We start from the raw sequence: 144,179 nt of genomic DNA on the forward strand, positions 1-144,179 counted from the left end.
TGTCGAGCTGTTACTGTGCCTGTAGTGAAGACTGGAGCCACTGTACATTATGTCATCCCTCACAATAATCCCTTGTGACACTAGTGTGAAGGCCTCCTCATGGCGTTATTCACTCAAAGGAGCTGAGATGTAACTCAAAGTGCCTATTTTACGTTTTCGATCACTATGACTAAATCTGGAATATTTTACATTTTTTGTCAAGAATGAGAAGTGTAATATTTTCGAGATAGTAATTTATTAAATAGACATAATGTTAAAATTCTTCTCCAAAAATGTTTCAATTCACCTGCTCTTTAAAGGGATTTTCAGGTTAACAAAATCATCTTGAAACGTGTCTAAAATAGCAAGCTATACAACTTGCTCATATACTTCATCTATCCACAGTGCCTTGATCTACACATGGTCCCGCGTAGGTCCACTTCCAGTTTGTCATGGCTCACTTGCATATCTAAGCCAACCCTTTCACACTTTTGACAAAAAAGGGGGCTTGCTTAGCTAATTAGCTGAGCTATTGAGAGAGGCCCCCGACAGAACATTTCGGTATATTTTTTTTTAACCGGACAATGAATTGAAAGGCATAATTCAGTATGATGTACTGATGCTTAAATGTTTATATTTTACTGAATATCTTCATGCTGACGCTTCTCATTTTCTTCACAGTCTATTAATAATGTACATCTTCTATTTTAAACCCTGTCATTAGTTCCCGAATCAGATATTTAGAATTTACCTTCGAGGAGTTTTACAATGTAAGCATTTATGGAAGCACACAGGTAGTTGCCTGAAAACTTAAATTAGGGACAAACAGTTAAAAGGGTAATCCAATCTCCAATATCTTATCCCAATATGTAGTAGATTTATTACTATTATTATTATTATTAATGATAGCAAATTCCTCCAGCTAGAAATATAGTATAGTTTTTCTGATTTGCTACCCCATGTACAGGGCATTACAGTAGTTTAGGTGGTTATGACCACTCTTTTAGTGACACTAGCTAGTTGCTAGTAATCATAACCATGGATATCTAAGCTACTGCAATGCCCTGTCCTTATTATTATTATTATCAATACTACTATTCCTCCTACATATTGGGATATGATCTGACTTGGAGATGGGAATACGCTTTTAACCACATTGCCATTAACACTTGTAAATAACAATTAATCGCAAAAATAAGATCACAAGGGGGTTGGAGTCATTATATATTTTCAATTGAGACCGACTGCTATTATCATGTACATTTGAACTAGTAATTTGCAATTGCTGACACTGCAAGATCACACTGGTTTTTCAGATAATTACATGGCGATTGATTGTCAGTCGATGATGGATGTCATTGCTTGTCATAGCTGGATTCTAAAATGAAACTCACTTTTCACTTCTTGCATATTACGACGATACATTTTTGACAGAATTCTTCCAACTGTGCTGAAATTCTTAAAAGGGAAAGACTTAAATTGCTGTGTGAGCACCCAGGATACTGAAGAATGCAATACTGCGGGCTACAGTATAGAGTGCTGCAAAGAGCACTGATTTCACTGTTAACTCGTCTCAACAGATTCCAGGTACTTGAAGATGAAGCCAGTGCTATTCTTGGTCTGCCTCTTGCCGGTTCTAACTTGGCTCCTTTCCTGAATTCTATCTATGGACCAGTCCATTTGAATTTGCCTGCCGTGACGTGTTCTACACCTGGATGCTGGACTTGGTCTAATTCTGTCTTCTCCCCTAGCTTGCCCTTTTGATACCATACTTGGAACTTATGGGGCCCAATTTATGAAGTTGTTTTCATCAGTTTCAGCATTTTCAGAATTTTTTGTCCAGTCCTGGCCAACTTTTCCAAAATAGGTGGAGCATGGGTGAAAAAGGGTGTAACTAAATCCGCTCATCTAATTCATGAAAATTTATGCCATGATGGTGTAAATTTTGCCACAGATTTACTCCAGTACTTGACTGAAGTAACATTTCTAGAGGTGTCACATGTCAGTTGTAAGATGTACCTATTTCATTAAGTGGCGTTTACCTATTAATACATTTTGTGTTCCTCAGTCCAGCTGTCCCATTAATTAAAATTGACATGCACAAAGCTACTTTTATTGAATCAAACCTATAGTTCCTCTGTATTGTTTCCATACTCTGGCTTTATCTGATCAGAAATTTGTTCTGTATTCTTTTGTCTCTGCATGGTCTATCTGCCAACTGGTGGCTACTATTGGCACAGCACCTCAGATTGGCCACCACCAAACCAGTTGCAGTCGTGAAGATTCAAATCCAAAGCACACAAGCCTATCTATCAGTCATTCTGATCTGCAGCATCACACTAAAAATAAGGTCAATCTAAGCTCCTGTGGAGCTTAGGTGTTGGCTGACATCTTCCAAGGCAGTACTTTGTATGTTGAAAACAATTGCATCAAACAACTATTATCATCAGTTACCAGTTATTCAATCACTATGGCAGCAGTACATCTAGGCTAAGCTTCATGGACGTAGGCCCTCAACTGCCATTGTTAACTTTCAGTACCCTTCAAACATGTTACTTGGGTATGGATGCCTGTGTGGTCTTGCACACAAAACGCAATAATTTAAATGCCACTATTAGAGATTCCCAGATATCTCTAAAAGGTTAATCAACAGTGATGAGAGCTAGCTCTGATTGCTGCTGATAGAGGCAGCTGCAGTCTGTATAACACAGCCAGCACCCACCTGTATGGAGTGGGATCAGCTCCATACATCCGCACCTGATATGCAGAATTTGACAAAAAAATATTCTGTACACCTTCACATGAATTATAGGTCTATGAAGGTACACCTGTACAGATACACTTGTTTAAGGACCATTTTATTACACCATATTAATCAGAAGGATGAAACATTAACACAATCATGTGTTCAAGACCTAAGTCAGTGTTTACGCATGTAACTTTTTACACATTATTTTTTTGCTACACTGGGTAAGATTCAAAACACCGGAAATGCAAAATTACCTCTCCAGAGTGGAAAAGGACTTGAACTCTAGGGCCTTCTATTTTTATGTAGCAATCCTAAAAATCAATATCGACCCTTCAATGACCCTTGCCACATGACTTATGATAAGAAGCCAAACAAGAAGCTCCATTTTCAGACAGTGTTTTTTTTGTGGTGTTTGCCCCTCCTAAGTGCAATACAGGATATTTGATTTGGTTGTATGAGAGGCCTCTGACTGGGGATCTAAGGGGGAGAAATATTTCTGGTTAACCCCTTAACCACCTCTCTTTGTTCCCGGCTCCCCTTCTTCCAAGAGCCAAAGCTTTTTTATTTTTCCATCATTATAGCCATATAAAGGCTTGTTTTTTGTGTGGGACAAGTTGTACTCTTGAATGCCAACATTGATTTAACCGCATAATGTACTAGAACATGGGGAATAAATTACAAGTGCAATGAAATTGCAAACAAAGTGCAATTCTACAATTGTTTTTTGGGTTTTTTATTTACCATGTTCACTAAATGATAAAATTGACCAACCACTATGATTCTCCAAGTCAGTACAAGTATGCAGATACCAAATATGTATAGGATCTTTTTTATTAAGTGGTGAAACAAATTATTAAATTTGTAAGGAAAAGAGAAAAAAAACAAAATTCATAATTTTCCGAGACCCATAGCATCTCTATTTTTTGGAATCTGGGGCTGGTTGAAGGCTTATTTTTGCACTCTGAGCTGAAGTTTTTATTGATACCATTTTGTTGTAGATATGATGTTTTGATCACCTGTTATTGCAATGTTATGATGGCCTTAAAATCGTAATTCTGACTTTTCGATTTTTTTCTCTGTGTGTTAAACAAAACAATCTTATAGATATGATACCTTTTAGTGACTAACAAAAATAAAATAATTACTTTATATTTTGATAGATCAGACATTTCTGAAAGCAGCAATGCCGAACGTGTATTTTTAAAATTGTTTTTGGGGGGCAAAAGGGGGTGATTTAAATTTTTAAAATATTTTTTAAAACTTTTTAAACATTTTTTTTTATTGGCTTCAATAGTCCCCTTAGGAGACTTGAAGCTGCGATTGCCTGAATGCCTGTTCTATACATAGCAGGGCCTGTGTGCAGCATAAATCATGATCTCCTATGAATGCTGGCCAGGTGTTGGTGTTCATAGGAGATTCACAATGACAGGCACTGGGTTCTTCTACAGACCCCCAACTGTCATGACAACCATGACAGGGACGCTGGTGGGCATGTCTTTTGACGTGCGCCAGAGTGTCGCACCCGCTCTCAGAGATTGAAAATGGTATTTCTCTTGCCAACAGCTGTTAGAGACACGTGACAGCTGATCAGATCAACTGTCATGTGCAGGGAAAGATGCGGGCTCAGCACCGGAGCTCGACCGTGGACATACCTATATGTTCAAGGTCGTTAAGGGGTTAAACAAAGGAAATGTATTAAGGAGAGACTGACCTGCTTTCTCTCTGTTATTTTCACTCCTGTGTTTGCTCTAAAGATTAATTAAAAACTGCTAGTGCGGTTCCAGCCTCAAGCCACTTTCACACAGAAGTTTGTCAGTATGTATTTTGCTTCAGTATTTGCAAACAAAACCAAAATCAGAAGTAGAACATACAGAGAAAATCATATTGGAAGGTTTCTACCTCTTTTATGTTTAGCACCAATTTCTGTTTTTTAACTTAAAAATATAATAAAGAATACTGAAGTCTGAAAGTGTCCTTACCCAGAAGAAAATAACAAAGCCTGCTGCCTGTTATGGGAATACATCACAGCTAATAGCAATTACAGTAAGTATTACACCTTTCTAACAGCATTGGTCAGCCAACATCCTGGTCAGCCAACATATAAACCACAGATGCTCCATATTTACAGGATAAACTGGTAATAATAATAAATCATTTAAGAGACTTCAGAATAAATCACTGTGTATACATAAAGAATAGTGTGATTTCTAATCATTATATGTTGTACCTAGCAACAAAGAAATATACAAAAGCTGATGGGATACAGCTATGAAGCAGCTTCTTTACACGTCTGTATGCTTCTGTTTCGCTCCAGATTTTCCCCCTCCTCTCCCCTTTCCTCCATTGACTTCTATAGGCAGCAGACTTAATTCCATACAATACTAAAGACAGATCTGAAGACAGCAGAACTTTTGTGACTTTTAGGCTGTGTGCCCACGATGACTTTTTGGTGAGGTTTTGACGCTGCGTATTTTCACTGCATCCAAAACGTTTCTGGTTTTCTTTTTACTCGGCGTAAACTTTTCTGCCATGCATGTTTCAAATTCGGAGTATGTCATTTTCTCTTGCGGGTACGCTGAGTTTTATGTGAAGATTTTTCCCATAGACTTATGTTAGATGTGGAAAATCTGGAGGTAAAGAACGTACATGCGTTTTTAGTGCATTTCCTCAGTGGAAACGTATAAAAAACACATGTAATCCCCTAATGACTGTATCAATAAAGTTTTGTCAAAGCCAAATACCAAGAAGTATCAAAAACAAAGCGACTTTATTTAAAACATAGCATATCAACAAGAGACAAAAACAGCAGCATCAAAAATGCAATGAAAGAAAGGAAATCACCTAATTTACTTAAAAGGTGCAGAAAATCTGCAAAATAAAACACTCACCAAAAGCTTATTAGGGGAACGTGGCCTTATGCATTATTTTCTTCCTCAGCATTTAGTGACCCTTCTCGGTAATTTTACATTGTCTGCTACTTACTGTTTGAGTTACTGTGGTTCCGAAATGTTTAAAGTTTTAAACAATACCACTTATAGTTTAGGAATAATTTGGAAGACAGAAATTTCACAAACTGAATTATTCAGGGTCGGGCTGGGGTGTCTGGGGCTCAAAGCAGAAATTGGCTCTAGGGGCTCACCCTACATCTATATGCAAATACCTGTTAGCCGTTATCCCCGATATAGTGGAGCATCAACTGTAAAACACAGGCGGCTCCTGCACATCTACTGTGTACCACCATGACTGGGATGTACAATTATAGTAGTTTGCACTAAAGGGCTTCTTTGGTTAAAGCAAGTTATCACTGATCCTCGTGCTCCACAGCATATGTGATAACTTAGTGATCTGTGGGGTCTGACCATTGAAAACCGCACCGATTGAAAGAATTGGAACGTTTTATCCCTATTTTAAAATGGAGCAGCAGGTGGGATGTCTGACCGCAGCTTCATTCATTTCTATGGGGGCTTCCAGAAAAACCAAAAGCGGCGCTCACAGCCACAAAGGGAATTAATGGATCAGTGGTCGAATTGCACATGCGATTCCAAACTAATGGGGATAAAAGTTCCACATTCTGCCTATAGGTGCAGGTCCTAGGTGTCAGACCCCCACCAATCAATAACATTAATTACCCTGTGGAGAAATGATTACTTGTTTTCTCGGAAAACCCCTGTAAGTGCATCTCTGCTGCGGTGTTCCAAGTATTTAATCTCTAATGGAATTAAAGAATCTTCTCTTAATTAATATTAGAAAGAACAAATGATCACCATACACAACACAATCCACTATATCAAGACCAATAATACTACATACAAGGGAGAAATACTGCTCACCATTACTAGACCACATATCACCAGCATATAGTGACCAAATAGAACCACACACAAGAGAGAAATACCACCACATCATGACCAGACTACATATTACCAACACATAGTGATCGAATAATACCACATACAAGGGAAAAATACTGTCACACCATGACCAGACCACATAGTGACCGAATAATACTACATACAAGAGAGAAATACTGCCACACCAGTTACTAGACCACATATTACAACTACGTAGTGAACAAAAATACCACATACAAAGAGCAAATACCACCACACCATGACCAGACCACATATTACCACCAGTAGTATTGACCAAATAATACCACATACAAGGAACAAAAATTGCCAAACCATGACCAGACCAGATACCACCACAAAGTGACCAAATAATATCACATACAAGGGAGAAATATTGCCACACCATGACTGGACTTCATATTACACCACATAGTGACCAAATAATGCCACATACTGTTCAAGGGAGAAAGACCTCCACACCGTGACCCGACCACATATTACCACAACATAGTGACCAAATAATGCCACATACTGTACAATGGATAAATACCACCACACCATGACAAGACCAGTTATTACCATCACATAGTGACCGAATACTACAATACTGATCAGGAATAAAGAGTGCAATACTAACATACACTTTTATTACCACCAGTGACATTATACACAAGAGCTCTGTATATAGTAGACAGTGTATAGCGTAAGTGTGCAGTAATTCAGTAGTCACCATTGGCATTATACATAGGAGCTCTGTATATAGTGTCAGCGTACAGGTAACCAATGATCATCTTTGGTATTATTCACATGAGCTCTGTATATAGTTTCAGTGTACAGGTAATACAGTGATCACAGCTGATATCATGTACAGGAGCTCTGTATATAGTGTCATTAAACTGGTAATGCAGGATCACCAGCAAAATTATATAAAGGAGCTCTGTAGATAGTATATAGTGTCAGTATACAGGTAATACAGTGATCACCAGTGACATTATACACAGGAGCACTGTATACTGTCAGTGTACAGGCTATACACTGACTCACCAGAGACATTATAAACAGGAGCTCTGCATATAGTGTATAATGTACATGTAATACAGGGATCACCATTGACATTATACACAGGATCACTGTATATAGTGTCTAGTGTACATGTAATACAGTGATCACCAGTGACGTTATACACAGGAGCTCTTTATATAGTGTCAGTGTACAGGTTATACAGTGATAACCAGTGCCATTATACACAGTAGGTCTGTTTATTGTGTCAGTGTACAGTTAATTCTTCAGGGATCACTAGTGACATTATAAAAAGAGCCCTGTATATAGTGTCACTGTATAGTTAATACAGGGATCATCAGTGGCATTATTCACAGGAGCTCTATGTATACTATATATTGTGCATGTGCATGTGATACAGTGACTTACCAGTAAAGTCCCTAGGTGAAGTCCTTCATCTTCGCTTTTCTTCATCATGGCACAGACCGCTATCATGTCTTCCTGCCGGGACTTGTCTCTGCAGAATATAACAGTCATTTAGCAGATAACATGGCTCCCAAAACCATCATTGATTGTGGATACTTCACACTAGACCTTGGAAATCAAGGTCCCAGAGTCTTGGGGAGCCATGTCATCTGCTGGTATAAGTGCACTGTGTTTCATCAAGACCAAAGTCAGCACAGCCGTCTATTAGGGGTCGAGTTTCCGCCTCTGCACAGGGGGAATCTCGAGCCATCTCCTCTGCAGTCTCCCATTCTTCTCCTGCCATAGTGGAGCCTGCTCAGCGGAGGAATCGGTCCCAGCGTCTCGCTCAGTCTGACACTGTGCAAAGGGTTACTGCTGCCTCTCCAGCTTCTGCCATTGTAGCCAGTACTGGTCAGCGGTGAGCAGACGTCTTTAGGACAAAGTCCTACTTTTCCCCTTCTGATCATGCCCAGGTTAAGATCTCTCATTGGAGATCAAGGGTCACATGCTCAGGTACTACAGCAACTCCCATTGGTCCTCTAGGAAGGTCCTGAATTTGCTCAAGTTCTGTGGCAGCCTCCCATTGGTCCTTCTGGGAAGGTCCTGTAGTTGCTGCAGCTATAAAAGGTTCGCATGACCGTAAGGCCATGCGCTAGTTTCAATCTATGTTATGTGCTTTGCGCCAGTGTGGTCTTGTTGTGTATGTATTTAGGGCCCCGGCTGAAATAAGCCCCTAGAATACCGGCACCTCTGGTGAGGAGTTTTGTGTGTATGTATTCAGGGTCGCAGCTGAAATAAGCCCTAGAATACTGGCACCTCCGGTGAGGAGTTCGTGTGTGTGCAAGACCACTGACTGCTATCAGCTCAGCAGTTAGCTGTGTACTCCTGTGAGTCTAACAGGACACAGTGCTTTCTTTTGTTGGCAACTCTGTGAAGTAATAGAGTTCGCTTATACCATCATATAGTGCCATTTGCTAGCAGCAGGTTCCTCCTGCACGGTGGACCCCAGGCTGCGAACGCACCAATAACTTCATCCTTCATAACTTCATAACTTCAACCCTGCTCCTCCAAAACCAGCTTCTCCACCATGACAGAAGATCAGCTCTCCACCCTCCTGTCAAGATCACACCTCACCACCTGCACGCTTGACCCGCTCCCATCCCACCTCATCCCTAACCTTTCCACGGTCTTCATCCCAACCCTAACGCACCTCTTCAACCTCTCACTCACAACAGGTGTCTTTCCCTCATCCTTCAAGCATGCCAAGATCACACCCATCCTCAAAAAGCCCTCCCTCGACCCATCCTCTGTGTCTAGCTATCGCCCGATATCTCTTCTCCCTTATGCCTCCAAATTGCTGGAGCAACACGTCCATCTTGAACTGTCCTCCCACTTCTCCTCCTGCTCCCTCTTTGATCGGTTACAATCAGGCTTCCGTTCCCATCACTCAACTGAAACTGCCCTAACTAAAGTCACCAATGACCTACTAACTGCCAGGAGCAAGCGACACTACTCTGTCCTCCTTCTCCTGGACTTGTCTTCTGCCTTTGACACTGTAGACCACTCCCTTTTGCTACAAATCCTCTCATCCCTTGGCATCACAGACTTGGCCCTTTCCTGGATCTCGTCATATCTGACAGACCGAACATTCAGTGTCTCCCTCCCCCACACCACCTCCTCACTTCGCCCCTTGTCAGTCGGTGTTCCTCAAGGCTCTGTTCTAGGACCCCTACTCTTCTCCATCTACACTTTCGGCCTGGGACAGCTCATAGAATCCCACGGTATGCAGTACCATCTCTACGCTGACGGCACGCAGATCTACCTCTCCGGACCTGACCTCTCCTCCTTGCTTACCAAAATCCCGCACTGTCTGTCTGCCATTTCAGCCTTCTTTTCTGCTCGCTTTCTACAACTGAACATGGACAAAACAGAATTCATCATCTTTCCCCCATCTCACTCTACCCCTCCACCAGACCTATCCATCAATGTCAATGGCTGCTCACTATCCCCAGTCCCACACGCCCGGTGCCTCGGGGTGATCCTCGACTCTGCCCTCTCTTTCAAGCCACATATCCAAGCCCTTGCCTCCTCCTGTCGTCTCAAACTCAAAAATATTTCCCGGATCCGTACTTTCCTTGACCGCAACACTGCAAAAACGCTAGTGCATGCCCTTATCATCTCCCGCCTCGACTACTGCAACCTCCTACTCTCTGGACTCCCCTCTAGCACTCTGGCACCACTCCAATCCATCCTACACTCTGCTGCCCGACTAATCCACCTGTCCCCCCGCTATTCCCCAGCCTCTCCCCTGTGTCAAGCCCTTCACTGGCTTCCTATCGCCCAGAGACTCCAGTTCAAAACCCTCACACTGACATACAAAGCCATCCACAACCTGTCTCCTCCATACATCTGTGACATGGTCTCCCGGTACCTACCTACACGCGACCTCCGGTCCTCCCAAGACCTCCTTCTCTACTCCCCTCTCATCTCTTCTTCCCATAACCGCATCCAAGACTTCTCCCGTGCTTCCCCCATACTCTGGAACTCTCTACCCCAACACATCAGACTTGCGCCTACCATAGAAACCTTCAAAAAGAACCTGAAGACTCATCTCTTCCGACAAGCCTACAGCCTGCAGTGATCCTCAACCTACTGAACAGCCGCACAGCCAGCTCTTCCCTCTCCTAGTGTATCCTCACCCACCCCCTGCAGACTGTGAGCCCTCGCGGGCAGGGTCCTCCCTCCTTATGTACTCGTGTGCCTTGTTATCTGCTCATGTTTAATGTATTTGTCTATATTTGCCCCGTATTCACATGTAAAGCGCCATGGAATAAATGGCGCTATAAAAATGTATAATAATAAAAAATAATCTATTTACTCGGTGCTTGATTGGCCAGCAAACTCGTCTGACCTCATAGAGAATATGGGGTATTGTCAAGAGGAACATGAGACACCAGATCCAACCAGCTGCTGTCAAAGTAACCTGAGCTTCCATAACACCTCAGCAGTGCCACAGGCTGATTGCCTACATGCCACGCCACATTGATGCAGTAATTGATGCAAAAGGAGCTCCGACTAAGTCTTGAGTGCATTTACTGAACATACACTTCAGTAGGCCAACATTTCGGATGTTGAAATCATTTTTTCAAGCTGGTGTTATAAAGTATTCTAATTTTTCTGAGGTAATGACTTTTGGGTTTTCATTGGCTGAAAGCCATAATCATCAACAGTAACAGAAATAAACACTTGAAATACATCACTCTATTTGTAATGACTCTATCTAATATATGAGTTTCACTTTTTGTATTGAAGAATTGAAATAACTTAACTTTTTGATGATATTCTAATTTTGTGAGATGCACCTGTATTTCCCATGATATGATAAGGCTGGAACACATTTATTCAAATCTCTGTATTGTGCCATATCTTCTGTTACTCTACATGGAAATGTATAAATATGAATGTATGTAATTGTTGTGCAAAAGTTTTAGGCAGGTGTGGAAAAGATGCTGCAAAATAGAAAGGAATTGAACGCTACACAAATTATGAACTCGGTAAAATTCAAATTTTTTTGTAATTCAGTTCCAAGCGAAGTCCTCAAAATGTCGGCCAGTGGCCATCATTTTTCTGAACTCTAAAAGGCCATGAAAAGGTAAAAAAAAAGCAAAAAGTACTTTTTCCCTGTTTGTGCTCTGAGATTTCTTTAGACCTTAGCATAATAAACATATTATGTAAAAATAAATCCTTACACTCATGTCCATCTTACCGCTAATCTCTCTTGCCCGTTCACTACTCACCACCACCTATTCTATCCTCACTGCATCTTCCGATCCCACACCGCTCTGGTTTGAATCTCCAGGAGGTTTATGCATGCGCAAAGATCAGAAGATCACAGAGCACGTTGTGGTGTCTTTATGCCGTGACCTTTTGCACAGAACCTACATCAACATTGGAAGTTCTGGATGAGGGCAAGAGGCCCGGGGATTCCAGCATGAGCAGCAGAGAGGAAAATAAGGGAAATTAAATTTGTGGAGAACTTTCTAGCTAAAATCCCATCGAATAGACAAATTCAAATTTTGCCTGATATGCTCATTTCTAATGACCATCCTTTCCTTTGAAAGCAGCATAAATTTGAGTATACACATGTACACAGCCTTGGAAAGATCTTAGCAGGTTGATTGTTCTAAACATCTTGAAGAACTAACCACAGACGTTTTGTGAATGTAGGCTTGCACATATCCTTCTGTCTTTTCATGTAATCCCAAATAGACTCAAGGAGGAGATCAGGGCTCTGTGGACTTATATATTAACTGCCAGGATTCAATATTCTCTTTTATGCTGAATGTAGTAGTTAATGATATTAGCTGTATATTTGGCGCTGTTGTCTGACCGCAGAATACATTTAGAGCCAATCAGATGCCTTTCTGATGGTATTACATGATGGATAAGTGTCAAGTTGTATTTTGCAGAATTGAGAACACCATTAATTCTGACCAAATCATCAACTTAATTTGCTAAAATACAGCCCAAAACTTGCAACCTTAATCATGGTTTGCTGCTTTCTACAGACACTCATCATTGTACCGCTCTCCAGCCCTTCAGCAAGCAAACTGCCTTCTGTTACTGCCACATTCTTCTGTCCATACTGGTCTGAAAAGCAGATGAATGTCGCTGGGTCCCACTGGCTGCTGCCAGTTCACAGCTGATGGCACTGTTGGTCATCTTCCGATTTCAAAGGGATGTAAACATGTGTCTTTCACCTTCTGCATGAAGTTTTCTTAGCTGGTCACTGCATCTACTGTCCTAAACGTTGCACATTTATTGGTGCTTCTTCAAAAGAGCTTGATCAGCATATCTTGAAAATCCCAGTGTGCTTTGAACTCCTTGCCTGGGAGAAACCTTGTTAATGCAGTATCTTGTTTTTCATTGCTATACTCAGTCTTGCCATGTGACATGAAAATGGCCAACACATTTTTTGATAAGATTTGTTACTTGTTCACCACAATGGAAACATATTGGGGAAAATTTATGAAAAGTTTGCACTGTGTAAAACTTATACTCACAATAAATATTGCCCATGAGAAGAATAGGTGTACTTTTGTTTCTGTGATTTTTTTTCTCTATTTGATGTCCGTTTCAGTGAATTTATTTACATGTTATGTGTACTTTGTAATTGTGCACTCTGGGGAAATGGGTACCCCCAGTCCACTAGCTGAAACCACATGGACCAGGGATTGTCCCACCTAACGCCCGCTCTCCCGTTAAACGTGGGCATAATGCTTTATTGAACCACAAATCAGGGAGATAACATGTAGAACAGTCCCATCACAGTACCCAAGATGGTGCACATTACAGAGTTTTACCCTTCCGCTGACTCACCGGGATAATGGTAGATGTTATGTCAGAGCTCTCAGGGTCACTACCCACCTGAGTTACACACACACAGAGAGGAGTTAACGACAAGCGTAGGGGGATGACAGTCCATAGAGTCCATACAAGGTCCAAAGCCAGTTGACGCAAGAGTCACCACCTGGCTTATCCGAACATCTTCATGTAACCAGGCGACCAGCGGGTCCCAAAGCTGGCTTTCTCCAAACGTGTCCATGGTTCAGCGATGGTCAATGGATCAGATCTGTATCCTTCCAACCAGAGCCATAAACACCTAGGTTGTTTCCTATAGAATCATAGATCCATGTCCCTCGTGATGGTGCCATTATGAATTGGCTGCAGTCCTGTCTCTTGTCCATTGGGTGTTTTGCAGAATGTGTGGCTGTGTCACTCTGTGTCCTCGTCTCGCTGTCTCTGAGTCTCTTTATACCTGAGACTTGTACCCTAACAAGTGTCCTTTCAGTCCTGCATCACAGATAAGGGAAAACAATGGGGATGAGATCAAGTAGCATTGCTTGACCATTCAATCTATTTGCACAGTCCCTCTCTGCTTTCAAAGTCAACATACTGGTTCTATAATACAAAGCACAATTAGAATATCAGCAAACATCAATAGTCAAAGATAAGCTCACAGTATGTTATATGGTATATCAGCTTACAAGTCACTATTACAGACTTAAGGTACCGTCACACATAGCGACGCTGCAGCGATACCGACAACGATCCGGATCGCTGCAGCGTCGCTGTTTGGTCGCTGGAGAGCTGTCACACAGACAGCTCTCCAGCGACCAACGATCCCGAGGTCCCCGGTAACCAGGGTAAACATCGGGTAACTAAGCGCAGGGCCGCGCTTAGTAACCCGATGTTTACCCTGGTTACCATCCTAAAAAGTAAAAAAACAAACGCTACATACTTACCTACAGCCGTCTGTCCTCGGCGCTCTGCTTCTCTGGTCTGGCTGTGAGCGCCGGGCAGCCAGAAAGCAGAGCGGTGACGTCACCGCTCTGCTTTCCGGCTGACCGACGCTCACAGCCAGAGCAGGAGGAGAGCAGAGCACAGCGCTGGAGGACAGACGGCTGTAGGTAAGTATGTAGTGTTTGTTTTTTTACTTTTAGGATGGTAACCAGGGTAAACATCGGGTTACTAAGCGTGGCCCTGCGCTTAGTTACCCGATGTTTACCCTGGTTACCAGCGAAGACATCGCTGAATCGGTGTCACACACGCCGATTCCGCGATGTCTACGGGGAGTCCAGCGACGAAATAAAGTTCTGGACTTTCTTCCCCGACCAGCGACAGCACAGCAGGGGCCTGATCGCTGCTGCCTGTCACACTGGACGATATCGCTAGCGAGGACGCTGCAACGTCACGGATCGCTAGCGATATCGTCTAGTGTGACAGTACCTTTACACAAATGAAAGTCTGTTTTCTTGACCCACCAGAAATCAAAACTTAAATCCAAAAGCCAACCTATAGATAAAAAGTCAATTCTTCTTGGTTTGCAAAATGTAGTCGTCTGGATAATTAAGATATAATCTGGTTTCTTCACATGCAGCAAAATTAATAATTTAAAGGCACCAAAAATAATGGGCGAAAAAAGTGAGCAAGGCTTTAAAAATAAATATATGATGACTAACCATATTCTTTTCCTGTACTACACTGTCACTGTAATGCATGTGTGTGTACATAATCAATATTTTCCATGAAAACTAGAAAATTGAGGCCAATAAGAGGATTCAAATCCACAACCTGTGATATAAAAGGCAAAATGTTTACCACTGAGCTACAAGCTGCGGTATTACAGATTTGTGTTATTTTAATATCTTCATTATCACAAAGAGAAAAAAAAACAATTTTTTATGCATAATTTAGATTTTTGTTCCTGTATAACTTAAATAACTCTTACTTGGATGCTTGTCTAGTGCAAGCGGTAAATTATGAAAACCCTGTCAAACCTTGTTAGTTTGGAATTGTTACAACTTGTGCCAGTTTTATTTTTTTGCCATCATTTGTCAAAAACGAGTCATAAATATGTCTCAAACTTAGATATTTCTAAGCCACAACCGCTTTCAGGACAAATGTGTTGAGCATGTCAAAAAATACTTTTTTTTTCCTGGAGAAAATAGTTTAAAAATATATCTAATTGTAAATAGGCCAGCTTTTTGGCCCATCTTGTACACTTTCAATCATAAGGATACTCATTATACTGTTAAAATTGGGAGAGAAAGCCAAAAAAAGTGGCCAAATTCTATAGACTGTTTGTATTTAAGCACAGGTTGGAAGGTATAGTATTTGAAGAATATAGCATAATATAGAGATTCACATGCTTGATCACATAAATTATGGTGTTTTTTTTCCAGTCTTCATGCAGACAAAGTCCACTACTATTAATCAAAGAAGAAAAAAATAACTCTGTGATTGCATCACAAAGTTTGCATGTCACAAAGTAGTGATATTCTGCACATCTGTTACATTTGACATATATACAGACCACACCAATAAAGCGTCCTGTATCCACTGTTGTTTTTCCGATATGCACCTTTCATTTCGCGGTTGGTCTTTTTTGGGAAATAGGAAATTCTATTAAAAAAATAATGGCAGTAAAAAAAGACATTTAATTGTGGATCAGAGAGAAGAATAATGATTAGTAGAGTGAATGGTATCAGGGAGCTGAGCTCCAGTGCTTGTGCTGACTCAGGCACAACGCTGTCTGTAAAGGTACCGTTACACTATACGATTTACCAACGATCACGACCAGCGATACGACCTGGCCGTGATCGTTGGTAAGTCGTTGTGTGGTCGCTGGAGAGCTGTCACACAGACAGCTCTCCAGTGACCAACGATGCCGAGGTCCCCGGGTAACCAGGGTAAACATCGGGTTACTAAGCGCAGGGCCGCGCTTAGTAACCCGATGTTTACCCTTGTTACCAGCGTAAAAAAAACCAAACACTACATACTTACATTCCGGTGTCTGTCCCTTGCCGTCTGCTTCCCGCACTGACTGACTGCCGGCCGTAAAGTGAAAGCACAGCACAGCGCGCTGTGCTCTGCTTTCACTTTACGGCCGGCAGTCAGTCAGTGCGGGAAGCAGACGGCAAGGGACCTGACGGACACCGGAATGTAAGTATGTACTGTTTTTTTTTTTTACATTTACGATGGTAACCAGGATAAACATCGGGTTATTAAGCGCGGCCCTGCGCTTAGTAACCCGATATTTACCCTGGTTACAAGCGAACGCATCGCTGGATCGGTGTCACACACACCGATCCAGCGATGACAGCGGGAGATCCAGCGACGAAAGAATGTTTCAAACGATCTGCTATGACGTACGATTCTCAGCAGGGTCCCTGATCGCTGCTGCGTGTCAGACACAGCGATATCGTATGGATATCGCTGGAACGTCACGCATCGTACTGTCGTAGCGACAAAAGTGCCACTGTGAGACGGTACCCTAACAGTTCACTAGCTGTCCCAAGGGCAAAATAATGTGGATGTTGCAAAGCACATGGAGAGATCCCTCCATTTTAAAAAGGATATTCAGAAGTTAGATTCAGTGCAAAGGTGGCAACTAGATTATTACAAGGGATGGAAGGCCTCTCATATGTTGAGAGGTTTGAAAAGTTGGGTTTGTTTAGCTTAGAAGAAAGACACCCCAGAGGAAATCTCATTTATATGTATAAATATATGTGTGGTCAGTACAGAGGACTGGCGCAAGGCTTATTCCTTCCAAAGACCATACTAAGGACCAGCGGGCACTCATTATGGGTGGCAGAAAGGTGATTCCGGCAGCTAAATAGGAAAGGGTTCTTTATAGTTAGAGCAGTCAGACTAGAAGGCCCGACCACAAGAGGTAGTAATGGCAGACGCTATAACAGCTTTTAGAAAGGGACTGGATGATTTCCTCAGTACACATAATATGGTTAATTTAGTTTCAAAATATATGACTGGTGGAGAAAGGTTGAATTTGATGGACCTAGGTCTTTTTCAACCAATGTAACTATGTAACTACATGTGAATGTATGTATCACAAAGTGTGCGCGTCACAAACCTCATTTTTTGCACAAATTTGACATGCATACACACTAAACCAATACTATTACCTGTTGCTGTTGTTTTTGGGGGTGCCCTGTACCTAGCATTTAATTATTTGAATGGGAGTGAATTATTGTACAATGGAGTGAGTTGGAAAGGTTAATTGTACTGTACAAACAAATATATGGTAAAACGAAAAAAGGCAATGGCAATACACAAGATAATGTACAAGAAAATGTATTCCATTCAATAGCATTTGGCAATAAGAATGTGGGAGCTGCAAGTAGCAACAGTAGCGCCATCACTGACACCTGCTGTAAGGGCAGGAGTGATACCAAATGCAGATCACTATTGTCCTCCTTTGCCTCCAGTAAGTGTATTAGTTGGGAGGAAGTTATGGACGAAATGGCACATTACTCATCTCAAAGAGAGATGTTACTTCTGACAGTGACACCATTAATTAGAGTCAATGTTCTACACATTCCTTCTCATCTGTTGCCATAGTGATAGCTTTGTATTTTCTGACCTTTTGATATCCTGAGCCACAGCAATTCAGGTACTAAAATTAAATTTCACAACAACTTCTTCCAGTTCATGTACTGCAAGAGATGTATGTCATGCTGGGGGTGTGGACCCACTGCGCCACGGACCGTGGAGAGCCTGGGGGGAACTAGAGACCCATGTACATTATAAACAGAAGCTTGAAAAACCTGTAAAAATGAAACAATGCTCATACTGAAGTTAAGACTTTCGCGGAACAGAAAAAGGATCGGCCACTTGGTTCTTCGCTAGAGCTCCTGATGTTGCGGATAGACGAACGCCAAAGATAAATTCGGCACGAATATGACACATTTGGATTTGTGATTGGAAACACCAGCATTTTTTCTTAAAATAGTAAAAAGTCTGTAAAATTCTGTAAAAGTGTGAGAAAATAATTGCATTGCCACTATAGTATTTTAAAATAGATAATAGATAGATGATAGATAGAAAGATTTAAAAAAACGGCAATTTAGCAGCCGCGTACAGTATAGTCACAACAGGACCCAACAGGATAGAATAGATGGATTACATACAGTACATATACATAGAATAGATAGATATATAGATGTAAGTGACACATATATATATATATATATATATATATATATATATATATTACATAGATAGATAGAAGAAAAGCTGGCAATTCAGCAGCAAAGTACTGTAAAATCACAGCAGAAGCCGACAGGATAGAATAGATGGATTACATATACTATATACACATAGAATAGATAGATATACAGATGTCATTCACATATACAATTAGTACAGTGTGTGTGCAGCTTACTGTACATGTATTTAATTATTAAAAGATTATTTTTCTTATAAAAAGTTGTGGGCTCCCGCATAATTTTCTTAACCAGCAGAGGGAAAGATGACAGCTAAGAGGCAGATGTTTATAGTCTGAGAAATACTCATGGAACGTCCCAGGCTATTAAGATCAGCTCACAGCTGAACACTTAGCCTCCACTAGCTATTAAAATGGGGGACTCCCAAAAAATGATATAGGGTCCCCCTACAATTAATAACCAGCAAAGGCTAGGCAGACAGCTGTGGGCTGATATTAATAGCCTAAAAGGGGTCATGGATACTGTCCCCCACAGGCAAAAAGCATCAGCTCCCAGACACCCCAGAAAAGGTGCTTCTATAAGATGCACCAATTCTGGCCTCTTTCTGTCCACTTGTCCTGTCTCGGTGGCAAGTGGGGTGACAGTTGGTGGGAGGTTGAGGTCACCTTCATATTGTCAGGTGACATCAAGCCCAGAAGTTAGTAATAGAGACTAGAGAGGCATCATACTAACCCCATAGTCATATTATATAAGAGCACACACACACCCAGAATAAAGTCATTTAATTGGAAGAATGACACAGACTCCTTTAATAAATCTTAATTTAATCATACTTACTGCATCACCCATTCCAGTAACACCATTGTCTCCTGCAAGAGAATTAAAATAACAAACAATGTTTCTCACCTTTCCGCAAAAAAGAAAATAATTCATTTATCCTGCCATGGGTATAGCTTTTCTACATCTAGATGGCAGGTTGCATGGTTGCATGATGCGACCATACAGCCTTTCATCCGGCAGAGACACTGAGCAGCATCTCCTACCGCTGCCCAGTGTCTCGCGGTGAACTCCTATAACCTATCTGATGTTACCGTGAGCGTGAGAAAGTTCTCACACTTGTGGTGCCTTCAGAAAGGTCCTGGAAGTTAAAAGCCAATGAATTCACTTTACCTATCTGTTGCCAGTGTGAGTGCAGTGGGAAAATTTCTAACGGCACTCACACTGAAGTCAGTTAGGTGAAGTGAGTTAATTGGCTGTGAACTCCCAGGACCTTTCTGATGGCACCATGATAAGTTTCTCACCCTCGCAGTGACGTCAGTCAGGTCATAGAAGTTTACCAAAAGAGAAACACCGGCGGTGGAAAACACCGGCATTTGTGTTGTGTATTCATTTGTTTTTTGCCTCCTATTGACTCCAATGGCATTTGGCTATTATTGGAAAATATTCGTTAATTAAATCGGCTATTTGCAAATTCGGTGATCGTAATCCGAACCGAATATTGAAATATTCACTCATCTCTAGTCACCAAGTACTTTTCAAAACAGACCCTGGAACTGCAGCAGATTATCCCAAGGGGACAGGGATGAAGGTATGACCTCGGGGTAGCAGGTAGGGCAGGAACAGGATCACGGACAGAATAGATATTAGAGCTGGTTCAGACAGAGCGATTTCAGGACCGTAGGACAGGCTCAGAGTTCAGGCAGGATAGATTCAGACAAAATGGTAGCAGGTGCAAGTACTGGTTCAAATTAGAGTCAGAACTGGTTCAGGTTCTGGGTAACAGGACAGGTACGTGAACATTGACCTGACAATGGACTTAGAAGCCTGTAGTTTAACTAAGTACTAATGCTGTTCAGGCACCTTCCAACAGGTGAAGATGCCTTAACTACTCCAGTAAGTGCCTCAAAGCCATTGGCTGGAGACACATCTTTAAGAGACAAGGAGCGCTGGGGCTGTTGGGGTCCCTCAGGGTCAATGTCACATGCAGCACTACATAGGCGTAAGAGTAGCAGCAGGTGGGTCTGGAGGGGGACATTAAGTTATACCAGACACAGGCAGGGAACAATTTTGACTGTCAGGGTGAAATTGATAACGACAATGATGCTGGCTATGATGACCAACAGTTGTGGTTAGAGGGGGAAGTAATGGTGAGACATCAGTCATGTTAGCAAGGATGTCAGGTTACATGCTCAACTCCTTGTGGGCTGACAAGCATATCATTATCATCAAGAACAGGAATGAGTTTTGGATTGCCATGCATTTAGACCTTTGCTATGCTTTTAGATATTTTCTATTGGAATTTCATCCAATTTTCAAACGGAAGTCAAAATTGGTGTATTACCAGAATAAGTTGAATCCCCTGCATGACAAGGCTTTCCCCAAACTCCCCACAGAGTAAATGCTACCCTGCCTGTGTAGCAGAAGCAGCAATTACATTATATATTACATATGACATTTGATAAACTTTATCCACCACTGTGTCAACTTGATGCACTAACTGAACAACTAGGTTCAGTTATAACTGGATTATATCCTTTCTCCAGCATATGCTCTAAGCCTTGACCCCATAGTTTTCTGACTCAGTAGATTGGTTCAATAATACAAAATCTCAGATACAGGCACCATAATATAAGCACTCAGTCCTCAATCTATCTACTGGGACTGAAAAGGGTTGTAAACCTTTGGAGCTCTCAAATATGTATTAAACACAGACACATGGAGCATATAGAGCACCAAAAAATATATTGAAAATGTAAATTTTAATATTGATTCAATAAAATATACAGAACAGTCATGTATCACAACAGATTAATCAATAACAGAGCTATTCAAATTGGGTACAAGGTGAATCAAATAGGTGATGTCACCCCACAGGCATAAACACAGATGAAGGGGCCTTCGCATGAAATATATATGGAAACATAAAGTGCCAGTGCATGTAATCATGATGAAAGCCAGACCGGCAATGGTGGACTCAAAACACCACATAAGGAGCATACAGTGTAATACAAAGATACTAAGTCAGTGACCAACAATATGTTTACCAAAACAGTGGTGAGCCAAGTCACACCATCACTAGTTATCACCTGTATTCTTGGCTGTGAGCATGATATGTGCCCCAATGCACGTTTCACATCAGCTTCCTCAGGGGAGTCTGTTTCTGACAGCTTGAACAAACACATAGATGTTAGTGGCCTGCTGGAGGTCATTTTGCAGGGCTCTGGCATTGCTTCTTCTGTTCTTTCTGTCCTACAAATGAAGAGGTAGCGGTCCTGCTGCTCGGTTGTTGCTCTCCTAAGACCCCTCCACATCTCCTGGTATCTGCTCCATGCTCTGCACACTGTGCTGACAGAAACAGCTACCCTTCTTGCCACAGCTCGCAGTTAATGTGCCATCCTGATTGAGCTGCACTACCTGACCAACTTTTGTGGGTTCTAGACACTGCCTCATGCTACTGTACAGTACCTCTTAGGGGTGAGAGCAATGACAAAATACAAAGGTGACCAAAAGAACAGACAAAAAGGATGAGAACAGACAAATGGTCTGTAGTCACCACCAGCAGAACTACTCCTTTATAGGGGTTGTCATTTCTACTTGTCTGTTCCATTTGCACAACAGCAGGAGAAATTTATTCACAATTGGTGTTGCTTCATAACTGGACAGGTTGATTTCACAGAAGAGTGATTGACTTGGAGTTACATTGTGTTATTTAAGTGTTCCCTTTATTTTTTGAGCAGTGTATATATGTACCCCGATACGGTCACTGCAAACTCCACAATAACAAAAGGAACTACTAGCTACCAATATCTTTATGGCTTTTAATTTTTCTTTATGACAGGCATATTGTCATATTAAGCCTTTAGTGAACTATCGGAGAGGGTATTCATGCAGCAGGTGGCTTTGTCATGCCGATGCAGACCAGATTGTCCATCATAAGTGTGCATAATCTTATATTTGTCCAAAATGTATCAAGCATGAATCAGTGAGGATTTTCATTCACTTATTAAAATTTTGGGAAGAACGCCAGTGCAATTTTTGATGCATTTTTCTGAGCCAAAGGCAGAAATAAGAGGCGATATTGAGAAGATTACATCCTTCCATTATTTTTCATTCATTTTAAGTCCACTCCTGACACCAGTACAGGTGCTGGCACCAGGAAGGTTAGTATTTTTTTATAACCCACTTCCCAGTCCTAAAGAGCAACAGGAAGCTTTCTTTCTTAGAGCAATTGATCAACAAATAATTTGGGTTCTGTAAAATCCAATTTTTTTGTGAAATATGAAGTGAGCTTACCATATTTTTTGGATTATAAAACGCACTTTTTTTCCCAAAAAGTTTTGAGGGCATAATTCCAGCATACCTTACAGGCTGTGTTGGAGTGGGATCTCAGGGTCGCTGCTGACAGAGGCAAGAGTGGGGCGATGCTGCGGGCCTCAGGCTGGGAGGAAGGGGTGTTCGGAGGTGCCACGCTAAGGGTGTTAGTTGGTGCGGGAGCTCCTCCAACATTTTGTGAAAGCCCAGAGCCCCTGCACCTCCATGGTTTACATTGTGGTGGACTTTGGGAAAATGGCCATCAAAGGGCAGTGCATGTGCAGATGGAGATGGAGCCCCAGCATCACCGCACACCTGCAGCATCGCACCTCCGAACACCCCTTTCCTCCAGCTTGGGGTCCACAGCCATCGCCCCACTCTTGCCTCCACCAGCAGTGACCCTCGGAGTGGTCTCCAATGCAGCCGCCACCTTCAGTAAGCAACAAGATGCCTGGATTATAAGAAGCACCATTATTTTATAAAAAAAAATCCTCAAAATTTGGGTTGCATTTTGTAATCCACAAAATATGGCAATTTGCTTCAAATCGATTCAATTTAGATTATGAGCCCCAATGGGGACCATGCCGATAATGTCTGTAAAGTGCTGTTTTATTAATTTATTTTACTCACTTATTTAGCGCCATGAATTCATCATCTCTGCTGTTAGTTTTTTCAAGGAATGTTTTCTTTCTTTTTTGGTGCACATCTGAAAATTATAGGGGTTTTCTGCGCACTACACTGAATTTCCAGCAGCATAGATTGTGAACATTTTTGTTAATTAGGTTTACTCACCTGCTCTAACCCCTGTGGCTACATCGCCCACTCTAAAATTGAATGACAAGAGAATGCCAAGAGTGTGCAAAGCAGTCATCAAAGCAAAAGGTGGCTATTTTAAAGAACCTAGAATATAAGACAAAATTTCAGTTGTTTCACACTTTTTTGTTAAGTATATAATTCCACACGTGTTAATTCATAGTTTTGATGCCTTCAGTGTGAATGTACAATGTTCATAGTCATGAAAATACAGAAAAATCTTTAAATGAGAAGGTGTGTCCAAACTTTTGGTCTGTACTGTATATATATATATACGTATGTGTATCACATCTCATAACAGTCTACACAACAGTGTACTGCAGGATAGATAGGCAGATACTATTCACATTTTTTTCATCTTTTCTTCTTAGATTTGAAGTTTTATATATATACCATATGTATACTTTGAAATGCAAAAAAAAAATGAATAGTATGTTTGTTTCCATCCTGCAATACACTATGGTGAAGTCTGTTATGGAATTTATTAGCTACACTTCCTGCCATATAAATATGATACCTTACACTACAAGTATGAGAGTTTTCATATTTTTTCCTGATACCTCCTTCAACCGAAACTCCTTGCTTGGTTTCAGGTGTTCACACAGGTAGGCAGATGAGAGTTTTGGGTAATGAGTCTTTTTCTCCGTCAGAGGGCCTGGAAGTACACAAAGAAAAACTCCAAGTCCCATCAGGCCCTGCGCTCTGGTATGTCAGCCAGCAGGGACAGGGTAAGGTGTGTCTGAGTTTGCCTAGTCTTGCTCAACAAGGTAATCATTACTCCGAAGTTAACTGCTTGACTAGGTAAACAAACAGGAGTAGTAGAGCATGAGAGGAACATCATGAAATCTCCTCATCTCAGCTGAACTTCTACACAAGGTAAGATGGTTTCCTCATATTGCTAGATTCTCAGAAGCCTGCACAACTAATGAAAAATTCTATAGAGTTGATATATATATATATTGATTGAGCACATATATATTAGTTTGGTTTGGTCAGGAGGACTATGAATGAGAAGACGTGGAAGCTGCAGGTGTATGTAGACCAGAACTGTCTCTCACTACAGGAAAAGCTCCGGTTGATTAAAATCTCTAATACAATGTGTCCATGGTGACTTTAGACTCTTTTAATATCAAAATATATTTTATTACTATTTATTTGACTATTGAGCTGTACTATAAACTCAGAAACGGTTATCTTATTCCAGTATTTTACATCAGTATCTGTAAGGCAAAACCAGGAATGGGTGATAAATGAAATGCAGAAGTGTAGACATGTTTCTATTGTACTTTTTAGCTCAGTGATTTTCAACCTTTTTTGTGCCGCGGCACACTTTTTATACTTAAAAAATCCCGAGGCACACCACCAACCAAAATGGCACAAAATGGTGCGTCCAGGTTTGAGATGAAAGTCTGCAGTCATTCTATGTGACTGCAGGCTTCTGAATTCTCACAGCGCAAGCACTGCACACTTTCAGGATTCTCCCTTGCCGGTGGCCAGAGTGGACGGTCATGACAGCACAAGTATGTGATTTGGATACTTCTGGCCACATTCTAACTAGACGTGTCCGGCCTCAGTCAATTCATTTTCATTGAATGAGGCCACACATGTCTAGTCAGCACGTGACCGCATGTATGTAAATCACCAACATCAGAGAATTATGATAGCAGTGCGCACTGTGAGAATTCAGAAGTCTGCAGTCACATAGTATGACTGCAGACTCATCACAACCTTGGACATCCCCTTTAATGTTCCTAACAAATAAAAATGAGAATTAGTATCACAAAAAAAACACATTTACATTCAGGTACCTGATAGATGACGTTGTTTGTGGAGTCGCCTCTTTCTTTTCATCTTCACCTTGCCCAGATGCCATGATGACTCTTCTCATCCACCGGCAGAGCTCGTTTCTGCAGACTTCCATCTTCTCCTGTCTTCTGCAGCACATCCCGACACAACACCCTTAAAGATAGCAGTGTTATTATAATGCTCCGGAATAACAATATCTGCCCTAGGCTGAGCCCCTGAGTAAATAATTGCCCTCACTTTATTCCCAGCACATAATATGACTCTCACTGTCCCTCTTATGGTACATGCCATCCACACTACCCTCTCTCTCTTTTCCATACTTCACACTGCCTTCTCATACGGTGTCCCTCATAGAGAGCCCAGTCTCTCTACTGTGCCCCTTCATTACACTCCTCCTACTTGTTATACTGTCTCCTCCTGGCTGTTACCCTCACACTACTCAGTATCTATTCTGTGTCCACTCACACTTTCATCCCCCCATACTGTCTGCACACATTTCTAATAGCCTCCTCCTGTACATCCCCCCCCTGCTAACATACCCCTTTGCTCTCTCCATATTTCCTCCTCACACATTCCCCCCTCACACATTCCCCCGACTCCCCATACTGTCCTCACACATCCCATCACCGTTGCTCCCAGTACTGTCAGCACACATTTTTCCCCTCGCTACTGTGTCCACCCCCATCTCCCCACTCACCCCCACAGAATATATCCACTGCCCTTCCGATAGAATAAATCCATCCCCTTCCACAGAATAAATGCACCCTGCCCCACACATGCTAAATAAATTCCAGCCCCCCCCACGTACACACTGAATAAATCCCCCCCACACGCTGAATAAATCCCCCCCACACACTGAATAAATCCCCCCACACACTGAATAAATCCCCACACACACTGAATAAATCCCCCCACACACTGAATAAATCCCCCCACACACTGAATAAATCCCCCCACACACTGAATAAATCCCCCCACTTACTGAATAAATCCCCCCCACACACTGAATAAATCCCCCCACACACTGAATAAATCCCCCCCACACACTGAATAAATCCCCCCACACACTGAATAAATCCCCCCCACACACTGAATAAATCCCCCCACACTGAATAAATCCCCCCCCACACTGAATAAATCCCCCCACACACTTAATAAATCCCCCCCACACACTGAATAAATCCCCCCACACTTAATAAATCCCCCCACACACTTAATAAATCCCCCCACACACTTAATAAATCCCCCCACACACTTAATAAATCCCCCCACATACTCCCCATAAACTCACCCCACGCTGAATCTTCGGTGTCTTCAGCTCCACAGCACAGGAGCACTTACCACCAAGTGTCTTCTGTCTCCTGCGCGCCGGATAGTGACGTCAGCAGCGTGATCACATGACTTGATCACGCTGCTGGCGTCGCTCTGACCCAGCGGTCAGAGCCTCAATTGTACTCGCAGCTGGTAGATGTCTGCGAGTACAATTGATCTCCGGGAGCCGGCGCGCTGCAGCTTCTCTGTGCCGGCTGTCAGCTTGACAGTCGGCACAGAGAACAGCCCGTTCCCCGCGGCACACCCGACCATGTGTCGCGGCACACTAGTGTGCCGCGGCACACTGGTTGAAAAACACTGTTTTAGCTGATTGTTCCTCTCTTGATTTTGGCTTACAGATACTGATGTAAAATACTGACCAAATACTGAATGTTTGGCGTATTGATTTGTGTAATTAAGCCTGTTTTTTTTCGTATAATTGCATTAATAAGAATGACAATAATCTATAAGTCAAAAACTTTGCAAAAGTATATTTGCTACTTATCTACTTGGCATTATCATGTTGAGACTACACTAAAATAGTCGTACACCTCAGCAGTTGACAAGGGTAAGCCCCAGTACATATGTTTGTATACGTAAAGCAATTCTGTGTTATTAATAAAATCATGTATTAGACCAGTACAATTTTCTATCATCGCCAATTGCCTCCATTGTTCTTGCTCTGTATGTTGTATCCGTGTTTAAAGAAAACGAATAGGAAGCTACTGAGGTTTTAATTATGAGACATAGACTTATTTTTTAAACAAGTTCTCCATGATAAATGTCCCATTATTGGTGCCATTTTCTAGTGTGTTTGAACACTCTACGGTTTGTAGAGGCTGGCAGAAGTCACACATTGACGCTGGCTGATAATGACAGGAAGAAAGTCATATTATCCTCACATCTTTGATGATTCATAATAGCGTCACAAATACACCTTGTTGAAAAGGGAAAAAAAGTGTCTTTGTGAGAGAGGCCATTGGGTGACCTGGTATCAGCTTGTTCTAGGATGAAATGATCAATGATTGATATTTATGTAGATGAACAATGTAATATTATGAGTATTGGTACAATCACCAAAGATCATTATAGGGTTTAGCTGGTCTAGCTGAAGACCATATGAAGAAGATGAAAAAAGGGATAAGTGTATATGGCGTCTTTTAGAGACCGGCATTCCTGCATAATTCTTGATATACGAAGATGCTTCAGGAAAATTCTTTTACCTGAAGTGTCTTTTTAGACGTCTTTTGCGGTTGCCGCCTGAGTTTTTTTTACATTCTATATGTAAAATAGTGCCGGCTTCCAAGCGGAAGCTGTCAGAGGAATAGACCAATTTCATTCTTTTCCAGGCAGAATCTACGTGAAAAATTGTGCTCATATACACTTATGTTCTCCGTGAAGCTACTCTCTTCCAGTCATTGAGTCAGTGTTGGGGACAGAATGTCGGTCATAGGACAGCCAGAGTGATTTTAGCGCACTCATTGTATACTAAAGATTGATGGTTCACTCACAGCCCTGGCACTGCCTCAATGACTGAAAGCAGGTGGCTGCAGAGAAAATATAATGTATATTTTCTCCCTGCAGCTGAACTTCCAGTTCACATATATTTAAATGGTATTTGCCTACATATTAGCACTTTAGCTACAGGTAAATACCATATTTTTTTGTTGCTGAAAGGTTCCCTTTAACTATGTTTTGACTGTCCATAGAATATAAATGTCTAGACAACCCACATGTTGCAGAGTCAGCAGCTGTATGTAGATCTTGCAGCCTCAGGAAAAGAGAGCTGGATGGCAGACACAGCAGGACTCCTATAGAGAAGGCTTAGATAGTTTATTACTATCTCTGGCTTCTCAGTCGGTGCATACACAGCTCTGAAGGAGTGCTGTGTACACAGATTTGGAAGAGCACTTCCATTTCTGTAGTTAGAGATCATGTGATCTCCAGATACCAGGACGTAGCAGGAGCTCCTGGGCCCTACTAGATCCAGATCAGCTCTGCAGTGCAGCTAGGGAACTGAATTTCCCCTGTAACTGCAGGTAATATGCCACCCCAGTTACAAGGGTAAATGGATTTATAAATAATATAAAATTATTTACATTTTGAAATGCCCTCAATGGTCGTTCAGTTGCTGCCAGTTTAACCATCTGTGTCTAAACTAGCCACCTCAAAAAAAACCTGTTCAATATATAAAAATAATTCTAATGAAAATAGAAACACAATTTAAAATATATTTTGTGATTTTTTTTTTTGTTTAAATCCTTTGACGATAATGGCATATAAAAGAAGATTAGCAAAAAACCTAAAATTAAGCCCCACGTATTATGAAAAAAGAGATAAGTCTGTTTGAATATCCAAACGAAAATATTTTAGCGGAATCTTAAACCCACATGTACGAAAAAAACTATAAAATGTGCCTGGTCTAAACTAAGGAAAATATCTTGAACTGGTTAAACATGGGGATGCCACTGCATAAGGTGGATACAAAATTTTTTGCTTTCATATTTGGATTACTGTACACAGGACTTATAATTATTTACCTGGTCGAAGTGCCACAGTCCTCCTAAGAGTATGTGCACACGTTGCGGATTCTCTGCGGATCCGCAGCGTTTTTTGCAGTGCAGAAGCGCTGCAGATCCGCAATTGATTTACAGTACAATGTAAATCAATGAGAAAAAAAAAATGCTGTGCACACTTTGCGGAAAATCCACTGCGGAAACGCTGCTGTTTAAAAGAAGTAGCATGTCACTTCTTTTTTGTGAATCTGCAGCGCTTTTGCACCGATTCTATTATAGAAAACTGCAGGGGTAAAAAACGCAGCAAATCCACAAGAAAACTGCAGCAAAAGTGCACAAAAACCGCTGCGGAACCGCACAAAAACGCGACAAATCCGCAGGTGCGTTTTCTGCCAGGAGAGGCAGAATCTGCACCAGAAATACCTAAGCCTAATCCGCAATGTGTGCACATAGCCTCAATCTGGTGTTTTTGTTTTTTGTTTTCTTCCTTTTTTTATATATAAAAAAAGGCTACCTTTTCCTAGAATGAAAATCTAGACTTGTTAACTAAGTGGGCATGAACTTCAAGAAGATGCCCACACAGAAGAGTTGAGGATGATCACATCCGCTTGGCTAGTGAGCCTAAATTGGCATGCAGCGCCTAAATTATAAGTGGGGTCATATCTCAAGATCGATTAATCGCAGCAACAAACATAGAAGAAAAAATACACGTGGTGCAGAGGAAAAGAGACATTGAGACCAAGTTAAAAAAATACACATTTAAGGCAAGTGACAGATCATCCTTATGAGTCAAATCTCTGAGCCAAATGTGGCAGACAGCCTAAGCATAAGGCCGGCGTCACACTTGCGAGTTTTACGGACGTAAGAGCGCAGAAACTACGTCCGTAAAACTCGCAAAACATACGGCACAGTTATTCTCTATGCCCCTGCTCCTATCTGCTGTATTAAACTGATCAGTATTATACGGCTTTCTACGGCCGTGGAAAATCGCAGCATGCGATTGACGCCTCTCCATTATTAATTTGGCTTAATGTCACCTTACAATAGCAAGGTGGCATTAACCCTTCATTACCCTATATCCCACCACTACACGGGAATGGGAAGAGAGTGGCCAAGTGCCAGAATAGGCGCATCTTCCAGATGTGCCTTTTCTGGGGTGGCTGGGGGCAGATATTTTTAGCCAGGGGGGGGGCCAATAACCGTGGACCCTCTCCAAGCTATTAATATCTGCCCTCAGTCACTGGCTTTACTACTCTGGTGGAAAAAATTGCATGGGAGCCCACGCCAATTTTTTCCGCCATTTAACCCTTTAATTTAGTAGATAGAACGGCCAAATTTTGCATATACACGCTACTAACATTAGTAGTGTGGAATATGCAAAAAAATGGGGATATGAGATGGTTTACTGTATGTAAACCAGGTCTCATATCATGTCGGGTTTAGGAAGGAGAAAGCAAAAGCCGGTAATTGAATTACCGGCTTTCTGCTAAATCGCGCTGGATGAAATATTAATATATATACATATATGTGTCTACTGATATATATATATATATATATATATATATACAGTATATATGTTTGTTTTTTTTAACACATGGATCCCTTGTATAGCCGTATGTCGGTTTTGCAAGCCTGCGATAAAAACACGCAGTACGGATGACATACGGATTACATACGGAGGATACCATGCGCAAAAAACGGTGACACACCCTGCCTACGGAGGAGCTACGGACCACTATTTTCGGGACTTTTCAGCGTATTACGGCCGTAATATACGGACCGTATTTTCATACGCTGTGTGTGACGTCGGCCTAATACGAGAAGACCCTCCCCTGATCGGTCTGGACTCTGAAACTCTAATGGACCAGAAAAGGTCCATTAGAAGACAAATATATTTGGAGGTAACTTTAGGGCCAGTCGCTTGGGGCTAGGCTCTATTTCTAACCCTTTGATGCACAAAATGCCTAGTAGATGTTATTGATAAGTCTTGTGTGTGCAATAATAACTATAATGTTTATGGTGCAATAAACAGTGGACATGTCCAGTGTAAATAGAAGGTGAGACCTCACAATCACTGAGACCTGAGCTCACAGTATCCTTGTCTGACACTGGATCCACTCTTTAATTGTAATCTGTGTTAATCGGTATTGTGGTCCAAGCAAATTATTACTTTTCCATTGAATAGGTCAAAGCAGTTCGTTGTGGGTCTTTTCATTGGAACCGAAGATAAATGCTAGCTGAATTGTAGTAAAAGCTATGTACTATAGAGCTTGTAAGTGTGGCTCTGCAGTTGGCCATATCTCACCTTTAGAAACTTCTCACTGTGAACTGCGGTAAACTTACTGAGCTCAGCGCTGCACCGTGAAACTTTTTCTCATGGTGCTAGTGGTGATCTTTCAGAGGTCACCGCAGTTCATCAGCCCATCTCACAGCGAAGTGAGCTGGGAATGCATCCTCAGTGACCTGCAGTATCCTTTATGATGTCACCGCTAGTCAATGATGCTTTGCTAGCAGCATCTCATTATTCCATGGTCTTCCACCTGTATGGTCGCATCTTAGCACCATTCAGTTTGAAAACCACTTATTGCAGACATAGATTACAGTATTGGACAGTATGTCAGACAGGTGAGGGATATGTTTCTTTTTTATTTTTGTTTTTATACAGGAGACCAAGGCCTCAATGAAATGGGCATTACAGGAGTATTATTGTTGTTTATTATTTTCTGTTTTTTTACAGAGGACTAGGGCTTCAATGGACTGAGCGTTAGGTGAATATACCTTTGTTTTTTATTTTTAAATAAAAAAGTAAAACAGTGTGTATTTTTATTTCAAATAAAGTATTTTTTCTGGTTTTCTGTTTATTTACAATGTGACTCTGGGATCAGTAATGCAGAGACATCTTATAGATGCTAATTCATAAGCTTGATGTCACCTGACCATACGAAGGTGACATCAACCCCACAAACATGTACCCCACTTGACACCGCCACAAGGCAAGTGGGAAGCGCCATGTAAAGCACCAGAATTGGCACATCTAATAGATGCGCCTTTCCTGGGGCAGCTGGAGCTATTTTTAGGCCAATATCCAAGGCTCCTTACCAACCAGAGAATACCAGCCCCTCTGCTTTAGCTTGGCTGGTTGTCAAAATTTGAGGGACCCCACACCATTTTTTTAAATGATTTATTTAAATAATTTTAAAAATGTCATGGGAACTCCTCTACTCTTGATAGTCAGCCATGGTAAAGCTGACACCTGAAGGTTGCAGCCCGCAGCAGTCAGTTTTGCCATGCTGGTTATCAAAAATAGAGGGGAACCCACATCAGCTGGTGCCTACTCTCGCTGTCATCAGCAACAGCAGACGTAGGCTGATGGGAGTAGTAGTCTTGGAGTCCTTCATTGGTTTTTTTAACAAGCTCTATGTGGGCTTTCATATGTCTTGCACTGAAGAGAGGCTTCCGTCAGGCACTCTGCCAAAAAGGCCCAACTGGTGGAGGGCTGCAGTGATAGTTGACTTTTTGGAACTTTCTCCCATCTCCCTACTGTATCTCTGGATCTCAGCTACAGTGATCTTGGGGGTTTTCTTTACCTCTCTCACCAAAGCTCTTCTACCATGATTGCTCAGTTTAGCTGGATGGCCAGGTCTAAGAAGACTTCTGGTGGTCCCAATCTTCTTCCATTTAAGGATTATGGAGGCCACTGTGCTCTTAGAAAGCTTGAGTACTGCAGAAATTCTGTTGTAACCTTGGCCAGATCTGTGCCTTGCCACAATTCTGTCTCTGAGCTCCTTGGCCAGTTCCTTTGACTTCATGATTCTCATTTGGTCTGACATGCACTGTGAGCTGTGAGGTCTTATATAGACAGGTGTGTGCCTTTCCAAATCAAGTCCTATCAGTTTAATTAAACATAGATGGACTACAATGAAGGAGTAGAACCAAGGTCACAAGGAAATGGACAGCATGTGTCTTAAATATAAGTGTCTGAGCAAAGGGTCTAAATACTTATGACCATGTGATATTTCAATTTTTATTTTTTTTTAAATATGCAAAAATTTCTACATTTCTGTTTTATTTCAGTCAATATGGGGTGCAGAGTGTACATTAATGTGAAAAAATAACTTTTTTGAATACTTTCCGTATCCACTGTGTATATACAGTACAGACCAAAAGTTTGGACACACCTTCTCATTTAAAGATTTTTCTGTCTTTTCATGACTATGAAATTTGTAAATTCACACTGAAGGCATCAAAACTATGAATTAACACATGTGGAATTATATACTTAACAAAAAAGTGTGAAACAATTGAAATTATGTCTTATATTCTAGGTTCTTCAAAATCATAATTTTTGATGTGGTAACAGATCCTCTTTATTGCTATAGCTCAATGATTAGCAACTTAGAATATTAATACATATTAAGATGCTATGTGCTGTATTACTTTTTTCCAGGTTTATTTTTTGGAAGAGTTAAGAGAAATCTGCTGTTGCCTGGAAACTGTGACCAAGCAGCATACCTGCTGTTAACTGATCTCATTGTACCTTTCCTTTTTAATTCTAATAGCACAAAACTCCTTGAAGCATATTACTACATGAGTAATTTATGGGTTAAAATGGCCATATATATTTAATAGAAGTAGGTTAATTGTTGAACATGTGTTTTTCGGGTGAAAGATTATCCTGTTAATACAGCCTAGCTAAATGGATCTTTTTTGTTATTGAGCTAAAAACTTACCTGCAGGTAATTGGTAACTACCCACCTGTTCTGCCCTGCTGCGATTCTCAGGCTTCATTTGACTTCATGTCAACAGAGCAGCTCTTTCTCTTCCAATTTGCTCAGTCGATGTGGTGTATCTAGTAACATAGTAGCATAGTTAGTAAGGCCGAAAAAAGACATTTGTCCATCCAGTTCAGCCTATATTCCATCATAATAAATCCCCAGATCTACGTCCTTCTACAGAACCTAATAATTGTATGATACAATATTGTTCTGCTCCAGGAAGACATCCAGGCCTCTCTTGAACCCCTCAACTGAGTTCGCCATCACTACCTCCTCAGGCAAGCAATTCCAGATTCTCACTGCCCTAACAGTAAAGAATCTTCTTCTATGTTGGTGGAAAAACCTTCTCTCCTCCAGACGCAAAGAATGCCCCCTTGTGCCCGTCACCTTCCTTGGTATAAACAGATCCTCAGTGAGATATTTGTATTGTCCCCTTATATACTTATACATGGTTATTAGATCGCCCCTCAGTCGTCTTTTTTCTAGACTAAATAATCCTAATTTCGCTAATCTATCTGGGTATTGTAGTTCTCCCATCCCCTTTATTAATTTTGTTGCCCTCCTTTGTACTCTCTCTAGTTCCATTATATCCTTCCTGAGCACCGGTGCCCAAAACTGGACACAGTACTCCATGTGCGGTCTAACTAGGGATTTGTACAGAGGCAGTATAATGCTCTCATCATGTGTATCCAGACCTCTTTTAATGCACCCCATGATCCTGTTTGCCTTGGCAGCTGCTGCCTGGCACTGGCTGCTCCAGGTAAGTTTATCATTAACTAGGATCCCCAAGTCCTTCTCCCTGTCAGATTTACCCAGTGGTTTCCCATTCAGTGTGTAATGGTGATATTGATTCCTTCTTCCCATGTGTATAACCTTACATTTATCATTGTTAAACCTCATCTGCCACCTTTCAGCCCAAGTTTCCAACTTATCCAGATCCATCTGTAGCAGAATACTATCTTCTCTTGTATTAACTGCTTTACATAGTTTTGTATCATCTGCAAATATCGATATTTTACTGTGTAAACCTTCTACCAGATCATTAATGAATATGTTGAAGAGAACAGGTCCCAATACCGACCCCTGCGGTACCCCACTGGTCACAGCCACCCAGTTAGAGACTATACCATTTATAACCACCCTCTAATGCAGATTCACAGCTGGCTCCCCCATTTAGAAGCCCTATCGACAGAGCAGAGAGAAAGAGAAGCAGGTGCTCTGTCAATGTGATATCATCAGAAGCAGAAGAATTGCTAGCAGAAGCCAGAACAGATTGTCCAAAGGCAGAACAGGCAGACAGACAACTACTTGCCAGTAAGTTCTTAGCACAGTAGCCAAAAAAGCCCCAAAGTCCTGGATAATTTCTTTAAACTACATTCACAAATCCATTGTAATGTCAGGTTTTTTTTCTTGGTCTCATTGATCTAAACACACATCCACTCCAATTCTGAGCCTGTGTGTCCAGTCTGTGAGACTCAAAGCATGACCTCGACTCTTCTGTTTTGATGATCAAACTGGGCCATTAATGTCTATGGGGATCCGTTAAAAACAGATGAAACACGAAAGACATGCTTTGTACTTCAAAGTTTCTTTCTGTTTTTTTATTCATGTTTTAATCTTACCCATTGCTAAGATTCAATAGATAAAAATAGTTCAGACAGTTATAAAAACGAGTGACAAAAAAACAGATGCAACATAGATGTGTATATTCTGTGTATATTGGTCTCTTCTTTGAAAACACCATTAACCACTGCAATTTTTCACTTTTGATAATCATCACAGATTTTTTTATCCACAAAAAATGGATCAGCTCAGTGTGCAACATGCGTTTTTCATCTGTTTTTGCTAAGAGTGTCAGTTTTTACTAAATTATGGTGGCTTTCCAATCTTCTCCTAGAAAACAGCCAGCAAAAACAGAAAACACATAGAAGTAGCTCAACATCATTGTGCTTTTAATTTTTAACATTAACATATTCCCTTGAATGGGCGAGTTTGAGCCACAATTTTGATAACTATAGGATGTCTCTATTCCTTTGATTCGGACCATTAATCACCCAAAACAGCAAACAATGTGAATAGCTCCTTATACTATAATGTGACATTGTGCTATCAGTAGAAAAAAATTGACATCACACATGTGACAGTGAGCCCTAAAGAGGTTCTGTCACCGGGTCAAAAGTGGCCAATTTCTCCTTTTGTTTTTTATCCCTGCTGAGAATTATGTTATTTTTATAAATCCACCATAGTGTTCCAGAGATATGGGTCTCTTTGTTTAGTGCATTTTTTTTTTTTTGGGTGGGGGGACTCTACCAATGGTACTTGGCTCTCAGGATTCTCGGTGGCATTTCTAAAGGCTGCTCTGCATTATTACCCTACTAACCACATATCCTTGAAAAAAATATAAAAAATAGCACTAAATAAAAAGGCCCATATCTCTAGAACACTATGGTGAATTTAAAACAAAACGAAAAAAACAAAGCAAAACAAAGTTCTCAAGGGAGCAGCTGGACTAAAACAAAAACTGGTCCCTTTTGACCTGGTGACAGGTCCTCTCTAAATCTTTGTTTTGTCTGAGATTGAATGACCAGTGAGTAGTACTGGACATCTGACAGATCTATCAAGGTGTGTATGCTCATGCATGGAAGATATCAATCACTTAATAAAAGGTTCCACTAGACTTATAATAAATGAGAGAATGGATTTAAATCAATAGTTATCCAGAACATTTTTGATCAAACAGATTATTGCCAGCTGGGCATCATTAAATACTGTACAAAGCTTCTCCTACAAGTTGATAATGGTAGCAGAGACCTGCTGTATTAGTAACCAGAAGCAGTTTTTGGCACAGTTTCATCAATATTGTGGTTTTCTAAAACCATGGACGCAATCATGAAATTGTTGTGGGAAAAAAATATGTATTTACATGACAGCTCTGTGTGAATGTACCCTAACTAATTTTAGACATGTGCTCCATTGTTTCTTAGGACAAGGGTTACAGTTCACATTTTATTTAGCTATTTGAGGTTGAATGTGAGCACGTTGACATTCTCCTGTGTCGCTCCCTGTGTGATGTCATTGTGTTTGTTTTTTTACTGGTATCTGACACAAAGACCACACCTGTGTGGACATGTGTGTATATGACTAGCAAAATATGTTCCCCAGCAGGAAACTACTGGATGTTTTCAAGAGCCTAAGAAAATGTTCTGTATTCGTGTAGTTCATACTCCAACTTGTGAGATCCGTTTTATTCTATGAACAGTTTTAGCTGCTCCAAACAAATTTGACATTGTATTTTGATTGTTTGCAAATAAGAACTTTGCTGTCCATTTACGTTAGAGTGGGACACAATACTGACGGTGAAGCTTATGCTCAATTGTCATCTCATTGTCATTTATAGTATTTCTATGATATTTGTGCTAAATTGTTCAAATACAAAAAGGTAATTTTCGAAGAAAAGGAAAAGAACAATCCAATCCCAGTTGATTGTTTTTTCCAACTTTATACAAATCCATAGGTACCTTTTAAGAAACATGTATTCTGTTAGTGGAAGGACGGGAAGACTGTCTTGTAGAGTTGAGCAAAAAAGATTCCTGCTGTTCTTGATCGACATCCATTCTTTTCCTCTGCAGTATTCAGACCAAGGCAATCTTCACTTCTGCAGCCCACATTCAGTGCGCCACATGCCCTTACTTGCCCCCACTGTGTATTGACGTTGTGATAGATGTTGTGATGTCGCGTGAGGCCTCGTAGCTAAGCTTTATGCAACATCTAGAAGCCTAGCGAGCACAAGAGGTGCCCAGGATGCCAGTCAGGGGATGTCATCTGCCGAAATGAAGAATGGCCTGGTCTGACTACCACAAAGGCAGTATTGGATGCCATACCAGGGGGAAGCAAATTGTTTTACAGTCCTGGTGTGTTGGAGGCACTAGAAGTGAGGGTTCACCTTTGATGAGTATATGCTTTAATCCAGGTATGGGTAACCTTTTTTTCTGCCATGGGCCATTTAGATATATAAAACATCCTTTGGTGGCGGTACAAAATTATCAACTTGAAAATTATTCTGCTATATTTGGTCAAATATTTAATTAAGTTACCTCTAATGTGATGGCTGGAACTACTTCTCTTTGGCAAGACTTTAAAGTTAGGTGGTAATGATGATTATACAGCTACTGCACAATCACTTTTAGCAATTTGTGTACATTAGTTATTGGTGGCTTAGCATTCATCAGTGCAGTGTATAGAAGCTAAGACTTTAGAACATGGGCTTGTGGAAAGCCATGTGTAAGGTCCTAAACATTACAACTTGGCAACCAAAAAGTCATGCAAATACAGCAATACCCAAAGAACCAAAAGAAAACTGGTGGCTGTAAATATCTCAGCTCTCCAAGCTATCTCAGCTCTCTCTGCTGATTGTAAGACAACATCATAGATTATTTTTTATATTAAAAACCTGAATGTATATATCTATGTAATGTATAAGTGACTGTAGATACATAGGGCCCAATTCATTATTGTATTTGCATGTTAGTTTTGGTGTTTTTATCTTTGTTTGCACCAAATTCATCTTACCATTTGTGCCTAGTTTGTTAGTCTATTTTATATGTTCACCTGTTTTTTTTTTGTTTTTGTTTGCCACTGTATGTGAGGTTTAGGATTATTTGATATTTTTACCCCATTTATCATTTGCAACTTTGCAAAAAGTCACAAACATATTCGAATCAATTACCCCCTATGAAGTGGTTTGAAATGTACCAGAAATTTATGAGTAAGTTTTGTGCCCCTTTAGCTTTAGCAAAATGAGTTAAAAGCAGAAAAAAATACCATTTGGCACAAAAAATGTCAGCGAATACCACAAGTTTAAAAAAAAGAAAAGTAACCTAAATGATTAATTGAGCCCTCAACGTGGAGGGAGGGTGACGAGAAAAACACGGGACTTGTTTAAAAATGTCCGGTTTTTAGACTTTTAGACTTGGCCCTCCTCAACTCCCTTGGCCTTGGTACCATTGAACAGGCTTCACTAGATATACGTCTATTATTTTCCACATTTAGCACAGCTTCAGGTTAACTATTCCTTACCCATATATCCATATTTATTGTACTCTCACGTTATGAATCATATTAGAACTTATAACAGCCATGATATGGAGAATAAATGCAATAATTGTCAAAGGTGAAAGCTCTTGATGTTGACTGTGCCCATTGTGAAGCTGCAGGTGTTAGTTCCAGCTACATGCATAAAGGCTCACACTATTGCTCTGAGTAAATCCTGCACCTGCTTTTTACAGGAATATATTTAAAAGCAAGCTACGTAAAAAGTAAAGTCAACTGCTCCGCCATAGACACATGCCTTTATCTTATGTTTTATTGGAATAGAAAACAGTGACAGATAGATTCCATGTGGCGACGTTCTGCAGACACGGGAGGTGCATGTTTTTTTCATTACACAATTAAAAAAATAAAACTTGTAGAGGAACTACTAGCTTTCTATTCAACAGAAATAATTATGCAGTTTAACACCATAGTGACCAAGCCAATTTTGACTTTAATAACCAGGTAATATCAATTTATGTGGTAATAACTCTGGAACGGATCCTACTGATTCTGAGATTGCTTTTCATGACATATTGTACTTTGGGTTAGTGGTAAATTTTGGTCAATATCATCTATGTGTATTTATGAAAATATCAAAAATTTTACACCAAATTTGAAAATCTTGCAATTTTCAAACTTTAAATTTTTATGCCCTTAAATCAGATAGTTATACCACACAAAATAATTAACAAATAACATTTCCCATATATCAACTGTATCATTTTTAAAGCATAATTTTTTTTGTTAGGATGTTAGAAGGGTTCAAACTTTAGTAGCAATTTCTATTTTTTTCAACAAATTCCTAAAACCTTTTTCTTTAGGGACCTATTCAAATTTAAATGTACTTTGAGGGGTCTCTATAGTGGAAACTGACAAAAAGTAATACCATTTTAAAAACGGCACCCTTCAAATACTTTAAAATTTGTTAACCCTTCAGGTGCTGCACAGGAATTAATGCATAGTAGAATGAAAAAAAAAATTATACTTCTAAAATCTTGCTTTAGCCCCAAATTTCTGACTTTTTCAAGAGGTAACACCAAAAAGGGTACACTACAGTTTGTTACCAACTTTCTTACAAGCGCGGCGATACCCCATATGTAGTCAAAAAGATCTGTTTGGATCAAGGGCAAAGCTTGGAGTGGAAGGAGCAATATTTGAATATTGGAACTCAAATTTGACTGAAAGAGATGGCAGGCACCATGCCGTATTTGTTAGGCCCCTAAGATGCCTAAACAGCAGAAACCCCATTTTCTAAAATACACCCCTCAAGGATTTTATCTAGGGGTATAGTAAGCATTTTGAACCCACAGATATTACACAAATTTAATGACATTAGGTCATCATATTGAAAAAGTTTATTTTTTTCACAAAAATCTTACTTTAGCCCTAGATTTTTCATTTTTGTAAGAGATAGCACCAAAAGTGGCTCACGAAGTTTGTTACCCACATTCTTACGAGTGTGGCGATACTCCACATGTAGTCAAAAATTTCTGTTTGGACAAATGGCAGGGCTCAGAACAAAAGGGGGCACAATTTGGATTTTGGAGCATAAATTTGGCTCTATTTGGAATAGATTGTTATATTTGCAGAGCCCTTGTGGTTCAAAAATAAGAGAAAACCCCCATAAATGTATTTTTTTGTAAATTTATACCCTCTAATGTATTTATCTAGGGAGGTAGAGAATAGCACCATTTTTTATGCAGTTGATGCAATACTAGTTTGAAAAATTACAATTTGCATTTTTTTACTGTCACTTTCGTAAATCTTTTTTGTACGTTCTGAAGAACACACCTTAAATTTTATTGCACTAGTTTTTGTAGTAATTGTCGTTGTACATGTGGTAACCATGGTGAAGAAACGGCATCATTAGTTCGCAGACAATTTTACCTTGGATGCCAATTGTCTGGGGGCAGTTCGATGGGCTTATTTGGCGGTCCCTAACTTCATAAGTTAGAAAGGTGCACATGTGACGTGTTGTGTTATTGCACATTTTGTATAAATTGACACTGTATTTGGTGCCCTTGGAGGAAATAAATTGGCAGAATGACAGACGGCCCTTGAAACTCATAACTCATAAGAGACTCGTTGACTGCAACATGCTGTGGGGAATAGGAATTTAGTAAAGAATCTTTTAGGAGGGAAATTAGGGGTCTCAGTTTGTTAAGGTGATCATAGTTTGGATAATTTCTTGGGGGGACTTGGGAATGATCACTAAAATGAAGGAACCTCTTAAGGGCTCATAACAAGATCGGGCATGACTTCTGCAAAAGCAGGGGTGCTGTGGACAGATTCTGTTGTCCAGTAGGAACAGGGAGTGGATTTTGTTTACTATACTCATGTTAAGGGTAAGACCCAGAAAACATTCTATTTCAGGGACATTTGTGAGGATCCACGAAAAGGAATGAAAGGATGTGGGTTTTTGAGAAATTTATTGTCAGGCATATAGTGTGGTTTGGTGGGCAATTAATTGTAGAAGAAAATGAAAAAATTAAATGGGGTTAAAATAGGTGATAGGTAGTGTTGAGCATTCCGATACCGCAAGTATCGGGTATCGGCCGATATTTGCGGTATCGGAATTCCGATACCGAGTTCCGATATTTTTGTGATATCGGGAATCGGTATCGGGATTTAGATTAATGTGTAAAATAAAGAATAAAAATAAAAAGTATTGGTATCGGATATCGGTATTGGCGATATCCGATATTTTTCGGATATCGGCCGATACCATCCGATACCGATACTTTCAAATATCGGACGGTATCGCTCAACACTAGTGATAGGTAATTTTTGTTTTGGGATCTGTCACAATGATCAAAAGTCAGGACCAATAGAAAAAATCCCTGCTGTTGCCGGGAGCCAGCCAGCTGATTCTTGGGGGGCACACTGCCCATGTGCCTGCCATTCTGCTCCATGATAAGGAGGAAGAGGGCCAGAGGATGGTGTAGCCAGTATTGAGGTACTGAGGGGGGCCTGGAGACGTCATTTCTCTCTCCTCTGACATGCTAGATCATGTCAGAGGAGAGAGAAATTATTTTTAAATTGGGCTTCTTTTTTTTTTTACTTGATCGCCATTATTCACTGAATTAACATGACAGAGGAACAGAAAAATCGGCCCTGATCATGTTCTCCAGGGTCTCAGCTACCCCTAGTAGCTGAAACCCTGGAGATTTTCCAATGCTAGGGAGCGCTATTGACTTATTTCTCAGTGCTGTTAAAAAACAACACTGAAGAATAAGGCCTCTTAACAGCAGCCGTTAAAAAGCGTATCGGCAGTTGTTAAAGAACTTTTTATTAAAAAAGATTTAAAAATCTAAAACCAAAACTTGAACTGTTGTATAAAATGGGTGTTTGCCATGTGTAGGAGGAAACATTCTTTTATGTGACCACAACTGCGGGTCTGAGAGCTGGCTGCTGTGAGAGAGGGCAGAGTACGGAGAACAGGACAAACTGCTGGACTGTGAGTGAGGTGCAGATGTTATGGTGGATTGAGAAAGATGTGTTGCGCTAAGTGACACAAAAGCAGCAGTCATCTCTACTTCCTTAACAGCTTACCAGCTCTCTTTCACCCCAAATGTGGTAGGTAAACAATTGTAGTTTCTGTGACCGGAGACCTGTGTGAGAAGACTTGGTATGGCGATGGAGGAGGAAACAGCAGCAGATGGGATTTATGCGACGGACGGTGGTTGGCGAAACCTGCTAGTCCACATTTTAGTGTAGTGAGATTCCCACACTAAGGCATGTTGAACGTGCATGTGCCGGTTCATGCATATTGTTGTCAAAGTATTGCAATTCTTGCCTCTACTGAGTTTTCTTTCCAAATTTGGCAGATAACGTGTGTTAGGTCATTCTTTGTGGTCTCAAAAAAACCCACCCAGGCTAGGCAATTCTTGCCACCCCTGTGAGCTCCATACTCGCAACCGTTGCTGGCCATAGCCAGAGTTGGGGTTGAGGATGCAGTGCTTGTTGAGGTTGCATTACTTTGTGTCTCTGTCTCCTCTGCTGAGCTGCTCAGCTGCCTTCCTCTGGGTTCACATCAAGTGGGATCTACAATCTCGTTGTCATCATCTCTGTTCTCACACTCCTCACCCTGAGTGTTACCTTCCTCCTCTTCCTGCCCTGATACCACAGTACAGTCTGCGTGCACCTCTGGTATCTGAGTCTCATCAGGATCACCTCCACTCTTGGTGGTTAACGTCTGGTGATGAAGATCTGGATTCTTCTCTCACCCTATTTCGTCCATCCCCGGGTCCAACATAAAAAAAATTTGGGGCATCGGTGCAGGTGCTTTCCTCCTCTGGATTCTGTGATTCTTTGGAGCAGACCTCTGATGCCCATTCACAATTTGTGAATAGCTCTTCAGAATGGCCCATCTGAGGTTCCCCACTGTCTGTTGGGCTTTGGAAATTTTTGACATGGGGGAATTTGGATGATTGGGGTGCCACCTCTGAGGATTGTACTGTGTGTGATGTTAAGGTGGAGGAAGAGGAATAGAGGCCACTGAATGCAGCGTTTGCCATCCACTGGAGCACATACTCTTTCTAAGCTTCATCTACAAGGCATATCGCTTGAAATTTGGCCTTCTGATTTGCCACTGAAACACAGTTTCAGCACAAACCATTTGGAGTAGCTAATTGGGCCTCCTGGTTACACCCCAGTATTAGGCCTATTGATTTTTATGTGGAAATCTGGCCTTCTGATTTGACACTAAAATACAGTTTTAGCACAAATGATTTGGAGTAGCAAATGGGGCTTCTGGAGACTGTGCAAAAACTGCATGACAATCTATTTCGATACTGGAACATCGATTTTGCACAGGACAGGATCCTATCTATTTCACTGACAAGTTCACTTTCAGCACTAGCGCAGGAGTGACCTCTCTGCACTGTGACACTGAGCAAATGGCGTCAGCAAAACAAGATGTGTGCTTTTTTTATGGCCAGGGACATGTGACTTCGGCAAGCAATCACAGAAGACCTTGTATCATGATTTTGTGAATGGTTGCTTGAATCAACACACATAAAATGAAGTGAAGAAAAAGGTGCGCTAATCTCCTGTAATCTCTTCAGATGCTCCTTTAACCTCTCCACATCCTCTCCCCTCATCAAATACACCCCCCTTTCCCGTCGCTCATCATACAGCACCACTATCAAGCCAAAGTCATACAAAAGCATTAGTGGAAACGTGATGATTTACCAAAGTGTGACCAACTTTTGTCAACTTTATGTAAAAATTATTGTGAAAGCGAACATGAATCCGAATGTGCTACGTTCGTGCCCAATTTGAGATTGGCAATTGTTTTCCGAATACGTTCGCTCATCTCTAGTGACAATGTTATGCCTAAAGTGCTGCAGCTAATTACTGGACTCAGAGGCTGGTGTTGCCTGCATCTGCAGAAGCAGTAAGCCCAGTGATTGACTAAAGCAGTTGCAAGCACTGCAGACACTAAGTCACCATTGCAACAAACAGCAAAACAGCAATGAGGAAACAGTCCAGGACTCAGGCAAGGCGAGTAAATGCTCAGTTCATTGTTTTACATATGACTCAGTCTATGGATTAATAAAAGTTAAAACATCAATCCTTCTAAATCCTTATCTGACACCTGGATTCACTACGTTGTATTGCAGGATTCAGATCTCCTAATTCACCTTGTTGGTAATGTGGTAAGCTATACAAAGACATAATGCATTGTTAATAGTAGAGTTTATTTAAAAATAAAAATGATGATATACTATTACATAGTTAGTTAGTAACATAGTTAGTAAGGCCGAAAAAAGACATTTGTCCATCCAGTTCAGCCTATATTCCATCATAATAAATCCCCAGATCTATGTCCTTCTACAGAACCTAATAATTGTATGATACAATATTGTTCTGCTCCAGGAAGACATAAAAGACAAAAGACAAAAAAGACAAAAGAAGACAAAAAAGTATAACCAGTCTGAATGTGAAAGCTGTGAAATATACACTAAATGAGAGAATGAGAGTCTTTCTTAACCCCTTCCCGACCCATGATGCCACGTAGGTGTCATGAAAGTCGGTGCCATTCCGACCCATGACGCCTATGCGGCGTCATGGAAAGATCGCGTCCCTGCAGATCGGGTGAAAGGGTTAACTCCCATTTCACCCGATCTGCAGGGACAGGGGGAGTGGTAGTTTAGCCCAGGGGGGGTGGCTTCACCCCCTCGTGGCTACGATCGCTCTGATTGGCTGTTGAAAGTGAAACTGCCAATCAGAGCGATTTGTAATATTTCACCTATTATAACGGGTGAAATATTACAATCCAGCCATGGCCGATGCTGAAATATCATCGGCCATGGCTGGAAATACTAGTGTGCCCCCACCCCACCCCACCGATCGCCCCCCCAGCCCTCCGATCTGGCCGGTACACTGCTCCGGCTCCCCTCCGTCCAGTGCTCCGCTCCCCCCCGTGCTCTTGTCCGCTCCCCCCGTGCTCCAATCACCCCCCCGTGCTCCAATCACCCCCCCTGCATTCCGATCCACCCCCCCTGGTGCTCCGTTCCACCCCCCCGTGCTCCATTCCAGCCCCCCCGTGCTCCGTTCCACGCCCCCCATGCTCCGTTCCACCCCTCCCGCACTCCGATTCCCCCCCCGTGCTCCGATCCCCCCCCTCGTGGTCCCCCCCACCCCATCATACTTACCGATCCAGCCGGGGTCCCGTCCGTCTTCTCCCTGGGCGCCGCCATCTTCCAAAATGGCGGGCGCATGCGCAGTGCGCCCGCCGAATCTGCCGGCCGGCAGATTCATTCCAAAGTGCATTTTGTTCACTGAGATAGATTATATCTCAGTGATCAAAATAAAAAAAATAATAAATGACCCCCCCCCCTTTGTCACCCCCATAGGTAGGGACAATAAAAAAATAAAGAATTTTTTTTTTCCACTAATGTTAGAATAGGGTTAGGGTTAGGGGTAGGGTTAGGGGTAGGGTTAGGGTTAGGGGTAGGGTTAGGGTTAGGGCTAGGGGTAGGGGTAGGGGTAGGGGTAGGGTTAGGGTTAGGGTTAGGGTTAGGGCTAGGGGTAGGGTTAGGGTTAGGGTTAGGGCTAGGGTTAGGGTTTCGGTATGTGCACACGTATTCTGGTCCTCTGCGGATTTTTCCGCTGCGGATTTGATAAATCCGCAGTGCTAAACCGCTGCGGATTTATGGCGGATTTACCGCGGTTTTTCTGCGCATTTCACTGCGGTTTTACAACTGCGATTTTCTATTTGAGCAGTTGTAAAACCGCTGCGGAATCCGCACAAAGAAGTGACATGCTGCGGAATGTAAACCGCTGCGTTTCCGTGCAGTTTTTCCGCAGCATGGGCACAGCGATTTTTGTTTCCCGTAGGTTTACATTGAACTGTAAACTCATGGGAAACTGCTGCGGATCCGCAGCGTTTTCCGCAGCGTGTGCACATACCTTTAGAATTAGGCTATGTGCACACGGTGCGGATTTGGCTGCGGATCCGCAGCAGTGTTCAATCAGGTTTACAGTACCATGTAAACATATGAAAAACCAAATCCGCTGTGCCCATGGTGCGGAAAATACCGCGCGGAAACGCTGCGTTGTATTTTCCGCAGCATGTCAATTCTTTGTGCGGATTCCGCAGCGTTTTACACCTGTTCCTCAATAGGAATCCGCAGGTGAAATCCGCACAAAAAACACTGGAAATCCGCGGAAAATCCGCAGGTAAAACGCAGTGCCTTTTACCCGCGGATTTTTCAAAAATGGTGCGAAAATATCTCACACGAATCCGCAACGTGGGCACATAGCCTTAGGGTTAGGGTTGGAATTAGGGTTGTGGTTATGGTTAGGGGTGTGTTGGGGTTAGGGTTGTGGTTAGGGGTGTGTTGCGGTTAGGGTTGTGTTTAGGGTTATGGCTACAGTTGGGATTAGGGTTAGGGGTGTGTTGGGGTTAGTGTTGGAGGTAGAATTGAGGGGTTACCACTGTTTAGGCACATCAGGGGTCTCCAAACGCAACATGGCGCCACCATTGATTCCAGCCAATCTCGTATTCAAAAAGTCAAATGGTGCTCCCTCACTTCCGAGCCCTGACGTGTGCCCAAACAGTGGTTTACCCCCACATATGGGGTACCAGCATACTCAGGACAAACTGCGCAACAATTACTGGGGTCCAATTTCTCCTGTTACCCTTGTGAATCAAAAAAAATGCTTGCTAAAACATAATTTTTGAGGAAAGAAAAATGATTTTTTATTTTCACGGCTCTGCGTTGTAAACGTCTGTGAAGCACTTGGGGGTTCAAAGTGCTCACCACATATCTAGATAAGTTCCTTGGGGGGTCTAATTTCTAAAATGGGGTAACTTGTGGGGGTTTCTACTGTTTAGGCACACCAGGGGCTCTGCAAACGCAACGTGACACCCGCAGACCATTCCATCAAAGTCTGCATTTCAAAAGTCACTACTTCCCTTCTGAGCCCCGACGTGTGCCCAAACAGTGGTTTACCCCCACTCATGGGGTATCAGCGTACTCAGGAGAAACTGGACAACAACTTTTGGGGTCCAATTTCTCCTGTAACCCTTGGGAAAATAAAAAATTCTGGGCTAAATAATTATTTTTGAGGAAAGAAAACGTATTTATTATTTTCACGGCTCTGCATTATAAACTTCTATGAAGCACTTGGGGGTTCAAAGTGCTCACCACACATCTAGATAAGTTCCTTTGGGGGTCTAGTTTCCAAAATGGGGTCACTTGTGGGGGGTTTCTACTGTTAAGCCACATCAGGGGCTCTGCAAACGCAACGTGACGCCCACAGAGCATTCCATCAAAGTCTGCATTTCAAAAGTCACTACTTCACTTCCGAGCCTCGGCATGTGCCCAAACAGTGGTTTACCCCCACATATGGGGTATCATCGTACTCAGGAGAAACTGGACAACAACTTTTGGGGTCAAATTTCTCCTGTTACCCTTGGGAAAATAAAAAATTGCAGGCTAAAATATCATTTTTGAGAAAATAATTTTTTTTTTTTTTCATGGCTCTGCGTTATAAACTTCTGTGAAGCACTTGGGGGTTCAAAGTCCTCACCACACATCTAGATTAGTTCCTTTGGGGGTCTAGTTTCCAAAATGGTGTCATTTCTGGGGGATCTCCAATGTTTAGGCACACAGGGGCTCTCCAAACGTGACATGGTGTCCGCTAATGATTGGAGCTAATTTTCCATTTAAAAAGCCAAATGGCGTGCCATCCCTTCCGAGCCCTGCCGTGCGCCCAAACAGTGGTTTACCCCCACATATTGGGTATCTGCGTACTCAGGACAAACAGGACAACAATATTTGGGGTCCAATTTCTCCTATTATCCTTGGCAAAATAGGAAATTCCAGGCTAAAAAATCATTTTTGAGGAAAGAAAAATTATTTTTTATTTTCATGGCTCTGCGTTATAAACTTCTGTGAAGCACCTGGGGGTTTAAAGTGCTCAATATGCATCTAGATAAGTTCCTTGGGGGGTCTAGTTTCCAAAATGGGGTCACTTGTGGGGGAGATCCAATGTTTAGGCACACAGGGGCTCTCCAAACGCGACATGGTGTCCGCTAACAATTGGAGCTAATTTTCCATTCAAAAAGTCAAATGGCGCGCCTTCCCTTCCGAGCCCTGCCGAGTGCCCAAACAGTGGTTTACCCCCACATATGAGGTATCGACGTACTCGGGAGAAATTGCCCAACAAATTTTATGATCCATTTTACCCTACTGCCCATGTGAAAATGAAAAAATTGAGGCGAAAAGAATTTTTTTGTGAAAAAAAAGTACTTTTTCATTTTTACGGATTAATTTGTGAAGCACCTGGGGGTTCAAAGTGCTCACTATTCATCTAGATAAGTTCCTTGGGGCGTCTAGTTTCCAAAATGGGGTCACTTGTGGGGGAGCGCCAATGTTTAGGCACACAGGAGCTCTCCAAACGCGACATGGTGTCCGCTAACGATGGAAATAATTTTTCATTCAAAAAGTCAAATGGCGCTCCTTCCCTTCCGAGCCTTACCATGTGCCCAAACAGTGGTTTACCCCCACATGTGAGGTATTGGTGTACTCAGGAGAAATTGCCCAACACATTTTAGGATCCATTTTATCCTGTTGCCCATGTGAAAATGAAAAAATTGAGGCTAAAAGAATTTTTTTGTGAAAAAAAAGTACTTTTTCATTTTTACGGATTAATTTGTGAAGCACCTGGGGGTTCAAAGTGCTCACTATGCATCTAGATAAGTTCCTTGGGGCGTCTAGTTTCCAAAATGGGGTCACTTGTGGGGGAGCTCCAATTTTTAGGCACACGGGGGCTCTCCAAACGTGACATGGTGTCCGCTAAAGAGTGGAGCCAATTTTTGATTCAAAAAGTCAAATGGCGCTCCTTCCCTTCCAAGCCCTGCCGTGCGCCCAAACAGTGGTTTACCCCCACATATGAGGTATCAGCGTACTCAGGACAAATTGGACAACAAATTTCGTGGTTCAGTTTCTCCTTTTACCATTGGGAAAATAAAAAAATTGTTGCTAAAAGATAATTTTTGTGACTAAAAAGTTAAATGTTCATTTTTTCCTTCCATGTTGCTTCTGCTGCTGTGAAGCACCTGAAGGGGTAATAAACTTCTTGAATGTGGTTTTGAGTACCTTGAGGGGTGCAGTTTTTAGAATGGTGTCACTTTTGGGTATTTTCAGCCATATAGACCCCTCAAACTGACTTCAAATGTGAGGTGGTCCCTAAAAAAAATGGTTTTGTAAATTTCGTTGTAAAAATGACAAATCGCTGGTCAAATTTTAACCCTTATAACTTCCTAACAAAAAAAAATTTTGTTTCCAAAATTGTGCTGATGTAAAGTAAACATGTGGGAAATGTTATTTATTAACTATTTTGTGTCACATATCTCTCTGGTTTAACAGAATAAAAATTCAAAATGTGAAAATTGCGAAATTTTCAAAATTTTCGCCAAATTTCCATTTTTATCACAAATAAACGCAGAATTTATTGACCTAAATTTACCACTAACATGAAGCCCAATATGTCACGAAAAAACAATCTCAGAACCGCTAGGATCCGTTGAAGCGTTCCTGAGTTATTACCTCATAAAGGGACACTGGTCAGAATTGCAAAAAACGGCAAGGTCTTTAAGGTCAAAATAGGCTGGGTCATGAAGGGGTTAAAGCATACTTCCCAACTTTTGAAGAATAGAAAGACGGACATATCATGTGGCATGCTTAGCACGCCGTGCCAAATTTTGTCCATGGACCTGGCTATACCATTATCCATGCCCATTTACAATTTCTTTCTTCGCTGGCAGGAGGATATGTCATGGGGTAGTAGAAATGAGAGAATGTCAGACGCCTGAGACTACAGGGCGTAGACCCCAATCCGCTGTATCCAGGAAGGTTGGGAGATTAGCGGATTGATTCATGGGACTCTGGTGTAGTGTCCAGGAAAGTGGTACCTTCTGGCATCCCCAACGCGGGTCTTGATGAGCAGGGACGGTGGGACATGATCTATGCATCTGGATCATCTTTAGTTGGGACCTGTGGATCCATTTTTTATTCATTCATTCACTGTCGGAGCCGCTAGAAATGTCTAATCTTTATGCAGCCTCATTATATGACATCTGGCTTTTTGGTGTCTGCAAGGCCGTGTTCACACGTTGCATAAATACGGTGTTTTTTTTTGTTTTCTGCAGGTGTCAACACCAAACTATACAATCTTCTCTGATTATTGCTTCATTTTTATACCTTTTTTCAATATTTTATGCAGATGTGAAGCCGTGTTTTTTATAGTACAAAAAAGTTTTGATTCTGCACTTTATAAAGTAGCTGCAGTTTTTTACATGCTTTTTTTTAGGTTCCACATAGAAGACAACAGAGAAAAAAAAGCACCAAAGCTGCACAGTTCAGCAGCGTCTTTAGACCACAGTGGGTGCAGTTTTCCTGAAATCACATTCACTTTGCTTGGACGGTTAAACACAGCAGAATTTCTGTGCAAAAAAAGCAGCAGAAAAAATGCAGCATTTTACTATGTGTGAACATGGTCTAAATGTCCAAGCAAAGTGGATGTGATTCTGTGAAATCGCCGCCTTCAGTTTGGATAAGGACCCTGCTGTAATCTGCCGTTTTGGTGCATTTTTTTTCTGTGTTATTCTATAAGGAGCCTGAAAAAAAACAGAAGGAAAAAAATGCTTTCCTATCTGATTATGTGATGGCATTGTTACCTAAGGCTACTTTCACACTTCCGTCTTCTGGGCTCCGTCGCAATCCATCGTTATGGGCAAAAAACGCATCCTGCAAATGTGCTTGCAGGATGCGTTTTTTGCCCATAGACTTGTATTAGCGACGGATGGGCACACGTCACATCCGTCGTGCGACGGATCCGTCGTGTTTTGGTGGACGCGACGCACAAAAAACGTTCAATGTACCTTTTTTTGTGCCATGTGTCCGCCATTTCCGACCGTGCATGCGCGGCCGGAACTCCGCTCCCTCCTCCCCGCTCATCACAATGGGCAGCGGATGCATTGTAAAACTTCATCCACTGCCCACGTTGTATTAAATTTAGCATAACGTCCGTCGGTACGTCGGGCCGACGGTTTGCGACGGCCTCGTACTGACGGAAGTGTGAAAGTAGCCTTACATTGCAGGGGTCCTGGCTTAAAATCCAGTAAATAACAGCATCTGTTTAGAGTTACTATGTTCTCCGTATATTTGTGTGCATAGCTACAGGTACAGTTAGGTCTCTTAATGGAGGCTAAGATGCAAGTTCTGAATGTTGGCCAAATTATATGTCCGCCCCAGAATCAATTTGGTCTGTCTAGCAGTGATTGTGTCTGTCAAGGTTTGAGTTTTGTCTTCCTGTTCCGTTAACAGAATAGAAAAATGGTTCACTGAATGCCAGTGTAAACCTGGCCTAAGTCAGTTTCCCCCCACAAACAGGTAAATTACCTATAGGCTCTTTTCAAAGTGTTTAAACATGCTATGGGAAGAATGCATTTAGAGAAGGGAAGGGAAATTAATTTTACTAACGGTCAACATAAGAAACTGGGCCTATTGTGGAGGGCCAAATTAATAGGCTAAACATAAAGGGACTGCCCTGGTTTAGGATGGATGAATTAATATTGAGCAAAATTAAAGGGTTTTCCAGGTTTTGGATGAAAGTCTGCAATCAGTCCATGTGACTGCAGATTTGGAGTCCACATAGCTCACCGTATGTAGTCAGGATTTTCCCGGTGAGAGCGGTTAGTTACATATATGCAAATTGCATACTTGTTGTCATAGAATCTATGACATATATGCAAACTGCGTACTTGTCATAGAATCTATGATTCTATGACAACAAGTACGCAATTTGCATATATGCGGTTGCATGCCAACTAGACGTGCTTGACCTTGCTCAGTTCATTTCTATGTCTAGTTAGAATGTAGCCAGAAGTATGCAAATCGAATACATACAATCATGTGACCACACACTCATACCCCAGGCACCAGAGAATCATGAATGCATGCGGTGAACACGATGTGAGTATTCAGAAGTTCATCCTCAACCTGGACAAAGACTTTAATTTAAGTCAATATTAACTCCTGCAGAGGAATTTTTTTTTTACCCAACTGGTAGAGAGCCTGTGCATGCACAGACATGAAGCTTTGATGGCTGTGTGGATGAAGTAGAAGACAAGGCAGCATTACAAGGCAGAGAGGTGTAGCCTAGCTAGGTCCTGAGATGACCATTAGCCCACTTGGTTCTCATTAGAGAGCTTCACTAGACCAATTCAAAGCTTTTTGCATAAGGACTACGGTGCTGCCTAGGGATATAGTAGGCTTGTTAGGAATGCATTGAAGGGCTAAAACATGTGCTAGCAACGTCTTTTATAGAGAACACCAGATAAGTGCTCTTTAAAGAGGACCGTTCACCAAATCTTTAATTTTGAACTAATCACACACTGGAATATTGGCTGCAGAGTAGAATAAAATGTGTTCTCTGTTTTGTTTTCATTTTGCCTCCCCATTGGGGAAATATTAGCAACCAAAGTATTTGGTAGCTAATGAGTTAATTTCTGATTTGAAGTCCAATTGCACGTTATCATATAGTTTTCACTAGGGTGGTGAAAAATGATGTTGACTAATCATGATCGACCAGCAACACAGAATGTAAAGAAAAACATGCCCTCACCACGGCTTAGAAGAGGTTACTCCTGTGTGAAGCATATAATGAAATGTTGCATTAAAAACACATTTCAAATGTTATCCTCTCATAGCACTGTCATCTCTTCACTTAGCTGAAATCACAATTATGTCTGCTGTGCTCAGAACAACTTGTAATCACTCTGCAGTGAGATCAGACAAGTTGAGCACAACAGACATAATGTCTTATCTCTGGACAGGAGAAGTGCTGGGAGGAACAGTATAGCAGGGGTGACAGTGCTATAGGAGGAGGAGAGTTCATAGAAGAGTTTTAAAACTACTCCTCCCTCATGGACTGCCAGTAGATGAAAACTGAATAGTGTCAGACCTATGGCTGTTTTGCTTAGGGCAGCTTGCAGTCGCTGTGCAGTGAAATCAGGCTGTCCGTGATTACATCTCACACAGGAGTAGCCTGCTCTAAGCTACAGTATAATGGAAGCTTGTTCTTTCTTTCTCTTGATCTCTGCAGTCTGCTTATGATTTGTCAATATCATACAGGAGGAAGATATGCCCCAATGAAAACTCTCCGAGAACGCCCACTTAAACTTAAATTAATTACCGTGTTTAGCTGTAAAACACTTGATTGCTAATATTTCCGAAATGGAGAGGCAAAATGTAAAAAAATAACAGTTTTAAACTGCTCTGCAGCCATTGTTACATCATGTGTTCAGTTCAACATGTGAAACATTTAATAAGAGGTCCTCTTTAAGAAAGGAATAGTACGAAAAAGATGAAACATGAAAGGAACTGTGAGAACTGTGAAGAAGAAAGAATATCTTCCATTTTTTATCCATAGTAAACATATCACCATGGACCTAAATGGCCTAGTCTGATCTGTAGTATGGATAGGTATAGAACATATCTGAGCCTCATGGATCAGACTCACAGATCCATCTTTAAATCTGCTGTAATAATAATAATAATCTTTATTTATATAGCGCCAACATATTCCGCAGCACTTTGCTATGTGTATAGATCAATGAAGCTCTATGGGTCTGTGTGCTGTCCCAGAAAATAGCAGATGTTTACAATGGATATGTGGATGCAGCCCAATGATCAGGTCCACTCATCTGCATACTGTATCCAAGCAGACTGCAATGCTGTCAGCACCACTCCACTGCTTTGTTACATTTAATTTTCAGATCTTTGACTGTCACTATCCGCAGACCATGAGGAACAGCTGAAGACCCTAATGTGGCTTGCAAACTGTGATTTGGCAAAGTCTAATCTTTGGGATTTCCCAATACAGTATAAACCTCCAGAAATAGGATCCAAGCTACACCATTGCACTGTATATGTCACCAACTCTGTTACATTACCAACCATCCAAAAATTCCTGGACAGTCTGTAAAAATAGGGCACTTTTTTGCCCTGTCCGTAAAAAAAAGGGATCCGTGTTTTAAAAAAAACCCCAAAAAACTGAAGACACCTATACAAATTATATTGACTGTAATTGTCATCATTTTTAGTTCACATTGAATGCAAATGATGTCTTCATATGAGAATTATGGGCTGTAGACATGTATAACTTATAATCATAATGATTTATGGTGATTATCCAATGTGTCCGTAAAAAAAATAGAGATAATTGTGCCCATCTTATATGAAGGGCACAAAGTACATTGGGTAAGAAAAAATAAGCAAGTACGGTATATTTACGCATCATACACAGGAGCTGACCTGGGCTTCATGTACAGTTTAATCCCTATGTGCTTATTTATATCAGGGAAGATCTTATTAGAACAGAGTTGTTAGAAATTTGAAGTGTTGCAGATCATGTACATTTTTTCATGGCATATTTACAAGGAGTCCTAAACTGCTTGTATCTCGGAGGACTCGGTAAACTTCTAAGTAATGCTCATGAATTATGCAGTTGAGATGGAAAGAGTCATTCTACTTTACTAAATTCTTTGATGAACGTCACTTGCCTCAGGCCCAACTGACATTCAAACATAATGTTTGTCTTTAAGAAATCCATGCTGCATAATGCATACCAGCCTTACAGACACTGCACAAATGGAGATCTTATATCCCACATCCTGTCACCGTATTGGGTGCGTGTTTATCCATCTTTTAACATCTACTGTAGTATAGCAACTAACATTCTCAAAAAACAACAAACATTGGGCCCAAACATCATAGCTAGCACAGTAACACGAGGACAAGGATGGCTGTGACAGTATACAGAGACTGCAGAGACCAACAAAGATTTCTGTAGATTTGCTCAGGGTTAAGGACACGTAATTTCATGGTAGCTGCTGTCGGTACAGTTTCTTTGTTCATCTAGGTTTAGACATTGCCAATATCGTCACTGGGTATGGGTAAACTGCTGTTCTTGAACAGGAATTTTGTAGGATCTAGTCACTGCTTCTGTACCCCTACTTTGTCCAACATCACCATTTCTCTATTGCTCACAGTGTAATACAGTTTGAATGGTTCTCCTAATGAGCATATAATAGATAAAGACATCTGCTCTTGTTTCATTGCGGTTTCTGAAACTATACCAGTTCCAGTAATTGAACTACTTGATGGTACCAAAGATTTGGGAGATCAACACTTGATTTTTTATGGTCCATTAAACATCAGTCTTTTAAGTTTGAGGAGTGCAGTACTTGACGACCAATACTTTCTAAGGTATCTGATCCATGTCTATCTCTGTAAATACCAAAATATAATTAGGTAGATGGTTTGGTTTTGTCTAATTAAACCATTTAGCCATCAATCTATTCTCTCATTGGAATGATAAAGTTGGCATGACACGGTGGTCACTGCCCACCCCGTGTCAATTACACAAACTACATGTTGGCCATTTAAAATTACTTGGATTGTTAACTCCATGGCCCCCTGTTTACAGACTAATCTACAGGGTGGGCCATTTATATGGATACACCTAAATAAAATGGTATATGGGAGGGGGAAAACTTATCAAGATGGGTGGTGACCATGGCAGCCATTTTGAAGTTGGCCATTTTGGATCCAACTTTATTTTTTCCAATAGGAAGAGGGTCATGTGACACATCAAAAATATTGAGAATTTCCCAAGAAAACCAATAGTGTGCTTGGTTTTAACGCAACTTTATTCTTTCATGAGTTATTTACAAGTTTATGACCACTTATAAAATGTGTTCAAAGTGCTGCTCATTGTGTTGTGCACCACCACGTAATGGGTGTCAGGTCCGAACATTCCTACATGAACAGTTTCCAGAAAAGTGGATTGGTCATCGTGGGCCAGTTGAATGGCCACCAAAGTCTCCTGATCTGACCCCCTTAGACTTTTATCTTTGGGGTCATCTGAAGGCAATTGTCTATGCTGTGAAGATACGAAATGTGCAGCATCTGAACCAACGGATACTGGAAGCCTGTGCTAGCATTTCTTCTGCGGTGTTGCTATCAGTATGTCAAGAGTGGGAGAAGAGGGTTGCATTGACAATCCAACATAATGGGCAGCACTTTGAACACATTTTGTATGTGGTCATAAACTTGTAAATAACTCATGAGATAACAAAGTTACTTTAAAACCAAGTACACCATTGTTTTTCTTGTGAAATTCTCAATAAGTTTGATGCGTCACATGACCCTCTTCCCATTGGAAAAAATAAAGTTGGATCCAAAACGGCCAACTTCAAAATGGCCGCCATGGTCACCAACCATCTTGAAAAGTTTCCCCCTCCCATATACTAATGTGCCACAAACAGGAAGTTGATATCACCAACCATTCCCATTGTATTTATGTGTATCCATATAAATGGCCCACCCTGTATAAATAAAATGGAGAATTGCATGACATCTAATATGGATTTAGGTGCCCAGCCACTTTATGCTTGTTTTTTTTGCTCTGTGTAATTGCATAGTTACTTTACTGAAGATATCATACCTGAGCTGCACTTGCAGTAATAAAGAAACCTTGATTATGTATTTTTAAAGTTTTTTTCCACACCAACGTATTTAGATCCGGACTGGCACCATTTTCAAAGTAAAGAAAAAATTGGAAAATTTAGTGGCAGAATGCATTAGTGTCATTAGTGTGAATAAATGCATTAATTGTATACTAGTGAGGCTTCTTGTTTGCCAGAAAGTGCAAGCCGAGTAACGTAACATCTATTCTCTACTAAAATTACTTGCTATCTGGTAGAATTTATCCTCCAGCCACAGGCTGCAGCCGCATATTCTCAGTCTCATATATGGTGTGATCTTACACAATCCCCAGGGAGCACTACCATCACTCTCAACCTCATATTTCTCTTGCAGTATTGTCCTACTGTGCTCTTCTGTCCCAAATAGATATAGTAATAGAGATGAGCGAACCTGAACTGTAAGGTCACCTAGTGCCCGGTGCTGAACTCCGAACACGGACCTCCCCTGGAAGTCCATCTTAGGAGAGAGTTAGAGAAAGAGAGAGTGAGAGAGTCTTTGTCTGTGGGGGTACTCTGCTTTCTTTTGTAGTCCCCTAGCCCTTACTATGACCATTTTACAGCACAAAGTTTGGGCTCCATTGACTTCTATGGGGTTTGGGTACAGTTCTGGTTCCCGAACCAACCTTTGGGCTAATGTTTGGTCAATTCACATGAACGTGAACATCCACGAATCTGCTCATGTCTACTGTAATTTCATATTTAGGCACACATTTATATTATGAAGCATAAAGCCATGGTGTAGAGAGAAGCAAGCTCATTTAAATTTGAGGGCAAATTTAGAAAACATTCAACTATTTTAATGACTGATGTTTTGTTGATCTAGACCATTGACATATACAGCTCTGGCAAAAATTAAGAGACCACTGCAAAATGTTCAGTTTGTCTGATTTTTCTCTTTATAGGTATATTTTTGAGTAAAATGTAAATTGCTCTTTTAGTCTATAAACTACTGACAACATGTCTCCAAAGTTCCAAGAAATTTTTTTAAATTTATTTTCTGAAAATGAGAAATTGTCAAAATAATAAAAAAATGCATTGCTTGGAGACCTCAAATAATGCATAAAACAAGTTCATAAACATTTAGAAACAACAATATTAATGTTTTAACTCAGGAAGAGTTCAGAAATCAAAATTTTGTGGAATAACCATGATTTTTAATCACAGCTTTCATGCGTCTTGGCATTTTTTCCACCAGTCTCTCACATTGCTTGTGGGTGACCTTATGCCACTCCTGGTACAAAAATGTAAGCAGTTCTTTTTTGTTTGATGGCTTGTGACTATAAATCTTCCTCTTGATTACATCCCAGAGGTTTTCAATGGGGTTCAGGTCTGGAGATTGGGCTGGCCATGACAGGGATTTGATGTGGTTGTCTTTGATCCACACCTTGATTGACCTAGCTGTGCAGCATGGCACATTATCCTGCTGGAAAAACCAGTCCTCAGCGTTGGGGAACATTGCCTGAGCAGAAGATCAACTGTTTTTCCAGGATAATTTTATACGCGGCTTGACTGATACGTCCTTTGCAAAGATTAACCTGCCCAATTCCAGCCTTGCTGAAGCATCTCCAGATCATCAGCAATCCTCCACCAAATTTCACAGTGCGTGCAAGACACTGTGGCTTGTATGCCTCTCCAGGTCTCCGTCTAACCATTAGATGACCAGGTGTTGGGCAAAGATGAAAATTAGGCTCATCAGAGAAGATTACTTTACACCAGTTCTCTATGGCCCAATCCTTATGGTCTTTGGCAAACTTCAGCCTGGCTCTCCTTTGCTTCTCATTGATGAAATGCTTTTTTCTACATTTACATGACTTGAGTCCTGCCTCTAGGAGCCTGTTACGAACTGTTCTTGCCATGCACCTCACCCCAGCTGCCATTTGCCATTCCTTTGGTAGGTCACTTGATGTCATCCTGCGGTTGCTAAGTGACATTCGAATAAGATGATCCCGGTCAGTGGAGAGTTGTTTTCCCCCTCTGCCGGTATGTAGCTTTGTTGTCCCCAATGTCTGCTGCTTGGCCTTATTGTAATGGAAATTTTAAGGATGAAGCAACATGATGCTCACTGTATCCCTCTGCTAGTAAAGCCATAATTTAGCCCTTCTTTTCCCCACTCAATACTTTTCTTTTCAACTCCTTTGGCATGGTGAAAAGTTATTTTTTCATTCCTATTACTTTTGGGATATTACTAGCACTTGTTTTACCATCCAGCTTGTCCTATTGCAAGAGGATTGTGAACACCACAGCAGGGTTTTTTAATACGTTCCTTTATTAAATAAGATTTGGTTCAGGTGATCACCTAATCAGGAGCACATTAAGTAGAATGAGATGTATTCTGGTTGGAATTCAACTGACACTGGAATGGAATGGCTGTCAAACATGTAGAGAAGCTGATTTTTATAAAACTGTGCAGTGGCCTGTTAATTTTTGCCAGAACTGTATAATCCAAATATTTGCAACACTTATAATGGAGACACAGAAGGGAGATAATATTAGAAAGACATCAAGATTGTTTTCCACAACTGGAATTTCATGACTTTCTACATCTTGCCGTGTGACATGACAGCTGCAGGGTGTGTACTTTTGAGCCTACAAGTCAGCACCTAACAGTGACTCCACGTGACCTGTTTGGTGTCCGTGTCTTACAAACTAATAATTATCAACCTAGAAGTTGTTGGTTGAATTGTATAGTTATCATCTTGCTCAAGCCTTAGTAGTTCTGCCAGACTTGAGTCTACTGTGCCTATATGAGATCATGCAGAGTCCCGGCAGCTTTGTGCTATAGAGCTGCGGGCAAATTGTTTGTTTATATAGTGCCTTCATAAGCCACTGAATATAGATGATGATACTCAGCTTACCATGTTGGCACCTTTTGCTCCCGTAGGTGCGTGGTGGCCTATAAGCCTGTTGTGGGTTACTTAAACTTACAATATTAGTGCGTTACGATGATCAATGCCATCTGTGAAGGGGTAAATTTATTCAATAGCTAAGCCAGTCCCCCTTTATATTACAGGAGATGCACAGACAGAGTAGGCTGACTTAGTCACTAAAATGAGCAAATCATTCCCCTTCACAGTTCCAACACAGAAATGTGCCAACACCGAAAGCTTTCTCCTGTGTCTAACATAAGATGGAAGTGAAGTTGAACGCACAAATATTTTAAGATGAAGGCACCATTCTAACTTCAAGTATAGTGGTACATTATGTTTCTTTACAGTTTCCATTGAGAACCTATGGTAAATCCTCAAAAGTGGGTGTACAAACAAAAACACAGAAATTATGATAAACTTCAAGCACTGATAAGACAAGAATGGGCGCTCATCGGTCACGTTTAGGGCAGGTTCAGACCAGTGTATTTTCGGTCATGAATGTGAGCCGACAAAACATCGGATCGCACTCGGACCAATGTTAGTCTATGAGGCTGTGCACATGTCCAATATTTCCTTCAAACAGAGTATGTCATAGGAAAAATTAGCTTCATGCCCAAGTTTGATCCGATACACACCCGTTGAGTGGTCCTCTTATATTCATCCCACTAGACTACGGCCATGTTCACACAGCAATATTTGGATCCATATTTCACATCAGTATTTGTAACCCAAAAACAGGAGTTGGTGAGTAATCCAGAAATGGTGACGTGTTTCTATTATACTTTTCCTCTTTTTGTTCCACTCCTGGTTTTGGCTTACAAATACTGAAGGAAAATATTAACCAAATACTAATGTGTGAATATGGCCTAAGAATGACATAATGCAGTTATGTGATTTTTTAACCATAAAATTGTTGTCTGCTCATTTTTTTTAAGCTAGAGAAGCTGGTATAGATTATGATTGTCATTATTAGTATTTTACGCACAAACTATAGTTGTTACAAATGTCTTCGGATCAGTATTTTAAGCTGTAGACATTCTCTTTGTCACTCATAATCTTAACGATTACCGTAATTATAGCGTTACAACATGTCCGTTAAAAAGGTTGGCCTTCTGTGATTTTTGGATAGGTTGTCGAGAGAAATGAAATAATTCTAAAATTGTTAGTGATATTAGTTATGGCTCTCTACAAAGTTTGATAAAGTGCAAAGCTGTAAAACAGTTATGACTGATCCTTCAGCTGTAAACTGCTAGCCTGGAAACTTGTACTGGGAACTATAGAAATGTGACAAAAATAAGGGTCTAATTTCCAAAAGTCGTTTGACAAAATAATTGTCTAAAATCAACCATTCAGACGTCATGTTTCATCTTTAAAAATGCTCTGAAGAAAAAATCTGAGCTCTGATTGGTTGCTGGTTTTCTGTTTGATGGTTTGGTAAAATAGGTGCAATGATTGTTAAAGAATGTGAAATAGTCCTATAATGTCCAAAAGTAATCAAACAAGAATCCAACACAAATGTCAAAATGTGGTTCTTGACCTTAGATCTAGTAGACGTGACTGCAAGCCTACACTGTGATGCGGTGGTCTCATCCTGGACATTCCTTTTGAAAATACTGATGCTGAGTTAAGAGGTTGATCAATTCCACTTGGGTCAGCTCTAGTAATTTGCTCATGTAGCTAAAGCAAGCCGCGCCATATTACATGGTGGCCATAAATTAGATGAATGGTTACCCATGTGCTACAAGGACACCTGGAGTCTGCCGTAACAGGAGGAGGGTTCTAAGCTAATAGGTCATGTGCCCAGAGGTTGTCTTCGTGATACAACTATTTAAAATTGTAGACAACATAATCATGCAACCCCAGTCCTGAGCAGTCTGATGACTAGATGCTTAGAGCATATTTAGTGCTTAATTAAAGGGATATTCTCATGTTGCTTCTTGAGCAGCATACAGCTCTTCAGTCTCTTTCACTTCCTTGTTTCTTGGGAGTAGGCAATCCTATTTGAGTGATAGTTCTGGTTCAGTAACCTACTTCTACTGCTGAGTTAATGCTACTATGATGCATTAATAGTCTGGCAATGCTTGCTCTGATGTCTGCACTTATATTATTATATTTTCATATGGAGTTAACAAGGTCTTTTAACAAGTAATCAGGAGAACTGCTATGGAAAATGCAGATACTGAAGGCTGGTAGTTTTGCAGGACTGATAACAGCATCTGGTCAGTAGCTGAGGGCGTGATGGGCAGCTGACTGTTCCATAGAACTCAATGGACTGGAGAGAGATGACTAGTTTCTCAGGGGTTAACCTCTCACCCTGAAATGTAAAAACTGTACATACTAAAGCTAAGATAAAAACAATGTAGAAGCACCCTGCAGTAAGAAAGTAAATAGCAGTAGTACATGTAAATAACGTAAGGTACTTAGTTGTGTCAGCTAAGTATTCTGTTATTTACATGTACTACTACTGTTTACTTACTACAGGGTATTGGTTAATTGTTTTTTATCCCAGCTTATGTCTGCTATTGGCCACAGTGTGAATATGCACCTACATATTGCACTTACAGCAATGGGGGTGCCGGCCCATTTCTTCAGTTTTACTTTGCCAGGTTCTGGTGGTCATTCCTATGGGCTGTGCACTGTGTAAGATAAAAGCTCTCATAGCAGTATAATAAAAGCAGATAGAAAAAAATCAAGTAAAAATAGCAAGTTAATTACACACTTGCTTATTTTATGCGTTCTAACCATACCAATTTAATCCAATGAGAATATCCCTTTAAAATCCATTATCAAATGCTGAATTGGGCCATATAGACTTACTAGAGAGGGGGCTTCACTCTTATGAGCAAGAGCAGAGGACTTAAAAGGCCTATCTGCGATGATTTTTATTTAACACAACTATGGAAAAACAAAATCGTCAATAAGTATAAAGTAAGTGGCATAGCCACAGCAAATGACCCAAAAATATTAAAAAATTGCAGATTTTTCATATTTTCTAATATTTCCTATTTTATTCCATTTCTGATCATTAATGAACACTAGTGTTGAGCATTCCGATACCGCAAGTATCGGGTATCGGCCGATACTTGCGGTATCGGAATTCCGATACCGAGATCCGATATTTTTGTGATATCGGGTATCGGTATCGGATCAATAGAAATGTGTAAAATAAAGAATTAAAATAAAAAATATTGATATGCTCACCTCTCCGGCGGCCCCTGGACATCACGCTGCTAACCGGGAGGCTTCTTTGTTTAAAATGCGCGCCTTTAGGACCTGCGAATGACGTCCCGGCTTCTGATTGGTCGCGTGCCGCCCATGTGACCGCCACGCGACCAATCAGAAGCCGTGACGTCATTCGCAGGTCCTCAATTCCTAGAATTAGGAGTTTAGTGAATGAGAATGACGTCGCGGCTTCTGATTGGTCGCGTGCCGGTCACATGGGCGGCACGCGACCAATCAGAAGCCGCGACGTCATTCTCATTCACAAAAACTCCTAATTCTAGGAATTGAGGACCTGCGAATGACGTTGCGGCTTCTGATTGGTCGCATGCCGGTCACATGGGCGGCACGCGACCAATCAGAAGCCGGGACGTCATTCGCAGGTCCTAAAGGCGCGCATTTTAAACAAAGAAGCCTCCCGGTTAGCAGCGTGATGTCCAGGGGCCGCCGGAGAGGTGAGCATATCAATATTTTTTATTTTAATTCTTTATTTTACACATCCCTATGGATCCCAGGGCCTGAAGGAGAGTTTCCTCTCCTTCAGACCCTGGGAACCATGAGAATACCTTCCGATACTTGATGTCCCATTGACTTGTATTGGTATCGGATATCGGTATCGGCGATATCCGATATTTTTCGGGTATCGGCCGATACTATCCGATATCGATACTTTCAAGTATCGGACGGTATCGCTCAACACTAATGAACACCCTTTTTTGATTCTGAGAGATGCAGTAAGACATTTACGTAGGGATTGTTGTAAGGTTATAACATGGGTAGGTTTCGGTATGGAGTGACTTTTTCAGGGGCTTGCTCTTTTTTCCTATCAGGGTTCATAGGACGAATTTTAATGATAGAGTGTATTCTCTTGCTTACATATGTTATATCAGCCAAATCATTCATTGAACTTGTTCTGCTTCTCATATAACCTATACTTTGGATTTTAATTGATTTTTAGTAGAGGTTAAGTTATAAGCATTTCGGTCTATCGGCCTAGCCAACCGCTGCGCTCTGCAAATGACTTTCGGCTAACCTCTGCACTAATCCATACCTCCCTCTCCCGACTCCAAGACTTCTCCCGTGCTGCACCAATCCTCTGGAATGCTCTACCCCAAGATATTAGGACCATCCACAACTTGCATAGTTTTAGGCGCTCGCTCAAAACACATTTGTTCAGAGCGGCCTATCATGTTAACTAATCAAAGTCATTTCATGTTTTTGTGTGTAGCCCATTCTCCACCTATCCCCCACTCCCTGAAGATGGCTGGACCATCATTGTAAATACATCATTGTAAATACACACCTGTACTTTGTATCTCCCCACCTCATTGTAGATTGTAAGCTCTCACGAGCAGGGTCATCTTAGAATGACTGAGTGAAGATGGGTCATGTTGTAGGTGACTGCTAAATGAGTCCCAGGAGAAATATGGCTGACAATGGTAGTTTATATCCAAGGAGATGTCGGGAAAATAAGCTGCTCAGCTTATATGAGAAATATTGCACACATTTACCGCACGATAGGAGTCAGAAGTGCAGTCAAGTTTCTATGACATGGTTTAGAGCAAACTTTAATTAATTTACTATGTTTCTCATTTGGCAGGAAAATGTCAAGGCGACAACAATCTTTTCGCTCTGCCGGCATTTCAAGAAGCAAATCAGAAGGAACACTGATCGATCTTGATGGGCCAAGTGCCCCTACAAACAATCCAGGTAAGCACAAGTATCTGGATTTTATTTTTTTCTGCATGTTGCACCTTTCCAATTATGTTAAATGATTTGGTCACTGTGTTTTCATATATTCTGATCTTATTTGATAGAAATTCCTGCCTTTTTTATTAATTAAAAAAGTTACACAAAACATTTTTTCAACTATGAGTATTTAAAAAATGCATCTAAGGGCCTGTGCAGACGACCTTGTATTCCCTCATTTGAGAGAATCAGGTTGATTATGCAAATTGCACTCTGATCAAACGCTGATCAAAGTGTGATCATAGTTTACTCTGTTTCTGTCAGGAAATCAGACCGCACGCAGATGTCATCCGAGTGCAGTCTGATGTTTCCACGGACTCATTGTCTTATATGGCCAAGTGAGTTCCGAATATTGAATCAAACTCTAGTATGCAGTGATTTGCCATGTGCAAAGCCTCATAGAATAACATTGGTCCAGTTGCAATTCAATGTTTTGTCAGATCGCACTCAGACCGAAAATACGGCCATGTGCATGAGTCCTAAAGGACCCAACTTTTCAGAAGGAGTCTGGTCCGAAATTCTGAATTGTTTGTCATACCCCAGCATACTTAGTGGAATCATCCCACAACCTCCATGGCAGCATATAGTGTGAGAACATAAGATCTCATGAGTTATCACAAGATCTTGTGGTTTGAAATGAACGAGCGCTGCCTGCATCATTCCAGCCGCCATTACCAATCAATATCTACTGTAATAATGTTACTGACCGGTAACTGCTGTATTAATGATGCAGGCAGCATCCATTCATTCATTCATTCATTCATTCAAAAACTCCTTTAAGCATGCTGGGATTCCACAATCAAGCAGATCAGATCCAACCCCTGCTGAAGAGTCAGGTCTTTTAGATACATTGTACAGTATTAACCCCTCGGCCTTACAGCCAGTTTTGGCCTTTATGCCAGATTTTTTTTCTAGTTTTCTATTGTTGCGTTCTAGGATCCATAACATTTTTTTTTTTAAATTTGGCGACAGTCATACAAGGGATTTGCTTTTATCAGAATGAGTTGTATTTCAGAGCAGCATCCTTTTGAAGTATATATATATATATATATATATATATACATTAACAAACTTTTATTAACTCTTCATGGGAAGGAATGTAAACCAAGCAGCCGTTCAGGCACTGTTTTTTTTTCTGTGTTACATTTTATGCTATTCATTAAGCTGCACAAATAATGTATTGTCTTTATTCTGTGGGTCTGTATGAGTATGGTGATTCCAAATGTCTATAATTTAATTTGTTTTATCACTTCTCTGCAATAACTACACACTGCATACACCTAGCCAGAAGGCATACTGCCATTGTATCTGGCAGGCCAGGACCAGATGTTACAGCAATGAGTGCGTGAGAAAAGAGTCCAAAAATTAACTTCTTTTTAACAAACAGTAACTTGTTAAGAACTATGTACATCAGATAATAGGTACAAGGCTTCACGAATATTCCAATTCCATGAAGCAGGCAGCGGCACTTCACAATCCTGCATCTCATGACAGTACATCAAACTCTTATGGAAAACTCCATCTTCCCCTGAGAGGGCCGCACGGGTCAAGGTGTAACACTATGGACCCCCACAGCTACTCTCAGTTTCCAACTCACTAATGAGGACCCCGCTGCTAGAGATATGTCAGTAGGACTCCTCAATAGTACTGTGATAGTCCACTGCTCTCCGTAGGAGAATTCATGCCCCAATATGGTGACCTTAGCTTCCTTTTAATGTAGACAATTGTTCATTAGTGTCCTTCGGATACAGTTTCCACGTCTTTCAGTCCCCTTAAGTTTGCCATCTGCTTTTCATGGGCAAAGTTCCGCACTGTTTGGATAGACTCCCCGGCCTTAGTTCCAATCTATCACATGTCTCTTCACGTTTCCTTGGTCCTTAGGACATATTATCCGTCTGATGTCCGCCATTTTCGTGCACTACACCCGTTAGCATGAAGGTCTGCAAGTTAGTAGACCACAGGTCTTTCACTACTGAATGCTAGGCCCTATCTGAGTCATAACAGGAAATCTGCCTCAGCTACTGCCCATATATCTCCTCCCATCCCATCTATTAACCCTGTCTGTAATCAACTAGCTGTTGCTTGGCAGAAAGTAAATCCTCCTCTCTCCATATACGTCTATAACTAGCACCTGCAGTCTGATTTCTCAGTAAAGACAGAAGTGAAGACAGATTTGAGCAGTTTTTGTGAGTGAGGTAAGAAGTGATTGATAAGTGGAAAAAGAGGCAATTGTTTTTTTACTAATATTTTTGTAATCAGATTGACCTGGAAAATCATGTTGACAAGTCATTCTGACCATATAATGAAAGTAATAAAGTCAAAACCTAAAGAAATATTTGAAATAGTGTCTTCTTTTTTTTTGCAATTTCACCGCACTTGGAATCGAATGGTAAAAAGAATGGTGCCAATAAGAACTGTAACACACAAACAATCCATAAAGCATCTATTTTGTTGGAAAAATTAAAAAATTATGACTCTTGAAAAAAGAAAAGGAAAAAAATGGAACTACAAAAAATGTAAAATCACCCTGTAGGGAAAGGGTTGAAGACCCGCGATTCCGATTTGATCATCCTTCATGGTAACTGTTAGCCCATAGAGTAGCACAAAGATTACATTGATCTTGAAACACTCTTGTAGAAAAATAATTAACTTGAGTAACTTTCTACATTCTTTGCTCTTCAACATAAGAAAAATGTACGATGAATGATATACTTAGGGTAAGAGGCCATTGTCAGCTGTTTGCCAGCCAGCCTCCATAAAGAGTGAATGTAATATTGGTATATAGATACATTTAATGGAAAACTCTCTGCGCCTATACATCACTTTATTAGTAGCTAAGAGATTATGTTATCTCATTTGGCACTGCTTTGGGTATTTAGGCAAGACTGTCTCATAATTATACAGAAATAGTAAAAATTGCTGCACTTAAGATATAAAGTGCTAATAATGTCAAACTCTTCCAGTTTTTTGATGAAATCAGTGATAGGTTTATAAAATGTGCAAACAGTACTTTTTGTAATATGTATGAGATTTATTTTTCTGCAATTTCTATATTAATATTTTGAATTTTTGTAAATGTAAAAGAAAAAAAGTGTGTTTTTCTATTGTTTTATAGCATAAAGTGCCAATAAAAGACTGTATTACGGTACATTGGGTCCCCTTTCTATTAGAGAAGGTGCAGTGGCCTTATTATCAGTCCAAGTGTGATCCAACAAAACATTGGATCGCACCCAGACCAGTGCTAGTCTATGGAGCTGTGAACATGTCCGCTTTTTTTCCACGGACAGAGCCGGCCCAAGGAAAAAAACGTATGTCCAAGTTTGATCCAATTATAGGATTGTACTCGGCCATTCAAGTGAATGAGTGCGTGGAAATCAACAGATGTCATCTGAACACAGTCTGATTTCTGCGCACTGACACAACAGAGAAGATGGAGAAATTTCGATCTCCATCGTCTCACAGTGTATTATGGTTCTCTCATCCAAGAAAAACGGATCACACAAAGCTGATTCTCGGATCTGAGTTTGATCAGAGTGCCATTTGCCTAATCATCATGATTCTCTCGGATGAGAGAACATACAGCTGTCTGACTCTGCCACTATGGCCACTTTAACATAGGGAATATTTAGACATTATTTGTAAGGGGCAGGGCTAGTATCTGTGGCTTCCTTTATTATACGTGATTTATCTTTGATTTTATCTGTATTTATTTTTTTACACATTTAAAATCACGTCACACAAGGCCATATATAAAAAAATTTTGTGACAATTTAGCATCACATTTTTGTACTTTTTTCAAAGTAACTGGGGTTGGTCACACCTCTCTTCCTGCGATCCCAGTCCTCCGTTCCTGCTTCGTGTGGATGACGCATCTTACGTCGTACATTCAGTGTCCACCATCGCACTCATGTGCAGTCGTACCTCTCTCTGCCCTGTTGAGGGAAAAGTACTGCAGTATGCATGTGCTGGCGCTCTATGGCCTTTTCCTGCATATGCGCACTGCAGTACTTTGCTCTTTCCTCGGCAGGGCAGAGACAGGTACGCATGTGCAGGAGCACAATGGAGGAATTTGTGTGGATGAGATAGGACGTGTCATTCACACAAAGCAGGAAAAAAGGGTGGCAATCACAAGAAGAGACGAGGCACCGGACCAAGACCAGCAACACCCATTGGACCAGGGGCGGACACTGACAGCTTGGGGCCCCTGTGTAAGAAATGTGTCTGGTCCCCCCTCCTTTTATGGTGACAAAGCTATATATATATATACATATACACATATCTTCACACACACATACATGTATATATATTACATACATATATTACATATTATGTATATTGCCGTCCCTTATTATACAGTGCCCTCTCTTGTTATGTACAGTGCCATCCGTTACATATTGGATTATACAGAGCCCTGTTTTTTTTATTACAAATCGTCCTGTCTTGTTAGATGCATAATGCAATGATGGCTGATGGAGCACGGGAAAGCTTCTTTTCTAATGGAGGAGCTGATGGACTGATCGCTGGTCACCGGCTCCTCTATCAGCAGTCATTTTATATCTAAAAAGAGAGGAGACTATTCAATAAAAGAGGGCGTTGTAAATAACAAAATTAACAAGAATACACTATGTAAAAGACAGCACTGTACACAACAGCAATATAATAATGGACAGCACCATATATAACTAGAGAAGATGGTACGTAATAAGGGACAGTGTTATACATAATACAAGAGGAAACTATGTAACTAAGGATGGTGTTATACAGAATTAGTGAGTACACGATATACTAAGGAACTGTTTTATACATAATAAGTACGTACACTATATACTAAGGGACTGTGTTAGACATAATAAGCAATAATAATGTCTTCCTCCACCTCCCCCTGTTCCTAAGTCCATTATAAGTCCATCTTCCTCCCATCCCAATGCCCCACACCATTCATTGTCCTCCTCCACCCGCATCCCATTATTGTCCTCTCCTCCACCCAATCATTGCCCAATCCACCTCCTCCATCATTTCCTCTTCCCCCATTATTGCCCTTTCCAACACCACCATCATTGCCTTCTTCTCAAGCACTTCCATCATTGTCTTTTCCACTACCACCATCTTTGCCTTCTCCCCCACTCCCATCATTGCTCTTTACACCACCTCCATCATTTCCTCCTCCCCCACCATCCTCATCATTGCCCTTTCCACCACCACCATCCTTGCCCATTCAACCACCTCCATCATTTCCTCCCTCTCCATCCCTATTATTGCCTTTTCCACCAAGTCCATAATTTCTTCCTCCCCCACCATCCCCATCCTTGCCCATTCCACCACTTCCATCATTTCATTATCCCCATCATTGCCCTCTGCTCCACTTAGACAGTACCATTCACCTCTCTGCACATTCCCCCTCAGCACTATGCATGCACGCAAACACACATACATACAACAAAACACAAACACAGCACCTCTCACCTGTCCGCACTCTTTCCCGCAGCTGAAGCATCATCGTCGGCAGCTTACTCTCTGGCACAGCTGGCCGCTGAATGATTATGTCATCCAGAAGCGCTGCTGTGTGCATGAGAGGAAGCGCATGCAGGACGCAGGACATATCCCTGCAGCTCCGCTCCGCTGCTATTTTCTCTTGAAGGCAGCGGAGCTGCAGGGATCTCTCCCTGCTCTCCGCACATGAGGGAAATCTGGCCAGGAGCCTCAGGGCTGGGTAAACAGGCCAGATTGCCCTCATTATTAACCACCCTGCAGGGGCCCCCTGGAGCTTCTCAGCCCCGATGCAGCCGCACAGGCTGCACATGCGGTATGTCCACCCATGCATTGGACTTGACTGTCTCGGCACTGTGACTGACAACTGGCTCAGCAGTGCATCAGTGCAGAACCAACTGTCAGTCAAAGTACCAGGGCGTGGTTACAGCCATTGCTAAAAGATAGTGAGTGATGTCCAAAGCACACCTGTATGACTGAAAGCCAGTGACGCCCAAGAGGAATACAGTTCATTTTGTCCCAGGTGCCACACTTGCAGATTAACTCTATAGCTACAGATTTAAGTGCACATTTTCAAATTTCATTTAAACAGCAAAATGTCTCATGTTCAAGTTAATCCAAGTCTCATAATAAAGTTTAATTACTATAAGTACTAAAGTTGTGATGACTGCCAAGATTTAAAAAGTCTTGGATTTACTAATTACATCTTCCGTGATTGAAAATCTGAAATGCCTAGCATCAGTAACTGGACAATCAGACATTCTTAAACCAAATTTAAGGTATTTTTCTTATAACATTATAAATTGGGATTGAAATAGTGAGTATAACCTTCCTGTAGAATTTCACATCTCACATTTTCTAGACCACTTTTTGGCAATGGATTGGAATTAAATATGGACTTTCCCAAATACTTTTGTCCATAACCATAATGTAATGATTACAATTAAACTTTCATATATTATAGATTCATTATCCACCAACTGAAATTTGTCACGTCTTTTATTGTTTTAATACTGATGATTTTGGCATACAACTCCTGATAACCCAAAAAACCTGTCTCAATAAATTAGCATATCAAGAAAAGGTTCTCTAAACGACCTATTACCCTAATCTTCTGAATAAACTAATTATCTCTAAACACATGCAAAAGATACCTGAGGCTTTTATAAACTCCCTGCCTGGTTCATTACTCAAAACCCCCATCCTGGGTAAGACTAGCGACCTGACAGATGTCAAGAAGGCCATCATTGACACCCTCAAGCAAGAGGGTAAGACCCAGAAAGAAATTTCTCAACAAATAGGCTGTTCCTAGAGTGCTGTATCAAGGCACCTCAATGGTAAGTCTGTTGGAAGGAAACAATGTGGCAGAAAACGCTGTACAACGAGAAGAGGAGACCGGACCCTGAGGAAGATTGTGGAGAAGGACCGATTCCAGACCTTGGGGAACCTGAGGAAGCAGTGGACTGAGTCTGGTGTGGAAACATCCAGAGCCACCGTGCACAGGCGTGTGCAGGAAATGGGCTACAGGTGCCGCATTCCCCAGGTAAAGCCACTTTTGAACCATAAACAGCGGCAGAGGCACCTGACCTGGGCTACAGAGAAGCAGCACTGGACTGTTGCTAAGTGGTCCCAAGTACTTTTTTCTGATGAAAGTAAATTTTGCATGTCATTCGGAAATCAAGGTGCCAGAGTCTGGAGGAAGACTGGGGAGAAGGAAATGCCAAAATGCCTGAAGTCCAGTGTCAAGTACCCACAGTCAGTGATGGTGTGGGGTGCCATGTCAGCTGCTGGTGTTGGTCCACTGTGTTTCATCAAGGGCAGGGTCAATGCAGCTAGCTATCAGGAGATTTTGGAGCACTTCATGCTTCCATCGGCTGAAATGCTTTATGGAGATGAAGATTTCATTTTTCAGCACGACCTGGCACCTGCTCACAGTGCCAAAACCACTGGTAAATGGTTTACTGACCATGGTATTACTGTGCTCAATTGGCCTGCCAACTCTCCTGACCTGAACCCCATAGAGAATCTGTGGGATATTGTGAAGAGAAAGTTGAGAGACGCAAGACCCAACACTCTGGATGAGCTTAAGGCCGCTATTGAAGCATCCTGGGCCTCCATAACATCTCAGCAGTGTCACAGGCTGATTGCCTCCATGCCACGCCGCATTGAACCAGTCATTTCTGCCAAAGGATTCCCGACCAAGTATTGAGTGCATAACTGAACATTATTATTTGTTGGTTTTTTTGTTTGTTATTAAAAAACACTTTTATTTGATTGGATGGGTGAAATATGCTAATTTATTGAGACAGGTTTTTTGGGTTATCAGGAGTTGTATGCCAAAATCATCAGTATTGAAACAATAAAAGACCTGACAAATTTCAGTTGGTGGATAATGAATCTATAATATATGAAAGTTTAATTGTAATCATTACATTATGGTAAATAATGAAATTTAACACTATATGCTAATTTTTTGAGAAGGACCTGTACATATTAATATATTCTTTTATGATGCATTCAAAAATAAAGGAGGCTTTAGCATAGCTCAAACATACAGCAAATTGCTTCTAAAACATAATGGGGGGAGGGTTGCTGCTGCTCTTCTGAAAAGTGACACTAGCTGCTGGAGAAATTAACCTTTTTGGCTTGCTGTCCCTCTGGCTGGGAAATGTCACCACAAGCCAGTGCATGCACAGTACCAGTACACCTTGCCTTTCCTTGCATGTACCAGCTGGCACAGGAGCAGGGCGGTAATGCCCTACACCAGGCTGGAGAACTTCAATGAACCCATATTCAAAACCAACACATGTGACTCTTCAAGTGAGTGTCACAAACCCCGAGGCTCATTAATTTAACTAAGGTGCAAAACTTGTTTTATGAATTAATGCCGCAGCAAATAATACATATAGGGACCTGTTTATAAGCCTATTTCCTTTAAGTATAAAGCATTAGTGGAAGATTAAAGGCTATAAATATTGTGACCGGTTCCCTTTTACTACTATTGGAGATTTGGAAATACAGTAGCATGCTCACTCACCTGTTTGTATATATCTTATCCATATGTTGTAAGTTTTTGACATGAGACAACCCTAAGTAAGCTCTGAAGAATATAGGAAAACTGTTACAGAGAGCACAAGGAAGCAAATATTATAGTATAATTTGTACAGAAGGCTTCGTCATGCTTACACTAAATTACAGAGTTTAGAGAATAGTAGGCTTAAGGAGTAATGTTTCTCCTTATGGAGAGTGACATATTGGCCCTGGCATGCCAATGTAAGGAGACTTATTTGCTGTGCAATGCTTCTTTGGAAAATTAAATATGCAAATTTATTCTGCAGAGAAGAGGACTAGAACTCTATAGCACCACCCGTTGGAAGAAACAATCCTACAAGTCACTATTGAACCTTTAAGGATCCTTGCAATATGACTTAGTATAAGTGTTTCAGGGTATTGCCCCTCATCAGTGCAAAGTATGAGATCTGATTTGGCTAGGTGAGAAGCTCTGGACTGAGGTCTAAGTGGTAACTAGGGTTGAGCGAAACGGGTCGAACATTTTCAAAAGTCGCCGACTTTTGGCTAAGTCGGGGTTTCATGAAACCCGATCCGACCCCTGTGCGGGGTCGGCCATGCGGTACGCGACTTTCGCGCCAAAGTCGCGTTTCAATGACGCGAAAAGCGCCATTTCTCAGCCAATGAAGGTAAACGCAGAGTGTGGGCAGCGTGATGACATAGGTCCTGGTCCCCACCATCTTAGAGAAGGGCATTGCAGTGATTGGCTTGCTGTCTGCAACGTCACAGGGGCTATAAAGAGGCGTTCCCGCCGACCGCCATCTTACTGCTGCTGATCTGAGCTTAGGGAGAGGTTGCTGCCGCTTTGTCAGAAGCAGGGATAGCGTTAGGCAGGGTCCATTAACCACAAAACCGCTTGTGCTGCAGCGATTTGCACTGTCCAACACCACCCTCGGTGTGCAGGGACAGTGGAAGTTTTTTTTTTTTTTTTTCCCCCTCAGCGCTGTAGCTCATTGGGCTGCCCTAGAAGGCTCCCTGATAGCTGCATTGCTGTGTGTACGCCGCTGTGCAAACCAACTGCTTTTTTCAAAGCACAAATCCTCTTGTTCCTTCCTTTCTGCACAGCTATCTTTTTTGTTTGTCCACACTTTTTATTTCATTTGTGCATCAGTCCACTCCTTATTGCTGCCTGCCATACCTGGCTGAGATTACTGCAGGCAGGGAGATAGTAGCTGCCTGCCATACCTGGCTGAGATTACTGCAGGCAGGGAGATAGTAATTGTAGGACATTCCCTGTTTTTTTTTTTTTTTTTTTTTTGGTGGGAGATTAAGATTGGCAATTTGGCATTTCTGCTAGAGTGCCATCCCTGTGTGTGCCATCTCTCTCACATAGTGGGCCATAGAAAGCCTTTTCATTTTTCTGTATTTTTTTTTGTGGGGTGTATAAATTCTCCCTGATAAAAATACAGTGGGAGATTAATATTGGCCTTTGGGCTTGTGTGCCAGTCCTGAGTGTGCCATCTCTCTCACAAATAGTGGGCCATAGAAAGCCTATTTAATTTTTTTTTTGGTTTTATAAATTTTCCCTGAAAAAAGGGAGATTAATATTGGCCTCTGGGCTTGTGTGCCAGTTGTGAGCGTGCCATCTGTGCCAGTCCTGAGCGTGCCATCTCTCTCACAAATAGTGGGCCATAGAAAGCCTATTTAAATATTTTTTTGGTTTTATAAATTCTCCCAGAAAAAAAGGGAGATTAATATTGGCCTCTGGGCTTCTGTGCCAGTCCTGAGCGTGCCATCTGTGCCAGTCCTGAGCGTCCCATCTCTCTCACAAATAGTGGGCCATAGAAAGCCTATTTAATTTTTTTTTTGGTTTCATAAATTTTCCCTGAAAAAAAGGGAGATTAATATTGGCCTCTGGGCTTGTGTGCCAGTTGTGAGCGTGCCATCTGTGCCAGTCCTGAGCGTGCCATCTCTCTCACAAATAGTGGGCCATAGAAAGCCTATTTAATTTTTTTTTGGGTTTTATAAATTTTCCCTGAAAAAAGGGAGATTAATATTGGCCTCTGGGCTTGTATGCCAGTTGTGAGCGTGCCATCTGTGCCAGTCCTGAGCGTGCCATCTCTCTCACAAATAGTGGGCCATAGAAAGCCTATTTAATTTTTTTTTTGGTTTTATAAATTTTCCCTGAAAAAAGGGAGATTAATATTGGCCTCTGGGCTTGTGTGCCAGTTGTGAGCGTGCCATCTGTGCCAGTCCTGAGCGTGCCATCTCTCTCACAAATAGTGGGCCATAGAAAGCCTATTTAAATATTTTTTTGGTTTTATAAATTCTCCCAGAAAAAAAGGGAGATTAATATTGGCCTCTGGGCTTCTGTGCCAGTCCTGAGCGTGCCATCTGTGCCAGTCCTGAGCGTCCCATCTCTCTCACAAATAGTGGGCCATAGAAAGCCTATTTAATTTTTTTTTTGGTTTTATAAATTTTCCCTGAAAAAAGGGAGATTAATATTGGCCTCTGGGCTTGTGTGCCAGTTGTGAGCGTGCCATCTGTGCCAGTCCTGAGCGTGCCATCTCTCTCACAAATAGTGGGCCATAGAAAGCCTATTTAATTTTTTTTTTGGTTTTATAAATTTTCCCTGAAAAAAGGGAGATTAATATTGGCCTCTGGGCTTGTGTGCCAGTTGTGAGCGTGCCATCTGTGCCAGTCCTGAGCGTGCCATCTCTCTCACAAATAGTGGGCCATAGAAAGCCTATTTAAATATTTTTTTGGTTTTATAAATTCTCCCAGAAAAAAAGGGAGATTAATATTGGCCTCTGGGCTTGTGTGCCAGTTGTGAGCGTGCCATCTGTGCCAGTCCTGAGCGTGCCATCTCTCTCACAAATAGTGGGCCATAGAAAGCCTATTTAATTTTTTTTTTGGTTTTATAAATTTTCCCTGAAAAAAGGGAGATTAATATTGGCCTCTGGGCTTGTGTGCCAGTTGTGAGCGTGCCATCTGTGCCAGTCCTGAGCGTGCCATCTCTCTCACAAATAGTGGGCCATAGAAAGCCTATTTAAATATTTTTTTGGTTTTATAAATTCTCCCAGAAAAAAAGGGAGATTAATATTGGCCTCTGGGCTTCTGTGCCAGTCCTGAGCGTGCCATCTGTGCCAGTCCTGAGCGTCCCATCTCTCTCACAAATAGTGGGCCATAGAAAGCCTATTTTTTTTTTGGGGGGGGTTTTAGAAATTCTCCCTGGAAAAAAAAAGGGAGATTAATATTGCCCTTTGGGCTTGTGTGCCAGTACTAAGCGTTCCATCTCTCTCTCTCTCTCTTAGTCAGTGGGCCATAGAACGCCTATTTTTGGTTTTATTTGTTTTCTAAATTCTCCCTGAAAAAATCATTTTATTTTATTTGGTTTCTAAATTCTTCCTGATAAAATCATATTTTTTTTATTATTTTTTTTTCTAAAGTCTCCCTGAAAAAAAAAAAAAAACAGTGGGAGATTAATATTGGCCTTTCTGCTTGTGTGCCAGTCTTGACTCCTGGGTGTGCCATCTCTCTCTCTCTCTCTCTCTCTCTCTCTCTCTCTCTCTCTCTCTCTCTCTCTCTCTCTCTCTCCAATTGTGGTCCATAGAAAGCCTATATTTTTTTTCCTTGATTTGGGTTCCAAAATCTACCAGAGAAAATAACTCCATCAATCATTGGTAGAAAAATATTGGCCTCTGGGCTTGTGTGCCACTCCTGATTCCTGTGTGCGTCATCTCTCAGTCAGTGGGCCATAGAACGCCTATTTTTGGTTTCATTTGTTTTCTAAATTCTCCCTGAAAAAATCATTTTATTTTATTTGGTTTCTAAATTCTTCCTGATAAAATCATATTTTTTTTATTTTTTTTTTTTCTAAAGTCTCCCTGAAAAAAAAAACAAAAAACAGTGGGAGATTAATATTGGCCTTTCTGCTTGTGTGCCAGTCTTGACTCCTGGGTGTGCCATCTCTCTCTCTCTCTCTCTCTCTCTCTCTCCAATTGTGGTCCATAGAAAGCCTATATTTTTTTTCCTTGATTTGGGTTCCAAAATCTACCAGAGAAAATAACTCCATCAATCATTGGTAGAAAAATATTGGCCTCTGGGCTTGTGTGCCACTCCTGATTCCTGTGTGCGTCATCTCTCAGTCAGTGGGCCATAGAACGCCTATTTTTGGTTTTATTTGTTTTCTAAATTCTCCCTGAAAAAATCATTTTATTTTATTTGGTTTCTAAATTCTTCCTGATAAAATCATATTTTTTTTATTTTTTTTTTTTCTAAAGTCTCCCTGAAAAAAAAAAAAAAAAACAGTGGGAGATTAATATTGGCCTTTCTGCTTGTGTGCCAGTCTTGACTCCTGGGTGTGCCATCTCTCTCTCTCTCTCTCTCTCTCTCTCTCTCCAATTGTGGTCCATAGAAAGCCTATATTTTTTTTCCTTGATTTGGGTTCCAAAATCTACCAGAGAAAATAACTCCATCAATCATTGGTAGAAAAATATTGGCCTCTGGGCTTGTGTGCCACTCCTGATTCCTGTGTGCGTCATCTCTCACTCAGTGGCCCATAGAAAGCATATAGTTTGTTACATTTGTTTTCTAAATTCTCCCTGCAAAAATCAATTTTTTTTTTTTTGGGGGGGTTTCTAAAGTGTTCCTGAAAAAAATAAAAATAAAAAACAAATAATAGTGTGACATTAATATTAACATTTGTGCTTCAGTGACAGTCCTGCGTGTGGGGCATCTCTCTAATTTGCAGCCACCAAAAAAAGAGTGTGTAACATTGTGCCTGATTTTCGCGGTGGTCTCACCAACCTGTAAAGGGGTAGCTAAATCATACTGAAGTTATAGCTCACCGTGTAAGTTGTGTGACTGCAACAAATAACGTTAGTTTGGTTACGTTTTTAAAACAATGAGGAAGTCTAGTGGAAGAGGTCGTGGCCGGGGGCGTTCATTGTCAGCTGGTAATGAGGGTAGTGGTAGTGGTGGAGCATCAGGTGGTCGTGGGGAAAAAAATATTGCACCTAAGTCTGGAGCTGTGGAGCCAGGTTCGTCGTCCGGCTACACAAGGCCTCGAACGCTCCCTTTTCTGGGATTAGGAAAACCGCTTTTAAAGCCGGAGCAGCAAGAGCAAGTTTTGGCTTATCTTGCTGACTCAGCCTCTAGCTCTTTTGCCTCCTCTCGTGAAACTGGTAAAAGTAAAAGCAGCGCGTCGTTAGTGGATGTTCACGGTCAGGGACAAGTCACTTCCTTGTCCTCTTCAGCAAAAACAACAACAGAGAAGAATGCAGCAGGCGACACAACGGGTTACTCCATGGAGCTCTTTACACATACCGTCCCTGGCTTAGAAAGTGAAGCAGTTAACAGTCCATGCCCATTACAAATTGAATCTGACATGGAGTGCACTGACGCACAGCCACAGCCAGACTACTATGCTGGTCCTTTGACTCAGACCACAACATTGCCCTCGCAGGGTGCTGATCAAGAATCAGACCCTGATGAGACTATGTTGCCCCATCACGAACGCTATACCACCGAACGACACGGTGACACAGACGAAGTTGCGCAGGAGGTACAAGAAGAGTTATTAGATGACCCAGTTCTTGACCCCGATTGGCAGCCATTGGGGGAACAGGGTGCAGGCGGCAGCAGTTCTGAAGCAGAGGAGGAGGAGGGGCCGCAGCAGGCATCAACATCGCCACAGGTTCCATCTGCCGGGCCCGTATCTTGCCCAAAACGCGTGGCAAAGCCAAAACCTGGTGGAGGACAGCGTGGCCATCCGGTTAAAGCTCAGTCTGCAATGCCTGAAAAGGTATCCGATGCTAGAAAGAGTGCAGTCTGGCATTTTTTTAAACAACATCCAATTGATCAGCGCAAAGTCATCTGTCAAAAATGTTCTACTTCCTTAAGCAGAGGTCAGAATCTGAAAAGTCTCAATACTAGTTGCATGCATAGACATTTAACCACCATGCATTTGAAAGCTTGGACTAACTACCAAACGTCCCTTAAGGTTGTTGCACCCTCGGCCAATGAAGCTAGTCATCAACGCAACATCCCTTCCGGCAGTGTAGGACCACCATTTAGCGCACCACCTGCTGTATCTGTGCAGGTATCTTTGCCAGGCCAAAGCAGTCAGGGTCAGGGAATCACCAGTTTCGTAGTAGGAAACACTGCATCTAGGGCACCGGCGGCAACAATACCATCTCCCACCGTCTCTCAGTCTGCCATGTCCACCGGCACCCCCGCTAGTTCCACGATCTCCATCTCTCCAGTCCAGCTCACCCTACATGAGACTATGGTTAGAAAAAGGAAGTACTTAGCCTCGCATCCGCGTACACAGGGTTTGAACGCCCACATAGCTAGACTAATCTCGTTAGAGATGATGCCCTACCGGTTAGTTGAAAGCGAAGCTTTCAAAGACCTGATGGACTACGCTGTACCACGCTACGAGCTACCCAGTCGACACTTTTTTTCCAGAAAAGCCATCCCAGCCCTCCACCAGCATGTTAAAGAGCGCATCGTCCATGCACTCAGGCAATCTGTGAGCACAAAGGTGCACCTGACAACAGATGCATGGACCAGTAGGCATGGCCAGGGACGTTACGTGTCCATCACGGCACACTGGGTAAATGTGGTGGATTCAGGGTCCACAGGGGACAGCAAGTTTGGGACAGTTCTGCCTAGCCCACGGTCTAGTAAACAGTTGTCTGTAGCCGTTCGCACCCCCTCCTCCTCCTCCTCCTCCTCGTCCTCCTGCAGAAGCAAGAGCTCGTCCACAGACCGCAGTCGCACAAACACTCCATCCGCACCTGCCACTGTTGCACACCAGGTCTCCCATTATGGGGCAGCTACTGGCATACGTCAGCAGGCTGTATTGGCTATGAAGTGTTTGGGCGACAATAGACACACCGCGGAAGTTCTGTCCGAGTTCTTGCAGCAAGAAACGCAGTCGTGGCTGGGCACTGTAGATCTTGAGGCAGGCAAGGTAGTGAGTGATAACGGAAGGAATTTCATGGCTGCCATCTCCCTTTCCCAACTGAAACACATTCCTTGCCTGGCTCACACCTTAAACCTGGTGGTGCAGTGCTTCCTGAAAAGTTATCCGGGGTTATCCGACCTGCTCCTCAAAGTGCGTGGACTTTGCGCACATATCCGCCGTTCGCCTGTACACTCCAGCCGTATGCAGACCTATCAGCGTTCTTTGAACCTTCCCCAGCATCGCCTAATCATAGACGTTGCAACAAGGTGGAACTCAACACTGCACATGCTTCAGAGACTGTGCGAACAGAGGCGGGCTGTTATGTTTTTGTGGGAGGATACACATACACGGGCAGGCAGTAGGATGGCAGACATGGAGTTGTCAGGTGTGCAGTGGTCGAAGATTCAAGACATGTGTCAAGTCCTTCAGTGTTTTGAGGAATGCACACGGCTGGTTAGTGCAGACAACGCCATAATAAGCATGAGCATCCCCCTAATGCGTCTGCTGATGCAAAGTTTGACGCACATAAAGGATCAGGCGTCTGCACCAGAGGAAGAGGAAAGCCTTGATGACAGTCAGCGATTGTCTGGTCAGGGCAGTGTACATGACGAGGTACCGGGCGAAGAGGAGGTGGAGGATGAGGAGGATGATGGGGATGAGTATATTTTTAATGAGGAAGCTTTCCCGGGGGCACGGGAAATTGGTGGCGTGGCAAGGCCGGGTTCTGGTTTTTTGAGGGACACAAGTGACGTAGATTTGCCTGCAACTGCCCCTCAACCAAGCACAACCGCAGATTTGACAACGGGAACTTTGGCCCACATGGCGGATTATGCCTTGCGTATCCTCAAAAGGGACACACGCATTACAAAAATGATGAACGATGACGATTACTGGTTGGCCTGCCTCCTTGATCCTCGCTATAAAGGCAAATTGCAAAATATTATGCCACATGAGAACTTGGAACTAATATTAGCAACAAGACAATCAACTCTTGTTGACCGTTTGCTTCTGGCATTCCCTGCACACAGCGCCCGTGATCGTTCTCACACGAGCTCCAGGGGCCAGCAGACCAGAGGTGTTAGAGGGGCAGAAATCAGAAGTGGCGTTGGCCAGAGGGGTTTTCTGACCAGGTTGTGGAGTGATTTTTCTATGACCGCAGACAGGACAGGTACTGCAGCATCAATTCAAAGTGACAGGAGACAACATTTGTCCAGTATGGTTACAAACTATTTTTCATCCCTTATCGACGTTCTCCCTCAACCGTCATTCCCATTTGATTACTGGGCATCCAAATTAGACACCTGGCCAGAATTGGCAGAATATGCATTGCAGGAGCTTGCTTGCCCGGCAGCTAGTGTCCTATCAGAAAGAGTATTCAGTGCTGCAGGTTCAATACTAACAGAAAAAAGGACTCGTCTGGCTACCCAAAATGTAGATGATCTAACCTTCATTAAAATGAACCACAACTGGATTTCAAAATCTTTTGCCCCACCCTGCCCGGCTGACACCTAGCTTTCCTATGAAAAGGTCTTGCCTGTGGACTATTCTGAATGACTTTTCCAATCTCGTAATTTTCTTCACCTGATTGTCCAGCATACGACATGTTTCCACCTCACGAAATGGCCAAACTCCCCACACGGGGTCGTGCTATCGCCACTTTGCGCTTGGACCCTTGAGAGTGCTGTTTGTCTGAAGAGGTGGGTGAGCCCGCTTTTGGTCGACGGCACTGCCACTGGGTCCCTCATAGTACAATAAAGTGTCTCTGGCGGTGGTGGTGCGCACCCAACGTCAGACTCACCGTTGTAATATGAGGGGCCCTGTGCCTGTACCGCCGGCCACAAGCCAGTTCCCCCCCCCCCAGCTCAAACAGTGCTCTACCACTAGCAAAATTATCTCTCACAGCTTCACCAATGTGTAGTCTAGGCGCTGACATCCTTCAATGCCTGGCACTGACAATACCATTGTTTTGACATTTTTGTTATGTTAGGCCTTCGAAGCCTGTCTGCGGTCACTCCTTCCACTAGACTTCCACTGACCAGACCACTGCTGCCCGTGTACCCCTGGAACCAATTTAAAATTGCCTACAGCCATGTGTTATTATTTTAGGCCTTCGATGCCTGTCTGCGGTCACTCCTTCCACTAGGCCTCCACTGACCACACCACTGCTGCCCGTGTAACCCTGGAACCAATTTAAAATTGCCTACAGCCATGTGTTATTATTTTAGGCCTTCGATGCCTGTCTGTGGTCACTCCTTCCACTAGGCCTCCACTGACCACACCACTGCTGCCCGTGTACCCCTGGAACCAATTTAAAATTGCCTACAGCCATGTGTGATTATTTTAGGCCTTCGATGCCTGTCTGCGGTCACTCCTTCCACTAGGCCTCCACTGACCACACCACTGCTGCCCGTGTAACCCTGGAACCAATTTAAAATTGCCTACAGCCATGTGTTATTATTTTAGGCCTTCGATGCCTGTCTGCGGTCACTCCTTCCACTAGGCCTCCACTGACCACACCACTGCTGCCCGTGTACCCCTGGAACCAATTTAAAATTGCCTACAGCCAGCCCAATTTTTTTATTTTAGGCCTTCGATGCCTGTCTGCGGTCCATTCTTTCAACTACTACTACACTGACCAGGGCACTGCTGCCCAAGTACCCCTGGAACCAATTTAAAATTGCCTACAGCCATGTGTTAATATTTTAGGCCTTCGATGCCTGTCTGTGGTCACTCCTTCCACTAGGCCTCCACTGACCACACCACTGCTGCCCGTGTACCCCTGGAACCAATTTAAAATTGCCTACAGCCATGTGTGATTATTTTAGGCCTTCGATGCCTGTCTGCGGTCACTCCTTCCACTAGGCCTCCACTGACCACACCACTGCTGCCCGTGTACCCCTGGAACCAATTTAAAATTGCCTACAGCCATGTGTGATTATTTTAGGCCTTCGATGCCTGTCTGCGGTCACTCCTTCCACTAGGCCTCCACTGACCACACCACTGCTGCCCGTGTAACCCTGGAACCAATTTAAAATTGCCTACAGCCATGTGTTATTATTTTAGGCCTTCGATGCCTGTCTGCGGTCACTCCTTCCACTAGGCCTCCACTGACCACACCACTGCTGCCCGTGTACCCCTGGAACCAATTTAAAATTGCCTACAGCCAGCCCAATTTTTTTATTTTAGGCCTTCGATGCCTGTCTGCGGTCCATTCTTTCAACTACTACTACACTGACCAGGGCACTGCTGCCCAAGTACCCCTGGAACCAATTTAAAATTGCCTACAGCCATGTGTTAATATTTTAGGCCTTCGATGCCTGTCTGTGGTCACTCCTTCCACTAGGCCTCCACTGACCACACCACTGCTGCCCGTGTACCCCTGGAACCAATTTAAAATTGCCTACAGCCATGTGTGATTATTTTAGGCCTTCGATGCCTGTCTGCGGTCACTCCTTCCACTAGGCCTCCACTGACCTGTCTACTGCGGCCCGTGTACCCCTTGAACCAACCTAATAAAATATTTAAAAAATTAATTTGATTATAAAAAATAAGATCGTGTTGAGATCTCAAATGCAGACATTTTAACAATCAAAACAAACACACAACAAATATCTGGAACTGTACTACAAAGGTCCAACAGCTACAATTTCTTTCTCCTGCAAGAAGTTAACTGAAAGTTTTTTGGAGTTGTTAACACAGATATGGCATCCACCGAGTGTTGTCCTGTCGCGTCTCCTTTAAATTATTTCCAATAAGATGTTAAACTATTAATTTAATAAAATCAATAATTAAAAAAATAATTGAGTAAGTCAAAAGCACATTGCAAATAAACATTAATTACAAATCAAGAAGCATGGCGCGTCCGAGGGTGAGTAGATACCGAATAAGAATATAATCACCCTCGGGCGCGCAATGCTTATTTACAACAACCTTCCTTCCTAAGAATCAGCCCTTCCGTGGTGTAGAGAGAGGTTGTTGTTACACTCCAAGGTGTTCCCCAGGTTGCCTTTCCTGAGCTTCGATCTTCCGGCTCTCGTTTAGTAGCTGTTGGAAACTACGCTGCATTAGGCCTACAAATTGTGTATGGGTGAAACAGTGGCGCATCTGCGGTCCCTCCTTCCACTAGGCCTCCACTGACCTGTCTACTGCGGCCCGTGTACCCCTTGAACCAACCTAATAAAATATTTAAAAAATTAATTTGATTATAAAAAATAAGATCGTGTTGAGATCTCAAATGCAGACATTTTAACAATCAAAACAAACACACAACAAATATCTGGAACTGTACTACAAAGGTCCAACAGCTACAATTTCTTTCTCCTGCAAGAAGTTAACTGAAAGTTTTTTGGAGTTGTTAACACAGATATGGCATCCACCGAGTGTTGTCCTGTCGCGTCTCCTTTAAATTATTTCCAATAAGATGTTAAACTATTAATTTAATAAAATCAATAATTAAAAAAATAATTGAGTAAGTCAAAAGCACATTGCAAATAAACATTAATTACAAATCAAGAAGCATGGCGCGTCCGAGGGTGAGTAGATACCGAATAAGAATATAATCACCCTCGGGCGCGCAATGCTTATTTACAACAGCCTTCCTTCCTAAGAATCAGCCCTTCCGTGGTGTAGAGAGAGGTTGTTGTTACACTCCAAGGTGTTCCCCAGGTTGCCTTTCCTGAGCTTCGATCTTCCGGCTCTCGTTTAGTAGCTGTTGGAAACTACGCTGCATTAGGCCTACAAATTGTGTATGGGTGAAACAGTGGCGCATCTGCGGTCCCTCCTTCCACTAGGCCTCCACTGACCTGTCTACTGCGGCCCGTGTACCCCTTGAACCAACCTAATAAAATATTTAAAAAATTAATTTGATTATAAAAAATAAGATCGTGTTGAGATCTCAAATGCAGACATTTTAACAATCAAAACAAACACACAACAAATATCTGGAACTGTACTACAAAGGTCCAACAGCTACAATTTCTTTCTCCTGCAAGAAGTTAACTGAAAGTTTTTTGGAGTTGTTAACACAGATATGGCATCCACCGAGTGTTGTCCTGTCGCGTCTCCTTTAAATTATTTCCAATAAGATGTTAAACTATTAATTTAATAAAATCAATAATTAAAAAAATAATTGAGTAAGTCAAAAGCACATTGCAAATAAACATTAATTACAAATCAAGAAGCATGGCGCGTCCGAGGGTGAGTAGATACCGAATAAGAATATAATCACCCTCGGACGCGCAATGCTTATTTACAACAGCCTTCCTTCCTAAGAATCAGCCCTTCCGTGGTGTAGAGAGAGGTTGTTGTTACACTCCAAGGTGTTCCCCAGGTTGCCTTTCCTGAGCTTCGATCTTCATGCTCTCGTTTAGTAGGTGTCGGAAAGTAGGCTGCATTAGGCCTAAAAAATGGGGAATGGGGTGGAGAGAGATGGTGTGTTACACTCCAAGGTGTTCTCCAGGTTTCCTCGCCATTGCTTCGATCTTCCGACTCTCGTTTAGTAGTTGTAGAAAACTACACTGCATTAGGCCTACAAAATGGGTATCGGGTGGAGAGAGATGGTGTGTTACACTCCAAGGTGTTCCCCAGGTTTCCTTGCCATTGCTTCGGTCTTCCGACTCTCGTTTAGTAGTTGTAGAAAAGTACACAGCATTAGGCCTACAAAATGGGTATGGGGTGGAGAGAGATGGTGTGTTACACTCCAAGGTGTTCCCCAGGTTGCCTTTCCTGAGCTTCTATCTTCAGGCTCTCATTAAATTGTGGTTAAATGGAACAACTGCATTTGGCGTACTAGTTGGTTTGGGGCCTACTATCGGTGTCTGCCACTCCTTGCTGTTCTCCTGGTTTCCTGTCCTGAAATTCCATTTTCAGCCTCTCGTTAAGTAGTTGTTAATGTTAGACTGCATTTGGCCTACTAGTTGGGTTGGGGCCTACTATCGGTGTCTGCCACTCCTTGCTGTTCTCCTCCACTGAACAAAGCTGTGCCGCCTGTTTACTACGGTTGCCAATTTTGAACTGCATTTCGACTACTTACTGATTTGGCCCTACTCTCTGTGTCAGCCTCTCATTCCAGTTGTCCTCCACTGCAATGCCCCCTGGTTATTCCTGTGTTACCAATTTTGAACTGCATTTAGCCCACTTTATTCTTTGGGCCTATATCTGTGTTTCCACTTCATCGTGCCCATTGCCCAGCCAGTGATAGATGAGTCTGCTGGTACATTGACCCATAACGCAACATTCCCCGTGCACGCTACACAACAACATTGTGACCCTGCTGAAAGTCAGGTTGCTCTTCCCGCATACCATACCACCTTACACGGGGACAAAGAGGAAGGTGCAGATGAAAGTGCAGGTTCCTTCATCAGGTGGGGGGAGGAATACTAGTTGGCGACGTCACTGGCACAGGGCCTCTCATAGTACGCAAAAGTGTTGCTGCCGGTGGGAGGCGCCCCCGCCGTGCAAACACACCGCTGTACTTTGAGGGGCCCTGTGCCAGTGCCAATGCCAACGAGTGGGCCCCCCCTGCTTGCTCAGGATCACAGCACTTGCAAAGTTGAAATACTTACCTCTCCCTGCTCCACTGCCGTGACGTGGTCCAGATTTACTGGGCCCACTAATTACTTGAACCAGCCCTACCCCCCACAACTTTAGCCAAATGACCCCCAATTTCAAATGCCTTCCAATTATTTTAAGGTAAATTACGCTTGACAAGCTTCATTAAGAAGAATGGATGGTTTTGACATTAAAATGGGCACTCTAGGTGTTTTCCTGGCCCCCACTCACTGCCGACTATGCTGCCCCATTGACTTGCATTGGGTTTCGTGTTTCGGTCGATCCCGACTTTACGTCATAATCGGCCGATTTCACTCGACCCGACTTTGGACATAGTCGGGTTTCGCAAAACCCGGCTCGACTCTAAAAAGGTCAAGGTCGCTCAACTCTAGTGGTAACGTTTCTCCTTGTGGAGAGTGACTTACTGGCCCTGGCATGCCAATGTAAGGACACATATTCGCCATGCAATGCTCCTCTAAAGAAATAAATATGCAAACTGCCTTTTCAGAGAGGAATAGCAGAAATGTCTCAAGAATATCCTGCATTTTTGAGAGGTGTCATTAATGAGCTGTGCAGAATAATGGTGGCCACAGTGTCGGCTGTTAATATGGTGGAATATCTGATTGTATTTATCACATTTCTTTTTTTTCACAGAAAATTTGGGAAACAAATTGGATCTTCTTATAAACTGGTCAGATGTGTTCCAAGACCATTCCCAGAATTTTCAAAAGCAGACAAATCCATTTTGGAACGGACTCTCTGAATCCAACCCTTTTCTGGATGACGTGGTTCAAGCCAACACATCAACTGATCAAAGAGTGTCTATTTTAAAAGAAGATCCTTTCTTGCTCTTTAGGGATTTAGAAACCAGAAACTCAGTATCAAGTTCTGGAGATGAACTTGACATTGATCATTTCCTGGATAAAACAGCAACAATAAAAAATGGAAGATCTAAAAGTGTTTCATATCTGGATGATCTAGACAGCACACAATCTAATGTTCAGGAGATTGATGGGCAGATTTTAGCCCCAGATTTAGAGTGGCTTCAGAATGATAGAGAGGCCTACAAAATGGCTTGGTTGAGTCATAGACAATTAACTCGATCATGTCTTGACTTGGATGTAATGAGTCAAAGTCCTGGATGGGGGCAAACACAAGCATCAGATGCTCATGTATTTTGCAGAATAGAACATAAAGGAGGGTGTGTACAACTTCCAAACTCTGATATAACTCTCCATGTTCCTGAAGGTCATGTTAGACCTGGGGAATTTCAGGACATCTCTGTAAAAGCTTTTCTTGATCCACCAGTCTTGCTCAACAACAACCTGTCAACTAGTGTTAGTCCTCTTCTAGAAATAACTTTAAGCAACATCAATACAGTAGAGGATCTTTTACTGGAAATGAAAATTGCAGTTGAGGTAAAGAACGATCCATACAGTCAAGTCATGACTGATATTGTAACGTTTTATAGCTATAACAAAGAAGGTCCATTCGAAAAAATCCCTGATGGCTACATATATAATAACATGTTACAAATCAAGTTACCAATTCTTAGTCGAGTCACATACATTGTGAGTGTGGCACAGGCCAAGTCTGTTGAAAACCAGTCCAGCAGTGTTTATGACTACATTCAGAAATCCTTAACTGTAGCAGTGTATGGACCCAAGCATATACATCCAGCATTCACCACAGTGCTAGCTATTATGGGACATAACTATACTCCAGATAAACTCACCGTGGATGACATAAAAAGACGTGGAAAAAATTTGCCACCACTTGTATTTCAACTTTGGGGAAAGCACCAGTTTGTGTTTCATCAAATGCAAGACATATTGATTGATTTTATTACAAATGACTCGTGCTATTCAGTGAAAACGACGGATAACAGTAATGAAATCAAACTACAGCAGTTGAAGGCCGGAAAGATCATTCGGGCCCAATTCCCTTTCTCATTGAAAGGTGGCAAAGATATTAGCCCTTTTGTTTTTAATGTTCAAATCAAAGACAGCCAGGGTTCAACAATAATATCAGAATTTCCGATCAGTACACCAAACCCTGCTCCAAAAATACATTGCACTCCAAAAAGTCAAACTTGCCTACAGAAACGCAAACAAATTTTGTCTACGCCTGTCATGCCGATCAGAAACACTGTGAAATATCCTAAGTTCCAGGATAAAACTCTGAAGATGCTCAACTTTGCTGTGACTTTAAAGACTGTTTTGAGGCAACAGAAAATTGACTACTTTTTGGAATATTTTAAAGGAGACACAATTGCTCTTCTTGGGGAAGATAAAATTAAAGCCATAGGTCAAAACAAGGTTAAAGAATGGTATGTGGGTGTTTTAAGAGGGAAGGTTGGCCTTGTACACTGCAAAAATGTTAAGATTATTTCCAAAGATCAAGTCATCGATTTTTCCGATGTTCATTTTACAACCAAGATGCTTTTGGAACAGATCACGCTGCCATTTAAGAAATTGACTTACATATACTCTTCTGTGCTATCCAATGTCTCCGACAAAGTACAGGACTGGAGATCTTTAGCTGACGCTCTTGGTTACTCACACTTGTCCCTGGACGACCTCAGCCACACTCTTCCCGAGAAAGAGTCTGACAGAGTGTCATGTGTTGTGAAAAAGCTGAAAGAAGATTGTCATGTCGACTCCAAAAAGAGGAAATTTCATTATGAGCTTGTTATGGTAGGTATTTTAGTCTTGATCATAGTCGACATTATGTACATAGATCTACTAAAAACATATGTATGCTTTAAGTGAATTAGCCAAATAATGTAATTTATATTATATGATTGGGCACAGTTTGTTTTAATGGTGCCCATTCACATGACTCCAAATGTCAGGAAGTAATAATAAAAGCATGCTCCATTGTAAAACATTAGCTGCCATTGACTCTTTGCACCATCAATCTTAGAATGCATCTAAAAAATTTACAAAAAATCAAAAAATTCTACATTTGGACAACAAGTAAAAATAATCGCAACAAAAACATACTTTATTATCAGATGTTGAAGGGAAGCTGTCAGTAGCATCAACCCTCCTAAGCCGTCTATATGTGCACGTAGGCCATAGAAAGTTAAATCAAATGATATCTTGATATCTGCGATCTGTTGTCTTAATCCAGAGAAATCAACATTTTTCTTAATATGTATATGAGCTGTTAAGATCTATGGGCTGGACATATATTTCCCCGAGAATCTATGCTTCCAGTGTTTATTTTAAATGAAGGGGGGCATTACCGGCATGAGATATGTAGATAAGGAGAGCAGCCTGTTGGTCATTACATGTCTCACACTGGTAAAACACCCTGTCACTTACAACAAGCTCTGAGACAGCGTATCAGGGAGACCAGTGTCCGGTCTATACATCTTAATAGCTCCTTTACCTATTAAGAAAAAAATGTGGTTTACTCTGGATTAGATCGGATCACAGATATCAAATTACCACTTTATTCAAAAGTGGCATCTGCTTCTTCCCAAGAACTGCGCTCGGCATCCTGGGAGTGTGATTAGGCTGCGCATACTCCCTGCCTGTTAAAGGGCCAGTGCATGTATATCGTGCTAGCTAGTTGTTAGGTACCCATACCCATGCTTTCTGATCCAATCTGTCCTTCTGAACCCATACCCATCCTAATGTGCACCAGTGATTCCATACCTGTGGCCATCCTGTGTTCCTGTACCAGTCCTTCTTGTGCCTAATCCCGCTCCTGTCTACCAGCTGCACCTTTCTGATAACCTGTTTCTGGCCAGTCCTGATTCCCTGTCACCCTTGAAAAATAGCTGTTATGGCTCTGTTGGTCCGTCTAGGAGTAGCACCTGGCATCCATCTGAAGTCAAGTCTAACCCACACCATCAGGGGCTTTAGCGAAGAGTCAGGTGGCTGCTTAGTTACAGTGGGGAAAAAAAGTATTTAGCCAGCCACCAATTGTGCAAGTTCTCCCACTTAAAAAGATGAGAGAGGCCTGTAATTGACATCATAGGTAGACCACAACTATGAGAGTCAAAATGAGAAAACAAATCCAGAAAATCACCTTGTCTGTTTTGTCAATATTTATTTTGCAAATTATGGTGGAAAATAAGTATTTGGTCATTAACAAAAGTTCATCTCAATATTTTGTTATGTATCCTTTGTTGGCAATGACAGAGGTCAAACATTTTCTGTAAGTCTTCACAAGGTTGGCACATGCTGTTGGTGGTATGCTGGCCCTTTCCTCCATGCAGATATCCTCTAGAGCAGTAATGTTTTGGGCCTGTCACTGGGCTACATGGACTTTCAACTCCCTCCAAAGATTTTCTATGAGGCTGAGATCTGGAGACTGGCTAGGCCACTCCAGGAACTTCATATACTTCTTACAAAGCCACTCCTTCATTGTTCTGGAAGTGTGCTTGGGATCATTATCATGCTCAAAGACCCATCCACATTTCAACTTCAATGCCCTTGCTGATAAAAGGAGGTTTGCACTCAAAATCTCACCATACATGGCCCCATTCATTCTTTCATTTGCACAGATAAGTCATCCTGGTCCCTTTGCAGAGAAACAGCCTAAAGTATGATGTTGCCACCCCCATGCTCCACAATAGGTATGGTGTTCTTTGGATGCAACTCAGCATTCTGTCTCCTTCAAATGCGACACGTTTTGTTTCTACCAAGAAGTTCTACTTTGGTTTCATCAAACCATATGACATTCTCCCAATACTCTTCTGGAAAATCCAAATTCTCTCTAGCAAACTTCAGACGGGCCTGGACATGTACTGACTTAAGCAGGGGGACATGTCTGGCACTGCAGGATCTGAGTCCCTGGTGGCGTAGTGTGTTACTAAAGCTAGCCTTTGTTACGGTGGTACCAGCTCTATGCAGGTCATTCACTAGGTTCCCCCACGTGTTTCTGGGATTTTTGCTCACCGTTCTTGTGATCATTTTGACCCCACGGGTCTGCATGGAGTCCCAGATCATGGGAGATTATCAGTGGTATTGTATGTCTTCCATTTTCTATTATTGCTCCCACAGTTGATTTCATCACACCGAGCTGCTTGCCTATTGCAGATTCAGTCTTCCCAGCCTGGTGCAGGGCTACAATTTTGTTTCTGGTGTCCTTCAACAGCTCTTTGGTCTTCACCATAGTGGAGTTTGGATTGTGACTGTTTGAGGTCCTGGACAGGTGTCTTTTATACTGATAATAAGTTCAAACAGATGCCATTACTACAGGTAATGAGTGGAGAACAGAGGAGACTCGTAAAAGAAGAAGTTCCAGGTCTGTGAGAGCCAGAAATCTTGCTTGTTTTTATGTGACCAAATACTAATTTCCACCATAATTTGCTAAATAAATCTTGCCAAATCAGACAATGTGATTTTCTGGATTTGTTTTCTCATTTTGACTCTCATAGTTGTCGTCTACCTATGATGTCAATTACAGGCCTCTCTCATCTTTTTAAGTGGGAGAACTTGCATAATTGGTGGCTGAAAAAAATACTTTTTTCCCCACTGTACGTCCCTCCAGGCTCACGCCGGACCGTAGCACAGTGGTTCCACAACCACGTGCGTAACAATGCCCATATAGATGGCTTATAAGTGTTGATCCTACTACCAGATGCCCTTTAATAGTTAGAATTCTTGACCTGTCGTAACCCTCTAGTGCTCATTGCCAGCTTTATATTACAAAAAATATTAGTGAGCTGCAAAAGTTCCCTAATATATGAGAAATAAATCCCACACACAAGCAAAAGATATTGCAAAATATATGTTTGGATGGGGACATGTCAAATTTATGATGTCCATGCCAGTCAGTGAACAGAACTCATAAACGAATGTGGCTCTTTCTACTGACTATTATAAAGAACAAATGGAAGATTAGAGGTTAAGGTAATGTTAGCGAGGATGAGTTCAAATAGCGTCTTAGCGTCCATGATTTTAAGTTGGCCAAAAAATGTGTGCAACTGATGAATAATAATGCAGATGTAATAACATATTTGGAACAAATAGATAGACAAGTTAGGTACGGTACTTTTCAGGTTATCTCATGGTTGCTGTCAGTAAACTTCAGGTTTTCTTCGACTAAGAATTGTTTAAGTCTCTCATCATTTGATATAATTTTTATTCCTGTGTGTCAACTGTGCACAGGGTCTTTTGAAGATTGACTGTCAAGGCTTGGTAGCTCGCCTTACACAAGATACCGTTATCCTGACTGCAGCCGTACAGCTTGGCATACGCTGGAGAGAGCTGGCTGAGAAACTGGCCAGACTTACAAAGCAACAGATCGAGGCCTATGAGATTCCTCATCAGGGAAAGAGTGGAGAGGTCAACTTGCAGGTATCTTCCAAATTAATTTTATTGTTTTAAAGGGAACCTATAATATCCAAAAATGCTTATATCTGAAAATATGGCATTGAACTGGAGGTAAATAGCATTAAAATAATATTATGCTGCCTTACTGGAGTAGCAGCTACAGGGAAAAAATGAACAAATATCCTCCATGTACAATATCAGTCATTGGGGCGGAGCATGGAAATATCAGTTGATACACTCAGGGCCGGCTCCAGGTTTTTGTGGGCCCCAGGCAAAAGATTCTCACTGGGCCCCCCCCCCCTCTTTAACACATACCACGATTCATGATGCACAGATACAGCAGAGAAATATAGGTATAGTACAATGCCTGATTTCACTTCTTACATGAGTGATAGCTATTGTCAATTCTACAATACAATACAGCAGAGGGGCTTTATATTAGTCAACCCCTTATATGCAAATTTTAGTGACCTACTCCCTCTTCCTCAGTTACCAGTAGGCATTTTATTGTTAGCAAAACTTGCTGCAAAGAAAAAACTGCATACATTGAATATGACAATTTTTTAATGGAAAACTTTTTAAAGTAAACATTAGAAAGTATTAAATTATAACATATGTCAAAATGCAAAATGGGTAGCATATAGCACAGCCGCATAGTATATAGCACAGCCACATAGTATATAGCACAGCCACATAGTATATAGCACAGCCACGTAGTATATAGCACAGCCACGTAGTATATAGCACAGCCACATAGTATATAGCACAGCCACATAGTATATAGCACAGCCACATAGTATATAGCACAGCCACGCAGTATATAGCACAGCCACATAGTATATAGCACAGGCACGTAGTATATAGAACAGCCACGTAGTATATAGCACAGCCACGTAGTATATAGCACAGCCACGTAGTATATAGCACAGGCACATAGTATATAGCACAGCCACGTAGTATATAGCACAGGCACGTAGTATATAGAACAGCCACGTAGTATATAGCACAGCCACGTAGTATATAGCACAGCCACGCAGTATATAGCACAGCCACGTAGTATATAGCACAGCCACGTAGTATATAGCACAGCCATGTAGTATATAGCACCGCCATGTAGTATATAGCACAGCCACGTAGTATATAGCACAGCCACGTAGTATATAGCACAGCCACGTAGTATATAGCACAGCCACATAGTATATAGCACAGCCAAGTAGTATATAACACAGCCCACACAGTATATAAAGACACAAAAGAGAATAGTAAAACCAAAAACACTCAGTTTGAAAAAATGTTGCAGTAATCCGCAAGTGCTAGTAAAAGATGTAAAAAACAGGGTATTTGGTTGATACGTTTTTTGCAAAAAATGTATACTAAGCTGCTCTACCAATCTTCACGGTATACCCTTATCAGAGCAGTCCTAACTAATGTATGCAATCCCTATCTGATGTATTTAAAAACCTGATCATCTGTATATAACCTGTGTGAACAGGGTTCAGAGAGGAAAAATCCATGTGTGCATACAGGGTAGAACAGCTTTTGTGCAGATAGCCCAAGAGGAGTGGTGGAACTCCCCAGTCTTGTAGACACAAGAGAACAATTATGGAAACAGGAACACATGGGCTACTTGCACAGTGAACAAGTCTGTATGATCATGTTCACACACCACCAAGAAACCTGAAGACACAAAAGAGAATAGTAAAACCAAAAACACTCAGTTTGAAAAAATGTTGCAGTAATCCGCAAGTGCTAGTAAAAGATGTAAAAAACAGGGTATTTGGTTGATAGGTTTTTTGCAAAAAATGTATACTAAGCTGCTCTACCAATCTTCACGGTATACCCTTATCAGAGCAGTCCTAACTAATGTATGCAATCCCTATCTGATGTATTTAAAAACCTGATCATCTGTATATAACCTGTGTGAACAGGGTTCAGAGAGGAAAAATCCATGTGTGCATACAGGGTAGAACAGCTTTTGTGCAGATAGCCCAAGAGGAGTGGTGGAACTCCCCAGTCTTGTAGACACAAGAGAACAATTATGGAAACAGGAACACATGGGCTACTTGCACAGTGAACAAGTCTGTATGATCATGTTCACACACCACCAAGAAACCTGAAGACACAAAAGAGAATAGTAAAACCAAAAACACTCAGTTTGAAAAAATGTTGCAGTAATCCGCAAGTGCTAGTAAAAGATGTAAAAAACAGGGTATTTGGTTGATACGTTTTTTTGCAAAAAATGTATACTAAGCTGCTCTACCAATCTTCACGGTATACCCTTATCAGAGCAGTCCTAACTAATGTATGCAATCCCTATCTGATGTATTTAAAAACCTGATCATTAGAGTTGAGCGACCTTGACCTTTTTAGAGTCGAGCCGGGTTTTGCGAAACCCGACTATGTCCAAAGTCGGGTCGAGTGAAATCGGCCGATTATGACGTAAAGTCGGGATCGACCGAAACACGAAACCCAATGCAAGTCAATGGGGCAGCATAGTCGGCAGTGAGTGGGGGCCAGGAAAACACCTAGAGTGGCCATTTTAATGTCAAAACCATCCATTCTTCTTAATGAAGCTTGTCAAGCGTAATTTACCTTATAATAATTGGAAGGCATTTGAAATTGGGGGTCATTTGGCTAAAGTTGTGGGGGGTAGGGCTGGTTCAAGTAATTAGTGGGCCCAGGAAATCTGGACCACGTCACGGCAGTGGAGCAGGGAGAGGTAAGTATTTCAACTTTGCAAGTGCTGTGAACCTGAGCAAGCAGGGGGGGCCCACTCGTTGGCATTGGCACTGGCACAGGGCCCCTCAAAGTACAGCGGTGTGTTTGCACGGCGGGGGCGCCTCCCACCGGCAGCAACACTTTTGCGTACTATGAGAGGCCCTGTGCCAGTGACGTCGCCAACTAGTATTCCTCCCCCCACCTGATGAAGGAACCTGCACTTTCATCTGCACCTTCCTCTTTGTCCCCGTGTAAGGTGGTATGGTATGCGGGAAGAGCAACCTGACTTTCAGCAGGGTCACAATGTTGTTGTGTAGCGTGCACGGGGAATGTTGCGTTATGGGTCAATGTACCAGCAGACTCATCTATCACTGGCTGGGCAATGGGCACGATGAAGTGGAAACACAGATATAGGCCCAAAGAAGAAAGTGGGCTAAATGCAGTTCAAAATTGGTAACACAGGAATAACCAGGGGGCATTGCAGTGGAGGACAACTGGAATGAGAGGCTGACACAGAGAGTAGGGCCAAATCAGTAAGTAGTCGAAATGCAGTTCAAAATTGGCAACCGTAGTAAACAGGCGGCACAGCTTTGTTCAGTGGAGGAGAACAGCAAGGAGTGGCAGACACCGATAGTAGGCCCCAAACCAACTAGTACGCCAAATGCAGTTGTTCCATTTAACCACAATTTAATGAGAGCCTGAAGATAGAAGCTCAGGAAAGGCAACCTGGGGAACACCTTGGAGTGTAACACACCATCTCTCTCCACCCCATACCCATTTTGTATGGCCTAATGCAGTGTACTTTTCTACAACTACTAAACGAGAGTCGGAAGACCGAAGCAATGGCAAGGAAACCTGGGGAACACCTTAGAGTGTAACACACCCTCTCTCTACACCCCATACCCAATTTGAAGGCCTAATGCAGTGTAGTTTCCAAGAACTACTAAACGAGAGCCGGAAGATCGAAGCTCAGGAAAGGCAACCTGGGGAACACCTTGGAGTGTAACACACCCTCTCGCTACACCCCATACCCAATTTGAAGGCCTAATGCAGCGTAGTTTCCAACAACTACTAAACGAGAGCCGGAAGATCGAAGCTCAGGAAAGGCAACCTGGGGAACACCTTGGAGTGTAACACACCCTCTCTCTACACCCCATACCCAATTTGAAGGCCTAATGCAGTGTAGTTTCCAAGAACTACTAAACGAGAGCCGGAAGATCGAAGCTCAGGAAAGGCAACCTGGGGAACACCTTGGAGTGTAACACACCCTCTCGCTACACCCCATACCCAATTTGAAGGCCTAATGCAGCGTAGTTTCCAACAACTACTAAACGAGAGCCGGAAGATCGAAGCTCAGGAAAGGCAACCTGGGGAACACCTTGGAGTGGAACACACCATCTCTCTACACCCCATACCCAATTTGAAGGCCTAATGCAGAGTAGTTTCCAAGAACTACTAAACGAGAGCCGGAAGATCGAAGCTCAGGAAAGGCAACCTGGGGAACACCTTGGAGTGTAACACAACGTCTCTCTACACGACGGAAGGGCTGATTCTTAGGAAGGAAGGCTGTTGGAAATAAGCATTGCGCGTCCGAGGGTGATTATATTCTTATTAGGTATATACTCACCCTCGGACGCGCCCTGCTTCTTTATTTGGAATGAATGTTTATTTGCAATGTGGTGTTGACTTTCTCTATTATTTTGGTAATTAATGATTTTATTATTTTCATTATTTTGCATCTTCTCGGCAATAATATAAAGAAGACGCGACAGGACAACACTCGGTGGATGCCATATGTGTGTTTTCAATTTAAAAAAACTTTCAGTTAACTACTTGCAGGAGAAAGTAATTGTAGCTGGTGGCCATTTTTAGTACTGTACCAGATTAGAGTTGTGTGTTTGTTTTTAATGTTAAAATGTCTGCATTTGATATCTCACCAGTATTTTCTTTTTTATAAGCAAAATACTTATTTTTATATTTTCTGATGTTGGTTCCAGGGGTACACGGCCAGCAGTGCCCTGGTCAGTGTAGTAGTAGTTGAAAGAATGGACCGCAGACAGGCATCGAAGGCCTAAAATAATAACACATGGCTGTAGGCAATTTTAAATTGGTTCCAGGGGTACACGGACAGCAGTGGTGTGGTCAGTGGAGGCCTAGTGGAAGGAGTGACCGCAGACAGGCATCGAAGGCCTAAAATAATAACACATGGCTGTAGGCAATTTTAAATTGGTTCCAGGGGTACACGGACAGCAGTGGTGTGGTCAGTGGAGGCCTAGTGGAAGGAGTGACCGCAGACAGGCATCGAAGGCCTAAAATAATAACACATGGCTGTAGGCAATTTTAAATTGGTTCCAGGGGTACACGGGCAGCAGTGACCTGGTCAGTGTAGTAGTAGTTGAAAGAATGGACCGCAGACAGGCATCGAAGGCCTAAAATAAAAAAATTGGGCTGGCTGTAGGCAATTTTAAATTGGTTCCAGGGGTACACGGGCAGCAGTGACCTGGTCAGTGTAGTAGTAGTTGAAAGAATGGACCGCAGACAGGCATCGAAGGCCTAAAATAAAAAAATTGGGCTGGCTGTAGGCAATTTTAAATTGGTTCCAGGGGTACACGGGCAGCAGTGGTGTGGTCAGTGGAGGCCTAGTGGAAGGAGTGACCGCAGACAGGCATCGAAGGCCTAACATAACAAACTTGGGCTGGCTGTAGGCACTTTTAAATTGGTTCCAGGGGTACACGGGCAGCAGTGGTCTGGTCAGTGGAAGTCTAGTGGAAGGAGTGACCGCAGACAGGCATCGAAGGCCTAAAATAATAACACATGGCTGTAGGCAATTTTAAATTGGTTCCAGGGGTACACGGACAGCAGTGGTGTGGTCAGTGGAGGCCTAGTGGAAGGAGTGACCGCAGACAGGCATCGAAGGCCTAAAATAATAACACATGGCTGTAGGCAATTTTAAATTGGTTCCAGGGGTACACGGACAGCAGTGGTGTGGTCAGTGGAGGCCTAGTGGAAGGAGTGACCGCAGACAGGCATCGAAGGCCTAAAATAATAACACATGGCTGTAGGCAATTTTAAATTGGTTCCAGGGGTACACGGGCAGCAGTGACCTGGTCAGTGTAGTAGTAGTTGAAAGAATGGACCGCAGACAGGCATCGAAGGCCTAAAATAAAAAAATTGGGCTGGCTGTAGGCAATTTTAAATTGGTTCCAGGGGTACACGGGCAGCAGTGACCTGGTCAGTGTAGTAGTAGTTGAAAGAATGGACCGCAGACAGGCATCGAAGGCCTAAAATAAAAAAATTGGGCTGGCTGTAGGCAATTTTAAATTGGTTCCAGGGGTACACGGGCAGCAGTGGTGTGGTCAGTGGAGGCCTAGTGGAAGGAGTGACCGCAGACAGGCATCGAAGGCCTAAAATAATAACACATGGCTGTAGGCAATTTTAAATTGGTTCCAGGGGTACACGGGCAGCAGTGACCTGGTCAGTGTAGTAGTAGTTGAAAGAATGGACCGCAGACAGGCATCGAAGGCCTAAAATAAAAAAATTGGGCTGGCTGTAGGCAATTTTAAATTGGTTCCAGGGGTACACGGGCAGCAGTGGTGTGGTCAGTGGAGGCCTAGTGGAAGGAGTGACCGCAGACAGGCATCGAAGGCCTAAAATAATAACACATGGCTGTAGGCAATTTTAAATTGGTTCCAGGGGTACACGGGCAGCAGTGACCTGGTCAGTGTAGTAGTAGTTGAAAGAATGGACCGCAGACAGGCATCGAAGGCCTAAAATAAAAAAATTGGGCTGGCTGTAGGCAATTTTAAATTGGTTCCAGGGGTACACGGGCAGCAGTGACCTGGTCAGTGTAGTAGTAGTTGAAAGAATGGACCGCAGACAGGCATCGAAGGCCTAACATAACAAACTTGGGCTGGCTGTAGGCACTTTTAAATTGGTTCCAGGGGTACACGGGCAGCAGTGGTCTGGTCAGTGGAAGTCTAGTGGAAGGAGTGACCGCAGACAGGCATCGAAGGCCTAAAATAATAACACATGGCTGTAGGCAATTTTAAATTGGTTCCAGGGGTACACGGACAGCAGTGGTGTGGTCAGTGGAGGCCTAGTGGAAGGAGTGACCGCAGACAGGCATCGAAGGCCTAAAATAATAACACATGGCTGTAGGCAATTTTAAATTGGTTCCAGGGGTACACGGGCAGCAGTGACCTGGTCAGTGTAGTAGTAGTTGAAAGAATGGACCGCAGACAGGCATCGAAGGCCTAAAATAAAAAAATTGGGCTGGCTGTAGGCAATTTTAAATTGGTTCCAGGGGTACACGGGCAGCAGTGACCTGGTCAGTGTAGTAGTAGTTGAAAGAATGGACCGCAGACAGGCATCGAAGGCCTAAAATAAAAAAATTGGGCTGGCTGTAGGCAATTTTAAATTGGTTCCAGGGGTACACGGGCAGCAGTGACCTGGTCAGTGTAGTAGTAGTTGAAAGAATGGACCGCAGACAGGCATCGAAGGCCTAAAATAAAAAAATTGGGCTGGCTGTAGGCAATTTTAAATTGGTTCCAGGGGTACACGGGCAGCAGTGACCTGGTCAGTGTAGTAGTAGTTGAAAGAATGGACCGCAGACAGGCATCGAAGGCCTAAAATAAAAAAATTGGGCTGGCTGTAGGCAATTTTAAATTGGTTCCAGGGGTACACGGGCAGCAGTGGTGTGGTCAGTGGAGGCCTAGTGGAAGGAGTGACCGCAGACAGGCATCGAAGGCCTAAAATAATAACACATGGCTGTAGGCACTTTTAAATTGGTTCCAGGGGTACACGGGCAGCAGTGGTCTGGTCAGTGGAAGTCTAGTGGAAGGAGTGACCGCAGACAGGCTTCGAAGGCCTAACATAACAAAATTGGGCTGGCTGTAGGCACTTTAAATTGGTTCCAGGGGTACATGGGCAGCAGTGTATGGTCAGTGGAAGTCTAGTGGAAGGAGTGACGGCAGACAGTCTTCGAAGGCCTAACATAACAAAATTGGGCTGACTGTAGGCACTTTTAAATTGGTTCCAGGGTAACACGGCCAGCAGTGGCCTGGTCAGTGTAGTAGTTGTAGAAAGAAGGGACCGCAGACAGGCTTCGAAGGCCTAACATAACAAAAATGTCAAAACAATGGTATTGTCAGTGCCAGGCATTGAAGGATGTCAGCGGCTAGACTACACATTGGTGAAGCTGTGAGAGATAATTTTGCTAGTGGTAGAGCACTGTTTGAGCTGGGGGGGGGAACTGTCTTGTGGCCGGCGGTACAGGCACAGGGCCCCTCATATTACAACGGTGTGTCTGACGTTGGGTGCGCACCACCACCGCCAGAGACACTTTATTGTACTATGAGGGACCCAGTGGCAGTGCCGTCGACCAAAAGCGGCCACACCCACCTCTTCAGACAAACAGCACTCTCAAGGGTCCAAGCGCAAAGTGGCGATAGCACGGCCCCGTGTGGGGAGTTTGGCCATTTCGTGAGGTGGAAACATGTCGTATGCTGGACAATCAGGTGAAGAAAATTACGAGATTGGAAAAGTCATTCAGAATAGTCCACAGGCAAGACCTTTTCATAGGAAAGCTAGGTGTCAGCCGGGCAGGGTGGGGCAAAAGATTTTGAAATCCAGTTGTGGTTCATTTTAATGAAGGTTAGATCATCTACATTTTGGGTAGCCAGACGAGTCCTTTTTTCTGTTAGTATTGAACCTGCAGCACTGAATACTCTTTCTGATAGGACACTAGCTGCCGGGCAAGCAAGCTCCTGCAATGCATATTCTGCCAATTCTGGCCAGGTGTCTAATTTGGATGCCCAGTAATCAAATGGGAATGACGGTTGAGGGAGAACGTCGATAAGGGATGAAAAATAGTTTGTAACCATACTGGACAAATGTTGTCTCCTGTCACTTTGAATTGATGCTGCAGTACCTGTCCTGTCTGCGGTCATAGAAAAATCACTCCACAACCTGGTCAGAAAACCCCTCTGTCCAACGCCACTTCTGATTTCTGCCCCTCTAACACCTCTGGTCTGCTGGCCCCTGGAGCTCGTGTGAGAACGATCACGGGCGCTGTGTGCAGGGAATGCCAGAAGCAAACGGTCAACAAGAGTTGATTGTTTTGTTGCTAATATTAGTTCCAAGTTCTCATGTGGCATAATATTTTGCAATTTGCCTTTATAGCGAGGATCAAGGAGGCAGGCCAACCAGTAATCGTCATCGTTCATCATTTTTGTAATGCGTGTGTCCCTTTTGAGGATACGCAAGGCATAATCCGCCATGTGGGCCAAAGTTCCCGTTGTCAAATCTGCGGTTGTGCTTGGTTGAGGGGCAGTTGCAGGCAAATCTACGTCACTTGTGTCCCTCAAAAAACCAGAACCCGGCCTTGCCACGCCACCAATTTCCCGTGCCCCCGGGAAAGCTTCCTCATTAAAAATATACTCATCCCCATCATCCTCCTCATCCTCCACCTCCTCTTCGCCCGGTACCTCGTCATGTACACTGCCCTGACCAGACAATCGCTGACTGTCATCAAGGCTTTCCTCTTCCTCTGGTGCAGACGCCTGATCCTTTATGTGCGTCAAACTTTGCATCAGCAGACGCATTAGGGGGATGCTCATGCTTATTATGGCGTTGTCTGCACTAACCAGCCGTGTGCATTCCTCAAAACACTGAAGGACTTGACACATGTCTTGAATCTTCGACCACTGCACACCTGACAACTCCATGTCTGCCATCCTACTGCCTGCCCGTGTATGTGTATCCTCCCACAAAAACATAACAGCCCGCCTCTGTTCGCACAGTCTCTGAAGCATGTGCAGTGTTGAGTTCCACCTTGTTGCAACGTCTATGATTAGGCGATGCTGGGGAAGGTTCAAAGAACGCTGATAGGTCTGCATACGGCTGGAGTGTACAGGCGAACGGCGGATATGTGCGCAAAGTCCACGCACTTTGAGGAGCAGGTCGGATAACCCCGGATAACTTTTCAGGAAGCACTGCACCACCAGGTTTAAGGTGTGAGCCAGGCAAGGAATGTGTTTCAGTTGGGAAAGGGAGATGGCAGCCATGAAATTCCTTCCGTTATCACTCACTACCTTGCCTGCCTCAAGATCTACAGTGCCCAGCCACGACTGCGTTTCTTGCTGCAAGAACTCGGACAGAACTTCCGCGGTGTGTCTATTGTCGCCCAAACACTTCATAGCCAATACAGCCTGCTGACGTATGCCAGTAGCTGCCCCATAATGGGAGACCTGGTGTGCAACAGTGGCAGGTGCGGATGGAGTGTTTGTGCGACTGCGGTCTGTGGACGAGCTCTTGCTTCTGCAGGAGGACGAGGAGGAGGAGGAGGAGGGGGTGCGAACGGCTACAGACAACTGTTTACTAGACCGTGGGCTAGGCAGAACTGTCCCAAACTTGCTGTCCCCTGTGGACCCTGAATCCACCACATTTACCCAGTGTGCCGTGATGGACACGTAACGTCCCTGGCCATGCCTACTGGTCCATGCATCTGTTGTCAGGTGCACCTTTGTGCTCACAGATTGCCTGAGTGCATGGACGATGCGCTCTTTAACATGCTGGTGGAGGGCTGGGATGGCTTTTCTGGAAAAAAAGTGTCGACTGGGTAGCTCGTAGCGTGGTACAGCGTAGTCCATCAGGTCTTTGAAAGCTTCGCTTTCAACTAACCGGTAGGGCATCATCTCTAACGAGATTAGTCTAGCTATGTGGGCGTTCAAACCCTGTGTACGCGGATGCGAGGCTAAGTATTTCCTTTTTCTAACCATAGTCTCATGTAGGGTGAGCTGGACTGGAGAGCTGGAGATCGTGGAACTAGCGGGGGTGCCGGTGGACATGGCAGACTGAGAGACGGTGGGAGATGGTATTGTTGCCGCCGGTGCCCTAGATGCAGTGTTTCCTACTACGAAACTGGTGATTCCCTGACCCTGACTGCTTTGGCCTGGCAAAGATACCTGCACAGATACAGCAGGTGGTGCGCTAAATGGTGGTCCTACACTGCCGGAAGGGATGTTGCGTTGATGACTAGCTTCATTGGCCGAGGGTGCAACAACCTTAAGGGACGTTTGGTAGTTAGTCCAAGCTTTCAAATGCATGGTGGTTAAATGTCTATGCATGCAACTAGTATTGAGACTTTTCAGATTCTGACCTCTGCTTAAGGAAGTAGAACATTTTTGACAGATGACTTTGCGCTGATCAATTGGATGTTGTTTAAAAAAATGCCAGACTGCACTCTTTCTAGCATCGGATACCTTTTCAGGCATTGCAGACTGAGCTTTAACCGGATGGCCACGCTGTCCTCCACCAGGTTTTGGCTTTGCCACGCGTTTTGGGCAAGATACGGGCCCGGCAGATGGAACCTGTGGCGATGTTGATGCCTGCTGCGGCCCCTCCTCCTCCTCTGCTTCAGAACTGCTGCCGCCTGCACCCTGTTCCCCCAATGGCTGCCAATCGGGGTCAAGAACTGGGTCATCTAATAACTCTTCTTGTACCTCCTGCGCAACTTCGTCTGTGTCACCGTGTCGTTCGGTGGTATAGCGTTCGTGATGGGGCAACATAGTCTCATCAGGGTCTGATTCTTGATCAGCACCCTGCGAGGGCAATGTTGTGGTCTGAGTCAAAGGACCAGCATAGTAGTCTGGCTGTGGCTGTGCGTCAGTGCACTCCATGTCAGATTCAATTTGTAATGGGCATGGACTGTTAACTGCTTCACTTTCTAAGCCAGGGACGGTATGTGTAAAGAGCTCCATGGAGTAACCCGTTGTGTCGCCTGCTGCATTCTTCTCTGTTGTTGTTTTTGCTGAAGAGGACAAGGAAGTGACTTGTCCCTGACCGTGAACATCCACTAACGACGCGCTGCTTTTACTTTTACCAGTTTCACGAGATGAGGCAAAAGAGCTAGAGGCTGAGTCAGCAAGATAAGCCAAAACTTGCTCTTGCTGCTCCGGCTTTAAAAGCGGTTTTCCTAATCCCAGAAAAGGGAGCGTTCGAGGCCTTGTGTAGCCGGACGACGAACCTGGCTCCACAGCTCCAGACTTAGGTGCAATATTTTTTCCCCCACGACCACCTGATGCTCCACCACTACCACTACCCTCATTACCAGCTGACAATGAACGCCCCCGGCCACGACCTCTTCCACTAGACTTCCTCATTGTTTTAAAAACGTAACCAAACTAACGTTATTTGTTGCAGTCACACAACTTACACGGTGAGCTATAACTTCTGTATGATTTAGCTACCCCTTTACAGGTTGGTGAGACCACAGCGAAAATCAGGCCCAATGTTACACACTCTTTTTTTGGTGGCTGCAAATTAGAGAGATGCCCCACACGCAGGACTGTCACTGAAGCACAAATGTTAATATTAATGTCACACTATTATTTTTTTTTTATTTTTATTTTTTTCAGGAACACTTTAGAAACCCCCCAAAAAAAAAAAAATAGATTTTTGCAGGGAGAATTTAGAAAACAAATGTAACAAACTATATGCTTTCTATGGGCCACTGAGTGAGAGATGACGCACACAGGAATCAGGAGTGGCACACAAGCCCAGAGGCCAATATTTTTCTACCAATGATTGATGGAGTTATTTTCTCTGGTAGATTTTGGAACCCAAATCAAGGAAAAAAAATGTAGGCTTTCTATGGACCACAATTGGAGAGAGAGAGAGAGAGAGATGGCACACCCAGGAGTCAAGACTGGCACACAAGCAGAAAGGCCAATATTAATCTCCCACTGTTTTTTTTGGTTGTTTTTTTTTTTTTTTTTTTCAGGGAGACTTTAGAAAAAAAAATAATAAAAAAAATATGATTTTATCAGGAAGAATTTAGAAACCAAATAAAATAAAATGATTTTTTCAGGGAGAATTTAGAAAACAAATAAAACCAAAAATAGGCGTTCTATGGCCCACTGACTGAGAGATGACGCACCCAGGAGTCAAGACTGGCACACAAGCAGAAAGGCCAATATTAATCTCCCACTGTTTTTTTTGGTTGTTTTTTTTTTTTTTTTTTTCAGGGAGACTTTAGAAAAAAAAATAATAAAAAAAATATGATTTTATCAGGAAGAATTTAGAAACCAAATAAAATAAAATGATTTTTTCAGGGAGAATTTAGAAAACAAATAAAACCAAAAATAGGCGTTCTATGGCCCACTGACTGAGAGATGACGCACCCAGGAGTCAAGACTGGCACACAAGCAGAAAGGCCAATATTAATCTCCCACTGTTTTTTTTGGTTGTTTTTTTTTTTTTTTTTTCAGGGAGACTTTAGAAAAAAAAATAATAAAAAAAATATGATTTTATCAGGAAGAATTTAGAAACCAAATAAAATAAAATGATTTTTTCAGGGAGAATTTATAAAACAAATAAAACCAAAAATAGGCGTTCTATGGCCCACTGACTGAGAGATGACGCACCCAGGAGTCAAGACTGGCACACAAGCAGAAAGGCCAATATTAATCTCCCACTGTTTTTTTTGGTTGTTTTTTTTTTTTTTTTTTTCAGGGAGACTTTAGAAAAAAAAATAATAAAAAAAATATGATTTTATCAGGAAGAATTTAGAAACCAAATAAAATAAAATGATTTTTTCAGGGAGAATTTAGAAAACAAATAAAACCAAAAATAGGCGTTCTATGGCCCACTGACTGAGAGATGACGCACCCAGGAGTCAAGACTGGCACACAAGCAGAAAGGCCAATATTAATCTCCCACTGTTTTTTTTGGTTGTTTTTTTTTTTTTTTTTTCAGGGAGACTTTAGAAAAAAAAATAATAAAAAAAATATGATTTTATCAGGAAGAATTTAGAAACCAAATAAAATAAAATGATTTTTTCAGGGAGAATTTAGAAAACAAATAAAACCAAAAATAGGCGTTCTATGGCCCACTGACTGAGAGATGACGCACCCAGGAGTCAAGACTGGCACACAAGCAGAAAGGCCAATATTAATCTCCCACTGTTTTTTTTTTTTTTTTTCAGGGAGACTTTAGAAAAAAAAATAATAAAAAAAATATGATTTTATCAGGAAGAATTTAGAAACCAAATAAAATAAAATAATTTTTTCAGGGAGAATTTAGAAAACAAATAAAACCAAAAATAGGCGTTCTATGGCCCACTGACTGAGAGATGACGCACACAGGAGTCAGGAGTGGCACACAAACCCAGAGGCCAATATTTTTCTACCAATGATTGATGTAGTTATTTTCTCTGGTAGATTTTAGAACCCAAATCAAGGAAAAAAAATATAGGCTTTCTATGGACCACAATTGGAGAGAGAGAGAGAGAGAGAGAGAGAGAGAGAGAGAGAGAGAGAGATGGCACACCCAGGAGTCAAGACTGGCACACAAGCAGAAAGGCCAATATTAATCTCCCACTGTTTTTTTGGTTGTTTTTTTTTTTTTTTTTTTTCAGGGAGACTTTAGAAATAAAAATAATAAAAAAAATATGATTTTATCAGGAAGAATTTAGAAACCAAATAAAATAAAATGATTTTTTCAGGGAGAATTTAGAAAACAAATAAAACCAAAAATATGCGTTCTATGGCCCACTGACTGAGAGAGAGAGAGAGATGGAACGCTTAGTACTGGCACACAAGCCCAAAGGGCAATATTAATCTCCCTTTTTTTTTCCAGGGAGAATTTCTGAAACCCAAAAAAAAAATAAAATAGGCTTTCTATGGCCCACTATTTGTGAGAGAGATGGGACGCTCAGGACTGGCACAGATGGCACGCTCAGGACTGGCACAGAAGCCCAGAGGCCAATATTAATCTCCCTTTTTTTCTGGGAGAATTTATAAAACCAAAAAAATATTTAAATAGGCTTTCTATGGCCCACTATTTGTGAGAGAGATGGCACGCTCAGGACTGGCACAGATGGCACGCTCACAACTGGCACAGAAGCCCAGAGGCCAATATTAATCTCCCTTTTTTTCTGGGAGAATTTATAAAACCAAAAAAATATTTAAATAGGCTTTCTATGGCCCACTATTTGTGAGAGAGATGGCACGCTCAGGACTGGCACAGATGGCACGCTCACAACTGGCACACAAGCCCAGAGGCCAATATTAATCTCCCTTTTTTCAGGGAAAATTTATAAAACCAAAAAAAAAATTAAATAGGCTTTCTATGGCCCACTATTTGTGAGAGAGATGGCACGCTCAGGACTGGCACAGATGGCACGCTCACAACTGGCACACAAGCCCAGAGGCCAATATTAATCTCCCTTTTTTCAGGGAAAATTTATAAAACCAAAAAAAAAATTAAATAGGCTTTCTATGGCCCACTATTTGTGAGAGAGATGGGACGCTCAGGACTGGCACAGATGGCACGCTCAGGACTGGCACAGAAGCCCAGAGGCCAATATTAATCTCCCTTTTTTTCAGGGAGAATTTATAAAACCCAAAAAAAAATAAAATAGGCTTTCTATGGCCCACTATTTGTGAGAGAGATGGCACACTCAGGACTGGCACACAAGCCCAAAGGCCAATATTAATCTCCCACTGTATTTTTATCAGGGAGAATTTATACACCCCACAAAAAAAAATACAGAAAAATGAAAAGGCTTTCTATGGCCCACTATGTGAGAGAGATGGCACACACAGGGATGGCACTCTAGCAGAAATGCCAAATTGCCAATCTTAATCTCCCACCAAAAAAAAAAAAAAAAAAAAAACAGGGAATGTCCTACAATTACTATCTCCCTGCCTGCAGTAATCTCAGCCAGGTATGGCAGGCAGCTACTATCTCCCTGCCTGCAGTAATCTCAGCCAGGTATGGCAGGCAGCAATAAGGAGTGGACTGATGCACAAATGAAATAAAAAGTGTGGACAAACAAAAAAGATAGCTGTGCAGAAAGGAAGGAACAAGAGGATTTGTGCTTTGAAAAAAGCAGTTGGTTTGCACAGCGGCGTACACACAGCAATGCAGCTATCAGGGAGCCTTCTAGGGCAGCCCAATGAGCTACAGCGCTGAGGGGAAAAAAAAAAAAAAAAAAAATTCCACTGTCCCTGCACACCGAGGGTGGTGTTGGACAGTGCAAATCGCTGCAGCACAAGCGGTTTTGTGGTTAATGGACCCTGCCTAACGCTATCCCTGCTTCTGACAAAGCGGCAGCAACCTCTCCCTAAGCTCAGATCAGCAGCAGTAAGATGGCGGTCGGCGGGAACGCCTCTTTATAGCCCCTGTGACGTCGCAGACAGCAAGCCAATCACTGCAATGCCCTTCTCTAAGATGGTGGGGACCAGGACCTATGTCATCACGCTGCCCACACTCTGCGTTTACCTTCATTGGCTGAGAAATGGCGCTTTTCGCGTCATTGAAACGCGACTTTGGCGCGAAAGTCGCGTACCGCATGGCCGACCCCGCACAGGGGTCGGATCGGGTTTCATGAAACCCCGACTTAGCCAAAAGTCGGCGACTTTTGAAAATGTTCGACCCGTTTCGCTCAACCCTACTGATCATCTGTATATAACCTGTGTGAACAGGGTTCAGAGAGGAAAAATCCATGTGTGCATACAGGGTAGAACAGCTTTTGTGCAGATAGCCCAAGAGGAGTGGTGGAACTCCCCAGTCTTGTAGACACAAGAGAACAATTATGGAAACAGGAACACATGGGCTACTTGCACAGTGAACAAGTCTGTATGATCATGTTCACCCTTATCAGAGCAGTCCTAACTAATGTATGCAATCCCTATCTGATGTATTTCAAAACCTGATCATCTGTATATAACCTGTGTGAACAGGGTTCAGAGAGGAAAAATCCATGTGTGCATACAGGGTAGAACAGCTTTTGTGCAGAGCAGCTTAGTATACATTTTTTGCAAAAAACGTATCAACCAAATACCCTGTTTTTTACATCTTTTACTAGCACTTGCGGATTACTGCAACATTTTTTCAAACTGAGTGTTTTTGGTTTTACTATTCTCTTTTGTGTCTTCAGGTTTCTTGGTGGTGTGTGAACATGATCATACAGACTTGTTCACTGTGCAAGTAGCCCATGTGTTCCTGTTTCCTTAATTGTTCTCTTGTGTCTACAAGACTGGGGAGTTCCACCACTCCTCTTGGGCTATCTGCACAAAAGCTGTTCTACCCTGTATGCACACATGGATTTTTCCTCTCTGAACCCTGTTCACACAGGTTATATACAGATGATCAGGTTTTTAAATACATCAGATAGGGATTGCATACATTAGTTAGGACTGCTCTGATAAGGGTATACCGTGAAGATTGGTAGAGCAGCTTAGTATACATTTTTTGCAAAAAACGTATCAACCAAATACCCTGTTTTTTACATCTTTTACTAGCACTTGCGGATTACTGCAACATTTTTTCAAACTGAGTGTTTTTGGTTTTACTATTCTCTTTTGTGTCTTCAGGTTTCTTGGTGGTGTGTGAACATGATCATACAGACTTGTTCACTGTGCAAGTAGCCCATGTGTTCCTGTTTCCATAATTGTTCTCTTGTGTCTACAAGACTGGGGAGTTCCACCACTCCTCTTGGGCTATCTGCACAAAAGCTGTTCTACCCTGTATGCACACATGGATTTTTCCTCTCTGAACCCTGTTCACACAGGTTATATACAGATGATCAGGTTTTTAAATACATCAGATAGGGATTGCATACATTAGTTAGGACTGCTCTGATAAGGGTATACCGTGAAGATTGGTAGAGCAGCTTAGTATACATTTTTTGCAAAAAACGTATCAACCAAATACCCTGTTTTTTACATCTTTTACTAGCACTTGCGGATTACTGCAACATTTTTTCAAACTGAGTGTTTTTGGTTTTACTATTCTCTTTTGTGTCTTCAGGTTTCTTGGTGGTGTGTGAACATGATCATACAGACTTGTTCACTGTGCAAGTAGCCCATGTGTTCCTGTTTCCATAATTGTTCTCTTGTGTCTACAAGACTGGGGAGTTCCACCACTCCTCTTGGGCTATCTGCACAAAAGCTGTTCTACCCTGTATGCACACATGGATTTTTCCTCTCTGAACCCTGTTCACACAGGTTATATACAGATGATCAGGTTTTTAAATACATCAGATAGGGATTGCATACATTAGTTAGGACTACTCTGATAAGGGTATACCGTGAAGATTGGTAGAGCAGCTTAGTATACATTTTTTGCAAAAAACGTATCAACCAAATACCCTGTTTTTTACATCTTTTACTAGCACTTGCGGATTACTGCAACATTTTTTCAAACTGAGTGTTTTTGGTTTTACTATTCTCTTTTGTGTCTTCAGGTTTCTTGGTGGTGTGTGAACATGATCATACAGACTTGTTCACTGTGCAAGTAGCCCATGTGTTCCTGTTTCCACACAGTATATAGCACAGCCACGTAGCATATAACAGCCCACATAGTATATAACACAACCATGTAGTATATAGCACAGCCACATAGTATATAGCACAGCCACATAATATATAACACAGCCATGTAGTATATAGCACAGCCAGCATCAATAGTAAAAAGTTGGTCACACTTGTCAAAATGGGCCCCTCCCCATCTCGCTAGGACCCCAGCACTTGTCCTGGTGCGTCAGGTGCTGAGTGTGACTGTAATCACTCCCCACCAATTCTGCAGTGTGTATGTGCAGCATATGTGTGCAGAGCAGGCTGACAATCAGTGAATATTTAGGTGTTCAGACTCCCGAACTATATGTGGGCTTGCATAGCTGAGGACAGGACACTTGTCCATGACCCTCCTGGGGTTTCCTGGCTTCCACAATGTAATTGCGTGATACTCATTTAACCCTTGACTTTTCTTTCGCAGATGATGTGGAAACCTGCTTTTGACTTCCTGTATACTTGGGCAGCTCATTACGGGGACAGTTACAGGGACGTTCTACAAGACTTACATTGTGCATTGGACAAAATGAAATATCCGGTGACCAGGCAATGGAGGGAGCTGACTGGGACTCTTATCTTTGTCAACTGCCTGGAGGTCTTTCGGGCCACTTCTTTTTCGAAGCCTGAAGATTAATTGTAAAGATTGTTACATATCTACAGTGAATACAAGCAGACATTTTGCTCTTTATCTGTACTGCGCATTTTAAATTGTGGGGGTCAGACCCTGGTGCCGCTATAAACACCTTCCTTGGCTTGTTCTAGAGGAATTTATGGTGCTTTTTTTATATCAGTATCATTAGGTTCCTGCAGATTGGTGCCATAGCAACCCAAACAGTGTTCTAAAATTACTGGATGACTGGTATGCCACGATGGATTGCCGGTGGACATAAAGTGCTCAGACATAGCAGACACAAGATACCAACATCTTTTTTTTCTACATTTTTACATGTAGTTTCCCTACAAGCATATTTGTTCAATGCTGGGATGTACTATGTTTTATATATTTTCTATATATTGTTAACTGTGCGACTACTGTTTGACAGTATCATCTCCAATATCCAGATCTTTCTGATGCTGTGATAATATTCATTCAATTATATTGTTTTTGCTGACTATTTATTCTGGAATGTACCATGTGTAAATTATTGTATTAGTATTGTTATGATGATACCATCTATAGTAATCTGTTGAGGCATGTTACTTGTGTACTTTATACCACTAAATGACTGAGAAACTTGTTTTTTTCTATTAACATAGCTTTGCACGCATAAAACACATGTATCATATAGACATACAATGGCTTGTGAAAGTATTCACCCTCCCTGGCATTTTTTGTGCTTTGCTACCCCCCAACCTAAAATGTCCTTGTTTTCTTGAGGGTTTGCATCAGCTCATGTAAAGGACATGCCTACAACTGTGAACATTTGTTTTTCCTTTTATCGTGAAGCAAAGAACAAATAGGACAAAATAACTGAAAACTTCAGAGTGGAAAACTCTTCAATCCCCTAAAGTCAGTACTTTGTAGAGCCTCTTTTTGTGGCCATTACATCTGTAATTCGCTTTGAATAAGTCTCTATGAGCTTTCCACATTTTGCCACTGGGATTTTTGCCTATTCCCCAAGGCCAAACTTGTCCAGCTCCTTCAAGTTAGATGGTTTCCTCTGGTGACAAGCAATCTTCAAGTCTGACCACAGATTCTCAATTGGGTTAAGGTCTGGGCTTTGACTAGGTCACGCCATAACATTTACACATTTCCCCTTAAACCACTCGAGTGTTACTGTAGCAGTATGCTTTGGGTCATTGTCTTGTTGGAAGGTGAACCTCTGTCCAGTCTCAGATCGCTGACAGACTGAAACATGTTTTGCTCAAGAATATCCCTGTATTTCTCACCATCCAACTTCCTCTCGACTCAGACCAATTCCCCTGTCACTGCTGCTGAAAAACATCCCCACATTATGATTCTGCCACCACCATGTTTCACTGTGGGAATGGCATTCCCAGGTTGAGGAGCTGTGTTGGTTTAGTGCAAGACATAGTGTTTACCATAGTGGCCAAAATGTAAAATTTTGGTGTCATCTGACCACAGCAACTTCCTTTATACATTTGGGGAGTCTCCAAGATGTGTTTTGTCAAAACTTACAATTTTTATGTGTAAGTAAAGGCTATTTTCTGTCCACTCTTCCATAAAGGCTTATGGTCACGTGGACAGATACTCCAGTCACTGCTTGAGAACTATGCAGCTCCTTCAGAGTTACCTTTGGTCTCTGTGCTGCCTCTCTGATAAATGACCTCCATGCCCAGCCTGAGAGTTTTGGTGGGCGGCCCTCTCTTGGCAGGTTTTTTGTGGTGCAAGTTTCTTTCCATTTGATATTGGATTTCATGGTGCTTTGGGGGATCAGAGATTGTGATCTTTTTTATAAGCCAACGCTGACTTGTATGTGTGAAGAACTTTGTCCCTGACTTGCTTGGAGACCTCCTTTGTCTTCATGGTGTTGATTGGTTAGTGGTGCCTCTTAATGGTATTGCAGCCTCTATGGCCTTTCAGAAAAGGTAAAGTGTATAAACTAAAGGTACCGTCACACTCAGCAACTTTTCAACGAGAACGACAGCGATCCGTGACGTTGCAGCGTCCAGGATAGCGATCTCGTTGTGTTTGACACGCAGCAGCGATCTGGATCCCGCTGTGCCATTGCTGGTCGGAGCTAGAAGTCCAGAACTTTATTTCGTCATCAGGTCGGCGTTTATCGTTATGTTTGACATCAAAAGCAATGATGCCAGCAACATTTTACATGGAGCTAACAACCAGCTACAATGATAAGTGAGTCGCCGTTACGTCACTGGATCGCTCCTGCATTGTTCTGGAGTTGCTGTGTTTGACGTCTCTACAGCGACCTAAACAGCGACGCTCCAGCGATCGGCTCGTTGTCTATATCGCTGCAGCGTCGCTGAGTGTGACGGTACCTTAACAGAACATGTGACAATTTTCGGGGGTCACAATAGGGGTCAATACATATGCAAATGCAATTTTTTAGTTATTTCATCAGATAATTTTAAGCCTAACTTTTTCTCACATCACTCCACCGACTATTTAGTGCTGATGCATCACACAAATCTGATTACAAAAATAATTAAACCCAGGTGGTAGTGTAACAAAATACAGTAAGTAAAACGCCAAGTGAATACTTTTTACAAGCCACTGTAGAGAATCTGATATCAGATTTTTTATTCTTGATATGAGATCAGCATAATGTAGGAAAAGAGACTCTGATGCCAGCGATGTATCAGTTAGTTGATTGGCTGCAGCAATTGTGACACAATCTGAGATTTTAGATGTAGCAATGTGGCAGAGCTGAGAAAGCTAACCACACCCACAACACAGCTTTTGTATACATTGTCTATTGACAGAGAGCTGCTTATCAGAGGAAGGGGCGTGGATGGAGGGATGCAAGAGGGAGTTAACCTGATTAGTAATAATCTCCTGGTGATAAAACATTCATTGTATGAAAACCACTGCACAAGGCCTAATAAGTGACACATTGCTGAAATCTGTGTCTCAGCTCCTACCTCCTGCTGTGCTCAGATTACATAGCAAAAACCTGCTGATAGATTCCCTTTAAGGGACAATATTTGCAATAGGTGTACAAGAGAGCTGTAAAGAGTAACTCAACTTTTCATTTTATTATCTCCCAAGTTTTTGCATAGTTATGATTTTTTTTTTCAAAATTCTTTATATCTTATCTTACTTTTATCGAGCTTCAAACTTCTTTCAAACATGATGCTGCAGTGCTGTTTCAGTGCCAAGTTCATTGTTCAATTTTGACTTCTAAAAGGGAGTTTATCAGATTTGTTGCCACCTAATCTGAGAGCAGCATTCTGTTAGGGCAGAAACCCTGATTCCAATGATGTGTTACTTACTTCACTACTTTTTAGTTTTGAAAAAATCCCTAGTTTATCAGCAGAAGATTATCACTAGAGGACTAGTAAACCTGCTGCCATGTAGTACCCCATGTTCATCCACGCTTCAGCACTGATTGGCAACTTTCTGTATACACTTAGCAAGCGAGAAAAGTTGCCAATCAGTGGTGTGGGCAGGGTTATACAGAGCTCTGCATTCAGAAAACCGGTATATTTGCAGCAGAATCAACAGTAATTTTATCAAAACAGCAGCAAACAGCCCAGTAAGTGATATATTGCTGGAATAAGGGTTTCTCCACCTATATCATGCTGCTCTCAGATGGGGTTGCAAAACCTGGTGAGAAATTCTCTTGCAATTATAAATATCTGACTGCATGCAGCAACCACTAGAGGGAGCTAGCTGAATATGAATTTATACAGCTAGTATTGAACTTAGGAGGAACCCCTGCGATGTTTTCAGTCCATCCATGACCCTATAGCAGTTATAAGCCTTTTCTTTTACAGTATATGCAGCAGCACAAGTGTAGTTAACTTTTATGTTTTTTGCGCCATTTTATTCTTATTTTGTATAAAAAATGCAGTTCTGGAAAAGGAACAAGGCATTTTTGTCTTTCATAACCTACATGTTACACAATGATCAAAACTATGAAATAAAGTATAAAAACTAATCGCCTGATGCAGTACGTGAGATTAGCTGAATCTTATATCTAAGCTAACTAAATATTTTCAAAGCTATTGATTTCCACTGTTCAGTGCTATGGTTTATATTTTGTTATGTATTTATATTATTTGCTAAAGTTTACTAATAGAAATGTGTTGTATCTGCTGCCTGCACCACTGGTTACTGCCTGGTCAATATTGTGCGTATGAAAAAGATGAATGACCCGTTGATGTATATTCCTGATCATAAATGGATTAAACAAAGGGAATTATCGTGTTTTAATGTTATGGTTATGTACAGTTTAAGATATTAAATTAATTTCAGAATTCACTCTATAATGTTTCCAATCATTATTACTTTTTACTTTTCACGTGTTTAGTTAAAACTTCCTAGAAATGAAGTTTGAACTAAACTATTGTCTTTCTATCCATCCTGATCTGGCCACTTAAATACTGAAGGTATCCAGCCGTTTGGATATAAAACTTAACCAACTTATTAACATAGCTAAAAAATGTATCAGGTATATTCAGGGCCGTATTTAGAGTTTCTGCTGCCCTAGGCACTTTTCGTGCTGCCTCCCCCATTGGTGAGTATGACAAATGCAGACACTGTCAGCAGTGACTTAGGCTACTTTCACATCAGCGATTTTTGACATTTGCGGCAGATCCGGCAGTTTTTCCGCATCCGTAATGGATCACTTATGGCAACACTGTGTTCGGCCTCATTCATTCCCTATGTGACTTGCGGCACTTGCGGTTTTGCTGCGATCTGGCAAATGCGGTACTTGCAGCAACAAGAAAAAAATGCTGCTAGCAGTGTTTTTTTTGTCTCACCTCAAGTGCTGCACATGTCCGCAAGTCCCATAGGGAATGAATGAGGCCGAACGCAGAGTTGCCGGCCTATAAGTGATATGTTACGCGACAGATGCGGAAAAACTGCAGTATCTGCCGCGAACGGAGAAAATCGCTGATTTGAAAGTAGCCTTAGCAAACCTTTCCATTAGTTGTCATGTGAGAATCTGGTGGATCTCATACACAGTACATGGTCAGTTGATTCTGCCACGGTTGCAAGGTTTGGCTGACAGGTTTTTAAGGGGAACCTGTCAGTCGATTCATACTACCAAAACCACGGGCAGCATCACTCAGACTGCAAACAGGGAAGTTTATCTCTGCAATGCTGGGACGTTTCAGAGAGAGTAGTTTGAAGAGCTGGATGGGTAATTTAGTGAGAGAATGGACTAATCTGTTGCTATTGTCTGTGGGCTCCTCACTCCATGTCTCTAGATCAGGGTGGGCAATTTATTTTCCCGAGGGGCCAGATGAAAGACCATGACTGTTGTGGAGGCCGAACCAATAGCATGAAAATAATTCTACTCAATATTAATTAATATTAATTGTATCACTTAATATTGAGCAGAATTAAGTATGCTGACACCCCCTATATATCTTTAAACCCCCCACAGCCCCTTAAATACAGCATGAGCCCCACACAGCCTCCCCATATACAGCATGAGACCAGCCTCTCATCTCCTCTCCTTTCCAGCCTCTCCTCTCCTTTCCAGCCTCTCATCTCCTTTCCAGCCTCTCATCTCCTTTCCAGCCTCTCATCTCCTCTCCTTTCCAGCCTCTCATCTCCTCTCCAGCCTCTCATCTCCTCTCCTTTCCAGCCTCTCCTCTCCTTTCCAGCCTCTCCTCTCCTTTCCAGCCTCTCCTCTCCAGCCTCCCCTCTCCTCTCCAGCCTCTCATCTCCTTTCCAGCCTCTCATCTCCTCTCCTTTCCAGCCTCTCCTCTCCTTCCTCTCCTTTCCAGCCTCTCCTCTCCTTTCCAGCCTCTCCTCTCCAGCCTCTCCTCTCCTTTCCAGCCTCTCCTCTCCAGCCTCTCATCTCCTTTCCAGCCTCTCATCTCCTTTCCAGCCTCTCATCTCCTTTCCAGTCTCTCCTCTCCTTTCCAGCCTCTCATCTCCTTTCCAGCCTCTCATCTCCTTTCCAGCCTCTCATCTCCGTTCCAGCCTCTCATCTCCTTTCCAGCCTCTCATCTCCTCTCCTTTCCAGCCTCTCATCTCCTCTCCAGCCTCTCATCTCCTCTCCTTTCCAGCCTCTCCTCTCCTTTCCAGCCTCTCCTCTCCTTTCCAGCCTCTCCTCTCCAGCCTCCCCTCTCCTCTCCAGCCTCTCATCTCCTTTCCAGCCTCTCATCTCCTCTCCTTTCCAGCCTCTCCTCTCCTTCCTCTCCTCTCCTGCCTCTCCTCTCCTTTCCAGCCTCTCCTTTCCAGCCTCTTATCTCCTTACCAGCCTCTCCTTTCCAGCCTCTCCTCTCCTTACCAGCCTCTCATCTCCTTACCAGCCTCTCCTTTCCAGCCTGTCATCTCCTTTCCAGCCTCTCCTCTCCTTTCCAGCCTCTCATCTCCTTTCCAGCCTCTCATCTCCTCTCCTTTCCAGCCTCTCCTCTCCTTCCTCTCCTTTCCAGCCTCTCCTCTCCTTTCCAGCCTCTCATTTCCAGCCTCTCCTCTCCTTTCCAGCCTCTCATCTCCTTTCCAGCCTCTCATCTCCTTTCCAGCCTCTCATCTCCTTTCCAGCCTCTCCTCTCCTGCCTCTCCTCTCCTTTCCAGCCTCTCATCTCCTTTCCAGCCTCTCATCTCCTTTCCAGCCTCTCATCTCCTTTCCAGCCTCTCATCTCCTTTCCAGCCTCTCCTCTCCTTTTCAGCCTCTCCTCTCCTTTCCAGCCTCTCCTTTCCTTACCAGCCTCTCCTCTCCTTACCAGCCTCTCCTCTCCTTACCAGCCTCTCCTTTCCAGCCTCTCCTTTCCAGCCTCTCCTCTCCCTACCAGCCTCTCATCTCCTTACCAGCCTCTCCTTTCCAGCCTCTCCTTTCCAGCCTCTCCTCTCCTTACCAGCCTCTCATCTCCTTACCAGCCTCTCATCTCTTTACCAGCCTCTCCTCTCCTGCCTCTCAGCTCCTTTCCAGCCTCTCATCTCCTTACCAGCCTCTCCTTACCAGCCTCTCCTCTCCTTACCAGCCTCTCCTCTCCTTTCAAGCCTCTCATCTCCTGCCTCTCAGCTCCTTTCCAGCCTCTCATCTCCTTACCAGCCTCTCCTTACCAGCCTCTCCTCTCCTTACCAGCCTCTCATCTCCTTACCAGCCTCTCCTTTCCAGCCTCTCCTCTCCTGCCTCTCAGCTCCTTTCCAGCCTCTCATCTCCTTACCAGCCTCTGCTTGCCAGCCTCTCCTCTCCTCTCCTTACCAGCCTCTCCTCTCCTTACCAGCCTCTCATCTCCTTTCCAGCCTCTCCTCTCCTGCCTCTCAGCTCCTTACCAGCCTCTCCTTTCCAGCCTCTCCTCTCCTGCCTCTCAGCTCCTTTCCAGCCTCTCCTGCCTCTCAGCTCCTTTCCAGCCTCTCCTCTCCTTACCAGCCTCTCATCCCCTCCCCTCACTCACTCACTCACATCAGCAGACTCCCGTCTCCTCTCTGCAGCTTCCTCTGAGTCCTCACACACTGCCCACCTCCTCCTCTCCCTGCTCACCGCCGACTTCAGTATCTTCTCCCACAAACATTACCTGCTTCTCTGCAGTCTGCTCCAGTGCTTACAGTAAGAAGAGCGCGCAGCGTGTGACATGACCGGCGTCAGGAGGACCATGATGCACTTGGGCTGCTGCTGCCTAAAGGTACAGCACCCATTTCTGCTCCATACAGTAGTCAGGGCAGCAATGCCCTGATGGTGGCCTTGCGCTTGAGACCCCCTCTCCCCGCAGCAGCTGGGACTGAGGTGGGTGGGCGGGGAAACCCCCGGACTTAAAATTTTTTTTTTTTTTTTTTTTTTTTTAAACTTGCTCAGATGCCGCCCCCCTGCATTGTCCCCGCCCTAGGCACGTGCCCTCAAGTGCCTAGTGGCAAATACGGCCCTGGGTATATTAAAAATATTGCATCACGGGAAAACAGTTGTGTGTTTCAGACACGGAACTATCTTTAGTCATGGTATGAATACAGTGAAACAGACATGATTGAAATTGAGAAACCAGCTAAAGCACGACACACACAATGGATTGAGTAAATGCAAAAACCTGTTAGTGCTTTGAAATGAACTTTTTTAAACAGAGGAGTCAGGTCACTGAAAAAAGCAATGACCTGTTATTCAAAGATCGGTGGTAAGTGAGATTATGGATGGGCAGACCCGTGGATGATCAGGTTTGCCAAACTTTAAAAAAAAAAAGTTCAGTTCGGGTGCCAGAACAGTGCCTTAACTCTGCACGTTACCGCCGGTCACATCCGAGCTGTTCCAATGCTGTCACATAAGTGAAAGGTTACATCCGGTCAGGCGTCCGCTGATGAGTACTACTTTTATCAGTGTACGCCTGGTCTTGCTGATAGCAGCGAGAGCAGGTGTATGCTGATGAGAGTATTCAACGGCCGGCGCTTGTCTATAGTAATAAATATGCCGGTGAGATAATTTGTGCAGTGAGTGTGTGTATTTCACTATACATGTATTTAGCTAATAAATAAAAGAAAACATGGCTTGGGGTCCCCTCTATTCTTGATAACCAGGGCAGTTAGAGCTGTCAGCTGCAGGCTGTCAGCTTTACCTTGGCTAGCTATGAAAAATAGAGGGGCCCCCACCCCGATTTTTTAAATTATTTAAATAAATGAAAAAAAAAGCTGTGTGGGTTCCCCCCCTTTTTGATAACCAGACAAGCTAACACAGACAACTGGGGTCTAGTATTCTCAGACGGCGGAGGGACCAAGGATATTGGCCCTCCCCTGCCAAAAAATAGCAGGCGTTATTATTCTGGGAAGGGGCCAAAATCTATGAAGCTTCTCAGCCTATTAATATCAGATCACAGCTGTTTGTGTAGCCTTTGCTGGTTATTAAAGAGTGAGGACCCCCAAAAAAATGACAGGGGGTTTTCCCTATTTTTATTAAATAGTAAAGGTTAAACAGACAGCTGCAGGATGATATTAATAGGCTGGGAAGGAGTCATGGATATTGGCCCCATCCCAGGCTAATAACACCAGCCCTCAGCTGCCCCAGAAATGGCGCATCTTAGTGAAAATGAATAAAGACATACACAGAAAAAAATGCATTTAATTGAACAAAACACTCCAACAATTACCCTTGTTTACGCATTCACTAAGATCAAAATAAAAGCAAAAATTCAAAGTATTCCTCACCTGTCCGCTGATAATCCATATGTTCCACGACAAGCTCCAAGTCTGCTACATTTGGATACATTGCTAAACGGTGACATGAGTACTGAGACCTCTCAGCCCGACATCACGGACACACTGAGTTGACCATGAGAACGCAGCTGCGTGTAACCAGAGGTAAGCTTAATGACATCACCGCTGGCCATACGAAGGTGGGTTCTCACACTCCGCTCAGTATGAACTGGTTGTTGCGCTGAGAGGTTACATTTGTCACTGCTCAGCAATGCAACCAGATCCTAATGCACCACAGAGAAACTACAGTCAATGAGTCCCAAGGAATATAAAATATAAACCTTTATTGGATATATATAAAAAACACAATAACATTACAAACGGACAGGTACGTAAGGTAAAATAGGGCTAATGAGACCAACTGTGTCATAAATACCTAAATACACACAGGGCTACAAGGTACCCCCCACTGCATCGGCACATCAAAGAGTATGGTAGTCAAAATCGTACAATGTGAATGGGAATATGGGCATAGAGTAAGAAAAAAAAATATATAGTCACGGATTATAAGGGTCAGTAATGGACTTTTATAGAGAATATACCACCAATGCAGAGAAAAAGTTCCCACTCATTAGACCACAGCCGGCCATATATCCGCCAACAAATACATAGTAGCTACCACATATATTCCCCCAGTATTACCTGATGTGCACCAATAGTGGGGGATCCTGAGCCCTCCCCGACGCGCGTTTCGGAGCGCAACACAGCTCCTTCCTCAGGGGGTGTAAAGGATAGGTGTCCACAGCGGTTTATATGTGATGGCGCCGGATCTAATCATCGGCGCATGGCGCACCACCTGCGGACGCCGCCAACCAAGACGCCGCTGCCATCCGGAACCGGAAACACGCGGGGCCCCACGTGATCCGGCATCACATGGCCGCAGACGTCAGTGAGGGCAGACCACAGACCGGCGCCTGCGCAGAGATAGACCGCGGACGCCATGCACAGTAAGGGCATAAAAGAGGGCACAGAGCGCAAACACCCGATACGTTTGTCACATAGATGATTTAAAGCAGTATTAATAGACCGATGTGGAACTGCATGCGCTGAATACATAGCCACAGCAGTAGCAATGCCACACATATAGGAGCCCATTGGCCAACAGCGGGGCATCAAGAATAAAAAATAATCAAGATTACATAACTAAATACAGATGGGTATGAAAAATATATATACATATGGGCATAAACAGTGTATATATATATATATATATATATATATATATATATATATATATATATATAGATGGGCATGAAAATATATACCGAACATAATATACTATCCAGTAGTACACAATAAGCAGAACACATTAGATACCCAAATAAAGAGGTATCAATTATAGGGTACAACAAAAACAGCATATACAAAATTAATAATATAATACCTGCAAACAAAAAACACCCATCCCAAAAAGAATACCAAATTACTCAACACTGCATATAAATCAATAAACATAAGAAACTATAAAGACATATAAACAAAAATAACGATGCTCCTATATGTAGAAAAGCATTGATAGTAGACTCCAACGAAGATTGATTTTCAGCAGGAACTTAAGAACATATCAAATGGCGCTCCAGGCATCCTCAACATTCAAAAGTCAAAAGGACATAAAGAACACCTACCTAAAGCAAAATGAGATAAAAACATAAGTAAAAACAAGGCATAAACAACCAATCAGCTCAATGATATCGGGGGTACATAGGATCACAGAAAAGGAGCAAACGAAATATGCTCATTCAATCCTTGTGGGTGGATTGTGCCTAATGTCCAAATCCACTTGGACTCAAGCTGCGCTAGGCGTTTGGAGAGATTTCCTCCTCTTATATCAATGCCTCTTACCCTTAATAGTTTGTCATCACAGTTATGAAAATCCCAGAAGTGCCGCGGAATGGTTTTGAGGGTGGATGCGTCCGCACAGGAGGCTGCCGCGATAATACCCAGTACGTGTTCCCGAATACGGACTTTGAGTTGCCGTGTGGTCAATCCAACATAGATCAGACCACACGGACAGGTGGCATAATAGATCACGTACCGGGAAACACAGGTAATTCGTTGTCTGATAGTAAAATGTTTGGTGCCATCAAAGTTAGAAAACGAGACACATTTATCAACATTAGGGCACGCGACACACCTACCGCAAGGAACGCATCCACCCCCCAACCTCGCCACATCCAGGAATGTAGGCACGGCCTGCCCAACATAATGACTACTAGTCAGTTTATCTCGGAGGTTTCTCGCGCGTCTAAAGGTAATTGCTGGGTTGTCGGGGAGAAATTTAGTCAAAATAGGATCCACTTTCTAGATAGGCCAGGCATTTTTAACCGCCATACGTAATTTATCGTGCTGGAGATTATAGGTGGTAATAAGTCTCACCACATTATTGGTGTTAGATTTATTAGCGGCTCTACCATAGAGTAAATTATTGCGGTTAGCATACTTGGCTCGATGGTATGCCTTCTTGACACTACGACCACTATAGCCTCTGGACAGGAAACGTTGTTTCAACTCCTCCGCCCGAGCCTCAAAATCAGAATCACAAGAGCAAATCCGGCGGAGGCGGAGGAATTGACCAACTGGTATAGCCTGAACCATATGACGCGGATGGCAGGATGACGCATGTAACAAGGTGTTAGTAGCTGTTTGTTTACGGTAGATGTCTGTCTGGATAAGGCCAAATCCATCCTTATAGATAGTTACGTCGAGAAAATCAATTTTCTCGGCATCCCACACCGGGGTCAGACGAATATTCAGATCGTTACTGTTCAAAGAAGATACAAATTGCGCAAGGTCGACCCCTGTTTGTCTGACAGGAAGAGATCCCTCTCCCACAGCCCCAGGAACAGGTTACCGTAGGCAGGCGCAAAGGCCGCACCCATCGCTGTGCCCTGGAGCTGTAGGTAGAAGGATCCCTTAAACACAAAAAAATTGTGTGTGAGGGTGAACTCAAGAAGCTCCAGGATGAGGTCCCTCAAAGATATAGCTAATGTAGACATACCAAGAAAAAAGCGCACAGCGCGCAACCCGTCACTATGACGAATGTTGGTATAGAGGGACTCAACATCCACTGAAGCCAAAAGAGTATCACCCTCTAAGCACAGGCCGTCGACCTTGCGCAAAAGATCTCCAGTGTCTTTTAGAAAGGAGGGGAGGGTCAGCACAAGAGGTTGAAGATGGTAATTTTTTATTATTATTATTATACATTTTTATAGCGCCATTTATTCCATGGCGCTTTACATGTGAATACGGGGCAAATATAGACAAATACATTAAACATGAGCAGATAACAAGGCACACGAGTACATAAGGAGGGAGGACCCTGCCCGCGAGGGCTCACAGTCTGCAGGGGGTGGGTGAGGATACACTAGGAGAGGGAAGAGCTGGCTGTGCGGCTGTTCAGTAGGTTGAGGATCACTGCAGGCTGTAGGCTTGTCGGAAGAGATGAGTCTTCAGGTTCTTTTTGAAGGTTTCTATGGTAGGCGCGAGTCTGATGTGTTGGGGTAGAGAGTTCCAGAGTATGGGGGAAGCACGGGAGAAGTCTTGGATGCGGTTGTGGGAAGAAGAGATGAGAGGGGAGTAGAGAAGGAGGTCTTGGGAGGATCGGAGGTTGCGTGTAGGTAAGTACCGGGAGACCATGTCACAGATGTATGGAGGAGACAGGTTGTGGATGGCTTTGTATGTCAGTGTGAGGGTTTTGAACTGGAGTCTCTGGGCGATAGGAAGCCAGTAATCAATCCACTTATTTACTTGTTGTACTTTACAGATGTAGCAGAGTTGGAGATTGTCATGGAACATCAGCATTATGGATTATTCGAGGACAGGTGAGTATAAATTAGATTTTTTATTTTTAAATTAATAAATAGGTAAAAGAGAGTTATTGTTAGGGAGTGTTTTGTTCAATTAAAGTATTTATTTCTGTGTGTCTATCTAACTTTTGATTACGAGATTAATAATGGGGCATCTGATAAGCGCCTCTCCATTACTAACCCCAGGGCATCGGGACAGCAGACATAAAACAGCTGACATCAACCCCAAAACTGTTACTCACTTGCCAACACGCCAGGGCAAGTGGGAAGAGCCGGGCAAAGCTTTTTTTTTGTCCTCGGACGGGATAGTGCGTCCTCGGACGGAATAGTACGTCCGAGCACAGAAGCCCCACTTTGATGCGGGCTCCAGCAGTGAGCCCGCATCAAAGCCGGGACATGTCAGCTGTTTTGTACAGCTGACACCCGCCACTATTAACTAGTTAAATGCCACTGTTAAATTCTGACAGCGGCATTTAGCTAGCGCTTCCGGCCAACGTGCCGGAAATGCGTTCATCGCTGACCGTCGTCACGTGATTGGGGGTCAGCGATGCGTCAACATGACAACCATGCTCCTATGTAGCAGAGCCGATCAGGCTATGCCAGCTTCTAGCCTCCCATGTAGGCTATTGAAGCATGGCAAAAGTAAAAAAAAATGTTTTAAAAAATATGAAAAAATGTATATACAAGATTAAATCACCCCCTTTCACCCCATTCAAACTAAAACAATAAAAAAAATCAAACATACACATATTTGGTATCACCGCATTCAGAATCGCCCAACCTATCAATAAATAAAAAGGATTAATCTGATCACTAAATGGCATAGCAAGAAAAATTTAAAAAAGCCATAATTAGGTTTTTTTGGTTGCTGCGACATTGCATTAAAATGCAATAACGAGCGATCAAAGGAATGTATCTGCACCAAAAAGGTATAATTAAAAACATCAGCTAGGCACGCAAAAAAATAAGCCCTCACCTGACTCCAGATCACGAAAAATGGAGACGCTATGAACTCGTAATGACCTGGGGAATAATAATGGCAGGTCAGTTTTAGCATTTAGTGAACCTAACAAAAAAGTCAAACAAAAAACGAGTGTGGTATTGCACTTTTTTTGCAATTTCACTGCTCTTGGAATTTTTTTCCCGTTTTCTAGTACACGACATGCTAACACCAATGATGTTTTTCAAAAGTACAACTCGTCCCGCAAAAAGTAGCCCTCACTTGACCATATTGACAGAAAAATTAAAACGTTTTGGCTCTTGGAAGAAGGGAAGCCAAAAAACAAAAAGGTGGGGTCATTAAGGGGTTAAGGATAGGTCACTCATCAGTTTTATATTATTGGACTACCCCTTTCATGTCTAACCATTTAGCGAGCCTTGCAACATGCCTGTCACCCTTTTACAGACCACTATTTAAGGGTATTAGCTAATCATCAGTGCAGAGGAATTTTCTTTCCTCTTGTGAAAGGGTAATTTGCATGGACAACCAAATTCTGCTTTTAAACAGATGCATTTTGTGATTTGATCCTGACACAGTCTTCAGGTCATGTCATTTTACATATTACAGTTCTGTATTGGAAACAGTTATGTCTTAACAGGTCTTGTGGACTATTGGAGAACAGAATAAAGTGAATCTCTCAGTAGAATCAACCCTTCTAAGCCGTCTATATGGGTTTGCAGGTCATAAAAAATTGAACAAAATGATACCTTGATATCTACAATCCATTGCTTTATTCCATAAAAATCTATGTTTCTTAAATGAAAATTAGCTGTTAATTCTATGGGCTGGACATAAATCTCCCTGAGAATCTGCCCTCAGAGCTTATTTTAAATGGAAGAGAAGTGAGAATAGGAAAGTAGACTGTCAGTGATTACATGTCTCACACTAGTAACGGCCCCTTTAGTTTAAAATAAGCTCTGGAGACAAATTGTCGGAGAAATCTGTATCCTGCCCTTAGATTTAACCCCTTAACGACCGCCGATATGCCTTTTAACGGCGGCAGTTAAGGGTACTTAAACCACAGCGCCGTTAATTAACGGTGCTGTGGAAAAAGTGTATAGCGCCCCCCAGAGTCGGATTTTTTCTGGGGTCTCGGTTGCCGGGGGTAGCCGAGACCCTAGAGAACATGATTCAGGTCGGTTTTTAACGATCCCTGGGTTGCGATTGCCTGTAATTAACGGTTTACCGGCGGCCGCAAACAAAAAAAAACGTGATTTCCCATTTCATTTCTCTGTCCTCCGAAGTGATCGCACATCAGAGGACAGAGAAATGGGGTCCCTGATCGCCCCCGATACTCACCAGTCTCCCCCAATGCTCCTTATGGCTTCCCATGGGTGCTGCCATCTTTTTTCGGGAAAAAATGGCGGGCGCATGCTAAGTGCGCCCGCCGGCCGGCACCCGGCAGATCTTTGGGGTCTCGGCTTCCGGGGGTAGCCGAGACCCCAAAAACATGATCAGGGCTGGTTTTTACTGACCCCTGTTTTTCGATCGCCAGTAATTACCCGTTTACTGGCGACCGCAAAAAAAGCGGCGTGTCATTCTCTGTCCTCTGATGTGATCGCACATCAAAGGACAGAGAAATAGGGGGATCGGGGGACCCTGTTATACTTACCGGTGTTCCTGGGTCCTCCTGTGTCCCCTCCTGGCCACTGGCTTCTTCTTCTGGGAAGAAAATGGTGGGCACATGCGCAATGCGCCCGCCGTGATCTGCCGGCCGGCAGAGGAAGGGGAAGATTTTATTTTGGTCACTGAGTTCCTATCTTAGTGATCAAAATAAAAAAATAGTAAATAACCCCCCCTTTATTACCCCCTTAGTTAGGAAAAAATAATAAAATAAAAAAGTATGTATTTCTATTTTCCAATTAGGCTTAGGATTAGGGCTAGGGTTAGGGTTGGGGCTAAAGTTAGGGTTAGGGCTAGGGTTAAGGTTAGGGTTGGGGCTAAAGTTAGGGTTAGGGTTAGCGTTGGTGCTAAAGTTAGGGTTAGGGTTGGGGCTAAAGTTAGGGTTGGAACTAAAGTTAGGGTTAGGGCTAGGGTTACGGCTAGGGTTAGCGTTGGGGCTAAAGTTAGGGTTAGGGTTGGGGCTAAAGTTAGGGTTAGGGTTGGGGCTAAAGTTAGGGTTATAGTTGGGATTAGGGTTAGGGTTGGGACTAGGGTTTGGATTAGGGCTAGGGTTGGTATTAGGGTTAGGGTTGGCATTAGGGTTATGTCTGGGATTAGGGTTAGGTTTGGGATTAGGGTTAAGGTTAGAGTTGGGAATAGGGTTAGGTTTGAGGTTAGGGTTGAGATTATGATTAGGGGTGTATTGGGCTTGGGGATTTGATTAGGGTTAGGGTTGTGATTGGGGTTAGGGGTGTTTTGGCGTTAGGGTTGTGATTAGGTTTATTGTTAGGGTTGGGATTGGGGTTAGGGTTTTGATTAGGGTTATGGAATGGGTTGGGATTAGGGTTAGGGGTGTGTTGGGGTTACGGTTGGAGTTAGAATTGGGGGGTTCCACTGTTTAGGTACATCAGGGGGTCTCCAAACACGACAGCCAGTTTTGCGCTCAAAAAGTCAAATGGTGCCCCCTCTGTTCTGAGCTCTGCCCTGCGCCCAAACAGTGGTTTAACACCCCATATGGGGTATTATCGTACTCAGGACTAATTGGACAACAACTTTTGGTGTTCAGTTTCTCCTGGTACCCTTGCAAAAATAAAACAAATTGGGGGCTAAAAAATTATTTTTGTGGGAAAAAAATGATTTTTTATTTTCATGGCTCTGAGTCAAACTTCTGTGAAGCACTTGGGCGTTCAAAATGCTCTCCACATATCTAGAAAAGTTCCTTGGGGGGGTCTAGTCTCCAAAATAGGGTCACTTGTGAGGGGTTTCTACTGTTTAGGTACATCAGGGGCTCTGAAAATGCAGCATGACACCCCCAGAGCATTCCATCAAAGTCTGCATTTAAAACGTCACTACTTCCCTTCCGAGCCCCGATGTGTGCCCAAACAGTGGTCCCCCCATATGGGGTATCAACGTACTCAGGACTAATTGGACAACATCTTTTGGTGTCCAATTTCTCCTGTTACCCTTGGGAAAATAAAAAATTGGGGCTAAAAAAATCATTTTTGTGGGAATTTTTTTTTTCACGACTCTGCATTATAAACTTCTGTGAAGCACTTGGGCATTCAAAGTGCTCACCACACATCTAAGTAAGTTCCTTTGGGGGTTTAGTCTCCAAAATGGGGTCACTTGTGGGGGGTTTCTACTGTTTAGGTACATCAGGGGCTCTCCAAACGCAACATAACACCTGCAGACCATTCTATCAAAGTCTGCATTCCAAAACGGCGCTCCTTCCCTTCCGAGCGCTGCCATGTGCCCAAACAGTGGTCCCCCTCACATATGGTGTATCATCGCACTCAGGACAAATTGGGCAACAAATTAACACATATGGGGTATCAGCATACTCAGCAGAAATTGCACAATACATTTTGGGGTCCAATTTCTCCTGTTACCCTTGTGAAAGTAAAAATCTGGGGGTGAAAATATCATTCTGTGCCTCTGTGAAGCAGTTGGGGGTTCATAGTGCTCACCACGCATCTATATAAGCTCTTTAGGGGGTCTAGTTTACAAAATGGGGTCACTTGTGGGGGATTTCTACTGTTTAGGTACATCAGGAGCTCTGCAAATGCAACATTACGCCCGCAGACCTTTCCATCAAAGTCTGCATTTCAAAAAGTCACTACTTCCCTTCCGAGCCCCGATGTGTGCCCAAACAGTAATCCCCACCACACATGGAGTATTGGCATACTCAGGACAAACTCCACAACAAATTTTGGGGTCTAATTTTTCCTGTTACCCTTGAGAAAATAACAAATTGCAAGCTAAAAAATCATTTTTGAGGGAAAAAAAGGATTTTTTATTTTCACGGCTCTGCATTATAAAGTTCTGTGAAGCACTTGGGCATTCAAAGTGCTCACCACACATCTAGATAAGTTCCTTTGGGGGTCTAGTTTCCAAAATATGGTCAGTTGTGGGGGGTTTCTACTGTTTAGGTACATCAGGAGCTCTGCAATTGTAACATGACGCCCGCAGACCATTCCATCAACGTCTGCATTTCAAAAAGTCACTACTTCCCTTCCGAGCCCCGATGTGTGCCCAAACAGTGGTCCCCCCCTCCCTTATATGGGGTATCAGCGTACTCAGAACAAACTGGACAACAAATTTTGTGGTCCAATTTCTCCTGTTACCCTTGAGAAAATAAAAAATTGTGAGCTAAAAATCATTTTTGAGGAAAAAAAAGGATTTTTTATTTTCACAGCTCTACATTATAAATTTCTGTGAAGCACTTTGGGGTTCAAAGTGCTCAACACACCTCTACATAAGTTCGTTAATGGGTCTAGTTTCCAAAATAGGGTCACATGTGGGGGGTTTCTAATGTTTAGGCACATCAGAGGCTCTCCAAACGCGACATGGCATCCGATCTCAATTCCAGCCAATTCTGCATTGAAAAAGTCAAATGGAACTCCTACTTTCCCAAGCTCTGCCATGCGCCAAACTGTGGTTTACCCCCACATATGGGGTATCGGCCTACTCAGGTCAAATTGCTCAACAACTTTTGGGGTCTAAATTCTCATGTTACTCTTGTGAAAATAAAAATTGGGGGGCAAAAAATCATTTTTGTAGAAAAAATGTAATTTTTTATTTTCACGGTTCTACGTTATAAACTTCTGTGAAGCCGGGGAGACCGATTTTGAACTTTGGTATTTTTTGGGGTGTTCAAGATGTGGTTCTGAAACTTGTGGTTGATTGACTTAAATGAGGATGGGTCGGTCGGCCATGGGTTTCAGAGCCGCATCTTGAATATTTTAAAGAATATCGAAGTTCAAGGTTTGTCGTTTTTGACCGAAGACAACAGCAGGGTTAAAGGGTCTAGATTCCAAAATGGTGTCACTTGTGAGGGATTTCTACTATTTAGGCACATCAGGGGCTCTCCAAACACGACATGGCTTCCGATCTCAATTCCAGCCAATTCTGCATTGAAAAAGTCAAACGATGCTCCTTCTCTTCCAAGCTCTGCCGTGCGCCCAAACAGCGGTTTACCCCCATATATGGGATATCAACATACTCAGGAGATATTGCACAACAAATTTTGTGGTTCATTTTCTCTTTTTGCACTTGTGAAAATAAAAAAAATTGGTTCTGAATTAAAATGTTTGCAAAAAAAGTTAAATGTTCATTTTTTCCTTCCACATTGTTTCAGTTGCTGTGAAGCACGTCAAGGGTTAATAAAATTCTTGAATGTGGTTTTGAGCACCTTGAGGGTGTAGTTTTTAGAATGGTGTCAAGTTTGGGTATTTTCTGTCATGTACACCCCTCAAAGTGATTTTAAATGTGAGATGGTCCCTAAAAAAATGGTTTTATAAATTTTGTTGTAAAAATGAGAAATCGCTGGTCAACTTTTAACTCTTATAACTTCCTAACCAAAAAAAATTTTGGTTCCAAAATTGTGCTGATGTAAAGTAGACATGCGAGAAATGTTATTCATTAACTATTTTGTGTGACATATCTTTCTGATTTAAGGGCATAAAAATTAAAAGTTTGAAAATTGCTAAATTTTAAAAATTTTCGCCGTATTTCCATTTTTTCATAAATAGTCGCAAATAATATCAAATAAATGTTACCACTAACATAAAGTACAAAATGTCACAAAAAACAGTCTCAGAATCAGCGGAATCCATTAAAGCGTTCCAGAGTTATAACCTCATAAAGTGACAGTGGTCAGAATTGTAAAAATTGGCTCGGTCATTAAGTACCAAATTGGCTCTGTCACTAAGGGGTTAACAGCTCATTTGCATATAAGAAAGGTGAATTTTTAATGACTAAGACATTGGATCACAAACATCAAGGTATAATTTTATTCAGCTTCCTACATGCCCATATAGACGGCTTAGGAGCACTAATCCTACTGACAGATTCCCTTTAAATGGATTTGATTGTATTTTGCAAATGTAAATTCAATTTTTCAATGTATGAAAAACTAAAGAAGTGAATTTGTCACAGCAGGAACGTTTACTACACATTTGAATTTACTGCATTTAATTAATAACCTATTTAATATCCTTTTCCCAGATCAATGCTTTGTGATAGAGGTCAGATCATTCCTATTCCTTTTCCTTATTAATGTTAATTTTACTGTTGATAAATGTGTAATGTGTTAATGTATTTTTTTCTACTTTAGCAATAGTATATTACTGTATATGAGTCCTAATGTGTGCTTTCATATATGTCATGTGCACAGAATTTAAGACCGGCTATTATAAGTCACTATGTATATAGAATATGCATGTAAACAGTTTTATAAGTTCATGTTTAGAGACTATAAAACTGTTCTCATTAACTATCAAGCCTGTCAGATCCAAGAAGCGCAGTATAAATGCTGGAGATGGGTGTCGGAGACGCACCCAAGTTCTTGTCGTAAACATGCAAATCCTTGGGGTGAGGCCGGCCTGTGGTAGCATGTCTCTGACTACCAGATCTGCTCTTTCAGATGTTTTATGTGAATGTACAGGGATCTAAAAATACCTGAATTACAAATGTTTATATTGGAAATAAAGGTTGTTATTATCGTGTATTGTGCACCGCTCTTACATCTGACATTTGTAAAGGATAATCTGGAAATGTTGTCTTTAATCTTAATGATGGGAAATTGGAAAATATATTAAATTCTTTCATTATGAAGGCCCAATTATTAGACAGTGAAAACTATTGTATAATCAATGTGAACAAAGAATATGATTCAAGTGTATCAAAGAAGTATTGTGAAATTTCACACGCAGACCGAAATAGGACATTTGGGTCGATAGATTCCTACATTAAAAGAGTTGTACACCCATGGTAGTCTTGAAATAAAAAAATACATACTTACCTTTCTGGGATCCCGACATTCATCAGTCATGAGCTCATGTCCCCCGCGAGTCTATTCACCTTCTTTTTAAAGCACCACTCGTGCGTATCTTTTTATTGTAGCACTGAAGTGGTGTTAGGGCTGGCGGAACGCACCAAATAATTAAATAGATACAATAAGGTGCGTTCGCAGCCCGGGGTCCACCGTGCAGAGATGGAACCTGCTGCTAAGTAATGACGGACTATATGGCGGTACAATGTGGATACACACATGGGTTAACTTCACCCTGTATGAAGAATGCGATCCCTGTTAAGTCACAGGGTTGCGGTACCGCACAGAGAGCGCAAGCAAGGAACCACAGAACTCTATCCCAGGACACAGGATTAGAGTTAGTGTAGACCTCTTGCGATCGACACCACAATTGGGGTATCAGAGTAACTAATATGCACAGAAGTGCATGCTGTGCCACACTAGCGGACGCCACAAACCACCCAGACTTGGGTAAGGTAAGCGCTCTAATAGCGCACGGCGCTGCACTGGCGGTCACAGCAGTTAGACGCTGTTTCGTACGTTAAAGCTGTGAGTTCAGCCGGGCGCTAGATTGCAGCCATACACCTTACGCGAACAGTCATACACAAGGGATGGGTTTTTTAAGGAACGACTTGCACTCATCAACACACACACGATAACAATTGTATACTAGCGCATGGCCGTGCGGTCATGCGAAGCTTATATAGCTGCAGCACGTTCAGGACCTTCCAATAAAGGACCAATGGGAAGCTGCCACAGAAGTTTAGCACCTTCAGGACCTTCCAATAAAGGACCAATGGGATCTGCTGCAGTATCTGAGCATGTGACCCCCGACCTCCAATGGGAGGTCATCCCGTGGGCATGCTCAGAAAGGGAAAATCTGGACTTAGTCCCAGAAAGACCTGCTCGCTGCTGAATATTGCTGGCTACAAGAACAGAGCCTGGAAGGGCAGTAGTAACCAGTCGTCCAGTATTAGCCTGAGCTAGACGCTGGGACTGACGTCTCCGCTGAGCAGACTCCACTGTGGCTGGAGAAGAATGGGAGAATGCAGCGGAGATGGTTTGAGATTCCCCCTGTGCAGAGGTGGGAACTCGACACCTAACAACTGGTGCTTTATAATGTAATTCCCTTTCCCCTTATCTCATACTCTCCTGATGCTGATTTAATCATTTTCCAGAGTCACTCCCGTCAGTCTCCAGTGAAAAAAGACCTGCTGATATCTTCATGAGTGAACGGGAGGTCAGTTTTCAAAACAAGTCTACGAGAGTTTTGTTCTGGCCTTATTTTAGCTCTCAAACACTTGCGTTGAGTGTTTGTGATGTATCTTCCGGCCAGTCACGGAAAAGGAGTGGTGAAGAAGACGCCGGGGGCAGGAAGCTTACATTTAATCTGAAAAAAAAAATTGGTTTAGCTTTGCTTTAAACATAAGAAGTGGAAGCAAGTAGGCCAATAGTCATGACAGAAGTACCTAGGAATTACTGTTGTCCCCTGGGAGAGTAGGTGTATTTTTTTTTTTCAAACTACTGTGGGCCTATTTTTAAAATAAAAAATTGGTGGTCAACCAATTTTAAGGCAATTAGATTTTTTTCTCCACCATTGCAATAGACAAGTAAATGCAAGTATTTGTAATATTTTGGTTCGCAGTTCTGATTTTGTTTAATTGATCAGCTGATGTCTTCAGCGTTTGTGACTTCTGCAGATGTACATAGAAGGCTCCTTTTATTCCTCTCGCTCTACATATCACGCTCTGAGTATACAGGACACCATTAATAAAGCCGCAAACAGCAAGCTGGGTCTGAAATTGCATGTAGGTTTGAATCTGAGCAAGGACAACTCTGCTTGGAGTTAGTGTTATTTACCAGAAATGAGTGAATCTGCTGAGTCTCAAATTTGTCAGAAAAATTATATTTGCATCAAAATTATTCAATGCAAATGATATGTTACTTGTTATGCTCTGGGGTCTCTACTCTACTAATAAAAGTGGGCATAAAATAATAATAAAAAAATACTTACCTGTTCTTCCTCAAATGCAGCCTGTCATCAGGCCCTAATTTCACCACCCATTATGTGACATCATCTCTGACCTTTTTCACTCTGCACTGGGGCTTCCACAACTAAGTAGGCCTCTGATGTCATGGTGCACATTGTGACATTACAACATTGTATTGTAGGAGGTGCTGACTAGGGTTAGGGTTACGATTGGGCTTATAAGGCTAGGGTTGGGCTAAGGGTTGGGTTGAGGTTGGGCTTAAGGTTACGGTTGGGCTTAGGGTTGAAGTTGTGCTTTTTTCAAAAGTTTATAAAAATGATGACATGATGACTACTGTTGAGTGCAAGTGCTCACTTCTTGAGTTTGTATTGGGATGTTTGGGCATGCACTGAATATTGCAGATGCTAAGTTGAGTGACATGTTCGAGTCTTCACCCCACATGTTTCATGACTGTTAAATAGCACAAAGAAAAGCAGGTATTGCCTGCCAGCCGTGAAACATGCAGCGTGGGGACTTGAGCATTTCACTCCTGCACCTCTGTGCAAACCTGTGCATCTCATGCAAACCCAAGTAGCGAGCACTTGCGCTCAAAACTAATGATGACATATTCAATATGACAATTTAATGTTATCAAATTCTATGTAGTTCTTTTGGGTTCAAAATCCTCACTATACCTCTGAATAAAATCCTTGAGGGGTGTAGTTTCCAAAATGGTGTCAGTTGTGTGGGGTTTCTGCTGTTTGGGTGCCTTAGGGGCCCTGCAATCATGACATGTTGCCAGCAATCTATTTCTGCCAGTTTGTGTTCCAAAATTAAAATATTGCTCCTTCCGCTCTGAGCTCTGCTTTTTGTCCAAACAAAACATTTGACTAAATGTGGGGTATCACCACACTCATAAAGTGGGTAACAAACTGTTGGGTCCACTTTTTGGTGTTGCCTCTTGAAAAAGTGAGAAATATGGGGCTAAAGCAAGATTTTTGTAAAAAAAATGAACTTTTTAAAAATGACGACCTAATGTCATCAAATTCTGTGTCGGAAAATGTGGGGTGAAAATGCTCACTATATACCCCTGAATAAAACCCTTGAAGGGTGTAGTTTCCAAAATGGGATCAGTTGTGGGGGCTTTCCGCTGTTTAGGCACAATAAGAGCAATGCAAATGCGACATGGTGCCTGTCATCTCTTTCAGCCAAATTTGTGTTCCAAAAATCAAATATTGCTTTCTCAGTTCTGAGCCCTGCCATTTATCCAAATAGAACTTTTTGACTATATGTGGGGCATTGTCGCAATCATAAGAAAGCGCATAAAAATATGAGCAAAAGTGAGACATTTTTGGGCTAAAGCAAGATTTTAGAGATATTATGTTTTCCATTCTATTTTGCAATAATTCCCGTGTAGCAACTGAGGGGTTAAAAAATCTCCCAACAACACTTTTAAAGCATTTGAGGGGTGCAGCTTTTAAAATCTTTTCACTTTTGGGGAGATTCCAATATATAGGCCCCTCAAAGTCTACTATCCTAATGGTTCATGGCACCTGCAAACCATAAGAGTAAAATCTGCACTATAATATGGCGCTTCTTCCTTTCTTAGTTTTACACGGTGTCTTAGAATTAGTTCCCTATTACATGTAGGGTATTTGTGTACTCAGGAGAATTTGTACAACAACGTGAAAGGTTTTTTTCCTATTAGCCCTTAGAAAAATTAAAAATTTGGGGCTAAAACAACATTTTAACAGTAAAAATGTAATTATTCTTTCTTCACCGCCCAATGGTATGAATTTCTGTTAGGCACATGTGGTGTCAACATGCCCACTAAATCCCTAGATGAATTCTTTGATCGGTTTAGTTTGTAAAATTACTTCACTTATTGGTGGTTTCTGCTGTTCTGACACCTGAGCAGCTCTGCCAATGTGATATGCTACCCTCAAACCATTCCAGTCGAATATGAATTCCAGTATGGTGCTTCTTCCCTTCTGAGCTTTGCACTTTGCCTCAAAAGCAGTTTTCAACCATATATGGCCTATCGGTGTACTCAGGAGAAATTGCACAACAAATTTTATGGCTCATTTTGCTCTGCTAACCTGGTAACAATAAAAAAACTTAGGGTAAAACCAACATGTTTTAGAGAAAAATTCATTTTTCCATTTATCATTATAAACTTCTATGAAGCAACTGTGGGTTCAAGGTGTTCACCACCCATTTATGCCGGTTTCACACATCAGTGGCTCCGGTACATGTGGTGACTAGGGTTGAGCGAAACGGGTCGGCCAGATTCAGAAGTCGCTGACTTTTGGCAAAGTCGGGTTTCATGAAACCCGACCCCTGTGTGGGGTCGGCCATGAGGTCGGCGATCTTCTGAACTGGAATCGGAATTCCGATACCGATTCCCGATATGTTTAAGATATCAGGAATCATTATCGGAATTCAGATTTAAGTGTAAAATAAAGAATAAAAATAAAAAATATTGCTATACTCACCCTCGGACGCGCCCTGGTTGTAACCGGGAGCCTTCCTTCCTAAGAATGAGCGCCTGAAGGACCTTTCGATGACGTCGCGGCTTGTGATTGGTCGCGTGACGCCCATGTGACCGCTCACGCGACCAATCACAAGCCGCGACGTCATTGAAAGGTCCTTCAAGCGCTGATTCTTAGGAAGGAAGGCTGCGGGTTAGAACGAGGGCGCGTCCGAGGGTGAGTATATTCCTAATAGGTATATACTCACCCTCGGACGCGCCCCTGAACGCGCTAACACTTTCAATTTTATCAGGTATGTCAGCTCAAAACGAGCTTGCTTTTCATTGGCTGAAACAGGGACAGCCATACACAGGGGTGGATTATAATAGGTTCAATCTGGGCAGTAGCCCAGGGCCCAGTGGTGTGGGGGGGGGCCCTGGGCAACCGCTCAGATTGCATTACTGCCCTGATGGGCGTATTGGCCCAGTGGGCAGAGGGGGGCATGCATCGGGGCCCATCTCGTCTGCTCACCGGGCCCCTACCGGCAGTTTCACCTATTGACAGGCAGGCGTGCGCCCGCACGTCAATGGTTAACAACAGCTGCCAGTCAATTGGAGGCTGGCAGCTGAAGTCGGCCGCAGGTGCAGTGCACACGTCATTGTCAGTCGCTGGCGAGTGTGAGCTGCTGGAGGGAGCTCGCCGCCTAGAGCGCAGGTCAAGTGAGGAGAACTCGTTTTTTTGTTTTTTTTTCTTTGCTGATGGCAATCAGGGGGGCCCAGGCGGGCCAGAATGCTGGACACTGTCTGGGGGCAATATGCTGGAGGACACACTGGGGCAGATGATTGCTGGACACACTGGGGCAGATGATTGCAGGAGACACTGGGGGCAATGCTGGAGACACTGGGGCAGATTGCTGGACACACTGGGGCAATGCTGGACACACTGGGGCAAACTGCTGGACACACTGGGGGTAATATGCTGGACACACTGGGGGTAATATGCTGGACACACTGGGGCAGATAGCTGGACACACTGGGGGCAATGCTGGACACACTGTCTGGGGGCAATGCTGGACACACTGGGGCAGATTGCTGGACACACTGTCTGGGAGCAATGCTGGACATACTGGGGCAGATTGCTGGACACACTGGGGGTAATATGCTGGACACACTGGGGGTAATATTCTGGACACACTGGGGCAGATTGCTGGACACACTGGGGCAGGACTGGAGGCATGGGCAGAATGTAGATACGGGGCATGATTGAAGACACGGGGCAGGATTAAAGACATGGGGCAGGATTGGATTATGGGGCAGGATGGATACGATGGAGACAGATGGGGCAGGATGCGGAGATCACATGGAGTAGAATGGATACTCATGAGGGCAGGATGCGAGAACATATGGCTGGTGCCAGGAATGAGATAAACGGGGCCAGGATGGGGAATATTATTACTATAGGGGCTAATTAAGGGATATTATTACTGCAGTGATGTATTTATTTTATTTTTTGAGTATACTGTTTTAAATGGGGGGCGGTCCTGTTACTGTGCAGAGTGACACTACATCGCCTTTTTTTCTTCATGTGGTGTAATGTGAAAAATTAAGTAATGTGTTCTGCAAAAGCAGAGCTTGCGATAACTGTGTTATTTCCTGCAGAAACGAGTCCTGGCTGGAAGAAATGATGGCGGTCTGTGCTGGATGAAAGATGAAGGACTTTACCTAGAGACTTCACTGGTGAGTCAGTGTTACCTATACACTGAGACTATACACTGTATACTATATACAGAGGTCCCGTGTACAATGTCACCAGTGATCACTGTATTACCTATACATTATAGACAGAGCTCCTGTGTATAATACCACCAGTGATCTCTGTATTACCTCTACACAGACACTGCATACTAAGTACAGATCTCCTGTGAATACTGGCACTTATGGTGATAGTATTGTGTTTTTTTTTATTACTGATCAGTGATCAGTATTGTAGTATTCAGTCACTATGTGTTGGTAATATGTGGTCTAGAAATGGTGTTGTGGTATTTGTCCCTTGTATGTGCTTTTTAGTCACCAAGTGGTGGTAATATGTGGTCTTGACATGGTGCGGTGGTATTTGTTCCTTGTATGTGATATTGGTCATTTTAAAAATTGAAAAATAAATCAAAATATACCTAACTTGTATTGCATATTTTAACAAATATTTAATAGGTTACAGTAGAGTAGGGCCCGGCCATTTTTCTGGAATAATCTGGTTCAGGTATATCATGGCCCCAGTCACATGACCCCGTCACATGACTGGGGGGGGGCCCACAGTGTCTGAACAGCCCGGGGCCCTGGCTACCCTTAATCAACCCCTGGCCATACAGATGTACCCAATTCATTAAGAAACATTCACATCCTAATAAATTTGCAGTATCCTATTTTTGATGACTTTTTGTCCAAGATTGGCAAACAAATCACTATTTTAAATAAATTCCCTCTATGACATAATAATATAAAACGATTTGGATAAGATGTCTGAATGAGCAAACACTTGGCAAATGTAGATAAGTGTAAAGTAATGCACCTAGGAAAGAGTAATCCTATTGCTGCATATACATTAAATGGAAGCATACTTGGGACTATTGGCCAGGAGAAGGACTTGGGTATTCTAGTGGCAATTAAGTTGAGCAGCAGTAGTCAATGTCAAGCAGCAGCTGCAAAGGCAAATAAGATTTTAGGGTGTATAAAAATCCCAATGATCCCAATGTATTGTTACCCCTCTATAAATTACGTGTGAGGCCATATCTAGAAAATGAGGTCAAGTTCTGGGTTCCACATTTTAACACCTTCATCCCCCAACCCTTTTTCACAAATTTTACAATTCTGATCTGTGTCAATTTATGTGGTAATAACTCTGGAACACTTCAACAGATCCCACTGATTCTGAGAATGTGTTTTCCTGACATGTTGTACTTCATGATATTGTTAAACTTTATTTGATATGACTTGCATTTATTTGTGAAAAAATCAGCAATTTGGCAAAAATTGTGAAAATGTTCCAATTTTCAAACTTTTAATTTAATTTTTATCCCATTAAACCAGAGAGTTATGTCACACAAAATAGTTTTTTTTTAACAATTTATTTTGTTAGGAAGTTATAAGGGTTAAAAGTTGACTAGCAATTTCTAATTTTTTTCAACAAAACATTTGCAGCGACATTGAGGGACTTATATGACAGAAAATACCGAAAATTTACAACATTCTAAAAACTACGCCCCACAAGGTAATCAAACCCACATCAAGAGGTTTAGTAACCCTTCAGGTGTTTCACAGAAACTGAAGCGGAAAAAATGAATATTTACCTTTTTTCACAAAAATGTTATTTTAGACCCCAATTTTTTTATTCTCACAAAGGTATCAGGAGAAAATTGACCCCAAAAATTGTTGCACAATTTCTCATGAGTATGCGGATAACCCATATGTGGGGGAAACTACTGCTTGAGTGCATGGCAGTGCACAGAAGGGAGGTGTCATGACACAGGATGGGGTTTTTCTACCATCCTGGTCAGGTAGGGGTTAACCTTGTTTAGCATCTCTTTGGTTTAGGGAGGGCTATTTAGGTCTGCTACTGGCCTGGTTCTGTGTCAGTGACACTTTTGCCTACCCGGCTTGAGTTGTTGACCCAGGTTATCGGTCTGATATTGTTGTGCCTCGGTGTGCTTCTGTATCCTGTGTATGACCCGACTTAGACTCTGTTTCTGCCTCTTGATTCGGTACCGCTCTGTACTCTCTAGTTCTGACTACTGGCTTTGTCTTTGACCACTCTCTGTCTTGTTCTTTTGTCCTGTGCTCCTGTCTGGCTACCGACCTTGGCTTGTCCCCCACCATACTTCTGTCTCGTCCCTGGCTACTGCGCATCTTCCTGGCTTCTGACATCGGCTTGCCTGACTGCGTACCCAGCGTTCACTTAGCTGTCGGTTCTCTTCCTTACTCTGAGCTTGGCTCCGCCCCAGCACCTTTCCGGCTGTCACATGATCTGCCAGGTCTTGCTCCACTTTTCCTCAAGCACTGTGGTGTCCGTGCATTCCCTGGCTGTCCTACGTTTCACATGCGGTGATCCATTGAAAGACACACAGTGTGTGTGTGTGTGTCTTTACAGGAGGGAGCACCGTTTGAATTTTGAATGCAAAATTGCCTGGAATCATTAGTGGATGCCATGTTACATTTGGAGAGCTCTTAATGTGCCTAAACAGTGGAAACCAACCACAAGGAATGACATTTTGGAAGCTAGACCCCTCCAGGAATGTATTTAGATGTGTGGTGAGCACCTTGAACCCCCGGGTGCTTCAAAGAAATTTATAACATTGATGACACAATTCATTAAGGGATTCATGACAGCTCTGGTTCTGCTGAAATTTAAATTTAGATTTTTCCTTTTGGTCCAGCAACAGTTAATGTCTGTCTCTTGTTGACTGTTCTTTTTGGTTGGCCAACTGATGTTGTTTTGGGGCTTTTTTTCCCCACAAAAATACTTATTTATGGGTAAAATATATATATTTTTTATTATTATTATTATTATTATTTAGTGATTTTAAAAAAATACAATATTTTCACATTTTTCTTTACTTTCTTACTTAGTCCTGCTATGGGACTTTCACTCTGATAGCTCTATTCGAAGTTATAAAGCATAGCAATAGAGGAGCATTGTTATGCTTTATAACTGTCAGTGCTGCACTTACACAAGCTAGTTAGATCATGCACTGTGCATGCTAGCTTGCTAGCCCTGGTGACCCCGGATATTGTCATGACCATATCAGGTCACCATGGCAAAAATCAGCCCCTTGCGATGATGTCATGGGGACACTGATAAGAGGGGAGAGGGAGACCCCTCCCTCTCCCTGCCTTCTAAATGTTGTGAAGAAATATAGATTGTAGCATTTAGGGGGTTAAATTACCAGGAGTGGTGCGTCCAAGGTCAGGAAGTACTTCCCAACCTGGACGTTGGGTTACGCCTAAGGTCGTGAAGGGGTTAAAAAGGATATTCAGAAGTTAGAGTCAGTTCAAAGGCGACAACAAGATTATTACAATGGATGGAAAGATTCTCATATGAGGAGAGGTTGTAAAAGTTGGGCATGCTAGCTTAGAAAACAGGAGATCTTATTTACTGCATATGTATAAATATATGTGTGGTCACTCAGTAAAAAGGACTGGCACATGACTTCCAAAGATCTTACTAAGGGGGCACTCATTGCGGGTGGAAGAAAGTCGATTCTGACAGCTAAATAGGAAAGTGCTCTTTACAGTTAGAAAAATATTTAGAATTGAGAGTCCTCAGTGGTTGATACCTTTTAATGGCTAACTGAAAAATGGTAACAAATTGCAAGCTTTCGAGACTACTCCGGTCTCTTCATCAGGCATAGACTAATAGAAATTCTGAAGAATCACATATTTATGCACAACACAGCACAGAAATAATGCCATAGATAAGACAGGTGACGTAAAGCAGATCTACTATTATAAACAGTTGTGTCCATAAATATTGGAGCAGTTCAAAGATAAGGAGTGCGAATGTTTTCTTGTCCTCTGATTGGGGTTTGGTTCTGTTATGATGACCCCACATGGTCTGAGAAGCAAATTCCTTAGTTCCTTAGTTGATGTAAAAAGACATAAATCCATGCGACACATTCATTCCTGCACTGAGAGTGTCAAAGGTCATCATCAGCTTATATTCCCAGATTCTTCTGTCTCTTTGAGATTTGAAGTTACCTTTTAATACATGTAATTTCATGTCCATGATGCTATGATTGTGGAGCCAAAGTGTATTGCCACAGGTAGATCCATTCCTTTTTTCTCTTATTGTATGGCGATGAGAATTCATTCTTGCTCTAAGCTTTAGCCCTGTCTACCCCACATAGTCTCGAAATATGGCAACTTGTTACCATCTTTTCAGTTAGCCATTAAAAGGTATCAACCACTGAGGACTCTCAATTCTAAATATTTTTCTATCCACTGGCTAACACGGTACCAAGCTATATTAGTTAGAGCTGTCAAACTGTGGAATGCCGACCATAAGAGGTAGTAATGGCACATGATTTCCTAAGAAGACCTAATATTGTGGGTTATATATAATTTAATGACAAAAAACATATAATTGGTGGAGAAAGGTTGAACTTGATGGACCTAGGTCTTTTTTTCATCCTATGCAACTATGAAAGTATGACTCCAGGATCAGACTGCAGAAGGTTTGCTTATAATGGATAATTATGAGAAAACATAAAATACATAGAAGCTGTATATAAAATAGTGGTACGTGAATTTTAATGAACGCTTCTACTAACGTTGTTCACTTCTTATTATAGTTACATTGAAACATTTAAAAAATGGTGGACAAGATGTAGCCATGAGCATACTTATTTCAATATAATAAATATTGGATGGTATGCCCCTCTAGAAGAAAACATATGAAAACCTAATGCTTGTACAATAACCATAAGGCTCTGACAGAACAGATACTAATATCAAAATGTTATTAATTGGAACATGTATCAATTCTTTTAGCCGCGTGCTATGGTCATAATGATATGTATTGATTTTAATCTGTTTTATTTATGGATGTCAGACAACTAAATGAAGCATCAGCCTCTGCTGGATAATAATTGTCTGACTACAACATGTTGTATAGCATTACATCAAAGTAATAGATATCTTTCTGTTGTAGGAAAAGTCATTTCAGTTTGGTAAAGAACATTGTTTTTTATATATGTGGTAAACCAGATGT

At 42.4% G+C, this 144,179-nt stretch overlaps 1 protein-coding gene across 1 annotated transcript; it reads left to right on the forward strand.

Moving 5' to 3' along the window:
- Positions 1–24,475: 24,475 nt before the first annotated feature.
- MACC1 (MET transcriptional regulator MACC1) lies at positions 24,476–116,393 on the forward strand. Its single transcript, XM_069729821.1, has 5 exons — positions 24,476–24,569; positions 64,946–65,055; positions 87,767–89,808; positions 93,241–93,429; positions 111,904–116,393. Exons 2-5 carry the CDS (start codon positions 64,950–64,952, stop codon positions 112,111–112,113), a joined length of 2,547 nt encoding a protein of 848 aa, XP_069585922.1. The 5' UTR covers positions 24,476–24,569; positions 64,946–64,949; the 3' UTR covers positions 112,114–116,393.
- The last annotated feature ends 27,786 nt before the right edge of the window (positions 116,394–144,179 follow it).

Source organism: Ranitomeya imitator, chromosome 6 (assembly GCF_032444005.1).
Source record: "Ranitomeya imitator isolate aRanImi1 chromosome 6, aRanImi1.pri, whole genome shotgun sequence".
In the NCBI taxonomy this organism is placed as follows: Eukaryota; Metazoa; Chordata; class Amphibia; order Anura; family Dendrobatidae; genus Ranitomeya; species Ranitomeya imitator.

Bases quoted from the DNA above. Each gene is read 5' to 3' on its own strand.
- MACC1 (XM_069729821.1), top strand. From the start codon at position 64,950: ATGTCAAGGCGACAACAATCTTTTCGCTCTGCCGGCATTTCAAGAAGC. The intron at 89,809-93,240 runs GTAGGTATTTTA...AACTGTGCACAG, and splicing joins TTCATTATGAGCTTGTTATG to GGTCTTTTGAAGATTGACTG. The intron at 93,430-111,903 runs GTATCTTCCAAA...TTTCTTTCGCAG, and splicing joins GTGGAGAGGTCAACTTGCAG to ATGATGTGGAAACCTGCTTT.